At 41.3% G+C, this 117,963-nt stretch overlaps 5 protein-coding genes, 1 long non-coding RNA gene and 1 other non-coding gene across 9 annotated transcripts; 6 read left to right on the top strand and 1 right to left on the bottom strand.

The window, feature by feature from the left end:
• Nucleotides 1-20,205: 20,205 nt before the first annotated feature.
• LOC133225464 (DNA-binding protein RFX8-like) lies at nucleotides 20,206-33,280 on the top strand. Its single transcript, XM_061377866.1, has 7 exons — nucleotides 20,206-20,301; nucleotides 23,570-23,693; nucleotides 26,494-26,555; nucleotides 28,050-28,136; nucleotides 31,360-31,422; nucleotides 32,964-33,021; nucleotides 33,188-33,280. Exons 1-7 carry the CDS (start codon nucleotides 20,252-20,254, stop codon nucleotides 33,278-33,280), a joined length of 537 nt encoding a protein of 178 aa, XP_061233850.1. The 5' UTR covers nucleotides 20,206-20,251.
• Nucleotides 33,281-34,052: 772 nt separating this feature from the next.
• Nucleotides 34,053-50,947, top strand: RFX8 (regulatory factor X8). Of its 2 annotated transcripts, XM_061377630.1 has the most exons (10): nucleotides 34,053-34,167; nucleotides 34,246-34,323; nucleotides 34,826-34,939; nucleotides 35,577-35,727; nucleotides 37,166-37,224; nucleotides 40,307-40,463; nucleotides 41,976-42,070; nucleotides 43,289-43,403; nucleotides 46,833-47,123; nucleotides 50,716-50,947. In XM_061377630.1, exons 1-10 carry the CDS (start codon nucleotides 34,165-34,167, stop codon nucleotides 50,823-50,825), a joined length of 1,173 nt encoding a protein of 390 aa, XP_061233614.1. In that variant the 5' UTR covers nucleotides 34,053-34,164; the 3' UTR covers nucleotides 50,826-50,947. The 2 variants fall into 2 exon arrangements, with proteins under 2 accessions (XP_061233614.1, XP_061233615.1); XM_061377631.1 differs by lacking the exons at nucleotides 35,577-35,727; nucleotides 37,166-37,224.
• A 1,119-nt stretch (nucleotides 50,948-52,066) lies between these two features.
• Nucleotides 52,067-70,430, top strand: CREG2 (cellular repressor of E1A stimulated genes 2). The gene is made up of 4 exons (XM_061377589.1): nucleotides 52,067-52,520; nucleotides 54,627-54,796; nucleotides 65,154-65,267; nucleotides 66,810-70,430. The coding sequence occupies exons 1-4, from the start codon at nucleotides 52,113-52,115 to the stop codon at nucleotides 66,955-66,957; spliced, it is 840 nt and encodes a 279-aa protein (XP_061233573.1). The 5' UTR covers nucleotides 52,067-52,112; the 3' UTR covers nucleotides 66,958-70,430.
• A 2,559-nt stretch (nucleotides 70,431-72,989) lies between these two features.
• RNF149 (ring finger protein 149) lies at nucleotides 72,990-96,394 on the top strand. The gene is made up of 8 exons (XM_061377588.1): nucleotides 72,990-73,527; nucleotides 80,457-80,707; nucleotides 83,633-83,701; nucleotides 86,532-86,614; nucleotides 87,048-87,144; nucleotides 89,858-90,053; nucleotides 90,422-92,493; nucleotides 95,785-96,394. The coding sequence occupies exons 1-7, from the start codon at nucleotides 73,062-73,064 to the stop codon at nucleotides 90,478-90,480; spliced, it is 1,221 nt and encodes a 406-aa protein (XP_061233572.1). The 5' UTR covers nucleotides 72,990-73,061; the 3' UTR covers nucleotides 90,481-92,493; nucleotides 95,785-96,394.
• LOC133225496 (small nucleolar RNA SNORD89) lies at nucleotides 92,778-92,893 on the top strand. The gene has a single exon (XR_009729173.1). It is a non-coding gene; the product is annotated as a small nucleolar RNA SNORD89 (small nucleolar RNA).
• A 733-nt stretch (nucleotides 96,395-97,127) lies between the features above and the next one.
• CNOT11 (CCR4-NOT transcription complex subunit 11) lies at nucleotides 97,128-110,385 on the bottom strand. The gene is made up of 7 exons (XM_061377858.1): nucleotides 109,944-110,385; nucleotides 108,717-108,881; nucleotides 104,888-105,040; nucleotides 103,746-103,948; nucleotides 102,796-102,998; nucleotides 100,065-100,161; nucleotides 97,128-97,475 (listed from the first exon to the last, which is right to left on the bottom strand). The coding sequence occupies exons 1-7, from the start codon at nucleotides 110,368-110,370 to the stop codon at nucleotides 97,278-97,280; spliced, it is 1,446 nt and encodes a 481-aa protein (XP_061233842.1). The 5' UTR covers nucleotides 110,371-110,385; the 3' UTR covers nucleotides 97,128-97,277.
• On the top strand, nucleotides 109,597-115,285 carry LOC133225457 (uncharacterized). Of its 2 annotated transcripts, none has more exons than XR_009729164.1 (2): nucleotides 109,597-110,001; nucleotides 114,529-115,285. It is a non-coding gene; the product is annotated as an uncharacterized LOC133225457 (long non-coding RNA). The 2 variants fall into 2 exon arrangements; XR_009729165.1 differs by lacking the exon at nucleotides 109,597-110,001 and adding an exon at nucleotides 111,327-111,526.
• The last annotated feature ends 2,678 nt before the right edge of the window (nucleotides 115,286-117,963 follow it).

The following is a 117,963-nucleotide window of genomic DNA, read 5'->3' as shown; positions in this document are numbered from 1 at the left end:
CTGGAACGGATGAGTGGACTGTATGGGGGGTGGAAAGCTGGCTGGATCGCTGTGCTTAAAAGTTCATGGTCAGGGGTACAAAGTCCCACTGACAGCTGGTTGCTAGTGGCCTCCCTCAGAGGTAAGCACTGGGATCAGTACTGTTTAACATCTTTGTTAATGAACATTGCTCTCACAGAGCCAGCGCAGAAGGCAGGTAGGGTGTTCAGGCTTGATTTGCCCTTGCTATGCCCATGCTGGTTGTTCCCAGGTACCTGCCTGTTCTTCATGTGTCTGGTCACAGCTTGCAGAGATATGCTCATAATCTTTCCAGGTTAGGCCAACCAGCCTGCAGTTCCTTGGATCCTTGCTCACCCTTCAGATGTGACCCAGTTTTTCCAGTCATTTGAGACCTTCCCCAATGACCATAACCTTTCAAAGATGGCAGAAAGCCATAGCTGTCTCCCTCAGCACCCTTGGATGCACCCCAAGTACCACAGACTTCTGTCCTGCCTGTCTGCAGGCCATGTAAAATTCCCAATATCAAAACACCACATCCACCTACAATTCAATTTTACATAGCCAGTGCCAGGAAATGCAATCTTCTAACTGTTCTTCTTGAGAATTGTTCGTATCTTTACAGTTCTGAATGGGAGATTAAACAGAAAGCCTTTCTGATCTCCATACCACTGCTTTGCAACTAAAAGTCATAGTGTCTGCAGAGAGACAGAGGTTGATCTTTCCTGAAGAGGCTTGTAACCACTATCCACCATGCTCTTAAAACCTCTGTAGTCCTTAAAGGTAAAGTTAAATCCTCCTCCCTCATAAATGCCTCCAAAACCAACACAACACGCCCTGCAGAACCAGGAACTGGAAAGCAGCTCTGGGATGTCTGCTGGGTTTTCTTTCTTCACACTTTCTGTTACTGTGAATAAGCTACTTCTTGTATCAAATCCTGCTTCTTGCTCAGCTGCAAAGGTGGGATGTCCTGTGGCCCAACCGGCTGCAGACTGCCACATCTGAGTGCACTGCATGGATCCCTTCACAGCTGATGGAGGGAAGCAGGCTTTTCTACCTTTCTTTCCTCATAAGGTAAATATCTAAACCAGGTCAGATATTTCTCACAGTTATTGGAGCGGGACATACAGGACCAGCTCAGATGCAGATTTCTATGCTGAAGACGCTCAGTGTTAGCTGAGATGAATGCTGTCTGAAATGCATATTAAAAAGTGGCTCATCTCTAAAAGTATGTCCCTGGCTCCTATACTGGCCCTCCAGCTAAACCCTGAAGAGTCCTGATAGAACAATTAAATCTGTGGACTTATTAAGCAAATCTGGAGGGAAGCAAATTGTGATTCTTCTTCCCTGGAAGTGCTTAGCCATCAGTACCAAAACCAAGGCGTTAGCTTGACTACCTTAGATGATTTTGAAGACAAATATGATTTCTCAGAAACTGACAACTTGTAAAAACATTTAAAGTGTGATAATACATTTCTTGTGCTAGCTATGTCCTTATGCCAACTGTCAGAATGTGTCCACTGTATGCTAGAAATCATGTCTTTCACTGGCTTGTGCATGGCGATTTACAGTTGGAAAATAAGTGTAAAATTCTGTGTGTGGCTACAGCTCCACAGGCTTACCAACAATACAGAATAGGAGACAGTAAGGAATCCAACCCCTTGTTCTCAACAAACATGTTCAGAAGTTGAATGTAGGGATTAGCCTAGATACTCCCTAGAACATTGCATCAACATCATGTTTGCATAGTTACTCCCAGTCCCAGAACAAACAGTAAGGAAATAGTGAATCAGACCACAGAGGTTTCCAGAAACCTGAGCAGACAGACTGACTGAGGTGCTTGTGTAATGAATAAAAGTACTGTCACTTCTCGCCAGCCAAACTCACTCCAGAGTAATTTACTCGGTGTTGCATGAAGCACCTGTAAAAGTTTCAACATGAGGAGTTTTTCATTCTGCTAGAGGCTTAAAGCTGAAAAAAATATTCTATTCAAGAAGGATTTTTGCTTCAGGACAGATAATTCCATGATTAACTGAAACCTGTGCTTTCTCAGCCAAGCCATGTCTGCATCCCTAATGCATCGTAGGTTGAGTTCTGTTATCCTGATTTGGGTTGTCTGTTAGAAATAACAAGGGTTTCCTTTGAGAAGGTATTGATGAAAGACGCTGCTGTAGAACGAACTGTACTAGATAGTGAAGCATTTCCATTGCATTAGCAAGTATTTTGAGGTGACTCAAATCATAATATTAAAAAAGGTAAAAACGTATGTGAAAATCATGGTTATTTTTCATTCCATGAGATGGCTTAAGATATCCCTAGTTTTATTTCATGGATTTTAGTTGACTATTGTCAAAGGGCTATAATCTCTGCAGCCCCAACTTTTTATTTACTGGAAGGATATATATTTTATTCTTTAGTGGATCAGCATAACAGATACAGCAGTTCCCATCCTGCCACCAGAGTTTATCGTAGAGAAAGTAAAATCAGCTCTAATCTGCACCTTCCAGGTGTGAGACGCTTCCTCTAAAATTAAAAAGAAAACAGAAAACAAACAAAAAGAACCCCCTTTATCTCTATTCCAAGATAAATCTATCTGTGAAGGTAACACACCTAATGAGAGGGTAAAAGGTGCCAGTAGACAGACAGGTGTGACCTGGCTTTCGTTAGCTGTACCTTTATCTAACTGGGTGGAGACACAAAAGAAACAAAATCTTTCCATTTAGCTGTGTCATTATGGGGTGAGGCACCCTGGCTTTGGTGCACTGAAACTCTGACAGTGGGTACAGTCATGCTCTCCCACTAGCTTCAGTTGCTACATCTCTTTCCCAGCTTCTCAAATGTCCCCACTTTCCCCATCTTTCCTCATCACTGGGAAGTGGTTATGTGTCCAGAAAGGCATGTCCCTCTGTATCCTTCCAGCGTACCTGTGCATTAATGGTACCTCAATTTATGGCTCACATCTTTCTCCTCATCCCCTTTTGGTCATCTGATGGGCTGGGCAATTTGATTCAACAGATAAAACGCAGCTCTCAGATTCACACTTGCTGCTCTTACTGGCTCCAGAATAATTTGCACGTGTGGTTCTAAATGAAGATCTGCTCAAAGGAATTTAGCAAGACAGCTTGTCACATAATACATATGCAGCTCCAACTGTGACAGAAAATATGCCCATTAATAGTTTCAGGAGGAGGAATTTCTAGCTCTTTTCAAAGAGTAAATAAAACATTTAGGTGCACAGCAAATAAAACCTGCATAATTTCATTTACTGCAGCTTCTAAGATAACATAACGGTTTAACTACTGGTGATTAGAAGCCATTCTGCAAATGCTTCATGAATTCAGCATGAATTACCTGAAGAAAACCCAAAAAAGAAGCAGAGTGGTGTGCAAGCCACTCTTTGTTGGGAGGGAAGGGCTAGTCCCGCAGTCATAAAGCACGTTGCTTAGCACTCAACATGAGCTAAGAGTCAAATCCAATAGCTTGCAGATATCAAATATTTTGCAAACATCAAATAAAATATTTCACACACAAAAAAAGGAGTTTGAATATTGTTCCAAAGCATTTGGGCAATACTTTGAAAAGTATCTATTCAAAGACAACTGGGAGATTTCAACTTTTCACTAGCTCAAATGGGCCAGCTCCAGCATAAGTGTTACTTTTATCTGTTTGTATCAAGAGAGTACAAAAATCCTAACACTTGATATGTTTAGGAAAGCAATGCTGTAGCTGGAAGCGTCACAAAGGACATAAGGCTTTGTGGTGCTATCCAGGGATTCAAGTTGGCAAACGTGTTCCACTAGCCTGGTCCAACAGAGTCACAGAGCAGAAACAAGAGAGGCACTTACTGCATTGAGATCTCTCCCTGTCTGAATGCAGGCTTGCTCCTTACACAGTGCTTCATGGTGTTAGGGTGAGACCTCACGTAAGGTGATGTCCACCACCTCCTTGGGTGACTGCTGGAGTGCCAAGGAGGCTCTGCAGTCTGGTACAGACCTACCTCCTGAAATAAAACCTGACTTGTGGGTTAGTACAAACAGCTCAGGACAGCTTTCTGTGTTGCCTTTGGCCTGCAGCCGCGCTTAGCCCACACCTATGAAGATTTCTAGCCACCTCTTCCTACAACCCCATTAGTGCAGCTAACGTGTTTTAAATGTAGTTTTATGAATCACTCCTTGAAGTGTTTTGGGCATCACTGAAGGGTTATAGCAACAGAAAATAGGGACCATATGGCTTACAACAGTTTATCCACCTCAGCCCAGAAGAGCAGAGCTGAAACCCTTCACAAACCCTCCAGCATTTCACAGCCCTCACAGAGCCTGTGAGAAGCAATGGAAAAGGGCTCAGTGCGCATTCTGTCGCCTGTGTTTGTCTAACCTGCCTATTGCAGCAGGAGTTCCAAACTGACTTTAATGGCACTTGCATATGGCTCTTGTATATGTGAGCTGACTCCAAACTCCAGATTATAGCTCTGCACTGTAGCCTCTCATCTACGCTTCCTTGAAAAATTCCCCTCAAGCTGACAGGTAAGGATCCTTACCAGTAATGGGAGCTGGGCAGCTGCAGCCAAAACCCTCCATGGGTATGTGGTAGGGATTTTCAGTAGTCTGGAATACAGGTTGAATTTTCTATGTGTAAGTAGTGGATGCAGCAGTGTGATTAATGACAAAGTTATCTCCTGTCATGAAACAGGAAAGTTTGGTCCAGAGCCAGCACTGGGAAGTGAGGAGACCTGAAGCTCTGACAGAGCAAATACAGCTCTTTCTCCCCTGGGTTTGCAGGTCTGACCAAGCACCGTTCAGGTCTCAAGTCTTTTGGCAGGCTTTGCCAGTCAGGTTTAGGTCAAACCTGTGTTAGTCCAGCCCAGCATTAGTGGTGGTACAAGAGATGCTGTGGAGAGGCACTACAGAGAGAAACCCTCATGAAAAACCCAGCCCCAAGTGAAAGTATCTCAGAAACTGCTGATGATCTTTTTCAAACACAGATCAGTCTCCTCGGATCTGATCCCATAGCAGAGAAAAGATGACACAACAACAGTCTTGAACCAGACTGTCACACCACAGACAGCCCTTCCCAGGCTAGCAATGCGATATGCCCTCCTCTAGTGAGAAACTGCTGGAATAAACAAGGCCAATCCCCACATTTGCAGCCCTCCCAGATTCATCAGCCTACTGTTGGGACCAGTGATCTTCCCACTTGGTGGAAGACCTAAAGTGAGCCTCTGTTTAGAGGGAGACAAGTCCTTCAGCTGAGCTGAACCATTCCTCATGTTTCTTTTGCAACAGCCAAGCCTCCCTTCTCCACCTCTGCTACAAACAACTCCTTAGTGCCTCTATCATGCCAAGGCAACAGCCCTCAGCCCCCCTGTCATGGCCCAAAGCTTCTTCCTTGGCCATGCTGCTTGTCTGGTGGCATGGGGGAAGCTGAAACATGATAAAACTTGTTTGCCGGAGTTGCCAAAGCTAAGTCTGTTTTGCTTCCTTGTTTGCGGCACCTTGACAAGGTCAGGTCAAAGCACCTGGCAATGAGTGACTAACTCAAGGCTGCTGCATGAGTCAGCAGCACAGCCTGGCAGGGCTCAGGAATGCTGATTGCTGGGTCTTGCAGTCACCACTAGATCATGCTTTCCTTGTGGCTGTCCTAGCAAAGCTCCCATGGGTGACTACAGCATAGAGATATCTCCCATAATGAGGATTTCCCACTGCAGTTTTTGGCAAAGCTGAATTGCTGCACATCTTCTCTAATTCCTCTTTTGAAACCCCATTACCTCCATCTGTGTTGCCTTTTGCATCAATCAGCCATTCTTACTTGAGGGGCTGGTTTCCGTGTTTGTTTTGTTTCTTGCAAACTCTGATAGAATTTTGCCAACTGAATTTTGTAGACTCCTTCATTACTCATGTCTTGTGTGCAAACAAATGCAGCCTGCATAAGGAAAAAATACAAATCAGCACAATTCTGTTTTTCTAAGAAATCAGAGAAGTTGAGTTCTACTCAAAGCAAAGCAGTTTCATTGCTAAAAGCAGTATTAACTAAGATGGCTGTACCACATCAAAATTATTCAGAAATTCTGCCCATAAAATCCTTTTTCAGCCCCAAACCCGGTTATTTTGGGGTTTCCATTTCAATTGCATTGAATGGCTGAAGGTGAAATTCAACCTAATGCTCAAGAGTGACCGAATTTAGGCCTTACATTTTTCCCCCCTTAATTACGGGGGAAGAGGGTCTTTGCTCACAAGCTAACAGGGCTTATTGATAGAGCTTTAAACTAGACTTGAAGGGGGAATGGGGTAATACCAGCCTGGCCCATGGCAAGCTGTGGGATGACACACCAAGATTAGAGGGATGGGGTGCTAGAGGGGGCCCTCAGCCTGTTGCCTTGAGACATGCTGGCTACACTGCAGCACTCTTAACATCTTACAGAGAGGAGCCAAAAGCTTCTGAGGTAGTAGGAGCCAACAAGGGAACACCAGTGAAATGCGTCAAAGGAATTAAGGGGTGCTCCTCCTAGAAGGTGCCTCTACACCAATGTGCACAGCATGGGCAACAAACAGGAGTTGGAAGCCACCATACTGCTGCAATCTAGTTGTTGTTACTGAAACTTGGTGGAATGACTTCCATGACTGGAGTGTGGCTATGATGGCTCCAGGCTGTTCAGGAGGGACAGGGGAGGGAGGAGGGAGGGAGGTGTTGCCTCTACGTCAGGACCCTAAATTCTAGGAAAGAACAATTCCAGCTATTCCAAGGAGTTAGTCAGTAGGACCCCCTGGGGAACTGCCCACAGGGACAAGGGAGCAGAAAAGAGCTGGCAGATCTTTAAAGATGCTTTCCATAGAGCGCAAGAGCTCTTGAGCCCCAGCTGTAAAAAATCAGGAGAAGAAGGCAAAAGACAGGTATGGATGGGACCTGCTGGTCAAACTAAAGACAGTGGGATTTTAAAAACGCTCTTGGTCATTTCAGTTTACATGGAAGTTTTAATTTTTGACTGTGGCAACATAAATCCCCTTGACAAAGAGGTACATTTTTCTTTTCCAATTTACAGCAAAAAAAAAATAAAGCTCCATTCCAGTGTCTTTTAGCCAGATTTGATAATGAATTATAGAAATGCATTTCTTTCAGAGCAGAACAAAAAAATGTAATAGCGTTTCTGTCATGTATTTTAATGGTAAATGTAAATATATGATAACTGTTAGAAAAAATAATGTCATCTGATGGTCACAGGGGATCACTCGGCATCCTGCAGTGCTGCTACTAGTTGTCATCCCTTTTGCAAAGAAATAACATGTTGAGACTGAGGTTGAAACACCAGCCAAAAAAGCTCCCTTTGAAGATGGCTGTATTGTAGTAACATCATTGTACCCCTGTGATTACATCCTTGAGTGGTAACCACATGTTCATTCGATTCCTTCAGAAAGCACAGTTTAACTAATGCATTTTTCTGTATGCTGCATGAGTTTTGATTGTCATTGTATTTCTTATCTGCGGGGAAGGGGAGGGACATGTTAGACAAGTAGTGCCTCTTCATGGGTGTAGTGACAAACCAGCTTGAAAATGTCCAATATGATGTGTGAATGCATTTTTTTTCCCTCAAGAATGGCCTCCAGGCACAAGAAGCCTGCTGAAGTTTTCTTTCACTCCATAGCAGCAGGCATTGTGTGACTCCAACTGATTTGCTTTCTTTGTGTGACTGGTTTTTAGGGCCACCTTTTCCCCGGTTTCTTGGGGCACTGGAGCTATGGGTACTGATTCTGGATAGCCTTGCATGCCACCAGCCCCACTGGAAGCAATAGTGAAGCCTGACTGATCGATAATTTTGCAAAGCTTTGGTCCTTCTCCCTGTCTCTTTTTCCCCTGGCTGAAGGAGAACTGGTATTCCTAACAACTGGGACTGGCAATGCAGTAGTGGAGAAGAAATCTTGCCTTTGTCCTTCAAGCACATAGTAGCTTAATCTGTTCTGGGTACATCCTTTCCTATGGGAAGGCCTGTGACTACCCTTCCTAAAAGGGAAGTGGTCTTTTCTCTTTCTAGAACCCTGGACATTTGTCACAGACCTATGGAGTTTCCCAAAATACATCCTCATATTATCCCTAGTATTAAAGGTGAAGTTCTGAGAGTTGTCTGTAGTCATCAGGGCTTCATGTTTACTGAATTAATTTCCACTACTCAAAACTGCAGTATCATGTTCTATAGGTGCATGGGCTTTCAATATGTAGCAAAGGAATAGAGCTCAGCATAATATTTGATCAAAGAAAAAAATACTTCATGCTCCTTGATTTTGTGTTTGTATTCTGTATTTTCCCTCCGTGGTCTCAAAAGACAATCTGTACTTCACAACGTATTTCATGGCTAAGAGGGACTATATCTTATTCAAATCACTCCTGTACTTCCATTGAAAAGAGGTCTTGACAGACAGGAGTAAACATTGTCCCATCACCAAAGCTCTTTAGTAAAGCTTAGCTTCTGTTGATGAAGAAGGATTGTCAGGAAGTACAGCACTCAAGTTTTCCAGTCTTAAGCCGCCGTCACTGGATGGACCCAGTCTCCTCCAGCACAGCAAGGGTTACCAGGCTTCTTCATTGCTTAGCACAGATTAGGAAAACAACCTAAGACTAAAGAAACCAGTTGAGGAATAAATGCCCTGGTGGTAAGATACTGAAGGTCAAATTCTGAGCCTAGTCTATAGCTCCATTGTGCTTGGGTATCAAAGAAGATAGCTGAAGTATGCATGAGTGTGCATTCATTCATTAATAAAGGGTTACTGTAGTACATTTTCTCCCGATCCCTTTTTCTCCTCAGCTCAGTACTTTCACCCACGACTGTGTTCCCAGAAAGGTTACCTGATGCAAAATGATGAAGCCACACTTAGATAATGATGATGAGGCTTTCCAAAGAGCTCAGTTTTCATGTGGCTCATGCACCAAACAACCAAGTTTTGCTGAGACCTCACCCAGAACCCCTGGCTAAAGCCCGTCTCTAAGGGTTACTGAGTTCTGTATAAGAGCAAAAGGACAACTATAGGCGCCTGACTAAAAACACCAGGGCAAGTCCCAGTTGTTTCAGACTATCAGAAGTTAGTGTAAGCAGCTGTGACTAAGACCTGCATTGTCTTTGCAGGATGACCAGCAGCACCACTGATGAGGCAAGCACTGAGACTGGCCACAGCATAGGCATTTTATCCTCTGCTTCAGAGGCATATGAACCATTGCTTTTGGGGAAATGCACAAATAGGTTGTTTTTCTCAGAGTACAAAGCTTGTGGTTAAACCACACTGAGCTGAAAATGTAAAAATCTCACAAGCCTGAAAATACTTTTCACTGTCACATGTAGAATCAGCAACAGTATTTATGAGGGCTGAACAGTCAACATCTGATGTTCTGTGTGCTAGTTATTTCTGCCCCTGAACAAAACCTCCTAGGTTTTGTCTGGTTCAGGCATCTCTGCTAAAGTTTAGAGCGTGTCTTTTACATCTGTGTTAAGCTGCGGAAAAGCTTTTCTCCTTTAAGAGCTGAAGCAGACTTTCCTGGTTTAAACCAAACTTGGATATTGCACCTAATACACAATGCCACCTCTCTTATTTATCCAGATATTTTTAATTTATTAGAAGCAGTCATCCACGTTATTAGGTGTTTTGTAATTAAAACACAAAAGAACAGGATTAACTGGCAGAACATGAGTGGCTGGTGGCTACCTACCCAACAAAGACAGGCAGGGCAAAATACCACCTTTAATAATGCTACTAATAATGAAAAATTACTTTAAATTTAACCATGTACATCATATTTCTCAACCTTTTATCAAAGGGCTAAGGGTTTTTAGCATGCACTAATGGTTAACAAATTTGGCTTCAGAAGACTGAAGGCTTTGTCAAATGATCCTTCTTTCTTTCAAACTAGCAGAGAGTGAATACTAACCCCTCTGTCATTAACATGTTCATGCATCCCTTATTTGAAGTTCTTCCTAATTCCTTTGATTTCTCCCTGAAGGTGATAAGCCACTCTTTAATTTAAAAGTCATGTCTTATTGCATTCATTTTTGCATGAGCAGGAAGGAAGAAAACTGAATTGATCAATCAAACCTGTGCACAGCAACACTCAGCACAGTAAATCCTGATTAAATCTCATTTTCAAAGTAGAATTCAGCCCAAAGAAAGTTAGCATTACAATAATAATTAATCACAGCTTTAAAAAACCCAATTTGTCTTTTTACATAGTTCTGGAGCTGTGCTAAATTGCTCACCTGAAGTAAGAGCTGCAGATGTGGCTTTGTTTTTTTGCCTGTTAAAATATGACATAATTCCAGCCATTGCCTGTACACTTTTAACTCAGCTAAGGAGATGAGGTACAAGGAATAACACTACAAAACTTTGCCAATGGCTTCTGGTGTGTTTTAATGTGATGTTTCAGCGTCCCGACTGAGCAGGGTAGCCCATTCATTCTTAGGAGAACTCTTACTGGAGCTTCTTGGTTTTTGAGGCCCAGACAAGCTTCAGCAGTCTGTGGGAAAGTAGGCTTCATCTTGATATGGTTTTGTTGTATTATACTGCTTGTGTGCTAGGAACTGTTCATGATGAAGGGCTGCTGAAGGAAGCCTCTATAAGAGAAGGAGTGGGGAAGAAAACAAGGGGATGCTCATACATCCCACCTCATCTCATTCCAGCAGAGTCAGATTATGGCTGGAGTCCTTCCCATGCATTTTACATGGGTAAATATTAGTTGTATGGAAAACAGCATCTGCATTTTAGGTATGAAATGGGTGTTGCATAGTGTCCTGGGTTCAGCAGTAGCAGTCATTTTTTCTCCTTCTTAGTAGCTGGTGCAACGCTGTGTTTTTGACTTTTGGCGTGGGAACAGGGCTGATAACACCGATGTTCTTAGTTACTGCTCAAATGTTTAGACTGACCAAGGACTTTGTGAGCATCATGCTCAGGATGTAACTGAGAGTTACCCTGGAAGGGCGCTCTCTGCTCGGTCAGGCTCGTTTTCAGTGGGTGGTATTGTATCCTCTTCCCTTGTTATTTCTCTTATTATTATTATTATTGGTGGTAGCAGCAGTGATTTGTGTTATACCTTAGTTACTAAACTGTTCTTATCTCAACCCGTGGGAGTTGCATCCTTTTGATTCTCCTCCCCATCCCTCCAGGAGCAGAGGGAGGGCAAGAAGGGGGGGGGGGGTGGGGTGTGTGTGAGAGAGATACTGAGTGGCTGACTTGCCAACAGGGTTTAAACCACAACACATAGGTAAGTAATCCCACAGTAATGTTGGCTTTGTGTATTATTTATGTATTTTTACTTGGTCAAGCTACATTTCTACATAGACTGTGGCCATAATTGTGATGGCAAACTGCCATTAAGATGCAAACTCTAAAAAGATGTTCTGTAATTTCTAGAATTAGTTCTGAAATGAATCATATTTGTGATCTATTTGTGCATTTTTGTGCGTAGATCAGTACAACACTTACTGCAGTTTATGCAGAACTTTCTTAACTACTTGAATCCTTAAATACACCAATGCATATAAATGGTGTGACAAAATAATTCCAGGATAACTTCTACAAAATGTTTGAAATCTGTTTTGTAGCTAAGAAATAAGGAAATTAGAAAAAGATGACAGCTGCAGAAGCATTAAAAATTGTGCCATAAGTTGATCTGAAGATTATTTATGACCTGATGAGATTCAACTATGGGTCCTGAGGGAACTGGCAGATGAAATAGCTAAGCCACTATGCATCCTATTTCAGAAGTTGTGGCAGTCCAGTGAAATTCCCACGGACTGGAAAAAGGGAAACATAAGCTCCATTTTTAAAAAGGGGGGAAAAAAAAAGGCCTGGGAACTACAGGCCAGTCAGTCTCACTGGGTGCCTGGCAAGATTGTGGAGCAGATCCTCCTGGAAACTATGCTAAGACACATGGAAAATAGGAGGTGATTGGTGACAGCCAATATGGCTTCACTATGGGCAGATAGTGCCTGACAAATTTGGTGGCTTTCTATGATGGGGCTACAGCATAAGGGAAGACCAGCTGACACCATCTACCTGGACTTGTACAAAGCATTTGAAACTGTTCTGCATGACATCCTTGTCTCTAAACTGGAGAGGCACAGATTTGATCGATAGACCACTGGGAGGATAAGGAATTGGCTGGATAGTCACACTCAAAGAGTTGCATTCAACAGCTCAATGTCCAAGTGGAGATCAGTGATGAGAGGTGTTCCTCAGGTGTAGGCACAGTTTAATATCTTCGTCGCTGACATGGACAGTGGGATTGAGTGTGCCCTCAGCAAGTTTGCCGATGACACCAAGCTGTGTTGTTCAGTTGATACACTGGAGGGAAGGAATGCCATCCAGAGGGACCTTGACACACTTGTGAGGTGGGCTGATGCCGACCTTATGAAGTTTAACCATGACAAGTGCAAAGTTCTACACCTGGGCACCTCTATACCTTAAAAGTGAAAAAATCTTTAAATGTTCACTCAGTTTTCTTTTTTATAGAGCACATTTGGAAAAATAATATATTTTTTTTGTACAGCAGGTTAGGATACAGTTGCAATTTTAAGCTTGTTAAAATCGACAAAGATGAGGATGATGAAGAGGCATGACTTGTCTTGCACTGTACTCTAAAAAGATTTTTATAATCAGTTCTAAAAGTTTCAAAATCATAAAAGTTATAAATTCAGAAACTAAATTAAATCATAAAAGTTATAAATTCAGAAACTAAATTATGTTGTATGGATTGAAGTTTACAACATTTATTTCTTCTGGAAAAGGTAACTTACAGCAAGTAACGAGAGCAAATATTTGACCACGAATATAGTTATATAAAAACTTATTATGGCAAAACAGAAAATAAATCATCAGTGGTATGCTTTTGTTCTTGAATATTTATCTCCACATTTTCATTTCAGCAAACATGTTATTTTCTCAGATGAAAAAAGCTACCTTTTGGGGAAACAGTAAGCATTATTGCAGGTCTGAAACATGCTTCAAGGCTGACCCTCTGTCACCTGCATGAGGAATACAGTGGACTGAGACATTTGGAAGAGCCATCTCACATTTCCAGAAAGATTTTATCATCCTTATTGCATCCTCACATCCAAGCTTTTTTCCATTTTTCACATGTTCTGGAAGTTACTAAGCCTGGTCTGAACTCAAAAGCAGCAGTAGAAAGTATATTTTCTTTTATAAACGAATTCTGGCAAATTGCAGAAACTTTTTAAATACCATTTCTGTTAAGGCTGAGCTTCAAAGGAAAATTAAATTCAACTACTACAGGATAATAACTTTATAATTTTTCATTTTAAAAAGTTAACAAATTTATTAGAAAAATAATCCAAGGATACACTGAATATACTAAACAACAAAGCCCTGTGAATTGTCTGTCTGAGGGCAGTAGGAGTGCCTTTGCGAGAAAAAGATGAGGTACATTCTCCAAAACACCTTTTTAAATGAAGTTTTGTCTATTATTTTGCCCATGGTTCTATCTCCTGTGGTGGAAGAATTATCACACTTCCGCTGGCTGCAGCTGCACTGAGGCTGCAAGAGCACAGTGGCTGTTCATTAAAGCTGCCTGGTTCCACATTTCAGATTTTAACAATTCATCAGTAATGTCATTCAAAAGTAAAGAGCAAAACCCAGCTCCACACTCTGAAGTGCAGAGGCACTGTGCTCTCCAGGTGGACTCCTGCTTAGTAACCAAGCAACCACATCCTGCATCCCTAACTCACATGCATTGATCTTACCAGAGGATTTTCTTTGGCAAATTTTACCTCAAATCACCTGTAGATCTGCAGTTCATGTCTGAAATGTACTTGTTATAAAACTGTAAATTATTGTGAATTAGTGAATAATTGTAGGTCTGCAGATCATCTCATTTATTAATTTTGTAATCCAGATTGGATTTTTCAAGTGGGGATGTGTCTTCTGCAATAAAACAAGTAATACTAATTTATGCCTCATACATATTTTGATCTATATTGGTAAAGTTTTTCAAACTGACAAATAGAATGTGAAAGTTAATTGTCCCACTGACTACAATATTGCCCAGTTGTGTTTTGCTTTATCCCCAAGGATCATAACATTTAATTTGAATAAGTAATCAAAACAAAGTCAATAGAAAATCCTTAACTGCCTTTTGGTGACCTGACATTTGAATTAAACATTTGTTTCCCATGAGTAAGTCACATGGGAATTCTCACAGGCAAGTATTATGTTAGTAAAGCTCGCATGATCACATATTCATAGAAAATAAATATGAAAGGATTACAACCACAGTTAAATAGGAGTTACCTTTTGAATGCAAATGAATATTTAGAGTACCTATTCACCCAACTCTGGTTGTTACTCATGCAAAACTCCAACAGTACCAACCAGAGAGTCAGACCCATGTTACAAATAGCACACAGGTGAAATAAAATGTTCACAGTGGTGGGAATGTTTAATGTAAGCCATCTGAGGAACACTTAGTAGTAAAGAATGTGTTTATAAGTGTCAGGAATGATGGAGTGTGGTTCAAAATCAGGATCACAAACTAGGACCATAAGTCAAGGATGCTGACTGGTCCGGAAACCCATCACGGCTGCTCATATTCCAGCCTCCCCCGCTCAAGCACTTTCATACCAATACAAAGCTTTGGGGTCAGAGTATAAATGCACAAGCTGCTCAAAGAGAGATTTCGTTTCACAAAGGTTGATTTTGTAATTTATTCCAGTGGAAACAGGGAATATAAGTTAATATAGAAGACAACTTCTCATCCTAATGAACTATATCAGTATAACCTAATTTGCTACATTGAGAAAAACACTCTCATTCTATCAGAGCAATTGTTCCCAACCTTTATTCAGATTCATGTGTGCTCCTTGCTTCAGATCCAACACAGTACCTATATCTACTCTAGCTTCATCAACTGGCCTAAGAAAAACATACTATTTCTCCTTATAAGTTTGTCATGGCTGTATCTTTACACTGCTGCAGCTACAGCAATGCTACTGCTAGTAAATGAACATTCTGCTTATTTGAACAAAAGCCAGACATAGACAAGTCACAAATGCTTCAGAGGCAATTAAAGAGACTGTGCAGCAATCATGGAATAAACTACGTTTCCAGGGATATTTGGAGGTTGTCTAGTCCACCTCCTTCTTCAGAGTGGGGCCCTGGTGGATCTGGGCAACTTGGATTGTTCCTGGGACATTCAGGCTTCTTTGGTCCTACAGTGGTTATTTGGCAATGCTTAAGTCTGTTAGGGTGTTTTTTCCCTTGAATTTATTGGCAGTCTCAGACACAAGCATTAAATAAAAATATCAATTATGTAACTATAAGCAAGGCATAAACCATGCTATATCCTGCTATATTTTCTAGTCTGAAGGGTAAAATAAGAGTTGTAACAGAATAATAGGAATACAGGGCTTGCAAATATTAAATTTGATAGCAGTTATACAGCTGTATACAGTTTTAACCATATCACCTCTGACACCACATGCACACAATGTTTCTTTGATATGCCACTTTGGTCTAAGACATTCAAAAGGCAGGAATATAAAACTACATCAGTCACGTAATCCATGCTTTGCCTTCAAAGAACTATTGAGGCAGGATTTTTATTTGTTATAATAAAAGTCATTCTCAGAGATTCACTGTTAACTCCATCATCATTTATGTCGAACATATTATGCTGAGGCTTTCAACAAATACTTCCAAGAAAATTATTGCTTAATCTAACCAAGGGAAACACTTTTACCTGTAGTTTTCAACTAAAATACAAAAGTCTCTTTTCTCAGTAAAGTCTGGTTTTTTTTCTGGTGGAGGAGGGAGATGTTTTCTGTCTTTTCAAAACTCGTGTAGCTGCACTTGAACATATTTCAAAGCTACCCTTAATGCCATTCCTTCCTTCAAAACTAATTGATTCACTGAATAAACATTCCCGATGCACAAACACAGTCGAGGGCTGTCTGCATGTGTCTGCAAATCAGGCACAGGAGCTAATGGCAGAGCTCCTGTTTGATCCAGTAGCCTCTGAGATAGATAGAGCTTTTTCTGTATGACTCATCACTGCTTTTATTGTAAAGAAAAAAATGTTTTGTTTCTGTTCAAATTCTGTAACACACAAACCATCATCACCATTTCAGAGTTTATAACACAGCTGTTAATAATAGATTGCCCTATTAAATAGAAAGCTAACTCCAGTATACATCCATGATGCACAAAACAAAACAAAAAGCACAACAGGAATGAATGGGCGAAGCACAATAAAATGCTATTTAAACTTTCAGGAGCAAACACAGCATCTTCTGCCAAGAAGAAATTAAGCAGTTGCTTTCTCCTGCAAGCATTACCTCAGCCACTTCTGGACAGATAGGCTTTTATCTCTATCTCCAACTTCATGAGTCACCATATAAATTGTTTGGCTGCCCTGAGCAGGTCTAAAGAAGGAGAAATATAAAGAGCTGGTGTCATCAGCACATGGTGGAAACCGCAGTCCTCAGCTCCACAGTCATCCTTCTAGGGGCATTGCATATACAGAGAGCACAGAGGTCCACTGGCAGAGCCCTGTGGGAAGTATTTGCACTTGTAGACCCTCAGGATAAGAGGGACAGAGCTCCTCAGATAGAACCTGCTAGCACTCAAGGCAGGACCAAAAGCAGACAAAGAACACGGAGACACCTGGGAATGCTGTCATGGTACCTTATTCCTCATCCTGGTCAAAAGCAGATCAATAACCAACAGTGCCCTGGGCAAAATCTAGGATTAATGTTGTACTAACTGAGTCTTATGTGTTTCAGTTATTGTACGGAAGAGATGTCCACCAGGCTACCCATCAGATACTCCAAAACCAGGCGATTTGAGAAGGTGTAAGTACTGGAACCATTGTCAGTGATCGTCCCCCTATCTCAGTCACCAGACCCTAAGACTTTCTAATGGCTTCATATCTTTCAAGAGATCTTAATCATGCAATGATTGCATTGTTTGAATCAGTTCATTCTAGTCCCAACACATCCCAATTTACATACTATTTTGCGTTTCCCAGCTCTGTCATTAATGTTTAATGCCTTAATTCAGTCATCAATCCCCACTCAGCAAAACAATTCAGCTAAGTACATATTTAAAGTTAAGCACATTCTTAAATGCTTTGCTGAAATGAAGCAGTCACACACATGCTGACATGCTTTGCTGAACTGGGTTTTCATGAGCTATGGAGTTCACTTGCCATAGGCACATAGGAGAGGAGCCTTCCTCTTCCTTATGTGCATTTATGTTAAAGTGAGTGGCTTGTGAAGGACACAGAGTTTTCTATAATGTCAAAGCATTATATTCAAGGAGAAGGTGGTTGCAGCCCTGTTTTGGTTTAGCTGCTGCTCAAGATGTCAGGACACAACCAGATATAATCTTTTGTATTTTCTGAATTCTGCCAAAGGATTTATTCTAAGTTCAAGTTTGAAAGATAGCTATGACTCTGAGGATCTCTGTTCACAGTAAACTGATCAGCTCAAGGTAATGCCTATTCAGTGGCATTATTCAGATCTCAAAGGAAGGAAAAATAAGTAAATCTTTGCACAGATGTCATTTCATCCCTGGTAGGTCAGCTAGTAGACATAAACAAAAAGCAAGCAAATAAAACCACCCCAAACCCCTCCCAGGACCCAACAAAATGTACTAATTGATTTCTAAAAGCAGGATATTTACCTTTGTCCATTGGGACTCTTACTCCAGCACTGACCAAATTCTTTTTGCATATTGGAGATTTGATAGTACGTTGCTCCAGGGCCTTGGTTTGGTAGGTGGCAAGGAGGGATTTGGGTTTTCTTTTTACTTTTTGACCTCTTTTACCCATTTCTTTCTACATGAGAATAAATGAAAGAAGTATCATAAGAGGCCTTTTTAACAACTCTAAAGGAGCATACGATTTATTAAAGTCACATACTTTCATTGCTGCTGGCAGTGGTGGAAGCAGCAGTGGATTCCCTTGCTTTCATTAATGCTTTATACATTTATACATACTTTAGCTTAAGTGCTTAAAAATCTTATAAAGCATTTATTTTAAGTATTTTAAGTATTTGAGAGATGTTAGCACTTTACTGCTGCTTTACAAGACCTCAGTCACCAGCAAGAGCTCTTACGTGCTCTGTTTACCTCACAAGGTATCCAAATCCTCTCTTGAACATGGTGGAAGAGCAACGTGGGATAGCTGGACTCAGTAACCTGAAGAGTCAATTTTGTGCAAAACACCCTAATTGCAACACTTTTGAGATGTCTGTTACCTCAACTTTGATTTAAATCTGTCCTAGTTACGGGTGAAAGTCAGAGGAAAGGCGGTTCTTTAGCACACCTTTTAGTCAGTACAACTATACTCCTAACTTTAGGTCAAAATGTTGTTCAGCCAAGTTCATGTTCATTAAATACTCTTTCATTTTACGCCAGGAGGAGATCTATGACAGCAATAAAGAGCTTTTTAACTTTCAGTTTATGCAAGGATAAAGACTTTACTACAGCTTGTCCTAGTATACACCCACCCAGTCCTATCTGACTGGATTAATTTGAAGAAGCAGTTGTCAGGTTTTCAGTCAGATTCTACTAGCAGCCTGGTATTTAAAATCAGAGCCCCCCTTCCCTCCCATCCCTTAAAAGTGTTAGATGTATTTGAAAGGATAAAGAGACATTTTCTGAAAAACCCTAATCAAACAACAGTGGTGTCGAGAGTTGAACAGCACACAGGTCCACCTGTCTTGTTATTCTGATCTGGAAACTGGGCAAGAGAAATTCTGTGACCTGCTTCAACCCATGGACGATAATTGGACAGTTTCTTTGAGCAGCATTTGCTTCTTCACATAAAAACTTTTCTGAGTCCTAGGAGTTATCTAGGGACTTTTTGATCTGCACACCCCCCCTTGCTTCAGTCCATCAGTAGAGAAGTAGTCCATTTATCATGTTTAAGTTTTAGGTAAGTTGTAGATGTAAACTTCTCTGGGCAACCTGTGCCAGCCCCTCACCACCCTCACAGTGAAGAACTTCTTCCTTGTACCTGATCTAAACCTCCCCTTTGTCAGTTTAAAGCCATTCCCCCTTGTCCTGTCGCTACATGCCCTTGTAAAAAGCCTCTCTCCAGATGCAGTGGTGAGACACTAGGAAAATCGACAGGCTGCAACAACCCTGGCAAAAACACCCAAGTCTCATGATTGCTGCAGTATCACTGCTGCTGGTTCTTACAACAGCTAGTATCAAGTAACCTGAGAAAGCTTTCACTCTCTAATATTTGCAGGAGTAGTTGCAGCGTAAGCTGAGTGTCTCACACAGAAGGTCAGTATGCTGTGGACATAGAAAATCCAGTCCAAAAACTGAGGGAAGGTTCCACAGTAGGTTAAGCACAGTTACTGATGACAGACTGTACTGGTTAGTGTGCGTACTAACCTGTGTTTTGGGCAGACAATATTTTCAAGGCTTTGGTTCAGGGGCCTGTGAGTGAACAGAACCTTCCCATGGGCTTCTCAACTCAGCACGAGGCTTTACAGATTAAAAGCAACATGTATTATACATGACATCTGTGCTCACTGCTCCTCAGAAACAAGCTACATGGAGGGACTGCAAAACCAGCATCCTCCCACCACCAATATCCCTTTCTTAGTTCTTTTCAAGCCCCCTTTAATGTTGCAGTCTATTGACACCTTGGTCATGCTGTCATAAGAGGGCAAGGAAGCCAGCCTGTGTCATAGCTGGGCTTCCAGCAGCTAATTACCATGAGGAAGCCACGGGAGTTTCTGCGAAGCTGAGCTCTGATGTAACCCAATGCCATCCACTAGGAAGCTTTTAGACGCTCCAGCCATACATAATTTATTTCCACCAGTCACATGGCCATAAAGCTCATTTTGCACAATGGGTACTTGCAATGGAAAAGTGCTTACAGGGTTTCAGCGGAGCAGACAGCCCTTTCATCTGCCTATATCAAAGAGAAATTAAACAATTATGGGAGTTCACAGCATTCTGGTAGAAAACTCTGAAAACAATGTTTTGAAGGCGTGCAAGGCCTATTAAGACAGCACTCACACACGTTTAGGCCTCTTCCCAGTGCCTCTGCACCTCCTGGTTTACGTATTAATTCATTTCCCACCTGCAGTTCCTATACAACTCATGTCTAGATGCAGAGCACCCTGGGCCTGGGCCCCAGGCAGGCGGGGCAGTGGGTGGAAGCTGGGTGGGGAATGGGCCACCTGCTGCCCCAACGGCTGGCCAGTACCCAACGGCTCTGCCCTGCCTGGCCCTGCCCAGCCACCACCAGGATGTCCCAGGGCAGCCCCACTTCCCTCCTGCATCTCTCCATCACCCGCTGGTACGTGTGGCTGCCTTCCCCCACTGGGGATGGGGCTGGTGGAACTGCTGGGGAACCATGGATGGGACAGGAAGGAGAGCACTGGGAGCTGAGGGAGAGGCTGATGTCTATCCCCCCTGTGCCTGAGGGCTTGCAGGACCTGCCCAGTGGGCTTGCTACAGGAAAGGAAGGAGTCCCACTTCTAACCCCTATCACCATGGAGGTTTACATGGGGGAAATGAGATTTTTGTCTCGGCCTACCCACTGATGGGCATTTGGCCTCTGAGCTACCATCCACCTGATGTGATGCTGCAGTGCAGCTGGCAATGGCTGCCCCTGCTGGACCACTGGTGGGACCACCCATGGCTGGACCACTGGCTGGACCACTGCTGGTCAGTGTGCTTTGACAGTGCACCACAGGTCGCTGTGATGCTGCACAGCCAGAGGTATGACAGCTTGCAGTGATGCTGTGTTTGATGTCCTCCAAGGTTATGTTTCCTTGAGGTGAAGGTAATGGTTGAACTCCTCAGCAAGTTACTTGCTGGGGTGGAGTAAGATTATCACCATCATTTTCTTGAGCTTTGAGATGTGTGTCATCTGACACGTGACAGCCGAAGGGAAACCAGGGTTCCTTTCCTTCTTTCCCCAAGCAGGGGTGAGTCCAGCTAGTAAACAGTGTCGAAGCTTTGTGTGAAACAGTAACAAAACATACATGCGGACTTTTAACTTGACAGCAAGAGCTCTATCTTTTTATTCCCCCTCTCAGTAATATCTGGGTAAGTGGGAGTTAGTTTGTGCTTTTGCTGTGATATAGGTACCACTACTCCCATTTTGAAAGGGCTAAAGGAAGAGACTCAGCTAAGGCCATCCAATAAGTTTGAGACACTGCATAAAATTGAATCATATCAATCCTTGCAAAGACGAACTGACTTTTTCTTTTTTTTTCCTTCTTTTTTAATCACAACAAGTTTCTGAATCACCTTTTCATGGTTTGAAAAATCCTAAATACTCAGTTTCATTTTAGGGTTGGGGCACTAACAGTAGCAGACCAGATTTTGGTTCAGGGATGGTTTTAACAGCAGATTTGCAAGTCTGGCTGCCAAGGGTTCTAACTCCCAAAATCTGGAGTCCATGTGAGGTCCTAGAACTGACCAGATAACAAACCTCACAGAGAGTGTGGATAGAAGGTAGTAGATAAATGGAGAAGTCTAAAGGTAGCAGATAAATGGAGGTCTTTCCCCATGTGCTTTTCTTAACCTCCATCTTCCTCCCTTACTACTCTCTCATTTTGATTCTGTTGTCTTTACTAACAGGCTTGTTTTGATGCATGCCATAAACACTCGGGTTTTGAGATCCTCAGGGCTAACAGGCAAGAAGATGAGCACTGTGCTTTTTTTCTGTGTGGATTTTTCTCCTGATGTATCATTTGTCAGCACTAAGAATGTATTATTTGAAAAAAGATGTCAGTTCAATAGGCAATATATCAATAAAATGAAATTCCCAAATATTTTGTCACTAAATAGTTAAGTGCTGAGGTTAAATTATTGGCAGAAAGCAGCTACTGAAGCACGAATTAATTTCTTCTGCACTTCCAATGACTCTTGTGGTATTATATTAAGGATGAATTTGGACTTAGATTTAATCTCCTCTGGGGCTGCTCAATTACGGAGGGTTTTGAGATGGTTGCTGCAGAAGAAAGAAGCATTTCTGCCTGCTAAGAGGCAGAGCTTAGTCAGGACTGTTATCTAGAATAAATTTAATTCACACTCCAGCCCCATGATGGGAAATGTCCCATTAGGGCAGCAGATCCCCTCTCCTTAGTGCAGGTTCTTGCTCATGCCTACCTGTGAATCCTTTGCTGATGGCTGGTGGTGGTGAGGAGCTGACAGGAGCCCAGCCCAGCTCAGATCAGCCCCAGCACTGGGCAGCACCAGCTTCTTGGGCTGGTGGGTGAGAAGATGGGCTCCAAGGAGGTAAAAGTGAAACATCTGCGCCCTTTTGGTGGGGGGAGGCAGTCAGCCTTCCTCCCTGGAGAAGGGGAAGGAGGAGTGAATAAAAGGTGAGCTAGACATCATCAGGCTGCACAGTGACGGCCTTCTTTTTCAGTCTGTTCTAGCAAGCCAGTTTGCTGGAGACCTTATCCACTATCTGCTGCCAATACAGCTAATACAGAGAGATAAACACTGGGTCACCTGAAATCAGGCTACTAATAAAAGAGAGGATGCTGATTTAAAATCGAGCTGGCTTATCTCACCTGGTGATTATGAAAAGTCTGCTTTCCCAACTGATTTGATTATCAGTAAAGACACAGTGAGTAACTGGCACTGTGCTGCACTAGAATTCAGCTGATAATTTAATTAAATAGGCATAAATCATTTGGTATAACGGAAGCAGAGTCAGAATAAGAAAACACTGTCAGACAATCAGCATGTCAAGCTTTGGAAATTAATCTCTCTGCGTCTTTGCTCCAGCTTTGCTCAGGTATTTGTACTGCAGAAGGCTATTATCTTCTGACATCAAAACCATTGGCATTATCTCATAATTAAAGGTGTTGTTTTTTTTTTTCCTGGTAAAGGTATTAACTCAGGCTAATAAGTCATTAAGTTTACATCTTCCTCACCTTATTCACATAAGTAGTTGCATTTACTTGACTATGGCCATTCCAGTAAGTAGCGTGAGTAAGGGATTTGGCCATAGGAAGAGTATTTAAGCACCTAAACCAGTTTCAGTCCTGGCAGTTCTGTTACATAGTAACTAAAATTAAATTTCTGCTCTCTTATTAAACTTGTGCTAAAAGCAGTCAGGCTGTATGAGAACAGAATTTGGTCCTGCATGGTTTGTGCACTCTCAATCCCAAAACACCATATTGCACATTTTAGATGGAAAAATGCTAATATTATTAGCTATGGTATAGTAGAGACCTTTCTGATTAGAAAATCAGAGTTACATCCTTTGATATAACAACAGTTATCATATGACAGATGCCAATACTTTCTGTTTTGGTGTTAATGTTATAATGATATTTGCTAAATTGGGATTTTTTATTAAATAATATGAGAGATAGTTACTTCCTTAGCAGAGCATCACATGATCTCTCTTACACTTTGGAAACAAGAAAAGTAGAAATTTATAAGTAAAAAAAATGCCCCTTATAATTATATATGAATACATATTAATATGTGATTAATTTAATATATACTTTAATATGTGATTTTAATATGAGCTACTAAAATCACAAGCTAACAATTCTTTCTTCTGACATAAACCAATTGCTGTTTTTATTTTAAAGGATAGCTGATAACTTCTATTCGTGTGAAGGAAGCACCATACCCCGTTGGCTACTATATGAATTGTATATGGAAAGCTGCAGTCCGTATTTCAAGTGTCCAGTAAATTCAGCCACCTTTGGAAAGGTACAGAGTAGATAAGATAGATAAGATAAGAAGCAGAGATACCTAAACATGAAATCTGATGATTAAATATACACACTAGATATCGAAACATATTAAGTAACACAGAAGAATTAAGTATTACGTTTGTGTCTTTTCTAATGTATTTCTGGTAAGCCCTCATGTAGATGCAGTTATACTAAAGAGCATTACCTATGATGGAGCTTGTTTTCTTCAAGGGACTGGTGTATGTTACACTAGCAAAACTTTCTTTTGCCAATATATTTTAGCAAGCTTTACCAGGGTAAACAGTGCAAAGGTAATAAATTCATGCTTAGGAACTGAATCTCCTGTCCTTAAAAGACCCCTTTAGTTGTTACATAACTTCATACTTTCCATTTTAAGTGTACTTGGGAGAGGTTTTGCTCAAACACACCCTAAAAAAGTTGTTATAGAATCATCTAAGCAAAGCAAATGCAGATGTAAAACCCAATCTCCTTTAAACAGTTCCACCCTTCTAATACATGGAGGTTGATACAACCTACAGGGCAGTTACTACTTAGAAATCCCAATTGCAATGAGCACTCATAGCTATTCAACTTTATTTAACAAATTAAGGAAGACAGAATGCCTTGTGATTGTTTGTTGCTCAAGTCTTTTTGTTCAGAATTTCCTATTTTTACCACTATTAGTGCTCAATAGCATATAAATAATAGTTCTAAGGATTGTTTTAATACAAACCCAAAATAATTTAAGTAAAACTTGAACCTGAAATTGATTTCATTTTTGTGGATAACCTCATTTTAGGAATCATTTCTCTCAGTTCAGTTGAATCTAATTTTTAACTTAAGGTAAGTTTAATCACTCTTACTTAAAATTAAGATTTGAATGAATGATCTAGTGTGATTGAATACTGTAGCTTAATGGATCATCACCCACAAGCCAAGCCTATGAGTAGAATTTGCCTGGCTCATTGTAGATATCTGCCATGAAGCTAGTTACCTTAAAATCTCTTGGTAGCCAGTGGAGAGAAATAAGTAGTTACATAAGATCCCTCTCACCCTAAATCAGGCAGCTCAGGCAGCTCAGATGATGGACTCGATGATCTTAAAGGTCTTTTGCAATGTAAATGATTCTGTGAGTCTAAATGCGCCTCAAACTGCCTGTTTTTCTCCATTGACTATGAAGCCTGCAGTGACTAGCTTAGATATCTCTACCTCGTAGCCATGTAGGTAAGATTAATCCCATCCTGTCTGTACACTTTCAGGTGCTCCAGCATGATTGAGTTACCACCTATAAACTAAGCCCTCTTGCGGTTTAAGTTAATGCATTTTACTTCAAAGTTGTGACAGGCATGGATGAAGCATGAGTCTGGTCACGCAGGAGAGCTTAGTTGATGAGCCATAGCTGATATAGGTTGGTGCTTGCAACTGTTTGCTCACAGGTTTAACTGACCCAGTGCATTGCGGTAAGTTAACACATTCCAAGCAAGCAAGCTGGGGGGTAGCTCCCCAGTGGCTTGGAATGGTTTGTCCTTCCACAGCAGGAGGTGGGACTGTGCAGCAAGAGGCTGAGGAGGGCTGGAACTGCAGCAACCCTGGTTTAAATATACACATGTAATCAGTTACCACAGCCTGGCTAATGGTCTGAGCTATTAATAATTCATCCAGCTGTAGAAACATGACTGCATTACATGCGTGTGGACTGTAAGGACTTTTGCAGTCAAGTACCATGTGAATCAAAGCATGGGGATTTAAGATGCAAGTAATCTCATCCTAACTATCCCTCTGTCCAAATGCATCACTGTCTCTGTAGAAGAGGCAGTGGGAAGAAATGTGTGTCTCATATCACAGGAGCCCCGGTTTCATAGGCTGCCCTTTCAGGAAAACAGGATTATGCTAAAATAGCAGCTTGAGAAAGGGAGTAGCTGGGGCAGAGTGCACGCAGAAATGTGCAGAGGACAGGACCACTCCAACACTGTTAAAACTGGAGGTCCATGTTAGTGTGAGTTAGGGAAATGTGTCCTTTAGCAGGCCTTTGGACCAGCACAATGCATTTTGCACAGAGTACAAGCTTTGTGCTGCTGAGTGGAAGCTATCCTCACTCCTTGCTAGCATGGATTACTCAATCCACTGTCCCTGCTATATTGGGAATGTGAGCTCCAGCTGCACTGTGTTAGTCTTTGTCTTCACAGGACAGTTCATGCAGAATAATCATAGTGAAGTGGATTATTACCCTAACAGTATCTTATTACTTTGTAGGACCTAACCTTGACAGATGCTGCTTGACCTCAGTTCACATTTACCACCACGGTGGTCAAAAGGTTGCTTTGCAGCTTGATGATTCAGGTCCTTTAAAAATAGATAAGTCAGGCCCCATCCTGCAAATACTCCTTGCAAGAGTGAGTGAGTAAGTGTCTGAGTCCCTTGTGTGAGTAAGTCCTACTCAAATGAGTAAGGGTTGCAAAGTATTGGAGAATCACGGCACCTTCAAGTTCCCTTAACTGATACATCCTATCTCACTGCGGGTGGTCTCCTGGTGTGTGCACTGACTGTGTTTTAGTGCAAGGTAAATGGGACTAGTCTAAAAAAATTCCTACCTGAGGGAGGTAATCCCTTAAATTACTTAGCTTTCAATCCACAAAAACCTGATTGAGTTCAGTTCCACAGTTACCATTTGAGAGGTATGCAAGAACGGGTATCGGCCTGCAAATGATGGAAAGCAAAAGAAGTGATTAAGGAGAAAAAAACATGTAGCAGATATGTTTTTGCAGTTTAGAATGAATTTACCAAGTCACCTCTAATTTTCTCTTTGGTTCTTTCAGCTTATTCGGTTAGTTTTCCCAGGGCTGCGGACAAGAAGGTTGGGCACAAGAGGGAGTGTCAGGTATTGCTTTTGTATCCTTTGTTTAAGAATGTTATTCATAACTGTTCTAATAAAACCTAAAAATAGCTGAATTTTCACTAATACAGCAGCTGAATTGCTGATTGCAAGTCTGTAATATATTGCAGGACCCAGAGTGATTCCTGATGTCACCATGTACATTAAAATAGTTAAATTAGACGAAAACCACCACTTTGGGGCTGCCGTGGTGGGGTATGGATTCCAAATCAGACTGGTTTTTAAAATACTAGTGTTCCAATTTGTACTGGCTATTGCAGCATGGCTTGCGTGAGGCATCTGCGAGACATCACAACCTGACTCAGTGCTCTTGAGACACTGGGTCGAGAAAGCCTGGCTCTGGGATGCACGGGGGTGGCAGCCATGATTAATGTCTGTGTTGTGCTTTTCATCCTCGCACATATCTGTGGAATGACCCAGTGTGAGCTGGTGGTCAGAGGACATGTTGTAAACAGTTTCAAAATGTTTAAATCAGACCACCTCAGATCTTCCTCCTACATGCCCTTTCTCTTCCCTCTTCTTCGAGAGCGCAGAGAGTTCTATAGTCTTTTGTTGGTTCAATGTCCAAGTTCACAATCACACTCTGAACATCCAGAGACGAAAAAGGGATACTCACAGGGCATTGAGATACAGTAGTTTTACAAGTATTTTGAATAGCTGTCAAGCACTGGCTTTGAGAATGACATGCCCTTACTTGATCTGTGACTTTTCTCCACTAGTCTGAACTTGCTATCAGCTTGATCCAGCGAGATCCTTTATTTTGGGAGTGCCTCACCGCAGACACTCCCAGGCTTCTCCCTGTAGTTGGCAGGATTTGGGAGGGTGCGTGATAGCCCCCAGCCTCCATGCTGGCTCTTCCCATCAGCAGAAGGTTACCCTCTGCTGGCTGCTACTGTTCCAAAAAGCACTGCGCTGCTCTCCTGCCTTCCCAGTGACCCAGCCTGGGAAGAGCCAGCTGGCAGCAGCACTTCAGTAGCAGGGGTGGTGATAAGGCTGCTTACTGAGTTTGGGATAAAGCTTAGAGAAGGTCTGGTGAGTTCCTTGGGTTTTAGTGTGCCATGACCACTGATGGCCACCCAGTCCCTAAGGTACCATGAATGGCTGCGGAACAACTGCACTAAATCCTTCAACTTCCATGGGGATACAGGGACCTCTGTTAGCTGAGGCTCTGGTTCCTGACTTCACTACTTCTCTTGTACAAACCTGCTGCACCCTATTCATTGGCCTAAGTTTTTTGTTTAGAAAAAGTTATAATTCCAGGGAAAATCCTATTAAAAAGAGTTTGTACAGAGTTTGTGCAATTACCTTCTGCTGGACAAAATCATTTTTCAACACAATTTAAAAAACAAATGTGGGGTTTTTTACTTGGCCTTTTCCTGTTTAAATAGAAAACTCATTTGCTTTCAAAGGAGGAGTACAAATTATTTGCTGACTTGTTGAAAATCATATAGTTGCCAGTTCTTTTTTTTTTTCTCCCAGGTATCATTATGAAGGAATAGCTATCAGGAAGGACTCCTCCTTCTATGCGAGTTATTGTAGTCTTCTGTCTGAAAAAAATCATCACAGGTTTGCTTTTTAAAATGTTTGAACATAAAATGTCACACGACAGTCTATATATTGTCTGTATATAAAGGTCTCTAACTCACCTCTCGTAAAGGAGCAACAGTGAGAAAATCTGTGAGGTGGGGTATAAATTGATTGCAAAAATCAGAAGTCTAAAAGTAACTGATGAATGTAAGATGCTTTGGGGGACTAAAGTGTAGACGTGAGCATGGTCCAGTTGTGGGCAGGTAACGAGCAGTTCTCATAGTTAAGGTCATGGTTGAGATAAGGAAACCACAGGCTTGTGTTTCTCCACAGAAAAATGGACAGGAAATGCTGACATTCTGTAAAGCTTTACACTCCTCTGAAGTGCACAGGAGAATTAAAATAGGTGCAGCCTATGCCTTGAACTTTGGAGACTGGGCTCATATCCTTACTCTCTTACAGACTTGCACATTAATATGTATATGGATAAATTATGTGCTTTGCTTTCCATTCTATAATATGGAGATATAGCACTTTTCTATAACATGAATTTTAGAGGGATACAAGTCAGCCTACTAAGCACCCAAACATTCTAGTGATGATGAACTCATTTCAGTGCCTGTGATATATTATAGTCAGTTAATTGAATGGGTGCTCTACAAGAGGATGGAAAAATTATACCAATAGGTTTATTGCCTTTCTCCATGGGTTTTACAGCAGATTAATGTTGCAGAAGCCCATAGAGTGACAATGGTAAAGAACAGGACAGGCAGAGGATCAGGTTCTGCAGATGATCAAGTGGCAGTCAGTTCTTGTGAGACCAAACAAATTATTCATAGGCAACTCAAGGCTTGTTTCCCATAAGACCTTTACTGAAGTGATATCCCTTGCAGCCCATGCACCCAGTAGAACCAGGACAGGACTAAGATTTGACATCCGTAATGAAGAAAGTTCTTGGCCGCTCTTCTAAGAATATTGCAGATCCTTGCTGTGTCTCTGCTGATCTTTCCTCTTCAGAGAAAGAAAGGTGTTTTCCTGCAGCATCACTTGGAAACAGCAATCTCGCTTGTGCACAGCAGGAAAGCTGCTAGTTCTGGTCATAGAAGAGATGAGAACAATTTCAAATTTTATTTTTCCTCCCAGCATAGAAACATGAGGAAAAATTACAGAATTAGGAGGAACCAAACAAGTGATGTTGGCTAAATCCAGGCCATGTGGAGAAACAAGGACTTTACCCACTGCTGGGTGTCAGAAGCACAGCCATATGGAGTCAGCCAGCATAGCTCGTGTCCTTAGCATTCCTCGTGGAATGGAGCCATGCTCTCTCATGGACAGGGAAACATCTTATGGTCCATGGTTAACTGTAGGGGAGCCACTGCTCGGGCTGCAGACCTCTCTCCTTCTCCACCAGCTGCCAGAGGTGACTGCCCAGACACCTACTCCTAAATAGCTAGATTTCATTTGGTCAAAACACAGAAAAGGAGGTGTATTCCAGGGTAAGGGCTAACATTTATACAGCATCTAGTGAGCTTGATAAAGTTTCTTAGGATAACTTTTCTGGTTAAATGTAGATATATATATATGTATATATATATCATATTCAGACAAACATAATTTTTCTAGTTGCATTAGAAAAGTCTCTGAACTACAAAATTATCTTGTCTGATGCTTCCTTCATTTAAGACAGTTATAAAAAGTCACTAAGCTGTTGTGTGAAGCTAGACAGCTGAAATTAGAATAGCTTCCACTCCAACTGCAGATACACTTCCCTGTCCAAGGCAATCTGCAGGTTTGCAACACTTGGGCAGCTGGGAGTCACAATAACTTCTTAGTGTCTGATAAAGAACAGTGGAGAAAAAACAGAGGAGTAAGCAAGCACAAAACAAGCCAGAGAAGCATGAGTAGCACAACCATGAAAGAAACAATAAGGTCACATACAAAATAAGCAGCTTTAACCAAGTAAGGGAGTTTGTTTCCATCTGCATTGAGATTTGCATATTCTTTGCAAATGAATAGGAACGCATCACAGAAATCATCTTTACTGTCTCGGTAGGTTTCAGTACTTTCTGAAATCAGAATTAATTTTTCAGGAACCAATGAAGGAAATTGAACCAGCAATGGCAAAGGTTATTTTTTTTTTTTAATTAGAAAATGGAAATTTAGAAGAAGAGTAATGAAAACTTGAAGACTTTTCTACCTGCAAGAATAAATGATCTCACAGAGATAACTGTAATTGCAGCGGGGTATTTGATTCCCAGCATCTCAATTTTTGAGAGTGTGTTGGTGTGGAAATTTCCAAGTTATAGTGAAGAAAATTTTGAATAGATCATTTCAGTGAAGTGCAAATGCTGGTCTCTAATTACTGAGAGGAATATTTCTCGACCATATTGAGATAGCTGGCAATCAACATGGTGCTGGTAGGGAGGAACTAAGCCCATGTAGGATCTGGCAGGTTGGGAGCTGTGCTTGTTGGTGTCATAGAAATGGCAGTAAGATTATAATGGTTTGCCTTTGACTACAAAGAAGGCATTTGCTTTCTGATAGTCAGCAGGGCCTCGAATGTGTTGTGTTGGCTAAGGATGACAGTGCTCCTATACAGCCCTTGTGAGTTTATTCATTTAGAAATCTTGGATTCGTTGAAGATAGCTGTACCACAGCTCTGATGATGATGTTATGAAAGTAGTGTAAATAAACACAGCTGTGATCAGTGAGGTCTACAGATGTATTACAGAGATTTAAGGGAATATGGTGTTTACTGATTTGTGCTACAATAGGGTGCCCTCTAAAGAGAGAGGGAATGGGAGCTTTGAGGACAACCTCTCCCTAAAATCGTACGTGCTCTGGATCAGAGTACAGCCATGTTAAAAAAATGTCAGGTTTTGGTTTCTTAAGAGTTACTTAATGATTCTGGTCATAGGCAAGGCTTGGGCTTCTGACTTCCTCTTAAAGCAAACCCATGATTTTTTAATAAAGAAAATCTGATATGATTCTAGCAAATTAGTTTTTCTAATCTCAGTGTAATCTGACAGTCAACAGCATGTACATTTACCACCCTCCCTCCTTTCATTTTCCCTTTAATTCGCCTCCTCTGTTAGTCTTTTTGTCATCCCCACCATTGTATTTCCCATTTTAGCTCCAGTTCCCACCCCATAGCATCATCCAAACTCTGCAAGACATACAGTGAAACTCCTTGTGGTTTTGCTGTCACACATTTTCCGCTCTCCCACCCACCTCCTCTTTTGGGTGTCCTCTCTTTACCCAGGTACCAGTCTCCATGCAAAGCAAGCAGCTCTGCCTGGCAGCCAAGCACCTCTGCAGGCACCAGGTGAGTCTGAACCCCCTTTTCTAACAGTGGGTGTACATAGATGTTAGCTTTCTGTTGGTATTTGCACTTAATAATCAGCGAGCTCCCAGCTAGCTGCTGGGGCACAGGAGCACCCATGCAGCTCCCCTTCTCCCAGTTCACTATCCCCATGGTGGGGCTAGAGGCGAGCCAGCCTGCCATGGGAGCCAGCCCATCAGAGGAGAGTGATGCTGGTACGTGTTGCCATAGTAGCAGCAGCAGAAGATACAGCTGGCCGCCTTCTCAGGGAAAGCAGGAGCTGGAAAATAGTCATTAATTTTTTTTTCACAGGCTTTAGGAATCTGCAGGAAGGACCCTTTGGAAAGAAGCACTATGAAACATCTCTACTTACACATCCTTCCCTTTGTCCAGACACCAGCACAAAAACGTTTGGGAGAAAGAGTCAATAGCTTTACCAAACATACCCAACATCAATGTTATGCCCTGTCTTGGGCAGCCAGTTTGGTTGCTTCCTTGCAGCACCGCCTTCAAGGCAGAGAGCAGTTGCAGAGGGAAAGGTAATTTTTTAGGTGCCAAGGGTCAGTCCTGTGGGCAGCAGAGGAGCAAAAGGAGGCGTTTTCAGGTTCCAAGCAGATAAGCTGTTACATTTTCTCCTCTGTCCCTCAGGACATGTGGTAGTACCCTGGTTTATAGCACATCACAGCAGCGAAACCCAGCAGCCAGGATCTGATTAGATAGCCTGAGTGCTGGCAGCCACCAGTGGAAGCACATTTTCTACAAAGCCCCTGCCTGTCACCCTTCAAATAGCTGAATCCAGAAGGACCTTGGCATTTGAAATGCCTTCACAGACAGTGAGCAGGTGTCCGCAGCAGATGGGGGCTTGACTGGAGGAATCCAACTCTCACAGCTCATCCCTTTTACTAGCAACATTGCCTCTCCCTCCTGTAGGATTAGCTTCAGCAAAACAGGCAGGGGGGGAAAGTAGGAGATGGTAAAGCAAGACAGCAGCCTATTGTGCCTGCATCCCTGGCTTTTCAGCCAAAAGTCAATGGTCAAGCCTTTGCAGGTCCAAGTGATTTCTGACCATGCAAAGTAAATGGAAGAAAGTCAGAAACATAATGTCATCTAAACTGATATAGGGGGCAGAAAATGTAATTACTGTGAAATCAAAGCACACAGGTGATTATGTTTTCACTATTTGCATGTTTATGAATATTATTATAATTCCAAATTAACTGCAACTACAAACAAAGCCCCACAGTTTTGGTTCAAGAGATTGGAAGACATTGCACTGTTGAATGGCTAATACCTTGCTGTCTTTGTAATGAATGGTTCAGTTTCATATTAAAATGAAGAAGTCAGTTTTCAGACTTATTAGAAAACCACACAGCTGCTGATTGACAGGAAGGAGAACAGGGTTTGTTTCCCAAACAATGCTCCAACCTAGTGCACTCTATCCAGTTTGAGCTCATTTTCTTACTAAATATGGAATAAATTAGTGAGCTTTTTAAAAGTTTTCAGGGTTTTGTTTTGTTTTGTTTTTTTTATATATTTTATCACAGTGGAGACACCTGGAGTTATGGACATGAACCTGGTTACATGAGCCAAAGAGCAAGAACGGTGAGTGTCAGATACATCAGACTTAAAGCAAAATGTCTAGCTGTGTGCTTAATTACGACTTCTATATAACAAGTTCTGATGAAATGAACTGTTAACCCATCTTCTTCAAAATAATCTTTGATAATCTCACTAAATGCTTACTTCCCCTTCCTGTTTCACCTGGTAGCAAAATATTTTTGCTGCCTTAATGTCAACTCAAATGATTTCATCTGTGCTGAGAGTGGAAATCGTGGCTGACAGCCCAGGTTTTGAATATTAGGGGAGTTAGTGGAACACAGCCTTCCTTGTCTGAGGCCCATGGCGACAGACCCTCATGCTGCTGAGGAAGTGTCTTTTCAATATGCTCTAGACCTTATTGGCACCATAAGTATTTAAATACTGGGAAGTGATTAAGAGAGAGCAAACCCTGCTCACTGAAAGGGCAGATGCGAGGCTAGCTGGTGGCAGGTCTCCCATAAGCGTGCTGTCATGGGATGGCTTGACACCAAGGTTCTTGGGAGTCATCCAGCAGAGCACAAGCAACAGAGTTATGTGCACCAAAGTGAAGAAAAAAGGAGAGACTGGATGCCTGTCTTTTTTTTATGGAGCACCCGGATGCAGTAATGAATGCTCTAAAGTGGATGTAATGACAGCTGATGAAAATGTGCTGTCACCCTGACAGCAGAGCCAACTACCTACAGCCTTGTTTAGAAGGTTACAACTGTGACCTGAGTGCTATAGAACACATAAGTGGAAGATACGTATAGCATTAAATATTCACTGGTTTTGAAAAGAAATTCACGTACTGCTTAGGATTTAAATATTTGGTCAGCCATGCTTGTTTCTTTCAATCACCCTTACTTTCTGAAAAAAAAAAAAAAGACAAGTATTTCTCTGAAGAAATACATCTTAAAAAATTATGTTATACAATTTCAATAAAGTACTTCATACTTTTAACAGAACTGACAAGATGATTGTGATCTTTTTATTATTATTATTATTGTTCAAAATAAATTCTGATGCATTGAGAGCAAGAATTTTCACTGTTCTCCATCTGTCATTTATCTTAAGACTGAACAAGAGAGATTTCAGTACCTTTGGCCTGAATCCAGCAGATTTTGTCTTTGGGAGCAACAAGAGGTAGTGAAGAAATACCCCTATGAAATGGTATGTTCTTGTTTTCGGTGATCAAGAGAGCCAGCCCTTTGCCTGTGAAATCTTTTTGTACCCTTTTTTTGGTCATAGGTTGTACCGCTTGCCAATGAGTACTACAGCCATTGTCAAATCATTTTACATATGGTGAGAACGGGGGAACTTGACAAGGTATGCCTTTGCTTTAATAACACTCTGATGACAGCAAACCACTGTAAGGGTAAAATTATTTCTGTGTAGCTTATTTACTCTATGGTTTGATCCAAACTCAAATAGAGACCAAATCTCTATGGTTTGATCCAATTGTAGATTAAAATTTATAGACAAAAGGAGCATTCAGTTAAACTATTTGGGAACCCTGAGCACTCCTGGCACATCAACAGGTCTGAGCCCAGCACAAAACATAAGGCCATGAACACATATCTTTCATTATATCCACATATGCATGGCACAATTCTTTGCTTCTCTCCTCTTTCTTCCTCTTCCTTGTGAGGTTCAGCCCCAGGATGCTTCCACTTATGCTAGATCCCAGCCAGGATGGGGCCAGGCAAAGAGCCCAGTTCCCCAGCCATTCTTTTGCTCCTGTGCTTCTGTGTGTTTGCTTTATTGAATTACAGTTCTCGTTTCACAAGTGCAAAATGAGTGAAAATCCATAAAGGACTTTGTGTGACAGGTGGAAGGCTGTATCATGTCATTCTGGAAGTCTCTGCCACCTGAGAAGATAGCACTGATGTCCTTGCCAGATGTATGCCAACTCCTGGAAAGCTATGACAGGCATCTATTCAAGGTACTGTGGACACACTTGCATGTTGTGATTATGTTATTATGTGTTTCTGTCTTTTTGGCATTTTTACCCTATGAAAAGGTACAGCTGTTTCTTTTGTGCTGTACAATGGGATTTTCACTTGTACCTCAAGTCTTGTTCTGGCTTCTTCTGAGACAGCACAGTTTAGATTTTGAAAGGAAGCAGTGGAATTTGCAATTACTGCCATTTTGCTGCTATATGTTCCTTTGAAAGGCCATAATACCAATGGAGTATGCTGCTATAAATGTGGTCGGTGGTTCTGGCCTGAGGTTATATGACTGAAATTTCAACTGATAACTGTTTTCCAAATTATGAGAGGTGTTTTTCTTTTGAGAACACTGCTTATTTTGATGACATTCCACATAGAAATATGCAGTATTCTGATCAAAATAATTTGCTGCTTATTAAGTAGTGTCTAGTAATTAATTTAGGAAACAATATTTATTGTTAGGATCATTTTCTTTATGCTAATAAATGTAGCTTAGCTATTGCTTAATTGGAAAAAAAGAGGGGGGCTTCTTTACATTAACATTTAAACGATCAACACAATTTTGTTTCATGCTGCTGTAAACATCTGTAGCACACCAGTCATATGCAGATCCATCAATGTGTATTCTAGGAAATGGAGAACATCCTACTTCATGATTTTCTGGAGGAGGTGCCTCTGCAACACATTAAGTCAGTCATATTGTTCAGTAAAAATGTTGAACTTTGGATGGTTAATGCTTTGGAATACTTTCCATTACAGCTCCAAACATCGAAATCTAAAGGTATGTTTGAGGAATAGAGATTTTCATAAAATAATCTTTGCTTAAACTGCAGAGAAGACTGTGTTATGACACTCAGAGAAATTATTTGTAAGATCTTTTTAGCTGAGGTAACTTCCGTATTAGTGAGGACTACAATTAGTTGGAATACAGTTAAAAACAAATAGTCTCAGATAATGTGTGAGAACAAATTTAAGCCAAAATTATTCCCAATTAATGGTAAATTGGAATGTGCCTGAATCTTTCCAAAGATCTGTCTCTCAGATGTGTAGAAAACTGAATAATATGCAATCTGCCCTCTGAAATTTGGGACTTGTTCTGCCTCTTCACTTCATAAGTGTTTTATGCAAATGAATTAATGAATGGCTATAGCAAAGTTCAATATAGAGGGAAAAAGCCCCATAGTCCCATAAGGAAACCATGACTGTCATTAAAGAAGGATTTGAAAAAGTCTGTACTATATAAAGTTGTGTCTATATGTGTGTGTTTGTAAATATGTATTTACATATATACACATATTTATATATGATGCTGAAGATTCTGACTAAAATGAAATGTTGCTCAGTTGTTCAGTGGGTGAACACCAACTCCTCAGTGGCAAAGCAGGGCTCCTGTGTAGACAAAAGATTGCATTAGCATTCATACGCTCAAGGAGGACTTGCAGACATTCTTAATTCTGGCATTTCTTACATTTGAGTGCTTGACAGAGCAAACTTAGTAATGTGTTTTTAAAATGTGTGTACATGGAAGTATATGCAATTAATCAGCTGCAACCCTTTGTATATACATTCTGGCCTTTCTAGTTTTTACAAACTTCAGAAAACAGACATTTTCACCTGAAGCCCATTGCCTGTCTACAGAAGTTTGCAAATTGCTTTATACTCAGTTTTCCTGTAATTACCAGTGACTTTATATTTTATTCTTAAAAAGGGATATTCTTGGGTGATGCTTGTCATACTTACAACACAATATAAACAGAAGAAAAATAGAACCGAAGAAACCAACTAATATGAACAGTGATGCAGAATTATAGCTGCAAAGGTGCAAATGAAAACCCTCCAAACAAAATATAGGAGGTGTAGAATGAATGTTGCTTTGCTTTTATTCACCTTAAACCATGCATGTAAAAGAGTACCAGTCTTGATTAAGAAGTATTTAATGTAGAAACATATTGCAAGCATTTTTACTGTGTGTCAGGGGTTAACAGATTTGCAGTGAAGGAAGAGTGCTGACCTGGGCAGCTTCCACTGGCAAGCTTTAAACTGTGAGGGTCCCCAGCCCAGCCCATAATGCTGGCTGTGTGCCCCCGCTGTGCCCTCCCTTAGCCTCCGTAGCTCCCCCTGGGATCTATTTTCTAGCTTAAAAAACCCTGTCTTTGTTAATGTCGTTTAGACTGTAAAATATCAGTTACATGAAACATCTGCCTCTTCTTCTTTAACAGAAGTTACAGTGTTTATGAAAAGACTCAGGAGAAAGACAGACCTTGCTAACATGGTTAAGGTATGTTCCGGAATCTGTGGAATAAAAAACCTGGGCATCTCATTCACTCAAGCTGTTTGGACTATTTATGAGATGTTCCCTTGCTCCAGAGCAAGTGACACCTCAGTCATCATCCGTTGTATTCTCCTGGCTTCCAGCAATCTGAGATGAAGGCTATATCAACATTTTGGTACTCAATAGCTTGATTTTGGCATCCCCAACATCTTGGGGTAGTGAGTTCCGGGGTTTGATTATTTGTTGCATAACTTTCTTCTATTACTTTAAAATTTCTGCTTTTCTTCATGCAATTCTCTCTGCAAACCTCCATCACATCCTTCCTCAGTTATTTCTAGCCAAAGCTGAGGTTTATCTCATCTTCTTGCGTAGGAGTCATTTGATATTTCTAATCAACCTTTCAGTTTTCTCTGTCTAAAACACACCTGGAATTTCAACTGCAGACTGATGGTCAAAGCAGGTGAGAGTGCTCCTAAGGAGAAGTACTACAGAGGAGCTGTGCAGCTGTAGCCTCTGAATGGTGCAACCAAACCATCCCTTGTAGAGTGCTTTGCAATAATTTAGCCACCTGGTAAGAAAATGGGAACAATTTTGGCAGGCTCATCATTCAAAAGAAAAAAAAGTAACTTTCCCATCATGTGTAGATAAAGCAGGCTGACAGCTGCTACTACCTGGACACGCACAAGTAATTAGAGCATAAAAAGGTGCAAATCCCCTGCAAGAAAGGAATGCGAATATGATGCGTGTCATTTCCTGGGGCTGATTCCTGCTGCCTCTGGTAAGCTGTATTTAAGTGTTGTCAGAGCTGGCGCTCAGTCACCTAGAGAATTATAGTTAGTATACTGAATAGCAATGGCTGAAGGGACCAGACTAAAATAGTTTAGCATGGAGCTGGGTGTTAGCAGCACACTAATGATACTGCCCCTGGTAGTTCCCAGCCTTTGGGTTGTGTGTTCTTGTTACAAGCAGCAGCAATCCTGACACTGTAAACTCCAAGTAAAATAAGAAAACAGACTTTGTCTTTAACTTACCTGCAGGGGATTACGGAGTGAGAATCAGAGTGGTTTTGTTATTTTGGTAAAGCTAGCAGAATGATGAAGGGTTGCTAGACTGGGAATTTTGTTTGCAAACAAATGGTCAGCTACATTCACTGCTGACTTGGGGGTCACGGCAAGCACGTGGTGAATGGGATTTATTAAAATGTGTATGAATCCTGAAGTTTTTCTGAATTTTACAAAAAATATTTTTCATCTGGACATGGATTATTCATATAAAAGCACAAAATTCAGCAAAGGCTTTAGGATCTTATCGATTTCCATATGGAAGTAAGAGACTAAATGTATAGATTAACAAATTTTAGCAGATTCAGGTTTAATTTCCTTTCTGTTTTCATCATTTCATCAAGAATCTGAAGGAATACTGTGTGATATTATCAATTAATAAGAAAAAAAGAGTGACAGATTAGGATCAAATGTTAAGCTGTGAGTAATACATCTGGGGACAAATATGAAGCCGGATTCATTCACAAATGACTCATAGAATCATAGAATATTTAGGGTTGGAAAGGAACTTAAGATCATCTATTTCCAACACAGCTGCCATGGGCAGGGACACCTCACACTAAACCATCTCACCCAAGGCACTGTTCAACCTGGCCTTGAACACTGCCAGGGATGGAGCATTCACAACTTCCCCAGGCAAACTATTCCAGTGCCTCACCACCCTAACAGTACCGAACTTCTTCCTTATATCCAATCTAAACTTCCCCTGTTTAAGTTTTAACCCATTACCCTTTGTCCTATCACTACAGTCCCTAATGAAGAGTCCTTCCCCAGCATCCCTATAGGCCCCTTCAGATACTGGAAGGCTGCTATGAGGTCTCCACGCAGCCTTCTCTTCTCCAGGCTGAACAGCCCCAACTTTCTCAGCCTATCTTCATACGGGAGGTGCTCCAGGCCCCTGATCATCCTCGTGGCCCTCCTCTGGACTTGTTCCAACAGTTCCATGTCCTTTTTATGTTGAGGACACCAGAACTGCACACAATACTCCAAGTGAGGTCTCACGAGAGCAGAGTAATGGGGCAGGATCACCTCCTTCGACCTGCTGGTCACGCTCCTTTTGATGCAGCCCAGGATACGGTTGGCTTTCTGGGCTGTGAGCACACGCTGAAGCCGGCTCATGTTAATTTTCCCATCAGCCAACACCCCCAAGTCCTTCTCCTTAGGGCTGCTCTGAATCTCTTCTCTGCCCAACCTGTAGCTGTGCCTGGGATTGCTCTGACCCAGGTGTAGGACCTTGCACTTGTCATGGTTAAACTTCATGAGGTTGGCATCAGCCCACCTCACAAGTGTGTCGAGGTCCCTCTGGATGGCATTCCTTCCCACTAGCGTATCAACCGAACCACACAGCTTGGTGTCATCGGCAAACTTGCTGAGGGTGCACTCAATCCCACTGTCCATGTCAGCGACAAAGATGTTGAGCAAGACCGGTCCCAACACCAGTCCCTGAGGGACACCACTTGTTACTGGTCTCCAGGCGGACATTGAGTCATTGACCACAACTCTTTGTGTGTGGCCATCCAGCTCATAAGCAGATAAATGTGATAGAACCCCAACTGATATTATTTTAACTAATATCATATTTCTAACGTTATTTTTACTTTCTCAAAGGTTTGAGCAACTTGAGAAAACCTGCATTTGAATTAAATTGAAACATGTGCTAAGGACAGATAACATCGATGGGAAAGTCGGCCTTGAAACGCCATTCAATGTTTTAGACAAAATGCCATTATTTGGCATTACTATAATAACTGTAGGCAGAACCAATTGCCCAGGCAATTGCCCAGACACTTCAATTATGTTGGCCTGTCTGCTTCATCACAGACAACACCGCAGAGTGCCATTGAAAAGAGTATCTCCCAGAACAAAAAACTCTTGAAGACAACTTAAGATTCATCTCCTTTGATTATTTTCTCCCCCCAGTTTGGAGACTGGTTATGTAAAGTCTAGTATTGAATAAAGGAAGCTTTTTGACTGACCTAAGGGCTTGGGAAAATGAAAGCCATTAACTGTTTTCCTATTCTCTATAGACAATGAGAACAGTCTTGAACAGCCACAGCAAGGTCACTGTTTTGCGATCAGACTTGCATTCTGTCATCGAACAGGGATTTCTGGATATTCCTGGAAACCTCGTTCAAAAGGCGTTTAGGAGTCCAGACGAGCCGCAGAATGACATAGAACTCAAATGTAATATTTTTTTTTGCTACATTTTGTGTATTCACTTAAGCCCTTGTTTGCCACTGTTAAAGCTCCAGCATTTCCTCTTGTTTACCATTATGTCTGCCCTAATGGGAATTACAGACTTGCCATAACTCGAAGTGCTGGAAAAGAACAAATAGAACTGAGAATGGAGCACATAATATTATCCTTCTAACTTTAAAGGTTAAGAATGAAAGGCTTTCCATCCTGACTCTCACTTTTTCCTGTGGCAGCAGCAGTGGGGTTTGTGTTTCTTCTAGGAGAATGTTGACAAGCAGGGATATTTTTTATCCTTTTCTTTGACAAAAAAAGAAGTTTTTAAGCATTACATTTCACATTTTCCTCTGTTATTAATTCAAGTGCACTGAATAACTTCTTGTGGCCAGATTTTAAAATACTTTATGCTTAAGTGGACGAAGCCCTTCCGCTTTCGTGTCTTTTTGCTGTATTGCAGCCTGTAGACAATAAATGCAGTTTGTATGCAGCCATGCCATAATGCCTTTGCCAGCTTAATGAAAAGAGAAAGGAACATAATGGTAAGTTAATATTTAGATTACTGGGCTGCCATTTAAATTATTAGCATGAGACTGGCAAGTTGAACTAGGCTGTGCACAGAACTGATGAGGGGAAACCTCGGCTCTTCATTTCTGCTCTGCCACTGACTTTCTCACTGACAAGGGATGTGCCACAGCCTTACTAGCACTTCTTTCAGTAGGAATAATGATTTTCTTTCTTCACAGAACCATCAGAAGAACCCTTTAAAAATATTTATTTATATCTTGAAATCAAGTACAATGCTGTTATTAAATTTGCTCATTATATTAATGATGGTCTTACTCTCTCCAAGGCAGATATATTTCATTTTTTGTTTCCTTTGCTTTTCCAAACTGTTATTCATAATAAGCAAGGATTCACAGACCCTATCCATATGTCTTCCTGAAGTAAGATGTCCCATTAGATGGGCATAAATTTAGAGAGGAGCCACAGTAATGTACCTTTTGGCACAGGGTGGTAGTTTCCAATCTTTTTGGGGAACAGCTGCCTGATATGCAGCAGTATTATCTGTATTTCTGTTGGTCTACAGAATTCTGCATTTGCTGTTATTGTTTTGAAACCATTTTCTCCCCCTCAACAGATAAGCCAGTATTTTCTTTTCTCAACCATATAAAATCTCAGATAAGTAAGTTGGCATTGCATATAACCAAATTCCAGCTTTCACATTGGAAATGTTTATTCTTGCCACTTTTGCCATAATGCACTAGATCACTGCAGATATAGTAGAAATGGACATAAATGTGAATTCTGACTGATTTCAAAGTAGGGTACAATTCCTTAGTAAATGAACAGTATAATTGCATTGATCAAAATTATATAAACAGATGTCTTAATACATTTCAAGCTAAAGATAAAAGAAAGAAAAAATGAAGTCAAAAACTGTAGAAATAAACCAAAAAGCAAACCAATCACTTGAAGTAATGACCTCCCTTCTATATTTCATAGGTTTGAATGACTTAGTGTCTTTGCTGACACCTTCCACAGACATCCGGGTTCTCTTGAACTGTGTGTCTTCGAATCTTCATGCTTTTGTCATCCAGGTACAAAATTAATAATTTCAGAAGAGAAAGAGTGATCATACAAATTATCCAGCTACACGCTGACTGTCACTACTCTGCAGGAGCTACATTGTGCACTAGCAACCTGACCAGACTGCAGATTTGCATAAATACAATTTATGCATGCAGCAGAAAAAGAGAGAATTAATTGGCATACAAAAATTCCATCTGTGCAAACAACCACAAGCCTATCTCTGTGCATATATCCACTTGGGCAGTTTCAGTATCTGCTCTCATTTCATAGCCACATATCCTAACAGTTCCTATTAAACCAAAGTTAAGAAGAAAAATGTTCGTAAAAAGGAGGAGAACACTTTATGATTCTTGAAAACATTGATTCATAAAACTGTTGACCTTTAGCAGGTGGTAGGAGAGTGATAATTGCTAGCACAATGTCTACAGCTCCTGTGAAAGATTCAAGTATGACCATCCTCACATACGCACCTTTCCATATGTTACCAATTCTACCACGCCTGTTCCATCACTGATTCTGAGTTAGCGGTAGCTTAAGCGTACTGCTGAATTCTGCTGCTTGTCAGCCCGATTAACTTGAGTCTGAGTGGTGGTTAAAGGGTTGTTTGGGTTTGGGATTTTTTTCTCTTTCTGAAGAAGTAGGGTAAATTTACTTCTTTAGCTTGGTTATTTCCTAGTTTTTCATTCTTAATTAAGACTAGTACTTTGCAGTTCTGTGGTGCCTTCAAATCACAGAACCCTCAGCTACCTCAACGGATAGTCTAGAGAAGACAGAACGGAGCTTCTCCTGGGTGTTCAGAGTCATGGGGCATAAGGCAATGGATACAAGTTTCAGCAAAGAAAATTCCCAATAGACAGAAAGCAAAACAAACAAACAAACAAACAAACAACAAAAAAACCCCTCAAACAACCAAACAACAATTGCCAGGAGAGTAGTTAAGCATTTGAAGAGGTAACCTGGAAAGACTGTAGAACCTCCATCCCGCAGCTATGCAGAACCTGAACAATGCCTGAACTAAGCTGGCCATGCTTTAGACAAGAGATTGAACTAGATGTTCAAAAGTCCCTTTCAACTTATTTTAGGATTCTGACAAAAAAAGCAAACCAGAAAAAACACCTTTTTGTTCCACCTTTGTATGCACTCTGTACAGGGAAATGGTCTGCAACACAATAATGAATTCTTTTAACCAACTTTTTCATAAAGCAATTTTTTTGTTCTATCTGCAGCCAAGCAGGAATAAAGAGGAGTTTAGAGAACTGGCATCAGATTTCCATTTGAGATGGAACTTCCTACTGAGAACAATAAGCAAGGCTATGACCCTCAACAACACAGACAGTTTTGGTAAGTAGGATCTTTGTGACTTGATTGGTATGCCCCTTTCTGAACTGAGATGGCAGAGGCACCAGATCATATTAACTGACATAAATTTATGCTACAGTCAATAGGGCATCACTTCTTCCTTACTCCATTCAAGCACCTTTTGCCTGGTGATGTGCCTAGACGTGTCAGGGACATGAAATTATTCCTTTTCTTACCAAACTAGTTCTCTGAGCCAAACCCTAGGATAAGCAGCAGGGAGGAGAATATGAGCATGCCGCTGGAGATGGCAGGAAGGGCAAGACTCCCTCTCTTTTTCAGCAGAAGCCATTATTTTTCTGTGGGGAAATGAGGAACAGTAGCCAGAGGTGTGAGCCTTTGCTCTCCCTCCCTACAAGAGCTGCACACCCCAGCAGAAGGGTGTGATGGAGACCTAGAGCCACTAATATCCAAAACCACAAACATTACAGATATATCAAGTGGTAGGTCAAAGTCCTTTGGGTTCTTTCTGTACAATAAAGCCAGAGTAGAGCCACTGTGATAGCAACTTGCTGGAAAGGCAGCTAGTACCTCTGACAACAGCTATGTGCTCCTTTTCCATATGCCTTCCACTGACTTAGGTGCTTGCCTAGGCAGCAGCAAGCCTCTTTAAACTGTTAAACTGACTAAAAACTGGTCACTCCTTTAGCTGGGTTAGTTTTGCCTCTGATTTAGGGTTCTGAGCTGTCAAGCATCAAATCCATCATACCCCAGTGCACATCAGGAAAAGTGAAAGGACTGTGCAGTCATATTCACTCAGTGTCTTGAATTGGTGCAACCATGTCTTGAGTAAGTTCAGTCTCTTCCATTTCTGTATTGCATCAACTTCACCTACTCTCTCTTTTCAATTTTAAAAACTTCCAGAGTGTCTCTCTCCCTATTATTCATTCTGCAGAGAGGTATAATCTCCTATGAGCAGCATCTGATAAGCTGTATGAACCTCTTTTTTTTCGATTTTCAGTGGAGCATCTTCTTATTTTTTTGTCTGTTGTTGGATGGGGCTTCACACAAACAGCCAAAGAAAACCTCATTATCTTCTTTGAAATTCCCCTTCAAAACTGAACTTTCATGTATTTCTTACAAAGACATAACAAAGGGGTACATTAAGGTTGTGGACTTCTGTATTTTTCAGTATTCTTCCCCCATTAATACCTGTGTTTGTGCATGTATGTGCAGACTCCTTTTCTGCATATAGCTGCTACCTTTTGCCTTATATTTAGGCTGCAAACTGGCCGTACCAGGATCTATGAGCAGGGAACATAGCACAGTAGGGTCCCTTGTCCATCAGCTGTTGCATTACAGTAATTAAAATAATTAGTCTTTCCCTCCACAGGATTTCTGTACAACACTCTCCAATGCTGCATGCAATACTTTGGGCAATGAGGGAATTTGGAATGAATTCCAAAAGCAGCACTGGAAGCATAATGTTTATTGAAATTCCCCACAATGATGAAATCCTCTTCCTTCTTTCCATCACAAGAAGAGTTTAATGAACTGCTTCCCTGTTCTGCAGTTGTCAGTGGCTAGGGACATAAATGATGGAGATCATCCCCTCTTCTGCTGAGCCTTCCTTAAACTAGTTACAAATAATATTTTCATCTCACTTATGACATTCTTCCTACTATACTTCACTAATATTGAATTTATTCTCACATATGGGAGTTAAAAATATTTTTTAATCTTCTGCTGTGGTGCTCCAATTGATTTGGTCATTATTATCTCCTTGGTTGTTTAAGATTTGGGGTTATATCATCTAATAATGTCCCTTCTTTCCCATGTTTCTGTTCTGGTAGGATATTGAGTTTTAGTGGACAAGACTGACAATGTGCTGTTAACAAGCCATCTGGTGTAGAAGGTCCCTACTCAGGGCCACTGCTTTTCAGAAAACTCTTAAATCTCAGTATTTGTTGCAGGAATGGTCGTCATCCTGGAAGTCAAAATATGTAACATCCACACTGAGGATACACAATTACTAAGGGAAACGTGTGAGCATCATGTTAATGCAGTGTTAATGCAAAACTACACCTCATACCAGTAATCAAAATTTGTCTGGAGCTCCTGCCTTGGAGCTTGGCACATCTGGCACACATAATATACTGTCATACTCACATCTCTGAATTCAGAATGGACTTTTAGGTTTTACTTTTACCCTTTTCCAGCCCAGCCTTCACATGGGTGATGCCCAACTGTGATCACAGGAAGTGTTCAGCTACCCCCGCTGCAAGGCATCAAGGAGCAAGTGTGCTACAGCAGTCAGGGCTAAGGGGACCTCTACAGCTCTTTCAGCTCCACCTCCTCCCCAACAAACATGCCTTTACATATCTCTGTCACAAAGCTTCGTGTCAGCTGGTAAACCTCCCTTTCCATACCAGCCTGCCTTCCAGGGCATTCAGGAGTGTATTGCTGAGCCACACTGGCTGGACAGTGACCCATGCATTCCTTTTTTGTATGCAAGCTTTTTCAACCTACTCCCTCTTCAAAACTGCGTCCCTCTGTATCATCCCAAGGGACAACTGAAGTGGTAGCTGTTGTTTCATGCTTAGTCTTCTTGAACACACTGAAAACATCTGTAAGACTGTTAGAAGCACTTGTAGGCTACTAGTGCCAGATCTGCATAGTTTGAACTCCAAGTATAATAGCCTTTTTCCTTGTCCCATAGGTGAACAACCACTTCCACTTAGCTATAATATAAAGATGCACAAAAGGACAAACAGGAAAAACAGTAGCTTCTCAGACACATATAGCATAAAAAGAGGCAGCATTTTTCATTTTTCAAGCTTAGTTTTTCATATAAATTTTGGTATCTCCTCATTGATGTCCCTATAAACATGTTTGTGGGATGCAGAGGTTACAAATTGCTAGATGAATTGCTGTGCAGGTTTATGGCATGGAAGAAGACTTACTATTTACTGCAAGGGCTTTCAACCAAGGTAAGATTCAAAAGTCAATGGCCGCAGTGAGTCTGTCTTGGCTTTTAGCCATTATGCCCCAAGCTGCAAGGTAGGCCATTTAATGTCATAGGTACAAGATATATAGATGTATGTAGGAGGGTTTACTTGGCAAGATTTATCCAAGGGGAGAATTGGGGGTGATATGTGGTTGATGATAAGCCTTGAAGCAGCAGTGAATGTAGGGGAAGAACTTGAGCAGGAAAGCCTATAAACAGGAGTATGCTTTCCTCTCTAGCTAAAATAAAGGGGGGAAAGGCTTTTGCTTATGTTTCAAATCTGCTGTTGGTTCCTTTTTTGATGTGATATTTGGAAGTACATAATCTTGTAGGTACTACCTGATGAGTGCTAGTCTGCTCCTTTGTCTAGCCCATTACTATAATGAAGCCCTTCAAAGAAGAATGCATCACGGAGATAAGGAAATGAGGAGGTTGTTAAAATTATTTTTGCTTTTCTTTAAACCTAGGATCCTGGCATTTGCTTAACTTGCTGCTCATGGATTTTGTGGCTCACATTTTCCTGTCCTGTATAGAGGAGAAGGAAGATGAAAGTTTCTGGGTTGCAAAGCAAAATGAGTTCCCTGTTCTGTGGTACTACAAGCCCAGCTATCTCTGGGGCTGTTTTGCAGAGGAGCAACGTCAAGCCAGTACTCTACAGCCCGCTTTCAGAACTTCGATGCAGAGCCAGAATAACTTTGGAAAGAGCATGTTTTTCCAGAGTTCTGAGATATGCGGTGGACACAGCCACTGGCAGCAAGGTAAAATAAACACTAACTTTAAAGAAAATGACAAAAAAAAAAAAGGGGAAAAAAAAAAAAAAAGGTCAATTGGGAGGGATCTCAGGAAGTCTGTGATTGTTTGGGGGATTTTAGGTGTGTAAAGTAGTAAAAATGAAATCTTTACATCCCACCTCCATCCCATGATCCTATCAAGGATCCACCCACCACATCATCACAGTTCCCTGATTCTTGCCTTGGGTTTCCAGAAGACCTTTGGCATCCCTCCAGATTCCCTGAGCATTGTCTAAGCAAGAGCAGTGCTGTTCTGGTGCACTGGGAGCAGCGTTTGTGCTAGCTGATGAACAGGCTGCATGCACTCACTGTGCATGACATGGTCTTTTCTCACTACTAGAAGCACTGAGAGGCTCTTTTCCCTCCACCTACCTGTTAGTTTTATCAAAAGATATATGAAATCCTTGAGATCTTTCTGCTCCACTGGACTTTCTTGCAGTCAGTCTGCTGCTTCAAACTTACTAGCATAAGGGATGACATACAGGTAGGAAACAAGAAAGACTCTAAGTCTTCCTAGAACACAAGGCTAAATATAAAGACATATGGGAACATGGATCAAGCCTCTGTGCTTAACACAAATGATGAATTAGACATTCATCTGTTTTCAGAAGTCTCTTCTATGTAGTAACAGCCCTTGTCTTAAATCTCAGAGAACATTGTGTTTTCCAGAAAATGGTGCTGGACAAATGTTAATGGCACCAAGACTTATGAAGAAAATAACATTCTTAAGGTGATGCTGCTAAAGTTGTTTTACTCTCAAGATGTATTCAGCTTCCTTAAACTAGAACCAGGACTGGAAACGGACTGTTTTAAAAAAAATCTTTATTAGTTATACAGACCTGTCATGGACCCTTGTTTTTTTAAATATAAAATATGCCAAAAGTACCTCAGCAATGAAAATGGGAAGGGAGAAAGAAGGTACAAAGGGGACAAACCAAGAAAGATTTATATGCGTGATGGGCATGTTTGACAGCTCTTGCTGTTTTTCAAATGTAATACAATGAACCAACCTGCTATAACCCCTTAATGTCAAAAATCAAACTGAGCTGCGTGCAGGCTAAGAGCAAGGACTCCCTAAACCACTGGTGGTCAGAAACTGGGAGATAAACCAGTAGAAATCTTATTCAGTATCTGCCCTCCTTCCCGTGCTCTTTCACCGTGCTGCCCATACGGGCTTTTGTATGTCCCACTATGCCCACTGTAATGCAGGTGTCAGCAGACAAGAGTTTGTCTGCGTAAGCAATGTGCCTATAAATATGTCTATCAGTTTTGCATATTTAGGCTGATCAGAGTGAGGGATGAGGGGTGTCAGAGAGGAAGGGTATAAAACATGAAATGGGGAGTATGAGGACTTGAGGAGAAGGTACGGAGACAGTGAAGGATTGGGAAAGTGTAGAAAGAGCTTAGAGTTAAAAGATCCCAAAGGCTGATGGATCTTATCAGTCCACATACAAGATGCTGATAATGGCAGGCTGCAAAAGAGATCTACTGATGGTTCGAGTGTTTGCAGTTTGTGAGGGAGCTGAAAAATTGGAACCTGCAGCTCAAAAGGGTTTTAGGAGCTGTGATAGTGAGTGAGCACTTCTGCCTACTCGTGTCTTCAATTGGGTGGTAGCTCCCACCTCAACTGTTGCAGGCTCCTTCTTTTTGAGTGTCCATACTAACTCTACAGGTTGCTGAAAAACACAGGGTGCTGAAAAACTCATCTTCATCACCCACCACTTTGTATCACATCTCTACAGATCTTTTGAATAGATTTCCATTGCATGAGGGTTTGTGTTCTGCAACTTTTGGTCACCAAAAATCATCATCATCATGCTCCCAAGCAACCATCTGTCCCTGCTCCTGACTAATCCCCCTTTGGCCACAACTCATTCTGTGGGGTATCTAAAGCCTCAGCAGCCTTAGTGGCACCCACCAGTCACACTCCTGTTTCCTGGACCACATTTCTGCTGCCTGGCATCTCTCTCTCTGCATCATGGGTATATTTCATCATTTTTCCTTTTAACTCCTTTACCTCACGCAGCCCCTGCAGCTCTCTGAGCCCCAGTGCCTTTTGTCAGTTCCCATCCTCCACTCTGTCCACTGCCAACAACAGCAACCTCCATACCTTTTTAATCTTGTCCCACAAGGCATTTCTGTGCCTTCTCTACAGCCTGTTAGGCTTAGGAAAAAAATCTGTTCATCGCACCTCCACCCTCATCTCATTGAAATTAGTGCTAAATACTCTGTTTTGCAGTGTAACCCTGGAAAAATGAGAGGGAGGACTGGTAACAGAAATCAGAAAAGAATCTCCCAATCTTGCCCTGATATCAGCAGCACCAGTGTGTGTCTGTGGCTTAGCGGATCCCTTCATGATCTTTTAGTTGTCACCTTCACTCTTCCTCTGCCTTTCCCATCTGTTTTTGGTCTTCCATTCCTAGTTCATGATGAATATAAATTACACTCCTCGGCAGAGAGACCATTTTATTCCCATTTATACTGAACAGCACAGTGCATTTCTGAATCATTTTTTAAATATATATATAATTTGAAGCATGGAAATAATTGCTAATAATCTTGAAAACAGAATATATTCCTATTTAGTGCCATCTCCTGAGGAACATGTTAGTTTTACATGAAAAAATGTAGAGGGTGGGGAGTAAGACAATACAAGATTTGAACACACTGGCTTAACAGGGAGCATGGCAGATGAAATGTTATACAGCCAACAGCATGTAGTATGAACTAAGAATTGCCGAAACTGGTGGCAGTAACAAAGATGCTCTGAGTGAGCCATAATCTATAAAAGTGCAGCTCAGAGAGAATTGGCCTGATCTTTATTCCTTATCACAGAGCTTGCAGTTGCTATCGCTCAGCATGAATAGCATTTTTTAATCTAGAAAATCCCATTCTAGGCTTCCTCTCTTTGTTCACTTGTTACCAAATTAAAATCCTATTAAACTGCACACCTGCAGTGGGTTTATCTGCAGAGCACCACGCTGTAGCTTTTAATCCAATTCCACACCTTCATAACATACAATATACTGCAAATCAGGGCGCAGAGAGACAGAGGGTACACTGTTCATAGCTTTGTTGGCAGAGAACACTTTGATTTGTTAAAAAGGGAGAAAAAATAAGGACATAGTTAATTACTTAAAGGAATGGTAAGTGTTCATATGAGTGGTCTGTATAATCCGGGATACAGAGAACAAGTGAAATTATTAATTAAAATGATCAAAAACTGAGAGCAAAATCTTGACCCTACTTAAATTCAGTGGCAAAACTTCTGCTGATTTTAAGAAAGCACGGATTTCAGCATGAAAAGGCAGTCCCCATCAGGGGAGAGACAGGCTGAGTGGATGTGGTCTCTTATCAGACCTTGCTGCCCTACGATGAAATCCAATGTGTATCTCCTCTTGTTGGGTTAATTGATGTAAAATAAGGTTGGGTATCTGTAAAATAACTTGGGTTCAACAGCAGAGAACAGAGAAGAATTTTTTTTATTCAAGGAAGAGACAAACAAATGATTTACAGTTCCTATGGTCAAAATATTTCCATTTTTCTTTTTAACTTTCAGCTCATGCAGGTCCTTTTGAAAGAGAGAACTACCAAAACTTTTACTATGTTGGATCTTCAAGTCAGAAGGAAAGCACTTCTTACTCAGAACAAGACAGAGATGATTCTTGACTTCAATGAACACCAAACTTTCAGAGAAAACCAGCCTGACTTGAAAATTCTGTATGCTAGACCGTTATTACTTTCTGATATAACTTTAAGAAAATACTGTTTTCATTCTCTTAAATTTAAGATATTTTCCCCAGAAATACTAATTGCGAAACTCTACTAGCAACACTGGTTGTTTGTTTTTTTTCAGATGTCATGCTATTTTGTTGTTTATTAGAAGAAAAAGGTAAAATATTTGTGGTTTGCTTTTCATAGAACCATAGAATGGTTTGGGTTGGAAGGGATCTTAAGGCTCATCCAGTTCCAACCCCCTGCCATGGGCAGGGACACCTTCCAGTAGACCAGGTTGCTCAAAGCCCCATCCAGCCTGGCCTTGAACACTGCCAGGAATGGGGCAGCCACAGCTTCTCTGGGCAACCTGTGCAGCGTCTCACCACCCTCATAGTGAAGAATTTCTTCCTAATATCTAATCTAGACCTCCCCTTTGTCAGTTTAAAGCCATTCCCCCTTGTCCTGTCACTACATACCCTTGTAAAAGTCCCTCTCCAGATTTCTTGTAGGCCCCATTTAGGGCCCCCTTTAGCTTCATCTATTTCTTGTAGTTTTGTCATCAGTAAAGCTGAAGGCCTACCTGAAGTCATTCTGGTAAATTTATCTGGAAGCTACAGAACAGATGAGTGATGCAACAGCCGTTTACCAGCATGTATTTTACAGAAGTTGAAGTTTGCACTGTCATTCTGAAGGGGTCTGCTGCAAGAACTGAAAAGGAGCAGGATGCAAAAGCACCTTTAGTAAATAGGGCTGTTGACATAAACTCAACTACACACTCAAATCTTTGCCTAATTAAAGCCTTGCTGGGGAAACATTTAATAGCAGTGCTTAGATGTCAAAACAAATCCCATGAACACCAGAACTGATTGACAATGTCTGTCTTCTAGGACTTGGAGTCTTGCTGTTGCTTGACCCTGGTGTCCAAATGAATCTTTTCCTGCAACATGGTCATGCTCCCTCGTGGATTCTCCCTTTTACTGTAATTGAAGGCATCCCATCACCTCTATCCAGGCGGTTGGTTTCACCTGCCAGTTTCTGCAGCACACATACAGGAAACTCTAGTGCGAGGTGCCCCTGCCCATGGCAGGAGGGCTAGAACTAGACGGCCTTGAGGTCCTTTCCAACCCAAACCCCCCTATGACTCTGTGCCTACCGCGAGGGGAGCGGCTGCTGCGGGCCGGCGGCCGCAGGAGGGTGCTGCGGGAGCGGAGCGGCGCGGTGCGGCCGCTGCTGCAGAAGATGTCGGCGGGGTGGCGGTGGCGGTGGTGGTGCTGGTGGCTGCCGGCGCTGCTGTGGGGCGGCGCGGGGGGTTACGTGGTGGTCAGCTCGGTGTCCTGGCCGCTGCCCGAGGGCGGGGAGGCGGCGGCGGACGAGCTGCACAGCTCCTCCACCGAGGAAGCGCTCCCCGCTCTGCTGGAGGAGGCGGGCGGCCTCTGGAAGCAGAGCTACCCGGCTTCGGCTTACCGTGAGGATGCGGCGCTGGGCTCCGGGCCGGCGGGCCGGCGGGAGGGGCAGGGCGCCGTCCCCTCCAGGATGTTCTCCTACCGCCGGGAGGGCGGCGGGGCGGCGGGGCGCGCCGGAACCGCCCGCTTCCTCGCCCGCCACAACACCTGGGGCTTCGTGGCGACGCGGGCCGCGCAAGGAAAGGTACGGTGCCCCCCTGGTGTCAGGCCCGGGCAGCCGCGGACACGCGGTACCGGCCACCGAGTGCCTCGGTCTGTTGAGCCGCTGGCAGCGCCCGTGCGGCAAGAGCCGAGTGCTTGGAGGAGGTAGCACAAACTCTTTCTAGTAATGGGAATCGTGTTTGGAGGAGCACAGCGGGAGGGGGCACGGGAAAAGCCAGAGCTTTAGGCCAGACCCAGAGCTACAATGCTGGGTTTGGAGAGAGGGTATTTCATGCCTTGCAGCACCCTCCAGCGTGCCCCTGCCCCTACTTCTGCCCCTACTCCTGCTCCTGTCATCCCAGAGCAGGATGGAAAACGGAACAAGGAGGAGGAGGAGAAGACCCTGCTGAGTTACCACAAAATCTGTCTGTCCCACAGCTGTCCAAGCTATACCAGATTAAAGGATGGTAACTCTGTCAGGAGCGTGAAGCAAAATAGCTGGGCTGCACTGGAGAGTCAGGGTCATTGTTTTTTCAGGCTTTAAAATATTCCTGTTTTCAAAAGGAAAGCTTGGCTGATTTATTGGAAGTTTATGTTATTGTGAAACACAAAGTACCAGGTTAAAAAGCGATGCCATTAAATATATACATACACGCAAGAGGCCTGTAATTCTACATCACATTGTCGGAAATCCTGTTAAATCATACGATCTTACCTCTCCTGGTTTATGCTCTAGCCAGAAACCCTCAATGGAATCAGCCATCGTGTAGTCTGTAGTTAGCTGTCTCTAGTTACAACTCAGCAGTAATACAAAAAGATCTGATTCATAATAAAATTGGGAATTGATGGGGGTTGTTTCTGCTCTGAATGCTGAGTTATGCTGCCTGTGATCGCAAGTCTTTAGGAGAACCCACTGTGACATTAACCACGGGTGACAGACTGAAGATTTTGGGCAATGGGAACCTGTCCTGCAATATTACTGACAGCTACTATACTTAGTTTCATTGTAACTTGTAATAATAAACAGGTATTTTTAGTTTCTAAGTTATGTAGCTTCATTAAAGCTTGATCCTTGAGGTCCCTTCCAACCTGGTATTCTATGATTAAAGCATTCCTTCTTAGGTATGCTAACAAGGACCACTTACAAGCAATGTAATCATTAAAATTTTAAAGGCATATGAACATTAAAAATCAGAAAGCATGCACTCCAGGTAATAATATCATCCAGGGTGTTCTTATTAACTATGCCTACTTAATTTGATTTCGCTACAAAGGATTTACCAGTTACATTGAATTAATGTATTAACTGGTAATGTTACTATTTAGTGTCTAATTGACCATGAGGAAAGAAATATCTGAAGACATGAAAAAGTAGCAATTCATTAAGTATCTGCCATTGCAATTTATAAGGGGATGAAAAGCATAGTAGGTTAAATCATTATGGAGAATGCTAATGTGTGTCATTACTGGGCAGAGACATTTTTGCAAGGTTATATCCAGTGTGTGTATGCAGGCCAGTGTATGGGAGAAAACTTGGAAAACCTGGCTCCTTGGTGTCCCTCCTCTGACATGGGAGGAGGGTTTGCTCTGGCTTGGTGGTCAAGACCGCCTCACAGCTGAGGTTCTTGCCCAGGCAGCTGAGCTGATATCCAGCTTGGCTTCAGATACAACTCTGGCTAACATGCCTTCCTCTTGGCAAACTGACGGCAATCACATTGCAAATCAAGGCCAAAAGGGGAGGCAGAACTGGCGTAAAAAGCACGCTGAGTCAAGGCTAAATTAGGCTCTGTATGCTGCATGGGTTTCCGAAAAGGCATCAGCACTGTTTTAGAGTACACATTTCTTGACACTGATGGCATTGATTTTAATGCACTCTAGACATTTTTAATTTGATAGTTCTTTTAAGCTCAGCAAAAGAGAAAATGTTCTCTATAGTGTCATGGACAGGAATGGAAGTAATAAATAGAGGAGATATCTCTTTTCATAGAAGCGTGATAGATCTAATTTAGAACGAATGCTGTCTCATGATGACAGCAGAAAGTGAGAGCAATTGGGGGTTGCTCTCCTCTCTGCTAGAGCCTTTGAAGGACTCCCCAACTTTGTAGACTATGTGCAAAGGTATAACCAGCAGCTTATTTGGATTTTGCAGATCCAAGGTATGCCCTATGGGAACTGTTTGCTTCTCAGCGATGGTCCCGTCAACAACAGCACTGGAATCCCTTTCTTCTACGTGACGCCAAAGGATAACACCGTGGCGGATCTCCTAAAGAATCCTGTGGCTTCTCTGACCCTGCCAGAGGTTGATGGAAATTTCTGCAGGTAACAGAGTTGATCTATCTGCCTGGTACCACTTTCAGTGAGAACAAAGTCCTCACAACATAATGCTCAGTCCCCACCTTCAGTGTCCCACTTTTATTTTTGGCTCTCACCACCAGTCACAGGCTCCTCCTAAGGTTTGTTTTGCCCCAGTAAAGCATGGTAAAGAAAAGCAGATGTGTCATAGGATTATAGAATGGTTTGAATTGGGAGGGACCTTAAAGCTAATCTAATTCCAACCTCCCTGCAACAAGCAGAGATACCATCCACTAGATCAGGTTGCTCCAAGCCCTGTCCAACCTGGCCTTGAACACTGCCAGGGATGGGGCAGTCACAACCTCTCTGGGTAACATGTTCCACTGTCTCACCATCCTCACAGAGACACCAGTGAGTTGACTTCTACCTAATCATATGTACAGTGAGTAAATCCAGATCACTGAAGCTTTACGTCTGTAAGATGTATGGATGCAGACTCAAAGATGATTCAATTTTCCCCTCTATTCTTGTCTCCTTCAAAAAGACGTATCTCTGCCATATGTTTGTGTTGTGGTTTATACAGTTTCTTTACAGTCAAACGTGTGGCAAACTTGCCTGGGTCAGCCTTGCGTGAAGTGTTATTTCCAAAGGCCTCTCTATGTGAGGGGGTGCATGACACCGAAATTGTGTCAGACAGGACTCCGTTACCAAAGCAGATCTCAGCTGATATTCCAAGGGGAGAGAGAGAGAAGAACTAGAAATCACAGGCTGCTTCAGAAAGGAATGGTATTGAAGGTTTTTACCCCAAATTAAGGTTCTTTTTGAGGGAGGAGAAGTATATCTTAAGAACTGGATCACAGATTTCCCCAGCTGGGGTTTCCTTGGGCATCATTCCTCCTCTCAAGCCTGCTAGTTGAGAACAACACTGGAAAAAGCAGCGAATAGCAAATATAAAGCACATTGCTGTTACACTTGTCTGTATTTGTCTCCAGAATATACTGTTTTCCTGAAAGTTATATGGTGGCAAAATGAAAGGTTTCTTAGTCCTAAGCAGTACAGGTGATTTCAGGCTGACATCCTATTCCCAAGGAATAGAAACCATGTCTTCCCCTTGCAACCTCAAACACCAAATATGACCCTTCTATGGTAACATTCGTTAAGGTAATTCAGCTTTAAATGCTTAAGAAGGTCAACAGACTGGTGAAGTTAACACCGGAATGGTTCTGTTTGTTCCTTTAAATTATTTCATCAAATATTTTGAATTAATCTTTTATTAAATAAATTTATCAGCTCTTTCATAACAGGCTAATGGAGCTTATTCCTGCTTGCTAAGCTTTTTCATTCAATCAAACAGTGAGCTGAATATCTAGACCAAGTGCTTAAAAATTTATGTTAAATCCTATGTCCTAGCACCTACCCAATGCCCTGTTTTTGGAGGCTCAAGACTCAGAGCAGCTTCTATTGATGGTAACTGCTGGTGTTAAGCACTTCTGAAAACTACACACCCATTTCAGCACTTAAGTGTGGCCTTTCATCCCTGACTTTAAACAGCCACTCTTGAAAGTCGTTGCTTTTTATGTTTCAGCAATGTCACTGCCTGATTTACCTGTTTGAGAAGTGCCAGCTCAACAAAGAAAGAGAAATGCTGCATGATTTATAGAAATATGAAATTCATATGCATCACAACCCTTCAAGAATATTTATTCTCTGGCTTTCTATTAAGTAACTATTAACTTCCAAACCAAACCACTACTCTTTAGTTCCACGCACCAGATAATTTGGTGCTGTTTGTCTTGCAACCAGGGCAACCTGGATGCTGCCACCCAACTTGCTAGTCCCTGACACAGCCTGAGACCATGCTCTCTAGTGAGAAGAGCTCTCTGGGCATGGAGCTAAACCTGGATTTCCAAGACAGCTTAAGCCAAGCTAATTACCAGTTGTACATCCTTACTCTCCCTCCCTACCACCAGTCACATGATGGTGCCCCCCATCGGCTCTGGGCTCTGCCTGACCCTGAGCTGAAACATACGTCTGAAGAAAATTAACCTGACGATGAGAATAAGGTTTTCTGCCAGTCCTTCTTCCTTTCTTCCCGTAGCTGCTCCTGGACACATAATCCCACCCCCTCCCTTCGGCTGACCATATGGTGGGCCTATTTTAGCTCTGTAACCCAGCGGAAACCTCTTCCCATTTTATTTTTCCTGGATGAGATTTCTGCTGGGCTTGTAAATTGAATAAGCTCCCCAAGAGCCATAGGAGTGCAAAAGAGCGGGGAAAGGAGAAAGTAGAGGAAAATAGGGCATTGTTTTAGCATGTAACGGTACTCTAAATATTAAGCTTAGTAAGAAATTGAGTGCACAGATTCAGAGTCTGATCAGTGCTCCTTGCATTATTTATTTTGTTCTTACATTCGGTTTGTTTTTCATTATTTCTGGAATTCTCATCTGGAACAGATGTTGGCTGGCATTAGGGCAAAGAACAAGCAATACAGAGAATGAAAAGTTGGGACATTTGTTGAGCTGCAGTATGCGTTTTTGATGATAGCTAGGAAAATGTGAGCTGTCTTACAGCCACAATTTGGGGCTGTCTTACAGCCACAAAGCATGTGGCCACTGGGACTTTAACCTTCTTCTTTCCCTTCCCTCTGTAACCAGGGTCAGAAATGACTTTACCTTTTAAACTAGCAACATCTTAAACAGCTTGCTGCCTCTGCTGCCAGCACCCAAAGCCTCCCTTTGGGGGTGCACTCTACCTGCCAGAATAGCCAGGCTGTGCCATGCAAACAGCACAGAGCATTCCTAATGCAGAGCTCTGTGTGGTGGTGCAGGTTCTCCATGTTTCTTTATGTGAGAGGTAGACTTTTTGTGCTGAGAGACCTCAGGTCCTGCTAGTATTAAAATAGTATCAGATTTTATTGCAAAGGCAATTGTCATTTACAGATGGTTTTAATACCAGAAGTTCTCTCGGTCAAGAACATTGTTAATGGTTTTGGCTTCAAAATAATTATACAAAATAGCTAAATGAATAATGTTTTTTGTGAGAAAGTTCGTGTCCTTGTACGCCAACAATGTATTTGTAGCTTGTTTTCATATGGAATTTTATTAGAATTTCATTATTAACCTGAGTTAGAATTTCATTATTAACATGAGTTGCAAGTATTACAATAAATGTGGAAGCTGGTTGATGCCTGCAGTCACTGCTCCTGGGAGTATTTGGCACTCTCCTGAAAAATGCCAGAAATCTCTGGCCTTTAGAAAGAAAACATAACTGACATTTCAATAGTCTTCTTGTATTTAATGAGTTTCAACTGACTTGTGTGTGTGCACATCAATTTGATATTAAATTTATTTAGTAGCGAATTTCATTTGTTTTGTTTCAGAACAGATCATGCTCCAAACCTTGACAATAAATATGTTCGCTTTCAAGGATGTGAGGAATAGAGAGTGGCCTTTTTGGTGCTCCAGGCTTAATATTTAATCAGCTGGAGAGAAAAATTGATAAGCCTAAACCAGTAAGAGAAATAACATTAAATAATGAAAGAGAGCTGTTATGCATCTGAATAGGCACTAATTGCAAGACATTAGAATGTTGCAGCTACAGTCTGGATTCCTCATCTCTGACCTAGAGACTGCCATTTCCCAGAGGGAGAGGGCTGCACTTCTCTCAGAAGGCTCTCTGATGGCCTGGATAGAAAAAGCATTGGTTAGCAATGACACTGCACCCTATCTGAAGGCTGGTAAATGGATAATAGAGGCAAGAAAAATTAAATGGTTCAGGGCTATAAATAGACTAAGCTGGCATGTGTGTGCCATAGGCAAGCTGAAAAGATTAAGTCCCATTCTTAGAGCTTTCAGAGGGAGTGAGCTCGAGCCCGAATAGAGCAGCTATTGTTCTAAGTGCATTTCCCAACACACAGGCTGCTCAGAGAATCCCTCTTTCCAGGGAGGCTCCTGGGTCTGCCTCATTACAGCTGCAGTCTGGAAAACAGGCAATTAGTTTTAAATGTGTGTCACCTCCTTGACATCAGGTTCGGAACATTTGCAGGGACCAACTGCAGCCTTCTTGGAGACGGAGCAGTTACACGGCTGCCGTGACCCGGTTTTCACACCAGGGAAAAAGAAAGAAAAGCAACAAGCTTGGGGTCAGTTTGTTTTCCTTTGCTATTAGTTTGGAGAATGGTATTTCAAATCCACACTGCAGACTGCGAGTGATTCTGCAGGACTTGAGTTCCTCTCCTGGTTTATGACCTGCATCATAAACCAGGGTGGCTCCAGCAGAGCCATTTTACCCTCCATGCTCATGTACTGCTGGAAGTAGCAGATTACCACAACCAGGCAGATGTCTTCAGTGTATATAAGCTGGCTCCATAGGTTTCCTAAACTCTGCATTGAGAAGGCTGCCAGAAAGTGCTGATCATCTCCAGTGCTTCTGAATACCACCAGGCCATGGGCAGAGAGTAATTAGGTGGGTTAGGCTCCCTGCTGCGTGGTGGATCAGCAGCATGCATAAAACTGCCCATTTCATTCCTGGGCAATCCTGAGGTGATAAGCCTGCCATCTGGGAGGCAGGCACACCCTTGGAAATGTCAGTTGTCCCTCCAACATACAGCTACCCCTGGGTTTGTAGAGTCACTGTCTGTTAATACAAGGATGTAACAAAGCAATTCAGTACTGCACCTTCACACAAAGACAAGTGACGCACACAGAAGACGAAGGTTGAATTCAGACATCCCTCAGTTTTTTAGGTCCACCTCCTGGTTCTGTGGCACAGACACATTTCTAGTTCTGGTATTTATATTGGCCCTTTTTAGTCATGTACAAATAATTATGTCAGTACTGTTCCTCAAAAATCTATATTTAAAAAAAAATCAGGAAGATACCAAATTAGAAAGTCAAATATGAAACCTGCTATCATCACGACCCAATGCACACAATATAGCTCTAAATTACTATTTTTTTTCCTGTATTCTCAAATAACCAACTTCCCAAAGTCCCTTTCTAGTGAAGTGGTATTTGTTTCTCTGACTCTGTTTACAAAAATAGCTGTTGCTGTGATTCCTTTTTTCTCCCCCATGAATTGTTTATGGTTAACTATATAAAAGTTTCCTGTCTGAAACATGAGTTCAGCCAAAGGAATGAGTTGTTATTGTCAATGAAGACAGACAAACAGACTGACTTCACTTAACAAATTTTAATTAAAACACTTCAGGAAGGATTATCTTCTAGAAAGAGTGAAATTATTTAAAACATGAAAACAAGTATATTGGATACAGGCTCACTTCGATGCAGAATAGCCATTGTACCAATACTCTGCAGCTCCCAGGTCTGAGTTTAGATTCAGAACAGAAGATTCTTCTTCCGAAAGCAAAAGCAAAGATGCCTTGTAACTATTTTTGCTGGCTCTCAAAGATGGTTGATAAAGAAATTCTTGACAAAATCAGAGCAGGGTAGGGCAAAACTGCCCAGCCGTATCCAGCGGAAGGCCAGCAACAGCTTTTGAGATTATGAAATTGCTTTCAGCAGAGATTTTGTTTGACGTTCATGCCACGCAGATTAGCAGTACCAATACATTCGTTCTGCTTCAAAGACTGTGGTAGTTAGTGGTGAGCAAATGAAATGTATGAGGAGGATAACTTGCTTTTCAAAATTAATCACATTTATGAATCAAAATTATAAGCACTTTACAATAAATCTCTGAGGACACAGCATTTCATCCCTCCCTTTCGGTAGATTTTAGGGGACAAGAAACCGTATGATGTATTCTGTGTACTAGAAAATAACTCATTAAGTCTTCAGTTTGGGGCTAGGCGAAGAGGAGCCCTGTGCACGGTGACAGGGTTCTTACCTTGCATCTGTGGGAGGTGACAGGGACGAGTTGTTCCAGCAGCCAGTCCCCACCTCCCTAATTGCATGGTTTTGCATGGCAGCTGCTGCTGCTGCTGCTGCTATAGGAGAGGTGAGGATGTGTGGAGACAGTCATTGTCCTTACGCCACACATGAGCTGAATGTACTAAAGTAGGAAAAAATGTAGGAAGACTCTTGGACTTTTTTTCTTAGTGCTCTGGCTCTCCTTTTCTGAATTAGGAGAAAGCTCTTTTCCAACTTCTTTTCTCCTCTATTTTGCCCTCGAAGTAGAGGGGTAAAAGCAATGCTTTCTTACAAGGCAGGAAGAACTGTATTCAGAGGAGATGGGAAGGATTAATGGATCCTGACAGGGAGGACGGAAGGTCGTGCTGTTTCTTCAAATGGGTGGAAGAGGATGGTACCTCCTCTGTGGGAAAAGGAGGCTGGGGAATTGTAGAATCATGGAATGAGGGATAGGGCATCCGCAACTTCTGTGGGCAACCTGTTCCAGTGTCTCACTGCCCTCCACAGTAAAAAATTACTTGCTAATACCTAATCTAAATCTCCTCTCTGTCAGTTTAAAGCCATTCCCCCTTGTCCTATCACTACATGCTCCTGTAGAAATCCCCTTTCCAGATTTCTTGTAGGCTCCCTTTAGGTAGTGGAAGCTGCTCTAAGGTCTCCCGGAGCCTTCTTTTCTCCAGGCTAAACAACCGCAACTCTCTCAGCCTGCTTTCACAGCAGAGGTGCTCCAGGCCTCTGATCTTCGTGGCCCTCTGGATTCGCTCCAACAGGTCTTCATCCTTATTATGTTGGGGCCCCAGAGCTGAATGCAGTAGTGCAGGTGGGATCTTACAAGAGCAGAGGGGGAGAATCACCTCACTTGACCTGCTGGTCATGCTTCTTTTGATGCAGCCCAGTAAGAAGAAAAAGAGACTCCTCTCCATAGAACCATGCTTCCTTCCCCAATACCTCAAGCATTACTGAAACCCTCCTGCCTTCCTCCTACTGGTTCCTTCTTGGGGTCAGCCTGGCTTTCCTTCCTAAATGCCTCCCAAAATCCTGTTTTGTCTTTACTGCTCATCTGTGCCTGATCTGTTTCACCTCACTAATGGACTGAGAAGGCTGAAAATGAACCTAATACTCAGGAATACTTTTGGTCAGAAACCAGGATACAGAGCATTGTCAGTCAAAGCAGAGATCTCAGCTGTGAAATGGAATCCTAACAAAGTCCCAACATAATCACCTTCTGTGCCAATATAATCACATCAGCCTTCATGAACTATGGGTTCATTAGATCCGGACTTCGCTAATTGTTGTATAGGGACCTTCTAATTAAAATCCAAGAGATGGCTGGTGTAGTAAACAATTTAATGAGTAGGTGGCACTCTACTCTGAACCACTCTTGAACCATGACCCAGAAAGTGCGGAAGTGGTACACGGTAAAACAAGTGGGATGTGTTGATCAGCAGTAAGCAGCATTGCATCTCTGTTGGGAAACATATTTCACTTGGACAGAGATTTCTCCTCAAGTTCAGTAAAGCTGCCACCTTTGTAAGTGAATGTAGCTCATGATCTCATCTCACATGCTTGGAAGAGACAACTGCCTGTACTGCGTCAAACTCTGCCTATCTAGTTTGCGCAGTGTAATCAGGGGAACAGAGACAATATATTCTTCTGTCTTCACAAATCAGATGAATGATTTAGATGAGCCCTCTTAATGCACTGCATTCTTATAAAATCTATAAACTGAATCTTCTTCCGTTTTAGTTTGGCTTCCCTCAATTTCTGCAACAAAGTGTATGTATTTTAAACAAGCATAAAAAAATGTATTTCCTATGACTTGGTGTCCTCTCAGAGTTCCCTGCTTTCCCTTCTCCTCGGTTAATACCTTATCATAGCCCCATGTTTCCTAGAGAGACAGTGTCAGCGGCATGCTGTCTGTCCCCCAGCTTTTATCCCCAGTCAGCAGCACACAGATGTTATATAAAGTCACTCCTCCACACCTACTTGTTCTTGTGCCAGCAAAGAAGGAACCCAAGGACTGAGAGCTGAATATGTTTGTTTATACAGAAGGCACAAAGTGACTAGTGAATGCATGGTTAGGCCTCTACATGATACGAGGGAGGAATATTTTAGTAAATATACCTATTTATCCCTATCCCTTTATTATCGTTAGTAAAAATATGAAATGTATCCCTGGCCATATCCATTTACTCCTAGGAAGCAAAGCCTGCATTTACAGAACTGTTCACAATGGAGTCAGAAGTGATAGCTGTAAGTTTAGGGATTTTTGATGGTTTAAAACGTATAAAAGTAATCACACATTATTAGGGAAGTACAATGCCAAAGCCAGTGCAGAAACAGATTTACTTCAGAATATTAAGGGCTCCTTTGATTAAAAAAAATACTAATGCTAATGGAAGATTAAAAAACAAGTTTCCTATTCTGAAACAGAAAACCTGTGATAAGAGGCAGCACTAAAAGCAAAGCCAACAAAGTAATAACGCAGCATACTGAACTCAAATGTATTATTCTCCCATTCAACTCTTCCAAAACTTTATCTAACAAGATTTCAACAAATAATTTGTTTGCCTCATGTCCCAGAAGAACAAACTGACCCTCCAGAATATTATTCCAATATGCAAAATTCAGCATAGATTAACTTTTACTGGGAAGATAGTATTGTGTGTGTCGCTCAGTGTAACACCCTGACTCACAAGAACATACAGAAAACTGCAAACAGAGAAGGAGACAGAGTGAAAAACAGAAATAAAACCATTCCGGATATGGATGTACAGTGTGTGGGTTTTGCTGTAGGCCAAGTATGTGAAGAGCAGATTTTCCTGTAAATCAGATAAGTCACATCTGACACTAGTCCTATTAGGGGAAACAGTCTCAGCAAATGCAAGCAGGATTCACTGCTTAATGACAACAAGAGCTATACCCAAGACAGGCATTTGCAAATACTCCTGCTTTTCCCTGCTCTTCAGTTGTTTTACATTACTGTTAGGCTGCAGAGGAAATGGTGTATGAATAAACCAAACCCAGTGCCAGAGCAGGGAATGCAGATTTTCAGGTACTCATAACACCATTCACTCACTACTTCATTTAAAAAAGATAAAAAATGTGCTGCAGAAAATTGCACCCTTATTAACTGATGTGAACAGAAAGTTTGAGCTTGATGTTTGGCAGCTGCCTTTCCTCATGCAGAAAGTGTGGCAGAGGAAAAAAGAATATGAGTGGAGTTTGTCCAGAGAGCTGAACACCCTCTTCAGACAACTGCTGTTCCAGACTGAACAGGATGCTGAAAAATCATCTCAGAGATGATGTGACTGCAAATGGCTTTTTGGAGTTCAGGCTACAGATGGTGCCAAGTGCTTACTGGGCATAGCTGACTATCAGTCAGCCCGCTATACTTCCTTGCGTACCTCTGTTCATAGCCCTATCCATAAAAGCAGGTTCTTTATCCAGTGAGCTACACTCTTTCATAACCATCTGTGGGGAATCTGCAGGTGTTAAATTGCTGCAAGATGATGTCCATATGTTTCCTGCAATAGACATATATGGAGATTTACATCCCTTCCCCCACAAAACAAAAAAAGCCACTGCAGATTGCACACAGTTAAGGCTAAAGGGCTCAAGCCAAGATCTTTATGTAAACTTGCACACAGATAAGATGTAATTTACTGTGATTTCCTGCTTCCAATTAAAACACAGAGAAGAAGAAATGCAGTCTTCGTTTCCTAATGTAGTTTCTTTGGCTTATGTTCTTACATGAGGAGACTGTCCTGTGAGATGCTGAGCAGGCTCAAAATGCTAGCAATGGGACTTGGGGCTGTCACGAAGATCAGGCCTTTGCAGTCATTTCATAAAGCTTTTTTTTGTGACCTGTCAATTTACTTACAATTTATATCCTTGTATTGTATATGTTAGAGTCAGCAATTGCCTGGCAGCTACTAATGGGAATTATTAATTATTACTGTACAGAAAGCCAAAAATCAACAAGTACCTTCCTGGTCTTGGTCTGAAGGATGAAGGCAGTTGGAGATTTTTTTTTCATAGATCTTACTTGTTGCTTTGGTGTAAAGCAATTGAAAAATGGGTAAAAATGAACATGGATTGAGTTTATAGGATAGGCACAAGGAAAAGACCATTATCTTTTTATGCATAAATACAGGTATGAACACTTATTTTGTACACATAGGCACAGACTAACCATCTCACTAGTTCTTTTTCGAATCCTGAATTCAGGTTCGTATGTATGTCTGGGAAATCTGCCATTTTCACATTTTTTACTGTCTAGCATATATTAATCCAGTTTTTGAGAATACAAATTAAGCAAATATCTACAGCAGAGAGCTGTTCAGGTGAGTATTCCTTAAAGACCCTCCTCAAATGTTACAGCTGGGTATAGAAAAGACCTGCAAGGCTTGACAAAATATTCCATCTTTTTTGTATGTGAGCAGGTGTTTGTGTTTCTCAAAAAAACCTTAACAAAGAAACCAAGCTATTACACGAGCATTTTTCTCTGTGCACAGAAAAAATGTAATTGATCCAGAGGATCCAAGGTGCACCAGGCTGACTCTCACGGGACAGATGGTCACGGTTCCTCCTGAGGAAGTGGAATTTGCCAAGCAAGCAATGTTTTCCAGGTCTGTATATAACAGGCATATAGTAGAGTGCAACCCACAGGTTTGAGACAAATATATGGATGTGGCCGTTTGGTATAGAAAATCTGAGCAGTAACAAGCCAAATCTTTACTTTGCGCCACAAAGTGTGTTGGCTTCTGTGTGGTTTGGAATGACAGGCAGAGCTGTGCGACTTCCTTTTAACTCTAGAGGTAATGAAATACAAACATGCAATTAATCGGTGTTGGACTCCAGTAAGGCACGTGGTTTATGATCCGGGGATTATGAAAATACTTCACCTGGCTCCAAGGAGAGGTTCCATAAATCCAGGGTTTATTTGTTACCGTTAATGATTCTTAGGACAGGTAGTGCTCTTTAGCTGTTCAGCTACAGCCCCCTACTCAGAGACTGAGCAGAGCTCTGTTGCCTCTGGGTTTACACCTATTGTAGGGTGGAGCTCACAGGTTTTATTACCTCTCCTGAGGTACCATGATAACTGCTACCAAAGTCATAGCACTTGCCAAACACCTTTCTTTGAACAGATGCAAGCCCAGCCCAGACACATACACACACACAGAGGGTGTGCCCCTATGCCCTCCAGTCAGGCCAGAACCTTAGCTTACACACACCTCCCACACTGATTGCCAGGGATGGTCCTCCAGGCACACCCTGCCTGGTCAATCAAATACTGACAGGAAACTGGGATGAGCAAAAGCCAGAATGACACAGAGAAGGCTACCAGGGTTTACGCCATCCAACACCGGCAGCAGCTGGAGCCACTTCCCAATGTCACCGTTGTGTATGCTCAAAGGGACAACTCAGAATATGGTGTGAAAGCCCAGCTAACCCAAGAGGTTGCCAAACCAACCATGTTCTCTGCAGAGGAGAGGAGCACTGGGCTAGCCCTGCCTGGACTGGCACCACTTTCACCTGTGCTTCCGTGAACACTGCAACTTGAGCTGATTTATCTGCTCTCTGCACTGCTGCTCTCCATCCCACAGCATCCTCTGCAGATGCACTTGCTGGGACTTGGGGACCAGATGTCTGCACCCAGTATTGATGGTGGGGAGGGTCTCCTTGAGCTAGCTGTAAGGGCAAGCCCAAGAAATAAGACAGAATTACAGGGTGAGAAGGTTCTAGCAGGCAACAGATCGAGGAGGCTGTGGTCTGTACTAGCCAGTTTTATTGGCTCTCCTGCCATACCACAACTGTATTTTCAGAACACTGTTTCCTTTGAACAGATACAAACACAACCTTGACACACATTCACAGAATCTCCTCTAACTGTTTTTCACTTAGGAGACCAAACAACATCTCCCTTTAGAGATGTGGCTCTGCAACAGGGGAAGGTGGTGTCTGCTCGCTGCCTTCATTACAGTTGTCGCCAGACCAGGGTGGGGAAGATTGTTAAACTTATTGCAAGGGAAGGCAAAAAAAGATGAATGGTGGTGGTTCTCATATCTCAGGTTTCACTGGCTGAGCACAGTAGGCTGAAGAAAAAAGCAGACTACACATGTGCCTTGGCACATCTTTTAAGGCTTTTGGTTTTTCCTTTGTCCCTCCAGGCACCCTGTGGTAAGAAAGTGGCCTCGTAGCTATGAGTGGTTCTTCATGAAAATGAACATTGAGCACATCTGGCTTCAAAGCTGGTATGGAGAGGTTTCTGCCATTGGAGTAGAAGAGTATTTAAAAGCAGCTCCAAATAAAGGATGATTGAATGGGCTTTGAGCTACAGCCCTCCTGAGTTTCCTTTCCAAACACATTTAAAGTCTTTTGCTGGATGGTTACTTCACAGTGATTTTTTTTTCTTTCCCCCAGAAGTCTTCAAAATAGCCCTGTCTTACACAGCACAGAGTGAAAAATAAACCAACACAGACTTTCAAATTATAAAGGAGAAACGGATACTAGCCCTACCCTGCAATGTGCAAACTTGTCATTTCAAACAGGCAGTGCATCATCTTAAATGCTGCTTAAAAATGCTTTGTATCTGTTTGTTTTGATTCCTATTGCTATGCACCCACAGGGAAACTACAGTATGGACTAAATATAATGTTATGATTTACAGAAAAAGCAAACTGCCTACTCAGAACTCTCTATGCATTGTGGAGGTATTAACTGCTGCTTGATCTCCCGTTATTTGTAAGTACTCTTCAGAGAAACTTAATCTCTGAAAATTTAGATATTTAAGCTAAAACTTTGCTGAAGCTGTCCTCATTTCCTAACTTGTATTTTCTACATGTGCTTTTCCCAATTATCCCTAGATAATTTGATACTTCACTTGGAAATTGAGTAGAAATTCTTTTAGTAGAAAAAATGCAAGCAGCTCAAACAACGTGGCTCCAATATAACTTGTCTCTCACTGACACAAAGCTGGTTGAACACATTAAGGGCTGAAACCAAATCAGCCCCACAAGGATTATCCTATTACAAGTATAAACAGTCTCATAAGAAGAATTTAAATAAATGTTCTCAGCTAGCCTGTTCCTGCTAGCAGACAGGAAAAGTATTTTTAATGGCCTGTAGTCCTGATTTTTTTTTCATCCTTCTTCCAGCCACCACTTTATTTTTAACCTATTTGTGCAACTGATTTTTGTAAACCATCACTAACTCATCTAGGGGTGGAGCCAGTCCTGTAACAGTTTCCTCACCAACTTTTAAAGGGCTTGTTCCTGAATTTATTTTTTAAAGAAGCCTAAAGATAGGTATATATCTCAGGCCATGAAAAGCTAATTTTCCTTGTGTGGAAAGTGCAAACTTTGTTGCAAATACATTATGAATAGGTGCCTCATGTGATAGTACCAGAAGAGTTTAAAGGTGTTTTATTCGTCTTCAGCCCTTTCTCTAGATGCGTTGGTAAACTGTAGTTCCTAAGCGTATCACAGTAAGAAAGTTCCCATGGCTAACGAGCCAAGCCATTACACTGTTTGAAAATTATATGACTGTTCTATTAAGAAAGAGACAGAGTGAGATGGGGTTTCTGTGCCTGTGGGGAAGGAAGGTTCTCCAGCATCCCTAGAGGAGCATCTGAGCTTTGGACACCAGCCCACACCATGGCAGGTCTGAGGAAGAGCCTGAGTCTCTGAGCAAGTGACCTGAGCTTGTACAGGTTAATCCCTGGGTAAAGCTCAGAGGCAGCTGCATGAGCTATGACCAGCTGGAAACCAATTAAGTGTAGCTGATCTTACTTTTTTCAGGCATGGAAAAAGGGAGTCATTCCCAGAGCACAGCTAGGCACTATGCTGGTTTAACTTACCAGGGGCTACTTAGCCCTTGGACAGGCTCAAGGCTCTGGGCATCATGACCATTCCTGATATTCTCTAAGAAATGAAGACATATGCTGGGGGGAAAATTTTGTTTAGACACTCGTTAAGCCCTTTTTTTTTCTTGTCTCATTACCAGAGACTGGTAGCAGTGCAGATATTTGCAGAGGTATATGCAAAAGGAGGAAATGTCCTGCCTGCTTCTCTTTCCCTTTTTTTTTCTTTTTGACAGATGAACAGCATTTTCCCATTTGAGTTTGCCCCAGATCTTTCACTGTGTAGTACTGAAGCAAAACAGCCCATCCTGTAAGATTTATAGAACACCACCAAGTGAAATCCTCCTTGATTCACATCATTTTCCCATGGAGATCTTTGTCAACTACGGATCTGATACTTTGCCCATTAGGATTAATGGGACTTTAAAGTTCGACATCAACAGGCAGAATACTAGACCTTGTAAAGGAATCTCCAGAGTCCAACGTTTCAGTGCAACTCTAATTACATGTTTCATTATCCCAGTTCACTACTATTCCTAGAGAAACCTGACCTGCCTATTCTGTCCCTGCCCCTAAACACACACAGACACACAGAGATTAAACAAATCCAGTGTACAAGCTTAATGTTTAAACAAACTGAAGAAGAGAGGAAGAATTTTACAAATGCTGTTGTTACTGTACTCTCAATTTCACTTACATACTTAGACAGCCTGGTAACAGTGACATGGCCCTATGTTCTGTCCATTAACTTATTAATGCTCTTGCCTTAAAGCAGTAAGGGATTGTATCAGTGATGTTCAGTAGAGCTCTAACTGTTTAAGAAGTTTTGAATTTACAATACCCTATATGCTGTGGGCTGTCTCCGTGCACACCTTGATTACTTAGAGTAGCTTCTGTATTGTAAATTGACACATTTATCAAGAAGCTTTTCTATATGGACCTGCCATGAGGCTCTTGACAGAACCTCAAAACATAAAATGGTGATAGCATATAAAGTGACAAACGGGGCTTCAAGCATAAATACTTGTATCACCTATTCTCATTTCATGCTTCCTTCTCCCAAAGGATAGCTACCATAAAAGACCTTGAAAGTCTGCAGAAATTCATCAAAAATATGATCTGTAGGTTTTGAATGGCATTTTCTAGACTAAAAAAGGGAGGAGATGGCAGTTTGTCTTAACTGGGCTTTGCATTAGTAATTATATACTAGTTCAATTTTTTCTTTAAAGTGACAGATGTCTCAAGGGATATTGGTTGTCATATGGTAAGTGATCTTTGTTAAAGCTTTTAACGCAAAGAATGTTATTGAGATATCATAACAAAATTGTAGTCCCTTGAGACTGTAAAGGGTCTGACCTTGCTTCAGTTCAACTCAATAGCAAAAATCCTATTTATTTTCTGTGCTTTAATTATTAGATAAAATAAGCATTTTAATAAAAGGTCTTGATAAGCCCTTATGAATTTATTAAACATTTCAACTACCTGATGTGTAATTCATTTCCATGTGTTCTGCATTTTAGTTATTTCTGTACCTTCCCCAAAAAAGTTTGTTGTGCAATATGTATTATTTAAAACATTAACTGTGGTTTTGCAATATTTAAGAGATGCATTTAGTCATGTCTGTATACTTGCTGAAAAAAAGGAAGACAAAGTTCTAAACTTGGGTTCTCACTTTTTGCTAATTTGTGCAAAGGCATTGCATGAACAGGATTTAAGCACAGACAGTTTGAACTGCTGTTCTTATTTAACCAAAGAATGCTCCATTTCTGATAAAATTTTCAGCATACCAGTGAATGAAACACAACATGTCTTATTTCTGGATGTTTACTGCAATTTGCAATGTGTTTTGACCTCTAAAGATACTGAATGTTGTTAACAAAATGTCTATTGAAAAGAAATGCAAATAAAATACATTTCAAAGTAGAAACTACAGCTGGAATATTCTTCAGTCTGCAGTACAGCATTAGCCAGAGTAAATGACCTTTTGCTGACAGTGATTATAATTTCTACCTGATCTGAACATCTGTCTTGGTACAGCCTCACTTTTATCTGAGGGGAACAGTCTAGCCAAGCACCTTTATCTTTCCTTTGTCTTCTCATTACTGTCAGCTTTGCTTTCTGCTTTCACTGTGGCAATTAAATGTCACTCTTAACAACATTTGCTCTTCTTTTCTGCAGGTAGGGACTGAGCATTCATCTCTCAGGTGTGCATTAATGGTGTTTTGGAAGTTTCCTCGGTGCTATTTTTTGCCTTACTCTTACAAATTCATGTTACAGCTTGTTCTCTGCGGTCTGCTCTCCCCTGGCACGTTTTCTTAGGCTGAAGCTGATAATTTACCTTTTCATCTTGCTTTCCCACACCACCTCCTTTCAACAGAATTAAGGCTCTCCCACTAAAATTCCCACTTCATATCTGACAGAGGTTATAGGAAACAGCCTGTGTTTCCTATTTATGCCTTACAGTCTTTGTCTTGCCAGTGGTTGGACTGCATTCACTGTGAGGACCATGACAGTATTTCCTAACCTGTATCAACCACAGCCACCATCAGTTTCCTATTTCCAGTAACCCTGTATTCTTAAAAGAACATTTCCTGCAGCTGTGTTTTTCCTTTGTACTGACCCTTTTTACTTTCACCCTGTTTCCAGAGTAATATTTATTCTGATTACACTGTCACCCACGTTTTTACCAAAAAATTCTCATTTGAACAACATTTCTGGACTCACTAAAGTACTGTCACTTTTTTCTTATCTGCTTTTTGCTAAACGTTGAATTCATGCTCCTTCTGAATTGTCACTTGTGTCCTTCAACACAGATCACCTTTAGCTGCCTCCACTTCACTACTCTACACACATTTTTCCATCTAACACTCTTCTGCTCCTCTGTTGCCTTATTCTCTTTTTCCTCATTTTTCTTCATTAACTCTAATTTTATTGTGTTCTTCCCTCAACTTCCAATTCCTTCTCTGCAGCCCTTCCACATTACTTTGCTCAGTCCTGGTGGTCTTTTTGATTTTGCTACTTTAATCTTGTTCTCACAATGCTCAGCATCTTTGGAGAGAGTCCTAGCATTGCTAAGTGTTTTGGAAGAATACTGAGGAGTTACTTTAAAGAGTACTTCAGGTCTAAATTATTTTCCTGTTTACTTGTTTGAACACCAGCTCTAGAACAGAAATCATAGAATCACAGAATGTTTGGGTTGTAAGGGACCTTAAAGACCATCTAGTTCCAGCCCCCCTGCTATCAGCAGGGACACCATCCACTAGACCAGGTTGCTCAAAGCCCTGTCCAACCTGGCCTTGAACACTGCTAGGGATGGGGCAGTTACAACTTCTTATAGCAACATATTCGTGCCAAATGAGAACATTTGCCTTGGTGCTGATCAGAATAGGGCAGTTCACTGAGCTCACAGCTTTTGTCTGATGACACCTTCTTGTACAAAAACTATTCCTGGCTCTACTAAATTCCACTTGCATCAGCAGGCACAATATATAATCATGATTAGAAAGGTCATTACCTACATTTGACAACATTGTTTGGCCACATAGGCAGCAATGTATTATCACATCACTGTTGACTTCTGAAGGAAGCTGTGTAAGGCGTATAAGACCATTAAAATAAGACTGGTAGTTGGTAAAAACATGAGATCCATTTTGGAAGTTGGAAGGTGGTAGAGATGAAAACATAGGTAAGACTTTAAATGCGTTTAAGAAGAGACATAGATCTTTAATGGAAAACAAATCCATAAACCAATCATGATTACTAAGTTTCTTCACCTCTTATTTCAATACACTTTTTCTCCTGTTTTTTACATGGTACTGAGCCCCTTACCATTTTTCGTTCTTCTGAAGTGCGCTCCCCTCAGCCCAACAGCAGCACAGGTACCTTCTCTATGCTAGCTTGAGCTGCTGATCCCTTTCCCAGGTGCCACTGTACCTCCTCTCCATCCCTAGCCACGCTTACTCCCCCACAACCACCACACACACTGCGCCCTTGAAGGCGGGTGAGGCGTGCCCCGGCGGATGGAGCACTAAATTCATTAAGTCAAATCCACGCATGTGTCACTGCCCGAGTGGACGGACTGGATTTATAGCAGCAGCCCACGGCCGAGGTTAAAGGCCATGTAACCTCCGAGGTTTGCTCTGTACAGGGAGGCCGGGGCGCGGAGGCGGTTTCGGTTAATCCTCGACGCCGGCACCAGTTGTCCGCTGAGGGCCAGCTCCCTCCGCTCAGAGCGTGACCCCGAGCAGCAGCCGAAGCGTACCGCAACCCCACACACCACGAAGAGAACAACCCAAACATCCCACCACCTACCGCCGGAAGCCGAAGAGGAGCTGCTACGCTGCGGGGCGGAACTGCGCATGCGCGGCCGGTAGCGCAGGGCAGGGAGGCCCGGCCTCCTCCTCTCTATTAGCCGCGCTGGCGGGCGAGCTCCGCCCGGGGCGGGGCGTGGTGGTTACCTGCGCGGCGCTGGGTGATCGTGAGATAGAGCAGAGCAGAGGCTGCGGCGGAGAGGTTCGGCCTCTTTCTCTCCCGCTCCTTGGTGCCTGGCGGCGGCCGCGCCATGGTTTGCCGCCCCCGGCTGGCGCTGGTGGTTGCGGCGTCAGCGCTGGCGGCGCTGCTGGCGCCGGTGGTCCAGGGCGCGCGGGCCCTGGAGTGGTACACGGCGTGGGTGAGCACGGCCTATGTGGAGCCGCTCAGCAATCGCACGGTGCGGGGCAACACGGAGAGCGGCCGCTATGGCGACAGCTCGCCCAAGGAGAGCGCCCAGGGCCTGGTGGGCATCCCCCGAGGCGCCTCGCCCCGCCACATGGAGGGCTGCGCCACCGACACCGACTACGACGTGCCGCTGCCTCCCGGCGGCCGAGGGCCCCCCGAGGGCGACCCGCCGCCCTGGATCGCTTTGGTGGCCCGCGGCGGATGCACCTTCAAGGACAAGGTCACTAACGCAGCGAGGAAGCGGGCAGCCGCCGTGGTCATCTATAACGAGGCCCGTTTCGGCAACAGCACCGTTTCCATGTCCCACCTGGGTGAGCGAGGAACGGGGCTGGGCGCTCCCCGCCCTTTGGAGGGAGGTTGGGGAGGGGGGTGGCTTTGTCTAACGCCGGTGGGTCTGCGCGGGGAGGGGTGGAGGTGCAGGGAGGCATAGATCCCCTTAAAAATGGTACAGAGAGCTGGGGTTTTCTTTCCTCTTCCTTTAAACCGCCCTGGGGAAACGCCGGGACTGTCTTCTGTCTTTCAAGTTGCATCTCGGGTATCCTGGAGGTGGTGAGTTGAAGCCATCGAAGCCGGTTACCGTGTGACAGACCACGGGGGGTGAGGGCGGGGGTTCATTCATAGCTACCTTTTTGGCTTTTTACCCTCTGACAGAACGGCTGCAGCAATTGCAGGTAGGCCCCGTTCCGCAGGCTGCGCAGAAACACATCAGGTATCCTGAAGATGCCTCCTGGTGCCGTTGAAGGCATCAGCCTTCAAAAGCTGTTTGAGGGTAGCTTTTGGTACAGGCTTCATTGCAATAGCTTCATCGTTCTCTCCTGCCAAGGTCTGTAAAGGATGGGAGAGAGAGCTGTAAGCATAAGGTAATTCTGAAACGCTTGTGGATGCCGTAGGAAACCTGAAGCATAGGGAAGGATGCTGGCTTGTCTTGTCTGAGTGTGCTGATCATTCTGTGGTCTACAGAAGGGATGTTTGATTTTTGCTAAGAACTCGGGTGTGCTGTCACGGCAGTCTTTGCTTGGGCTATGACACTAAAGTCTTTCTGGATTTTTTTGAGCATGACAACACCAAATGCTTAAAGGGGAAAAAAGCCCCTCAAAACTCTCATATAAAATCTGTTTGCATTTTTAGATTTCTGAGGAACTGGAAGGCCCTCAGAGGAGGATGCAGAGCAAATAAAAAATGCTGCAGATGCCTCTTTCAAATGGTCCTGGTGCAAAGAGTTTGTTAATGCTCAGACTGTTGTTCCCGCCTCCTGAGCAAGGGGAAAGGGACTTGGTTGAAGTAGAACCACAGTGCGTTTCTAAAGACAAAAAAACTTATTTAATTTAATGAGCTGAAAAATCTCAAGGGGCTGTTGCTCATAGCATGTATATATTGGATAGAAAACAAATCAGTCTTCTTGGAATACCAAGTGGCACCGTTGTGAGAGTTGGAGGCGTGATTACCGTTCCTCTTAGCCTGCTGCTAGCTTGGCCAATCTATTGTGTTCTTTATCTGCTGTGAAAGTGGAGGTAGGATGCTGGGTAAGGTGTGTACCTTTGATTTTGAACCGGCGTGGCATTTAAGGTACTTTGTTGGGTAGTAATTCTTTTTTTCTTTACCAGCTGTTAGTTTCTTTTCTTGCTGTCAGTCTGTATTGGCCAGCAACTATGAAATTTTGTTTCATCCCTGTAGGAATTTTCCCACATTTCTCTCCATGCCCCATCATAGTCTCTCATTAATTCTATTTGCTCTTTTTATGGAACCTCTTTCTTTTCCCAACAAGCTTAGTTTATCACATTTTTATAATTTTGGGTGGGGGTTTTTTGGTTGTTTTTTTGTGTGGGTTGTGGTTTCTTTTTTTTAATTCTTTCATCTGTGCAGCATGGAGCTGACAGCAGCACATAAAAACCTTCTTGGGCTTATGCTTAGGTTTGGATTTGCTAGTGTAGTTACATCTATCAGTGGTATGAAGAGAACTGATCCCTTACTGCTGATTGGTTGCTTTTTTCTTAAACTGGCAGAATGTTGCTCATAAAAGCTCTACCTGTGTAAGGTCTGAGACTTTAGTGTAGTATGTATACAAGAAGACATTGTTACTTATTTATACTGACTGCAAGTGCAGGTTGCACCCCAGGATGGTTTGGATGGGGCAGGAATACAATCATATAATATAATCACTAGCTGTGGAGTCACAAATATTTGTTTCATGGTTGAAAATTTCAAACATTAAATGTGTTTTTTTTTTCATTGCACTTTGAATTTGAAATACAGGGAAGAATTACTGTTGGTTTAAATCTTGGATTTTTTGAAGGGGGAAGGGAAGTCTGTAGAAGAAAGGCAAGGAAGAATGTGGAAGGTAAATTGCATTTTACAGGAGCCAAGTTTGCCATTCCTGTGAAGGGATTTGTGAACTGACACATGAGGAACAGAACCGACTTCAGGGAGGAGTGCTGAGAATAAATACTCTGGGAAATCTGCAGTGCTGTAACTAAGGAGTGGAGTTACATGCATGAAGAACATTCTCTTAATGGATTTGCAATTAGTGGCGCTGAAAATGGTGTGAGATGGAACAATGGTTATGGCTGATAAAGGCACAGCCTGAATTATGTAAGGATGATAAATGGGTAACTTTTCTGATCTTAATGTTTCATTTTTATATTCTTATGAAAAAAAAGCTGACCTTTGAGCTTCCCCCCAAGGGAAGTTATAGTGAAACAACTTCACATGTGGCTGAGGAGGCTTTTTCCAGTGGAACATACTCATTTGACCTAATGACTCAAAGAGGTTAGTAATGTTACTGAATATGAATAGTATAAACTCAGACTTCACTTTTACAGTGATACAGGCTTTGCAGGCAGTTTTAACTTTTCATTTTTGGTGGCAGTGAACTTAATGTAGTACAGAGGCTTCAGATTCTTTTCCGAAACCAAGTATTGAGTGTAAGTATTAGCTGAGTGTGAGTTGGAGAGGAGCCTGGAGAGGCAAGGTGTGGAGTGTTGTAGAGAGCAAGCAGGCTAAGGAGAGTGAGGTTCAGTGCTGCTTAAGAGATTAGGGGGAGGCAGAGGTATATTTGTAGTGGTAAGAAAAAAGGGGTTTACTGGTTCTGTATTTTTCCTGTTACACTTTATGCTGGGCATCCAGCCATTTCTGAATACTCTCTCAAGCTCTGACTTCAGATCCTGCTCAGAATGTAAGTGTCAAGATACCTTGAGGACTACAAAATAAATTATGATTGTGCTTGACACAGGAATCGAAGAAGGCAGACTGGCTACACCAGTTTCAGATAGGTCTGAAGTGGAGCTCTGTTGCATGGTTTGTGTATTTAAGGGAAGCTTGGGACTTGAGTGCATTACTTTAGCTGTGTTAAGAAAATGGTCTTTGATTTGCTGCAGCTTTGCCAAAATACACCCAACTAGTTCTTTCCTCCATTGTAATTTCTTTTATGCAGGTAATTGAACAAAACAAATGCAAACAACTTTGTACTTGAGGCTCTATAAGCTCTTTGCCAGCTCCAAAGTGGCCGAGTTAGGGTAATCTTGGCACGTTCGACTCCTTGCTACATTGCTTTCATCACCACCTGGGATTCTGAAGTGGTGCATAACTTCTATATTACTGAAGTTTTCTACAGAAAGCCTCTGGTACTGTACTAAAAAGGTAGAACTGAAATTAGTTTTACCTGCTTACCTTGGACAGTGACTGCATGATGCTGATCTGCTATGTTCTGAAGCAGATGCTTACACCTATCTTACAGGTAAGAGTGCATATCTGTTGGAAACCTATACAGAAAGAGGAATGCGTACCAGTGGTGACTGCTTGATTACTTGACTCTTCTGCTTACCTGTTCTTCAGGTGAAAACACAATGTGCACCAGGGATTTGGTGAGATGAGGTGGGAATAGATGGTTGAGACAAATCTTGTCAATGGATTGTTAGAGTACTGTTAACTGGTAAAGGTCAGAGACATTTGTTTGGACCAGGAGCTAAATAGAACATTCAGCGTTAATTGTGGCAGTATTAGCAGGATGCCTATGCTTAAATAGATCTAAGGACTAATCTCAAACATTTTTACCAACGTGCTCAAACTCTGGGAGCTTTCTGGTGTTTCTCACAAGGGTAAAAACTAGAGTATGTCTTGCTATGATACTGTTATGATAATGTTAACAAAAAAAAAAAGGCACATACCAGATTTCAAGTCTACATCATTGCACTGAAGTGTTAATTAAATCTAGGAAAGAAAACAAGTTTACTCTAGCAGAGTTAGTTACTGCAAAATTAGAAGGTTATAAAAGGGTAAAGCCGACCAAACACGCTCTCAGTGGATGCGTATATGTGACACTTGAAGTTCTTTTATAAATGAGATTTGAGGTCTCTGAGTCGTGTTGCAGTTGAAGCTGACTGAATGACTCAACAGCATTTCAGTCTTTGAATAATGTGTTTCAGAACAGAAGACTAAAATTAGTGAGGAATGAGTTAAAGCCCTTAGTCTTACAGTCTGCTCAGGGCAACTGCTTCTCTGAGTCTGCTCTTGCTCTCTTTGTAATAGTGGATTGCAAATGTTTTATACCTTGTCTTGTGACCTTCAAGGCCACCATGTTTAGTTGCATGTATTTTTAATGGCAGGTTCATCATCAAGTCTTTAAAACTGTTAAAATGCTTTTAATGGACATTTATTTAAAAATGCATGGCATACGTGTGTTCTAGAACTAGGTGTCACAGTGTGCAGCAGCCATTGCACAAAAGTAGCCTGACTTCCATTTCAAGGAAGTAACTAGACGATAGCAGGACTTGCTAGTGACATAACAGAGAAAGGCATTACTGATTGTTGTGGGTTTTTTTGAATACTTTTTTTTTTTTTTTTAGAAATCATGCAGAGAACTAGATGGCAGAATTAAACTGACTCAGGATTGAGGAAGAAATCTTTATTGATTGAAAAATCCAGGCTATTTCAAACCTTGACATTTTCTTCCTCAAGCCTGAGTGAAACCACATAAATCTTTCCAGAGCTCCTGTACTGTTCACTAGCCATCCTTCATCACCACTCCTGTTATTTGTAACTCTTGCAGTCGATGAAGGACATAGCACCTAATCTCCTGATTTAGGTATGTGGATAACAGTTCTCAGCAATGTGAGATAACTTTCTCCCTTCATAAGTTCTTTCCTTGCTAAGTCCCTGTGGCATTGTGCAGGGTCAGACAGCAAGGGGTGTTTCGCACTCTTCTAAGATTCATGAGTCTCTCTGGTAATGCTTTTCGTGCTGGTTCAGGGAGGATAATACTACTAATTAACAGTCTCTTAGTATGCTTGGACTTGTGGTATCTTGTGGATCAGCACATTGTTGATGAGTAGAACTAATTAGTGGAGACTAGTTGTTTGTGTCCTGTTCATCTTCACCTTTGCTGCTTTGTGACTCCTAATGTACCAACAAGGCAAAGCAATGCAGGCTGGCTGGTGAGCTGAGTTAGGTACCTGAGAGGAGGCACGAGATGAGCCTTGTCCCAGTAGCATCTTCTTACTTGTCTCTCCACACCATCCTCAAAATTTATATAAATGTAGTCTTATTTGGAAAATCTGCTATTCTGTTGGGTCTGTATCTGGCAGCCGGGTATGTTTTGTACAATAGGTTAGCAAAAGTGGGATGGTTGTGTAAGATGAAGCTGAAAAAGAGCAACTGGCATTGAGACGGGTTATTCAGCTAATAATTGGAACCTTTGATGTTTCATCCACAACAAATGGTCTGCACTTCACTGTGCTATATATAGAAGTGAAACTCCCATAAATTCCTCTTGGCATGAAGTGGTCAGGTTGGTAAGGTGTCACAGCCAGAACCATCTGAACTAAAGGAGTTTGTTTTAAATATTTCAGGTAAATAACTTTTTTTCTTAGTAGGAAGGGAGGTGGGTGAGGCTGGAATGCCGCACTGAGTTTTGAAAATACTCACTTTATGTAATGCTGTTAATTAGACAACCATTTCTTTTGACATAGCTTCTTGGTAGTGAATCTAATGCAGCCAGGAGGGAAAAAGCTTCATGTTTTCAGTGGGAGGTCTTAATACAGGTAGGTAATCTTGGGGATCTTAAAAAGGTATCTGTGACATTACAGGTTTAGCATTCTGGCTAGGAAAACCCCTTTCTTCTCCCTCTACTTTCTCTCTGAATCAAACTTAGTCTCACTTTTTCTTACAGGTAGGAGTGCAAGTAAGCTACATAGGCCTGACTTGTTAAGGGCATATAGCAGTGTTGGTATGCACAAAGTGAGAACTATTCAAATAAAAACAGCATAGATCAGTGAAAAGGTGAAGAGTTTGTGTGGAGGGTTTTTTTTTGTGTGTGTGTGTCTGGTCTGTTTGGTTTTTATTTAATTTTATTTTGCCTTTTTTTTTCCTCTCCTGGTATTGGGTTCTTTATCATTTAGATTGAGTGCTTTTGAGTTTTAATGTAATAGAAAAATCCTGTGGTTCTATGCATTCAAGAGAGTCCCAAAGTATTTCTTGATAACTCTTTGTCGTGAAGTCTCATTACATTTTGAATATTTATTATTGAAGAATCTTTGTGTATTTCACTCATAAAATCATAGAATGGTTTGGGTTGGAAGGGACCTTAAAGATCAAATGGTTCCAAACCCTCCCTGCCATGGGCAGGGACACCTTCTGCTAGACCAGGTTGCTCCAAGCCCCGTCCAACCTGGCATTGAATACTGCCAGAGATGGGGCATCTACAGCCTCTATTCCATTGTCTCACCAGTTGTTAATGTAATTTCATACTACATACCTGAATCTTTATTTTGTTCACATATCCAGAATAATTGTGTTATGGATTAAGTTTCAAACATAATTAAATGTGTGTCTTCATGGTATTCACATATTGTCTCCATCTGCAGCTAAGATTTCCCCACTGACAAATAGGGACCAGCTGTTCCTGAGTTGCATGTTAGAACTTCAGCAACTTCAAGATGAGATGTGTATAACCTCTCTGGGTTTTTTTTTCATGGCATCACTATCCCCCCTTACTGTGTGCAATGAGTACAGGGCCTTCAGCAGATGCATCTTTGCTATTTATCTTGTGTTTGAGAGTTTCATAAAGTAAATAAAGTTTACTAGTAGAAAACTTTTGTATCAAGTGTGCTATGCCTGTGAAAAAATTCAGAGGTTTCCCTATAAATTTGCTAGCTGATCATAACTGAAGAGGCCCAAATTATTATCAAGCCAGAATGCCTACATTTTTACTGTATTGACATTCCTTTTTTTTTTTCTCCTCCAACAGGAACAGGAAATACAGTGGTGATAATGGTTGGCTATCCAAAAGGAATAGAGATATTGGAGCCAGTACGAAGAGGGATTCCAGTAAAAATGACTATTGTCGTTGGCACACGACATGTGCAGGAATATATTAGTGGTCAGTCGGTTGTGTTTGTAGCTATTGCCTTCATCACCATGATGATTATATCGCTCGCTTGGCTCATATTTTACTATATACAGCGTTTCCTGTATACAGGATCACAGTTTGGAAACCAGGTAATTAGAAATAATAATGCTTCAGGGTATTTACAGTCTTCTCATGTCAAATCAGTTGCCTAACTTTGTTTATTTATTGAAGCATCCTTGAAGATCTGGTTTTTTGCTCCTTTAGTATCTGTGAATGCCATTCAATAATGGTTAGTGAGGCTAATAAGCAGTGTGCTAATTGACATCGGGAGTTTGGCTCGTTATAATTATTAAATCTTCGTAAATACTCAGAAATATACTTAGCCACTTGCCAACACCTGAGTAAAGGCAGCTTCTTGTGTGATTTGTTGCCTAGCTTAACTTCCTTCCGTTTGACATTAAAAATTATTTTCATTCTTCGGTAACTTTCATGATGAAAGTACTAACTTCCCTAATGAGACTCTTTTTCATGGTACGGAACCACGGTAAATTTTTTAAGACCCACAAGTAAAGGCTACATTTTTTTTATTCTGAAGCTTTATACAAACTGCTTTTGATACTTGTAATCCTACCGCTCCACTGTAGAGTACAGAATTGCAGCAGCATGTGCGGTGAGATTCAGCTCTCTCAGACTACATGGAGCACTGAGCATTGGGGGAGTACTGGGAAGATCATGAAGGAGTAACTTTGCTCTGTATTTGCCCTTTCCACATTCCTGTTGTTTGATAGGTTAAAAGAAGTCAGCTTTACTTTCTCCCCCCCATGGGTAATACTTCATCATAGAATAACTTTGGTTGGATAGGAGCTCTGGAGGCTATCTGGTTCAAACCCCTATGCTCAAGAAAGAAACTTAAATGGAGTTTTTGAGGACCTAGTCTAGCCGAGTTTTGAAAATACCTTATGATGGCACTTCCCTGTGCCTTTCAACTCTTGCAAACAGGTTAGGTTCCTTCCATGGTCATCAGCAGTTCTACCATCTTTTTCTCCTAAAGCTGTACTTGTTTCTCGAAAGCAGCTATCTCCTTTCTTTTTTTTTTTTTTTTTTAAATCCTCAGTTCAGAACAAAAACAGAAAGTAGTTTCAAATGCCTGGTTGTCATGAGTACTTTCCCTGCTTGAACATTCAGATTCTAGCTTTGGGGAGGAAGGAATGGAATCTTTGTCTTCAGGACGCTAAGCTTTCATTTAGACTTAAAGGACTCTTCTAGGACAATGCTTGATTTCTGTTTTGTGTAACTGAAGATAACACACGGGACTTCTGTATTGGTTCAAGTAGCAATCTACTTGAAATCTTTGTTCCCTAGAGTCCTTTTTATTAGGCTTTAAGTCTTAAAACTCGCATTCTGAGAATAGTTTCAAGAAAAACAAATTTTTTTGAGAAGTGTTTATAGAGAAAGGGGGTGTGGTTTTGTGTTGTAATAGTTGTTTGAAGAAAGTTGCTTCTTCCTGTTGGCTTCAGGATAATCCATGCTAAGGGAAGTTCAGGTGCTTTATGAGCAGTAACGCTTCTAAGAGCATTTTTTTTGTCTGTTTATGAATGTGATGCTTCCCAGAAATATGTGCCACAGATTCTTAATAAATTTTGCCATTAGGCTTGTCAGGTAAGTGCTTCTTAATTAAGTGAAATTGCCTAGCATTAGGAGGTTATGACACTTTCTCACTTCTCCCTCCTCAAATGGCCATTGAAAACAAAAGCTTACAAAACCATGCATAAAGTTTGAACATGTAGTGAAAATTTTGGACAAGATAGGAGTCAAGGACTTTGGTGAAGACTCTTTTAGAAGTCCTAAAAGACTTCTGGAAACAAAATAACTGACTTCTCTAACCCCATCTTATTTTGCTTGTCTTACTGACTCCAGTATAATGTAAACTTGAGAGTTTTAAAGCTATGCTTTATAGAAAGCTACTGTGAAACTGCTAAGTGAAGGTGAAAATGGGTATCTTTAAGATTTATTCTAACATTGGTTTAGCAGTAAAACTTTGGAAGACCTCCTTGCTACTGAAGATAAAACAGGACTGTACAAAAAACCCTGAGCTGACAGAGAAGGTGGAATAGATGCTGCTGCTAGTCTATTTCTGAGAGAACTTTAAGGCTGTTATTAACACCATAAAAAAAATAATCCCAATTTTCAATACTGTAAGTTCATTAAATGGTGTAAGACATTGTGATTATAATTACAGAGTAAAGCTGCCATAATGTGGTGGGGTTTTTTTTTATTCCTTTATGGTATTTCATCATTGAGGATTGCTGCTATACAGATCAACATCTGTTAATTGGGAGTGTTTAGTTTCTCAATTTCTAGGAGCAGCTAGCGCTTTGTCTTGGAATACAGTACTGCTTTCTTTTCTTGCTTCCCCTCAAAGGATAATTAGGATTGTTACTGTATAGAAGTCCAGTATGGTATCTTATGTCTGTTAAGCCTTTCCTGTCATCTCCTTTGCATAATGTGTCCTTTCAGTGCAGAGCTTTGTATAATGTGTGAGACAGTGTTTAACTGAAGGGAAGTATTAATAGCTATGAGCAGCCTTTTGACCTGGTGGCCAGCTGTAGGCTGTCCAGCAGGATTCCACCTTCTCTTCAGCTGGTGCAAAAAGTACCATGTGCTCATGGGCTTGACTAACTAGAAGGTCTGGTAATATGGCTGTTTTGGCTCCGATTGCCTCCAAAGCCTACACTTATTTCAGTTTTCCTGTGCTGGAAAGCCCTTAATGCAGGCAGTCACAATATTAGGCCACATAGCTTGGTCTGTGTAGTTCTACACCAGTTGAGGCCATTGTAAAAAACAGCATGCTTACAGATGGTGCTTGCTGCAATAGCCAAGAATGCAAGACTTGCAGTTCTTCAACATCTGTGGGGTGGAAATATTTTGAAAACAAAGTAGTTAGGCAGAAATTGTTTTTGATTTTTTTAGATGCATTCAGAAGACTTAGTGACCCGCATGGGAAGTATTTAAAAGCTTTGAAATCTAACTCTTAAAACTAACTTGTATACTAATACTTAAAATCTTTACTCAAGGGACATAGGAAAGAAACCAAGAAAGCAATCAGCCAGCTTCAGCTGCATACTGTGAAACGTGGAGAAAAGGTAATTCAGTGGCTCTGATTATTGCTGTATGATTTAAAAAATGGTTTAATGTCTTTATAGAATTCTCGTGACATAATTCAAGTATGACTTACATTTTCAGGCACATTTTATGGCCTTTGCTTAGAAGGCAGAATTTAAAATTGGCAAGTCAAATTTGAATTACTTGTGAAATGTAAGGCTGTTTTATTGCAAATAGCATCTGGTTATACAAAATGTTGCAGGAGACTGTAGGGCTGATACAGTAAAGATGAGGAAATGAATCCTTTCAGCACTTGTAAACATCAACAGGTGGATTGCAAAATACTTCCCAGGACCTAGTGATTGCACAGTTGTTACAGCTGATGTAATCTTAATTTTTTTTTCCCTTAAAAGAAAAAAAATCCATATTTTTACTGATCAGAAGGCCTCAGAAATCTAAAAAGCTTCGGAAAATGAAAAACTTGTTTCACCTTTTGACATATAAATACATTAAGGAGCTGTATAGGCTTAAAGCATAAATTTTTTAGAAAATTTCTTAGAAGTACATTTCTGTGTGTTGAAATAAAGCTGTTCTAACAAAATTAAAGCAGCTTTCAGAAAGTTAGCTTTGATACCATATGGCCTAAACTTACAGCTGTGTTAGAATAACTGAAGTTGAAAAAGCCAAGGTTTTGAAAGAAAATGTACCTTTAGTTTTCAGGCAGCTCTGATCCTAGATGCTAAATTAGCTTCTGCCATTATAGACATTTTTTTCCCCAAACCTTTGTCTTGTTTGGCTAGTTTTTACTTAAAGATGGTTTTTACTTGAGGACTGATTTGCTGAGGTGGAAAACAAGCATTACTTGTTTTGGTTTTTTTTAATCCATGAATAAAATTGAAATGAGAAAGGACACTTTAGTGTAAGAACCCGAGAAGCTGTGGTTGAACAGAAGCTGCTCAGGTCACATGCTACAGAGAGTATGTCCTTCATTTAGCAAACTGCCTTTGAACTTGCCTTTTTGCCTCTTACGTGTTCAGCATGTTTAGCACTTTACAAGTACTGGTTACTTTTAATTATATTCTGAATTCCATCAAAAAGTAATCTATTTCAGGCTGTGCACAGAGGCATATTCATACTTCTGTTCATACAGTGGTGCGATCAAGAAAGATGGAGTTGAATAAAAACTTCTGTAAAGCAGTATCAAAGCATAACATCAGTGTTGGAAGAAATGGATGTAATGTAGGAGGAAATGGATGTAATGTAGAAAGAAATGAATGTAAAAGGTCCATGCTGAAACCTATGGTGACAACTGCAAGGAGGATGTTAAAATGCTTTTAAGCAGCTGTTCAGTAAACCTCTGAAAAGGATTTATATTATGAGATTATTTTGTTTTGCAGTGTACCAGGTAGTTCCTATACCCTTCATTAAAATAAAGAAAATGGGGGAATTTAAGTTGTTATACAGTATGCTGGTTGTAGCTGTGAATGCATGTTAAATATTAATATCATTCTGCTTGGTAAATCACGTTTTCTAATTTGATTTGACTGCCTACTGTCAGCAAATTTATGTAACTTACTGATGCAGAGGTACTTTCATTAACTAATGTAAATTTATAAGGAAATGAGTACTTTGTAAATGTGGGTTTCTTCAAATACTTCCTTTTAGCCATTTAATAGCGTATATTTATTGTGACCCAGTGCAGTCTTTCATTATCACTTCACTTGGGGTTGAGGTATTTAACTAAAAATAGGTCAATATTTTAAAAGTGTATTTGCTGTCATGTAGATCTTTCCTGAGAAGCTTATGGGATTATTGGAAAATGGACACTCATTTGAGCATGCGGTACATATGGTGTGCTTGGATTTTGCCTCTTGTACCAACTTAAAAAAAAAGTATTTGGTATAGAACAAGTACTTGTCTTAACTTTGCTTGTGTAAAAAAAAAAAGAATAAAGAAAAAAAGTCTTAATTTGATTTACTGGGGAATTTAAGATGTTAATTATGTAAGTTGATAACATTCAAAGGAGGGAGAAACTTGCCTTGAACTTGAAAGGTTCCTTGCAGTACTAATTCATTTGAGCATTTGTGGTAATCAAAGCGAAGTGCTTCAGTAAGCAGTAAACAAAAATACTTACTTTGTGGGGGATGAAAGGGAAGAAGCTTGCCCTCTGTCTGTTTTTCTAATATTTAAGTTTTATGCAGCCCAAAGGCTTGCATCTGAAGTTAATCATCATATTTGCACTGCAACTATAAGCATGTCTTCAAGATGACAGCAAGACCTGTTAGGAAAGATACTAAACACCTAGCACTAACAAATTGAGGTGGGGAAATGTGGCATTTTGATTGTCTCTCTGGTGTGAACTTGGAGAGTTCCCCAAAATGTATACTTCAGTTGTCTTCTATCTAGCATGTGTTAGAAAAAAGGGGGGGGGGGGAAGTGGTGAAGGGGTTTGCAGTATTTACCCCAGGAGCATCTTCCTACTTGAGCACTTGGAAGTCTTTGGGACCATCAGTTAAAAGTTAGGTTGTGTGCTTTCATCTGTGCTGGCCTCTTAATGTTTCCATTTTATAGGTATTTTAAACTGAAATTTTACTGGGCTCCCATGAGCAAAGCCAGTGTTTGAGGCTTACCAAATTACCTGAGGTACTCTGTACAGCTATTTGAATTAGAAAATCTGTATTTGGTTGCTTTCAGTATTTGATATCACTTGATCAAATCACCTCTTGATTGAATCTTGAATTAAATGAGGGGGGTACTTTAATTTGCTAAACCACTTTATGCATTTTACATTATGTGAAGCTAGCTATTGCACAAAGCTTGTTTTGTAATGAAATATGGATGTAATGCATTTAAATGTGTTGTCATATTCAGGGCTTAGATGTTGATGTGGAAAACTGTGCTGTGTGCATTGAGAACTACAAACTGAAAGACACTGTCCGAATTCTGCCTTGCAAGTAAGTTGCTGTAACTGTTCTTTCCCCTTTAGCATGTTTTCCTTAAGAAATATGTAATGAGCTTTCTGGAAACACTTCTGAAACTCTGATGTCAGAGCTGAAGCTGTGCCATCTGTATGGCCTGTGCATGTTGAAAGGCACTTGTGTTTATGCAGGGAGAAAGAGCAGTTAGAAGTTCAGGGGTGAATTAGAGCTTGCTTAGGGTAGAACTGGTAACTCTGTGGTGTCCTTGTGGTTAGTATCTCTGATTTCAGAAAGCTAGCATGGAAAATGATATTTCAGACCCGGATCTGTCCTAGTAAATTAAGCAGTAACTAATTGTCAAGGCTCTAAAGGAATAAGTTTCTTTTTTTAATGTAGTGACTTGCACCTTGTTTGAAGGAATAGTATGTAGCTTTCATGGCAAGTTCTAAAAGGCATTTCTTTTCTTTAGGCACATCTTCCATAGAACATGCATTGACCCTTGGCTTTTGGACCACCGAACTTGTCCAATGTGCAAATTAGATGTTATCAAAGCTCTGGGATACTGGGTATGTTGCACACTTGCTTTAATGTTCAAGGTAGAAGTACAGTGCAGGAGGAAAGAAAGATTTCATGTAACTATTAAGGGTGAGAACAGTTGTTACTTGATGAGACTGAAGAAGTTGGGCAAAGCTGCAAGAATAATTGAGAGAGAACCAGAAAAATAAGGGAAATGGGTAAGAGCTTAAACAGTGTACCAGGCAGCTTTTGAATCCTCTGTCTAATCTTCTGTGATAATGAATTTTTTTCTATCTCCAGCAGATGATAGTAAGGAAGTTGAAGCAAAGGTGAGGCAATTAGCCCAAACTGTGAAAATGCAGTCTAATTCAATAGATGTAGAGCATGTATTTGATCTTGAGAACTGTGTTTCAAAGGAAGAAAATAAGTTTTTCTATCTTGAATGTTTTTGTACTTCCACATACACCCAGTGTGTTATCCCTATAAATGAACCATTACTTACAACCTTCCTAAAGACATTCATCAGACATTGGTTAAGTAGAGAAAATGATGTGCTCTCTTTTCTTTCTGACAACACCAGAAAAGAGAGATGAAGGCACATGCAGTAGGGTACTCAGTCACTGTTGATAAATAGTCTTGAGTTCCACTAAAATGCCATAAGCATGAATCTCTCTTCTGCTTTTCTACAGAGATCTTTAGAAAATAGGGGTATTCCTTGGTTTTCAGGGACCTTCTGTTCATAGACTAGGTCTGTGTTTTGACTAGCTTTTCTCTTCATTGCAGAGACTTTGCAGATCTGTGGAAGACATACATGAATTACTTTTTTGTCAAAGGTGACAATACTTGTGCTATGTAATATATATATATATACACACACCAGATTGTGGCACACTCTGTGTGTTGAGTCAGACTATACCTAAGAGTTGCTAGCTTTTTGACATGTGAAATAGCTATTATTACTCTAATACTATGTTAGCAGCTTATTTTTTGATCACTTTGAATTCTTGGATTGATGTAACTTGTATTACATGCAAAAGGATATATCTGTCCATTTGTATACATGCTGGAAACTGAAATACTAGAACCTTCAGAACAATTTTATTCCCTAAATTCATACTGTGGCAGAGGGTACTGATGCCAGACCTAACTGGGAAGAGTAATACTTCCTCTGTAAGACAGAATGAACATTGGGAAGCAGGTTAAGTGGGATTACATTAAATACAAAGCCTAGCCCTTTTTTTCTAATGGAATAGGGGAAATGTGTCCTGCTTATGCATCAGTTGTTCATGTTCCACTGAAGCTAATGTAGGAAATCATTCAGGGTTTTTTTTTTCCCTAGCTTAGTTTACAGCCTGATCTAGGTTGCCCAATGTAGTTTGCAGAGTGATTGTGTGAATTTTTTACTGATGTGAAAGGGGAAAATGTGAGAAGAGCAAGGCAGCTTGTCAGCAGTGTGCTTGCTGAGTGATGTAACTGCAGACAAGAATGTGCAGCCTTAGAGAAATCTGCTAAACCTTCTAAACCTTCTGCAAAGAGGCTGAAGGCTCAGTTCAGTTTTATGGGGAAAAATACTTCAGCTGCTTCAAAAAATTTAAAGGCTTAAAGTAGAAAGAAGGCACTAAGTCCTGTTACCTGGCTTTTGTTTTGTAAAGACTGGACATCAGTGGTCTAGTTCTGCATTATGCTGTTTCTTACAAGAAAGAACTGCAGTCAGCATGTCTGTGTGATTTGGTAGAGCGCTATTGAATCCTGTAGTTGAAGTGCTTATTTAAATGCCTACATTTTGGAAACTAAAGTTATTAATGCCCCTTGCCCACATACAGAGATTAGAGATTCACATGTGTCTTAACTTATGTTCAATTGTAGCAGTTCTATAGCTTATTAAAATTCAGTACATCTTAAAATATGCTGCTTTGGTGCTAAAGAAAGAATCAGCCTAGAATGTCTTAAATCTTAAGATGGGCCTTTCTAATTGTTTGAGGAGGGGAAAAATCCTCATTATGAAGCCCACAGAATAACTACTTGTACTGCTGTATACTTATGTATAAATAATGTTTGTATATCAATATCAATGGCAATGGCTTAGTGAAGGTGGTCTGTTTAATTTTAAGAAAAGAATTGTGTGTGTAGGACATTGAATTAACTTTCAGAATGGATCAGAAATAGCTCATGCTATACGATAGGTGAAATAAATTAATGTGGCTGTGCTGCAGATGTTGTGTTCCTGCGGAGTGAGAAGCCAGCATATTCGCGTTTTTGGAACAGAGTCAAAGTTAGGCTGGAGGTAGAGGAGGAGGGAAGTTTGTTCTGATGTCAAATGTTTGCTCACCCCGGTAAAAAAAACCAAAAGAACAAGTCCAAGTTTACCCAACTACAGTAATGAAAACCAGAGGCTTCCACAAACTCATAAGGGATCAATAGGTTTACTCAGTGAATACTTCATATGTGCTGAGCCTGTTTCTGTTCAGACTGCAGCAGTACTGTTGCTAGTGTTGAAAATATTCCATCCAAAGTGCTGGCTGGATTGATGACTCCTGTTGCTGCTCTTGGCTTTGGGGTGGTTTTGGAAAAGTGGCTTTTCTTTTGCTCAGCTTTGTTTCTTTGCAGTCAGACAATAATAGTGAAAGCAAAAACTGCTCAACACTATACCCAGAGCACACAGATCTTTTTTTCAATAAGTTGAGGTTATAAAGTGGTAGTGTGGAGGAATGTTGATGCCTAATGGTAGACAAAAGTGTCAGTTAAATATATTTAATTTTGAAGGGGGACCCTGAAGATGTACTTGAAGTTCCAATACCTGAATCAATAAGTGGCAGTGTTTCAGTCGGAAGTCTGAGTATTGCTTTACAAGATGATGACAGAAATGAAGTAAGCGAGTTGTCAGCTTCCTCCACTAATGAATCTGTATTGCAGTGTACCAGTTTAAAAGAGGATGCAGGTGAAACTACAGCATTACTTGGTAAGTAAAGATTTAGTTTATTACTTGACAATCCTTAATGCCATTCATTGCATTAGAAGAAACCATTCTCTGTCTGATGTTAATAGTGTTAGTATTGCAGTGTGGACCAGAATGGGTGATGTTACTACTGATCAAAAAGTACAAGGAGGTAAATTTTGAGAGAATTCTATGGAGCTGGAGAAAACTGGTCTTGAGAGGGTGAGGAGGGGGAAAGATGTAAACAGAGGATTACTTACCCAGAGAATCGTGAGAACTTTAGATACATATGAATATGAAATTTGTTGCCAGAGTTTGGATTAGTGTAACAGATAAAACATATTAAAATGGTAAATCAACAAAAAAATTTTCCTCTAATTCCTGACTTTTAGATGTGGATGTCAGTAATAACCGGCATGGAGAACATCTATCTAATGGAAATTCCCACTGAACTGCTTCGTGGAAGATATCTTGAATAGACTGTTGAAGAACTATTATTTTTTATTTAATTAGTATGGACTTTTGTCTAGTTAATGGAAAAAATAACAATGTAAATTATTTTACCTTTCAAACTTTTCTAGCTGGTGTTCCAAAAGGGCTAATAACTAAGAATTTTGTACGTAGGAGGATTTTATAAGATCTCCTCTGGATGTCTCATCCTAAAAAAAGATGCAATAACCCTTTTCTGTAAGCATTGTTACAATGTCATTGTGTTCCAGAGGGTTTAACAAAGATGAAGACTAGGCAGTGAAAACAATGTAGAATGTCTAACTGGTAAATATTTTGGATGCACTATTTACATTCAGTATGTACATGTGGAGAACACTTAAAAGACTACAACCATTAAAATGTTCTGAAAGTTCTGATCTGTTGTAATCAGAGATGAATGTTCTTAGAAAAGACATAACATGACCTTGAAGGAATGAAATAACTTCATGGATATGTTGCATATCTTTTTTTGTCATGAAAAGTTGCTAGTTGCAACTTCCTGTACATGTAACAAATACTAATGTAATCTTGTAATGTGTTCTACTCTGAGTGGATGCTGAGAACAAAGGAGACTTTCTCCACCTTGCCAGCTTTTTATACTGAATATGGCAGTAATAGGTTGTTCTAGGTGGTCTTCACGTGCTGAGCATGTAGACTTATTTAGGTATATGCACACTGGTTACCTCTTTCAATCTTAAACTCAGTAGAACAGAGGTAAAGGGCTAATTATGGCTGAAATATATTTATTAGTCTATTTATAAGAATTTACTTTCCTTCTTGTTCCCATTCTGTTCCACTTTGTTATGTACCAACTGAAACTGTTTCTTAGGATCTACAAAGTTTTGTTTTGTTTTTTCTTTGTTTTCTTTTCCTTTGCATAAGGATGCTGGAATTCTTCTCTTGGATATTCTGCATTAGGAGTTCTGGCTGGGTTTGCCATTAGCTTTTATTCCTTTCTTTTAGATTAGCAGTATTGTGCCTTATAGTAAAACACTTAAGAAACCTGAAGCATCTGAGAGTAAATACAAACCCTGGCATCTCCCACTATGACCTCTTATTCAAATATTTATATACTGTAAGTGGTATAAGGAATTGCTAAGCTGTTTTGTAAAGAAACATGTATATTTAAAACACTGCTTAGTAAGAGTGTTAAGTGAATTGTTTAGGATTTTAGCATTGTCATGTTAAATAATATGCTACATTCCTCAATTTTCTTTTGTAAAGCTGTTACTGCAGGTTGCTTAAAATGGTGTCTTTTACTAGACATTTGGTTTAGAGTGCATTTTGTTTTTAAAATGTGTATTTGGAATGTTTTTAAGAAAATATGCAATTCTTTTTCTAACGTATATTGCGCTTCAATAGAAGCAATAACTTTTTTAATTTTAGAATGAATGTTCCAGAAATGTCAGAGGTTTCAGCTGGGGAAATACAATCTGAACTTCTACTTTGCAGAGCAGATGTTTCATCCTAAATTTTCTTCCAAAAGATTCCTGTTAATGCCTGTTTTAAAGAAAGACAAATCTGCCTCTTCCCTGTAGGAGTGTAACTTTTAGGTTTACTGGAAAATTGTCAGGTTGTAGTTCTGATGTCACCAGCAGGTGCAAGTTTTTGTGATGCCTTTATCTTACAAGAAGCACATGAGAATGGAATATGACTGAACAACCATCTCCAAAACTGAACAAATAAACAACCCATAACTAAACCAAACAATATGTAGGGACACTTATGTCTCCAAAAGAAGCTTATCAACATTTCCAGAACTGCCTTTTTTAACTGTCTCTTCAATATTAAGAAACTAAGTCTTCTCCCTCTTCCTTAACACAAAACTGAACATTGGTGTAGTAAACGTTGAGGGGGTTTAAACTCTAGCTCAAGGAGGAACCAAAAGGCGTTACCAAGAGAAGTCTTGTCAGTCTGTGGATTGTGTCTTGCTGATACCTGCAGCACAGTATTCATGCTGGAGAAGAGAAATGTGGTAAGTACTTCAGCTTTACTGTAATACCTGTGAAACCAACAACTTTTCTTAAGAATCAAAGCTGGGATCTGTCAGAAAGCTGGGACCTGAAAACCAAAAAGCGTGGTTACAAATGTGAAGTGTACTGACAGAAAAATACCTGAATATGAAGATTGACAGAGTATGTTTCTAATGATGGTGCTGTACCTGTTTCATTTCAAATTTCGCAAGAGTACTTACAGTTTTTTCAGTCACATTGGTTTGTGTGTAGTTTGGCTTTGCTATAGGTGAATCTCATAAGGTCAGCTGAGGAATGATGACAATAAAAGGCCGAATTGCAGTGCCTCCAGCAAGCAGTTTGCTCTCTTTGGAAGCACGATGACAAAAGTCTTCCGAAGCGAATCATTAGTCTGACCTCAGTCAAAAAGCTGACACGTATTAGCAAGAAGAGAGGTAGGACAAAAAGTACAGGACAAGAAAAAGACAACCTAGGAGGTTGAAACGACAGCAAGAGAGGATTAAACCCATGAAGCTCATGACCTACTGGTACAGCTCATCTAATATGTAACTTTAAACAGGTGTAGGCAGATGTAGGTAAATAGAGGTTCCCAGACTTTGTTGATCTGGGCCTACTATGTCAGATCAAACTGGTATTTCTGGTTTCTTGCACTTCACCTATCAAAAGCTTATATGAAGGTCAGAACTTACAAGTCTTTATTTTCCCCTGCTATGAATGTTTTTGCAGGGTAGGTACCTGGTAGGTACCTTGTGGCTCCCTTCCCTGTCCTTTGGAGAATCAGTAATCTGGCTCTTTGCTCAGGCTGTGGCCTGCTTCCTGCGGGATCTGATGCTCTATGCGTTCTGAGTTCCTTCTGTGTTGTCTACCTTCCCTGCACACACACACCCGCCCTCCCTCCCCTCTATGCCCTGATCTGTTTTCTCTTCATAAAACATGCAGGGACTTGTCTCTGAGACCTCTGTCCTTTTGTCAGATTTTGCTGTGTTCAGGCAGAGGGTTTCTCACTTACAGACATTAATATAGCATGATTGTACAAAGGTTAAAGCACAGTGCCCATGTAAAGTGGACAGCCCCTTGTGATGGTGAATACATGGGGAATATCCCTAACAGGACTAGGGGATGTTACTGTTGTAAAGTAAGTTGTGTTCACTGGCATGGCTTTGGTAGTTCTGATGTGTACTTTTAGGGGAGAAAACTTGTGAAGTTTGAGTTATTTATAAACAGGAGGAAAGAGTGTATTTAAATGGGCTTATTAAAGACTGGGAGTGCCTCTTTGCTCAGAAATTTTAGTTTATCAGTAGTCTACACATGCCAAACTGGAAAAGGAATTTGATAGTAAATAACTGCTTAAACTAGCAAGAAAAAATGAGCTGTAGACATTTCAGATGTAAATGCACATTAACAATGAGCCTAATGAGCTGCAGTATCAGTTTAACTAGAAAATTAGGATTTTCTTTAATGACCACTAGAGTGGATACTTCTTTGGCTCTAAGCAATGCTTGGAGGAGATTCTGTGCATGTACTAGGGAAATAATATTAGATAGCAGTAACTCCTTCCCCCGCCTTTAACACCCTTCCTGCCCCCCCCCAAGTATGTGAATGTAGCCCAGTAACCTGTTGCCAGTAATTAGTGTTAGATTTTGGAGGTATGCCAGAGGAGTTGTAGGATGATTTCACTACATGGAGAATGCTTTTAATCTATTCTGACTTAATAAAATAGCACCAGTATATTCCTGCCACAGCTGGGTTGTTACACCTGGGGAATTCCGGTTCTGTGCCAGGGTGTAACTGGCACTGGGAAACACTGCTGCAACAACTTTGTCAAACACATAAAAGCTTTATTTTCATCACTTCCTGAATCAGGATTGGTCTTCAAGGCTTCCTGCCCAGCCTGCTAAGCTTTCCCTAAGACTAGGCAGTAGTAGTTGTGCAGAGAGGAGCCCAGCAAACTACAGTGATGGTTACTTCACTTCCTACGCCCTGTGGTGTTCCATGGGATCATAGAATCACAGAATGGTTTAGGTTGGAAGGGACCTTAAAGATTGTCCAGTTCCAACCTGCCTGCCGTGAACAGGGACACCTTCCACTAGAGCAGGTTGTTCCAAGCCCCATGCAACCTGGCCTTGAATACTGCCAGGGATGGGGCAGCCACAGCTTGTCTAGGCTGAGGGTATCTGAGACATAGGCAGTGTCTACACTTGCAGGTTGCGATGAGCTTGATCGGGGCAACAGATAGGACGCAGCAGGTTGGGCTGATTGTTTAGCTGCCCCATAAAAGCAGACTTGTCCTGCCTAGACACGCAACTACTGTCAGCAATACCAACTGTACCTTAGAATGGCTTAGCTTAAAACAGCTTTCTGAATTTGTGGAGCATTTTTCAGTTGTTGCCACAACTTGCAATAAAAACCTGTTTCTCTTACACTTTGACATCCCAAGTGTTAGGAAAACGGGGAACTGTTCCTCAACAGAGCCTTTAGCACCCTGAATCAGGACAGTAATGATGATATTGGGGCAATGTTTTAGGTGGGTTGTGGGGGGTTTTGTTTGCTTTCTGGGTGGGTTTTTTTTTGATTGGAGAGGCTGTGTATGTGTAGTTTTCATTGGTTTGGTTCTAAGCCCTTGGCCGTGCACACTGGTTTTGTGCAGGACAGAGATACTGAGGTCAATAAAAATGTACTGATGCAGCAGCTCCAGAAAGAGGCAGAACTGAAATCTAATAGAGGAGTCAACTGGCAGTATCTCATCAGCTTAACCTGGAGGGAATGGAGTTGTTGATGTGGGCTGCTGGGTGAATCAAATGTGTTGGCAGCTTGACAAGGGACTCTTGTGTTTTATGTCTGCAGTCACCAGGCTGGGTGAGACTGCACAATGGCTTGGACTGATTTAATAGCTTGCTGTTACAAGAAGAGATAAACTGGTTCTTTCTGGTTTTTCTGCTCTATTTACTTTGCTCTTTCTTGCATTCAGTTTGAGTGTTAGATGAGCTAATTCAGCTTAAGTGACAGAACGTTCTATCTGTTTAAGCTGTATTTTGACAAGCTAGGAAACAGTATCCTCACTGGGCAGTTAACTTAAAAGAGCTGGGCTAAAGGGCCAGGGAGTTGGGGTGAAGGAGGGAAGAGCAAGACTCTCCCCTTGAGCAAGCTGAAGAAACGCAGTTTTATAATAGGACCATGGTGAGTTAGCATTTCTGACATAGAAGATGGCAGCGTTTTTTTCAAACTAGAATGGCTGTAAAAATGACTTCTGTCCTGGAGACTGATCTTTACTAATGTGTCATTTTCTCTCCTAGGTGATGCGTGAAGATTTGGGAATTGGAATTGTAGATTAAACATGCACAAGTCAACCTGAAGACTTTCAGGTTTTATTCATTGTGGGTCCTGATCTCTCTCCTCAGCTATCCTGCTGTATTGCAAAACTTGATTTGAGAAAGTTTTAAAAGTAGAATGTCTCTATAATTGCATGTGTTTGTGTGAAGAATACATTGCCTGGAAACTCTCCATTGTACTTCCATTGGATCTGGAGCTGCTTTTCACCATCTGAAACATGGTAATGGTACTGCATTTTTAAATGGCATATCCTTAATTCAGAAGAGCAAAGTAATTTTGAGTTTACATCATTTTGTTAGTCTGAAGCTTAAGTCCAAAACTTTGAAGCCAGTTATTTCTACTATAAACATAACTGCAGAGAACCATTTGAATTTTCTGGTCCATTCACAATCGACTGTCTTTTATGGTAACCTTGTACTTTACTTGGTTGCATTGTTTGGATTAAGCACTGGGCTATGTCTTTTCCATTGTGTATGTACAACTGTAAGAATGTCAAGTTATGCACTGTTGTTGTAACTTAATGGCTAAAAGCTCAAATTCCATAATAAATTATACAGACCTTTTAAAAAGCAATGTCTGAGAATCCTGAGGGGTTTGTTTTCTTTGCTGTACTTACGTAAATGTATCTAAGAGACTCAGCACTAGCCCAAAATAAGCTTAACTTCATACTGGGCAGTCTGGGGCAGATCCCTTGTATGCTCTGGAGTTTTACCCATGTAACCAGTGCCTGGAGGTGGTAGGTTAACCATGGCTGGCTGCTAGATGCCCACTCAACTGTTCTTCCCCTGCCCTCTTGAGGAAGGAAAAACTCATGGGTCAAGGTAAGAAACAGACTTGACTTGAAGCTTAATTTTAAATGGCAATAAATAGGTTTAGAATAGGACAGTAAGAAACAAAAGACAAAACTAAAACTACCCTTCTTCCTAGGCTCAGCTTAAGTCTTCTACCTATTCCTTCTCTGTGAGTGGTAGCAGAGGAAGGAAGGGTGGTTGCTGCTGTTCCTTCATCACCCCTTAAAGCATTAAGGTGTAAGTTTATCCTGCTTCTAGAAGGTCTTGTACAATAAAGGGCAGAAGGGAAGTGAAGTTAGTTTGATAGAAGTTGACTTCAGAGAATCACAATTTTGGGACACAAAGACAGCAACTGCCACATAAAATTCTTCAACTTGCTGTGAAATGGCAAGTATCATTTACATTCTCTCTGGAAGTGGAGCCTGTAGTTCAGGATATGCATATGGCATACAAGTTTAACCCATAGTGAAAAATAAGCATAAGGCCCAACATGTTTCATAAACTTCAAGCACGTATTATCAGAAAAAGCATTATTTATTGCTTAAATGGATAAAACACTATTTATAATGTACCACATCATTAATCCAGTGATTTAATGTTTAAATATACAATTGATTGGTTCTGAACACGGGGAGGGTGTTTTTTTTGCCAGTGACCCAGTGGTTTTATTTTGATGTCTTTGTCTCTGATGGATTTTCCCCTGTATCTAGTGTCTTCAGCAATCTGAAGAGGCCAGCTGCTTCTCGTATCCGACTGAACTCGATGCAGAATGCTTGCACTTCTATAAACAAGTCCTGTACATTAATAATTTTGTTTCTGATTAAAGACTGAAGAAAGACACAAACCAGACGGACCAGGCGGTTCTGAAACAGAAGAGATACAGTCTCATAAGACAAAAAATGTTAGCAACCAAGTAAGTTAAAGGACTCTTGGCCCTCAGTAGTGCAACTGAGGCATTTCAGCAGCAATTTAGCTTCAGCAGTAATCTTGTTCCCAAGCTTTATAGGTGCTGCCCCTACTCTTCCATCTCCCATACTACTACTGCGTGTAAAAAAGGGACTCCTCTACTTTATAGTAGGGTGCTTCTGGATATTGGAGCTTTCTCAAGATTAATCCCATGCACAAATGAAGCACCAGACATACCTATGCATTTAATTTCCTTACTATGTAACCTCTGAATAAAGTCAGAGGGAAGGGATCATATCTTAAGATGATGTCATCTCTAGGGTCTTGCTTAGTCTTATTTTCTACAATACTACCATGAAGAAAAATAACCAAGCTTTCCATCTCAAAATTCCCTAGTCCCTGCATGATTATGGCACTCCAAAGGGGAAGTGACAGCAACAGAACTGATCCCACACTTGTTTTATAGGAAGTGCTCTACTGTGGAATTAGCACATGCCTCTCTTGCTCCATCTTTGAAGGAAAGGTAGTACCAGGGATACCTAAACCAAGAACAGGCCTCACAGCTCATGGTTCATTTCCTGCCTGATGCAGTGAAAAGATGTGATCTCTGTTCTTCCTTCCTAAGCACTCTTTAGGTCACCACTTGAAAGAGCACACTGGGAATGGGGAAGTGGAGATCTAGGAACTGGCGCATACGATTTGTCATACGCAGATCCAGTCACTTTATACAGGGTACATTTTACCTCAAGGCCAAAACCAAATCTTTCTTTACCACTGAGACGGTCACATACTTCACACTGGGAGAAAGAGCTGAAGCTAAACCTCTCTCCAAAAGCAACATGAACAAAGTTCATCAGGCAGAACTGAAGGGACTTGATAGATTAAATGTCCAAAGCATTTTAGATTATTTGACACCAAAAATAAGCCATCAACTTTTACAGGACCTGTGCTTACTACTTAAGAACTTGCTACCCATTCCACGACAGTTCAGAAACCGAACAAGTTATTTCCTCACTGCAATCAAAAGGCATCACGTTTTCTCTGCAACACAAATTACAAGAGTAACTTTAATAATTGAGGAATGTGAAACTCAGAACAAAAGTACAAATGCAACAACTTCTGAAACTGTGCCTCTTTCACTTGCAATAGGGTTGGTTTTGTATCATGCTTTTCCAACATCTTGTGTCTTGGTTGCTGTGGGGCCTCAAACACAGTAGTAACAAATGTTTTGCATTCTACTTCGTGATCAGTATGTGCTCTTTGATCCTCTGTTCTTTTTTGTCCCGTGTGCCTGAAGCACAGCTGCTATATGCAGCTCTTTTGAGCACAGTGTCCCACTCTGGGCGTACTCTCGGCTGCATCTCAGGCCTGCTGCCATTTTCCTATTCTGCTACCAAATTCAATTGGCACAGCTATTCAGCAAGTCACAGATCAAGCCATCCATGTGTATCTGTCTGAGTCCCAAAGCAGAGAAGCATCAGCAGGCACCAAAACATAATAAATGGTTATTCATCATCTGGAAGGGTACAGAGAACAAGATACAGAGTTTTTTTCCTGCTATCTAAAACCATATTTTCACCCTGTACCGCATCCCGCATACAATTTGTATCTTTGCAACTTAAGGATATAATAGAGCTAGAGAAAGCACTAGAAAATGACACCAAAAAAACTAAAGGGAAAGGAACAGCTGCCTTGATGCAAGAGACTTAAGAGGCTGCAGCGCTTCAGTATTGAGAGGAAAAAGCTGAGGCACGACTTAGTCAAGATTCACAAAGCCTCGGGTAAACTGAACATGCAGCTGGTTTTCACTAATGGGGTACCCAAGAAAAAGTTCTACTAGGCACCCAGTGAAACCAACCGATCAGTTTAGGACAGAAAGAAGTACCTTGCACAGCATGCAGTAAGCCTTTTATGCTAAAGGTGTGGAAACCTCCACAGGGTAGAGATCCTTGAAATGGCTACAACTTGCATGCTGGTGCTGAGGAGGTATGACAGGCTTCACAAGCAAAGAGTATGGTGTTAGGAAGACAAAACAAAAGGGTTTAGGTCTTTGAGGAGATCTGCAAGCTGTTGTAGGTTATGACTGAAGGGCAAGACTTCCATGAGATTCTGTAACATCACCTCAAAGGTCTGGAAGTGGTAGACACACTTGTAAAGAAAGAATCCTGAAGCTTAAAACTGAGTAGAAGGCAAACAACTCATATAGGGGATGAAAAGACCCACTGAGTGACAGATAAACCTTTTGCATGCAAGGACCCAAGTGACACAAAACTGTCAAAAACAGTTTTGCCAGAGGGAACTGCATTATGTCTACAGAAAAACAGGGAACCATAATTCCTTATGAAGTCATGTGAAGAGGTGAAGAAACATCTCTTAAGACACTGTAAAGAACTGCATAATGTGTTAGGAAAAAAGAAAGTGCCTTTGAAATAGAGAAGCAGCAAGACAGAATAACTTAAAGCTATCAGCCTTGTAAAATCTCAGCACATACTACACAGAACATCATATGGGACCCTTTTTCCTAACCAAATTATTGAAGTACTCACCTGCATGTATTTGTCTTTAATCTGTTCACAGGTGGAGATGCAATTGGAGATATAAAGATGAATAAATTCAGGTGGGAGATCAACTGCAGTAGTAAGTCTGTTCAAATTAAAAATATCCAGTACTTTATGAAACCATCAATCTAGTGATTCCATTGCCAAACAGATTAGATAGACCTGTGCTATGAGTTTATTCCCAGGCATGTCATACAAAGCTGATTTCTGACAACATCCACAAACACATTTCTACTCTTTTAAATGTCTTCACTAAGAGTCCAAACCTTTTCTGTTTTTAAAACTGACACAATACAGAAGCAAAGTTAGATTGATTGTTTCTAGTATATCTGACACACCTACAAACATTTGCTATGTATTACACAAATGAGTCAATGTTGCCAGTTTCCAATTTACAATGAAGCCCGAAGTTATCTAAATACCAAAACTCTTTTGCAGTAAGCACTGCAATACAATTTGCTTATTCATATTTGAATTCCAAGAACTGAATTTAAATGCTGAACTCCTTCCTTAAAGGAATTATTCCAGTTGTATCCTTACTATGGACAGAAATTAGCTTCCTTAGCTCCTTCAGATACCAATTTTAGCCCTAGGAACTGAAACAACATGAATACCTACAGCTCCAGTAAGAGATCCTGACTAAATGGAAATCTTAACTAGAGATTAATGAGGCACAATAATCTCAAAAGCATCTTACTACAGAAGAACTGGAGACCTACTGCATCAAAGAACAGTATTACTGTGTTTTTAAGGGTTAGCAGCAAAGCACACCTATTTCTGGTTTAACAATACCAGCTACTGAATATTTGAGCTGACACTGTTTCTTAATTGAAAAAGCAATACAGCTCTCAAGGTAACATAACACTAAATGTAGAACCACTATAACATTACAACAGAACTTAATCAAAACAACCCTAAACCAGTCCTATCTCTAGTAGTGAAATGAAAAACTGCATGGTTTAGACATTTTAATTTCACGTTTTTGCCTTATTTCCCTTAGAAATCAGTGTCTACCTGTCTGCACTGATAGACATACTGTAGTTTGAGAAAAGTTGTTCCTATGGTACCTATACTGTTGGAATACCAATATACCCGACTGGTGGTGTAGTTATCCTGGAAAGGGATAAAAGCTCTTTTCTTGCCACTATTGCCACATGTCATTATTACTCCAACTTCAGGGCAGTAATTATTGCCAGTCTGCCCCAGTAGGGAGGGATTTATTTCAGCAATGTTTCTTTCCTCAAATGAGACTGCTGAACAAGGTTGATTCAGTAGTTCACATTCAGCAATTGCCAAGAAATGGAAGAAAGTAAGTGGGAGAGATACACTTTTGTAGCTTGTGGAGAACAGCTACCTGAAGTTTTGACTTTGAAGGGACTAGCATTCTGTTAAGAAAATAGAATGTCTGCATATGCAGAAGTTAGTGAGGACAGGGCAGAAACATAAGGCAGGATGGCTGTTCAACAAACAGGTGTTCAACACCTTTTGCCACTTAAGCTGCATCAAGGCTGCAAGTTGTGTTTAAGCAGATTAGCTGTGTGGCATTAAATTGTTTTGTGGAGGATTCCTCACAATACACTGAATGTGTAGAGTGAGCAACAAAATTTGCACCTTCCTAGGACACAGGATATGAACTTGCTAGTGAAATTCATCTATTAACCAGGAACCTGATGTCTGAATAAAAGTTTAGACATTACAGATTCCAGTGACAGACTCTAAGTGACCATTTGAAATACTGTTTTGAGCTGAACATACCAGTTTGATAAAGTTATTTTCTAGTAATTATGAACTCCAGTTGAAGCTATCCACAACACAGTATGTATTTCCACATTCTTTTCAGAGTGGAGACACTTTGATAATATTAATAATATACTCTTAATATAAGAGTAACAGAGTGGTTTTTTTGAATAAACCTCTCCATACTCGGAACAGTGACAGAAATATTAACTAGCATAGCACCTGTGCAAGAAATGTGTATTTTACCATACTTAACATGGTAAAATATGGTATAAATAAAAATGTATTTTAATGTTAATCAACCAAAACATAATAATTAAAATGTAATATTTATGCTGGGAAATTGTGGGTGTTTTTTCCTGTCAAGTTGCAGTTTTGCTACTCCTAAATAGGAAGCTGTTAACATTACAGTAATATTTTAAAATAGCAGTGCTGTAAAAAGGAACTAAAAATATGGCAGGGTTCTCAAAACTTAGCACTTTAGACTTCACAGAGAGGGTCAATTCTTTACTACCAACCCACAGCTACTTCTGCAAACTTACTCTGGAGCAAAATAAGAGGAGTTTTCTTTCTTTAACTACAAGCACCACCAATAAGGAACTACATGAAAAGCAAGTAAAGCATTTATGGAAGAAAGAGACTGTCCAGTAGTCATAGAAAGCAATAAACTTATTACGACCAAAAATTATCTTCCTTAGTTCTAAAAAGGAAGTACTACACTAAAAAGTCTTACTATTAAAATAGTATTAAAAAAACCTTAAATAACACAAACAGGATAGAGAAACTGAAAAGGGAATGACAGTTTGATACTATTCTTCCTTCACTGTAATGTGACTAGTCATTTCTTCAATTCCTGTTATTTTTGGTAGTCTTTGGAACATATCCAAATATAGCCCCGTGGCTAGCCTCACAATCACTTAACAAATGTTCAGTTATTTCTTTTACATACTTAAGGAAACCTTTTAGTTGAGATAATACTCACCGATTTACAACTTCCATTGAATGTAAGGACATGTCCATATTGACCAAGACAGAAAAATACTCTGTAATCTGACTAGACTGCATCAGTTTCAGCAACATTTCTATAGCTACTAAAGGATTGTTTTCAACCAGATCTGGCAATTTGGCAGGAGTGAGACCAATGTGGTAAACAAGCTTGGGGTCCTTTTCCAGTTCTCCAAGGAGCTATAAAGGAGAAAAAAGAAAGAAAAGAAAAAAACCTCATTTTTTATTAGCTATTCACATTACTGCTTGAAGAAACTGCTATAATATACCTCGGCTACAGGAGAATGATAACCCTTCAGATTTAGGCATCTCTACTTAAAAGACACTGGATGTATACTTGAACATTTCTATGTAAAGGCAACTGTGCCCATAAAACCTTTAATAAAGCATTTAGCAGTCTTTCATCAGTGAGTGGCAAGGAAGGGAGGAAGAAACTCATGAAAAGTTTCAGTTTTCTTCAGTTTCCTGTCCAGCAGACAGTGTTTCAAGTTCACTGCTGTCAGAAAAAGTTCTGCAAGTAAACGATATTTTATAGTGCATAATGACTAGCAAAAAAGCCCACTGAAATCAGGGGTAATCCTATGAAATTTAAGAAAAAAGAAATCCTGTGTTGTCATTTCTGAAATAATTACTTATCAAAAGCTTCCACAGAAGCATGAACGACTTTGTTATGAGAATATTTTTCCATGGAGAAAAATACCGGTGTCACTTACTGATCAACTGTAACTATGTTAAGTCAGTACTATGAAGTTTAAAGACTTCTTCCTTATTCATACAAACCCAAGTCAAAACTCTTGGGTTTTTACAACTTGAAAGCCTTTGGAGTTTCCTGAATCCAAACACAGACCAATTAAAGTGATTCAAGTTTTCTAAAATACAAGAGCTTGTTAGAACATCATTTTTGGCAGGAAAGTGCATGATACTTACCTGTGTCTGCTGTGGGGAAGTCAAGGGGCTTTTAAAAGCTTTTGCCATAATTCTTTTTATCTCAACTCCAGTGCTGTTCTTAACACACATTGACTTATCCCACTGAATTGTGTGATCTGGCTCTATTGGATTTAACCATGCCAGCTCATCCTCACATATATGGAGGGGAGGTGGTGGTCGAATAAACTCTGGTCGAAAGTGACCTAAAATGGCAAAAATGTGAAATGGTTTTTAAGCTTCAGGTATTCAGCTTTACATCAGTACAGAAAGCAGGCCCCCAAAGCTGACATTTCTTTAAGCTATTATAACAGCATTACAATATTATTTGCCTCCCAGATAAACATTTGATTTTTAGTGATCACCCTGATTCAGATCACTAAGTTACTGATTTCATGGTCTTTTTTTCCTTCCACAGTAACTGGTTCTTGGAAGGTGTTAACAGCCAATGCAGATCTCAGTGTAGGGGACTAAGATCTGAAGGGCATTAGACCCAGTGTTTTAGCCAACAGATGACAAGGGTAACAGCTTGAGGACAGGCTCCAGATTTTTAAAAGTCTGGAAATGTAAGCACTATGGAGTCTGATCTGGAGATAACCCTGACAGTTTTGCACTGTTTTATTCATATTCATTCCCAGCTCATACCCTGAACATAGTTCTGAATTACATTACATTTCATCTGGAGAAATACAGTGACATAGTATGTCATGACAGGCTGAGAAAGTTGGGGCTGTTCAGCCTGGAGAACAGAAGGCTGCGTGGAGACCTCATAGCAGCCTTCCAGTACCTGAAGGGGGCCAACAAGAATGCTAGAGAGGGATTGTTCATCAGGGACTGTAGCAACAGGACAAAGGGTAACGGGTTTCAACTGAAACAGGGGAAGTTCAGGTTGGATATAAGGAAGAAAGTTCTTTCCTGTGAAGGTGGTGAGGCACTGGAATAGGTTGCCCAAGGATGTCACGAATGCTCCATCCCTGGCAGTGTTCAAGGCCAGGGTGGACAGAGTCTTGGGCAACATGGTCTAGTACAAGGCCTCCCTGCCCATGGAAAGGGGGTTGTAACTAGATTATCTTAAGGTCCTTTCCAACCTTAACTATTCTATGATTCTATGGCTTACAGAACCAAAGGCGTGAAAATTCACATACTTTCTATAGGAGGTTTTGGTCCACTCACTAAGGCTTCTGTGATCTGGGAGGCAATGGAGCTGTCAAAACCGGAGTTGGAAGAATCTGGGTCAGGATCGCTGAGGATGCTGGGAAAGCTGGCTTTGCTCTGTGTTGGCAGCTCAGACTGACGTTCTGAAAGAAGGGCCATCCTTAATATTAAAGCATAAAATTGAAACAGAAATGCCTGGAATACTAAGAGTAGTGAGAAACAAACAGCTAGCTTAAACAAAAAAAACCACAGACAAGATCAACAAGAAATTTAGTACTGTGTCAGGCAGCTAGTACTCAGAGTGCCAGCTGACAGACAAAGGACAGTGATATGCAGCAAGGGTAAAGAAGAAATCAATCTGAAACATAGTCTTGGCTTTAGAAAAGGTAACTAACTGATGTAACCTGCATCTAAAAGCACATTAGTAGGTTCACATGCTATGTCCAGTTTTGCAATCACTTCTCAAGGCAGGGAATAGAAGTATCTACACAGATACATTTACAGACTCTTCAATGATACTGGTCATACCAGACCTGAAGTCAGCTAGTCATATTTATCCAATGTGTTTCAGTGGCATTGTGTAAGATACTTTTGCATTCACTGTCAAGCTACAGTAAGTGCCTGTGTGGGAAAAACTGAATTGTTATGCGATTCTACATATATTATCTTTAAAGCAAAGCTGGGAGGAGCTGAAAGTGTCCTTTTAAAGGCCAAATTACAGAACATAAAAAAGTTAAAATAATATTAGCTTAGCATATACAGCTAAGGACTTGAAGAAACTGGCCAAAAAGAAACTAAGGGGCTCAATACTTGCATTGTCGGATATTTAGGTGGTGTTCTGTTGCAATCTATCACTCTTCTGTATCTGAAGAATTAATGGCTGACCTTCTCTGTACTATTTTGAGAGCTCACGTTTTCCATTGTTTCCGCAAAAAAGCTTCTCTGTCCCTATCTCTTCTAAGCAAAGTGTGCTTGCTTCTTTTCATGCAAGCATACTGACCCTTCCCAGCTTCTCATGCACATGAGCTATTTCATATGACTCCCACCAAAGCCACGAGACGCTGAAACTGTGATCGTCAAAACAAAACACCAACACTGCCAATTTCTTTTTTGCCTTTCTGTCCAACTTTATACAACAATTTCAGATCATGCAAACATGCTCACTGAAGCAGCACAACAGGATATGGCTTTCTTTTAAACTCAACAACTAACATCCTTTGCTGCTGAAAAAAAAAAAAGATTTTAAAGTCAAAGTCCAAATGAGCCGTTTTATAAAACGTTTTCTACTTTATAAAGTGTTTCAAGCTCCATCTTGTAAGTACCCTCATTTAGCTACTGAACAGAAGAGTTGATTTAACACATGAAGTTCCACGGGGAAGGTGCAGGGGGAAATATTAGATGTCTTTTTTCTGTCTTTTCATTTATAGTCTAGAACTTAAATCCATCCGCTGGTCACTGATTTGTTTGTATTCTCATAAGCTTAAGTGATTAATGATTCTTAATAAGAAATATAGAAGTTTAAGATACAGTCCTTCACCAATTTTAGAAGCCTGCAAGAGCCCTTAGTTATATGCACTGAAGTTGAAAAACTCCTTCACCACTTCAAGAATTAGGGCTGGATCAAAAATTCAAGTAAGCAGAAGCAAGATTTAGAATGTGGTATTTTAACAGGAAAGAATACAGCATCTTGAACTAAGTCATTTAAGTGTAAAAAAAATGGAAACTATCACTTAAGTTCCCATAAGGAACTATTAAGTTCCATAAGGAGCTATTTTTCTTGGGGTTTTTTTTGTTTGTTTTTTTTTTTTTGTTTTTTTGGGGGGTTTTTTTTTTTGTTGTTTTTTGTTTACATATAGAAAAAAACCCCCAGCAAACAACTTTCTTGGATTCTTAATGTATTATAAACTTAACTTTACTACAGGTCAATTACTCTTAGATCAAATTAGGGTTAGCAGACAAACAGGAGCACTTCACCAGAAGACCCATCCCTGAAATTAGGACAAAATGGTATCTTTGATATGGTAACACACTGGATCAATAAAAACAAGTTACGGGGATAGACTAAGGTTTGAATGAACTTTCTGTAGACCGAAGGGAGAAGAGAAGAAAGCAAGTTTCAATACTCATTCCTAAGATGCTCTATTCCAACATGCTACTTTTTTTTTTTGAGGGGGGGCCAACACCACACGATCCTACAAATGAAAAAGAAAACCAAAACTAGAGAAAAAAAACAACATACAGCTGCAAATGAATTGTCTCAATGAGTTCAAGTTCAGAAGAAAGCCAAGTACTTTCTTCCTCCCTTTACAAAAAAAGGATACTGATTGAAAAATAAATAAATAATGCTTTATAAATTATTGTGGTTGATTTTGCATGTATATTCTAGAATCACCCTGTTCTACACAGACCTGAATTTGTCACAGGGACCACAGTTTTGAAGGGCCACCAAGTGTTTTGTTACATAACTCCTGCAACTGCTCGTAAGCAATTAATGGTGCGTGTTTAACGGATTATATAAGTAATAATACAAGCATATCTTACAGGGCTTAATTTTGCAAAGCACCATTAATGGTTTTGTACTGTATTTTATGGCATTAGTATCTTTCATTTTAAAAAAGGACAAATCAAAATGTGTGGCCTGGAGTACCCATCCATACAACTACAGTTTTGAGGTTCTTTACATGTTTCATTTTTGATGAGAACAAACTGTTCAGAAGGCAAACACAGCACCAAAGGGAACATGAGTAACAGAAAAACCTCCAGGCTTCTGTAAGGCATCACATATTCCTTATGATAAAAATGACAAGTTATGCAAGTTTCACAAAATCTAAATTCACTAAAGCATTCCATAAACCATAAACAGGATGAACAGGAGAGAAACCAGAAGGGTTTGTCTCGCCTGTGAAGATAAGTTATTCAATCTAACTCTTCAAAAGATCCCCCAGTCTGGAAACAGTAAGGGGGACACCAGGAGACATATGTACACATTTTTACACCATGGCACTACAAGTCAATGTCAGGTTCTACAGAAAAAATGACAATACTAAGATATACCTGCAGGACAGAGAAAGCCTAGTTAGTGCTTGACCTCAGAGTACTAAACCACATCATACAAGTACAGAAGTAGGATGGTCAGTTTTCAAGCAAGAAAGTCCATTTGCACGTACTTAGGAAAACCCCCCACTATTTCTGGTGTTCAAACTGGCTCCTTGTTCCAAACAGTATTTTTAGTTCAGTTTTAACTCCAGGTGTGGCCCACCAGTTAACGTGATCACAGCAATCACATTTCTGCTGCTTTTCTCCTGTCAGTGGATAAGCATCACATTGGTTTCCAGTGGAGTGGACCACCTTTCCACTCTAAAGCTAATGCTGTAAGATCTGACTCTGTTGTATAAAACTGAGATGTAATAGCCAATTTGCAGGTACAGTTGAAGTACTGGTACATGACAGCATGACAGTTATGCTTGTTCTCTCATACTAGAAATACTGCAGAATGAAAAGGGATAAAAATGAAAAGCCACACAAAACCCCCACCCACAAAACGTTAGATGAAAGGCTTCCTATACTTGCAAAACGTTCTCATGTTTAAGGCAGTGACATACATGTTAAAAAGATGCTTGATAACTAGGATAAAACAGTTAAGACATGATCTCTACTTGAAGTTTCTCTATGTTTTTGAACACAGGCTTGAAGACCCTAAAGCACAGTTGAGCCTTTTTCATATTAAGGATAGAAAGGAGTGTTTCTCAGGTAACTCACAGCCACATGACAAGTGGCATTTCCATTCACAAGTGAAGCACAGCTGCAAATCTTCCTTACCTGCTAATGCCAGCTGAAGCCCACTTATATCCACTGACTGGGCCATGTTCCCCACATCCATTGAAGCAATCTGCCGAGGGGTCTTCTTAAACAGTTCTCTAGGGGGGGCCAACATCAGCTGAGAAAGAAAGAATTTTTCTGGAGGAGTTATAGGAGGTAAGAAGCCTGTGGAGACACAATGAAAAACAAACCCTGATTTTTGAGGCAGTAGCATTAATAGCTTCAATATGCTTCAGGCAGAACAAGCATAACTAAAACACAAACTACTGTGTTATTTATGACATGATCAGTACACCTGATGAGTCTTTGTGAGCACATACAAAACTTATGATCTACTCGGCTCCTACAGTGATGTAAAATAGAGCGATATACTGATGGATACCTGAACAAGGTCTACGAGAAAGCTGGAGAGATGCTTTTGACAACAGCAGGCAGTGAAAGGAAACTAGCTTTAAACTCAAAGAGGGGAAATTTAGATTAGATATTAGGATGAAATTCTTTACTCTGAGGGTGGTGGGGCACTGGTACAGGGTGCTGAAAAGCTGTGGGTGCCCCATCCCTGGCAGTGTTCAAGGCCAGGCTGGACAGGGCTTTGAGCAACCTGGTCTAGTGTGAGGTGTCCCTGCCCATGGCAGGGGGTTGGAACTGGGTGATCTTAAGGTTCTTTCCAACCCAAACCATTCTATGATTGTAAACTAAATGATCTTTAAGGTCTCTTCCAAATGATTCTATGACTGCTGCTGTGCATCTCAACACACACCATGTGATGCTAAGGCAGCCACAATGGTTTCGTTACACAACTGCCCAATCCAGACAACTGGTGCGCTATTATCACCAAATATCACAAGGCAATTTATAAAAGCAATTTGTCTTAGAAACTGATTTACCCATCGCTATCGCTCTGGTGTTTACTAAAGTAAGAAAAATACCCTCATGCATTTCTTTAAGAGATTTCTTTCACAGTTTTAAAGCCGCCAAAAGCCTCTTATTAGGTCCAGGGTTTTGTAACAGCTTTTTCCCCAGCGGAGAAACGGCGTTCTGGCTCAACCAAGCGGCCTATCCGACACCGAACGCAGAGACGCTTGCCATGTAGAATTCCCACCGCGTCTTCCAAACCCGGAGAGCGACCGACGGGCGAGAAGCCGGGATGGGGCTGCCATAAGCAAGCCACGACACCGAGCGGTGCCGCTCTCCCCCCTCCCTCTTTCCTTCGGCCCCGGGACGCACCTGAGAGCGGGGTGCGCTCCGCCTCGTCACCGCCGCGCTCGGGTGCGGGGTTAAGGAGGTGAGCGAAGACGGCGGCGAACGGGTTGGCGGCGAGGGGCTCGGTGCGGTACATCTCCCAGAGGAGGTAGAGGGCGGTGAGGCGCTGCGCGGGGCTGGGCAGCAGGTCGGGCTGCTGCAGCAGGAGGACGAGGACGGACCCCAGGCGGAAGTGCTCGGCCTTGCCGAAGTAGTGGTGGAAGGCGCTGGAGAGGCCCTCGAAGGTGCTGCCGCCCGCCTCCTCCGACACGATGCTCAGCAGGCTCGACAGCTCCTTCGGCGACAGGCTCATCCTGCCGCCAGCCGGGCCGCCGCCCGCCGCGCCGCCTGCTTCGCCGGCCTCCGCTCCGCCGTGAGTGCCGGGCGCCGGGCTGCCCCCGCCACCGGGCATCCGCCCGCTCCGGCAGGGCCCCACCGCTCCCCGCCTCCCTAACGCCACCAGCGCGCTGTCGTGCCGGGCTCGCTTTACGGCGCGGCCGTAAGACGACGGGACCGACCAAGGGTTCCGGCCCGGCAGCCGGGGCGACGACGAGGCGCGCACGCGATTGGCCGCGCTCGCGGGCCCGCCTCTCCTGAACGCGATTGGTCCTAGCCTCCCGCCGGGGGCGGAGCCGGTATGCGGGATTGGCTGCCGCGCCCGCGGGTCCTGCGGAGCCGGGTAGGGGTGCAGCGGCTGTTGGGGCCGGTAGGGGGAGTGCGGCGGCGAGCCCGGCTAGGGTCCTGTGGCCCGGTTCGGCGGAGTGGGGCTCTGGCAGCGGCGTGGGGGCTGCAGCCCTGCTCCTCGCCGAGGGGGCCCGGTGGTCTCCAGCAGGACAACTGGGGGTGGCAGTCTTGTGTAGAGCTGGGAACAAGAGGTTTCCTCCCGGGGGACTGTGAGGGGCTGGAGCAGAGCCCGCCTCCGGGCCCGGCACCCTTGCCCCTCGCGACTCCTGGCTTGGGTGCAGCCTTTGCCTCCTCGTTGCTGTTTCGTTTAGCGGCGTGAATGGGGACGTGGTTGAGTGCATCTCGCTGCGAGATCATCCCACTGCTTTCTGGAAAAAGAGAAGTTCTTTACTGTGAGGGTGGTGGGACACTGGTACAGGGTGCTGAGAGAAGCTGTGGCTGCCCCGTCCATGGCAGTGTTCAAGGGCAGGCTGGACGGAGCTTGGAGCAGCCTGCTGTAGTGGAAGGTGTCCCTGCCCATGGTAGGGGAGTTGGAACGAGATGGTAACTAAGGTTCTTTCCAATCCAAACCATTCTACGATTCTAAGGGAAGCCTCCACACCCCCCACTTCCCCTGCCATCACCCCAAATAGGAGTGGAGAAATGTTCTAGACACTGTGAGAAGTTGTGTCCTGGGAGAGTTCATGTTAAGAGGGAAGGGTGCTCTGGCTGTTTCTGCCTGGACGAACAACTGGCTGTCCCAGAGGACGATGTCCATCTGTTTCTTCAGTGATCCAGTCCAGTTGAGAGCTGCCCACTTCACTCGTGGTGCTTTCGACAGAGTGGAAGGACAGCGAGCTGCAGGAGCAGTGTGTGGCTGAGAGAGCATCCCCCTGAGTGCAGTGGTCTGTTTCACCAGCTTGGCTGCCATGTGGGGGGGTACATCTGGGGATGGCAACTTGGAGGTGTATCAGGTGTAGCCTGAAGGAGTGTCGAGGGCACAGAGCAGAGGGAGAGCTTTCCGTGGTGTGTGCTGGAGAAGGCCCTGGCAAGTCCTGACAGCAGGCGCTTTTGCTGCTGAATGCTTGTTTTAGTCCCAGCACCCCTCCAGAGTCACCCAGGCCAGGAGACCTTTGCCTTTCTACTTAGCCCTACTGCTTTTCCATGTGTGCACTTGGCTTCTGGCCATCTGCTGTTCAGGTACTTCCCAAGTCGAAGGTTGAATGCTCATCGCCATGGTTCCAGGCCCCACGGAAATTTTCTTCCTTGAACTCATCTCAAGTGCTCAGTGAGCCCATTTTTAATATTGTTGTGCATAAACCCTGTGGCAATGATTTCTGCAGTTTAAGAACTATGCTGTGTAAACCGGTGCTTGTTCTAATGCTGTTCATTGCTCATAATTCTGTGCATCTCTTATCATGTCTTACCTTGGTTGTCCCTCTCTAAGGACACGTCCTTTTCTCTGGCTATCCTTGTTGCCCTTTTCTACTTCTGCTGTACACTTTTTGAGAACGGGGACCAAATTAGCATCTGATGTTCAAGCTGCAAGTGTCCCACAGATTCATACACCTCTTTTTGGCACAAGTCCTGGTTATTTCTCTTCTCCTTTTTTCATGTTTGCTCTTTTGAGCCACGAAGCTGACACTATAGAACTGTCCTCCACAACTTCCTCATCAGGAATAGATAAATAGCACCCACCACTACAAAAAGGGAGGATTTCTTCCTTTTCTACCCACCCTCATTGCAGTGTTGTACTTTGCGTTTGTCAAATATTTGGTATCAATTGAGTGTTACAATACTCTGAAAATCCTGTGCAGCACCTACCTGCCAGTTTGAGTTCTTACAGTCCTGAATGTTTTTTTTCTCACCAGGAAACAGGATGTACCTGAGAAGAGTGCATCATCCATCCCTTTACGCACACACAGAGGTTTTAGTCCACAGTCTCGCCTTTGTGCTTGCAAGCTCTGGTCATTGCAATAGTTTCATGCAATTTTCTCAGTACAGAAATTGGACTTGGTGGTTTATAGTTTGTTGGATTATCTCCACAGCATTTTTAAAGGTTGGTATCAGACTTGCCACCCTTATTTCTTTGGTATTGAGACTGTTTTTGTGAGCATCACAGTTCATAGTTTAGCATCTTCATCCTTCAGCTGGTACAAATCTCTTGGATGAATCTCATCTGATCCTAGTGATGAGTAGTGACTCATTTTACACATTTCCTTTCACATCACTTACTAACACTTCACTCTGAGGCAGTTTTTCTCACTTGTACCCTGTCAGTAGAAGTTCTTGTCTGGGAATGTCTCCAAGATCCCGTGTAGAGATGCAAAGAATTAATTTAACTTTCTTCCTAATCCTTCCCTGAGGATTTTGTGTGTTGTGCTTATCTGTTGACCTCGGACTGACCAGCAGATTTTCTGTTTGTGATGTGCTTGCAAAAGTCATATTTGTTGATTTTGGGGATGAAGTTCATGGTTGGCAAAGATCACGCCTAAAATTGTGCCTTAAATTGAGGTTGTTTTGCTGGGTACTAACCCACAGTCAAATAGGCCTGTGATGCTTCTGTCCAGGTGGTCTTTTTTGTACAGCCTGCTCCTGATAACAAACTCTGCTGAAGATAGCAGAACAAAAAGAATGACCATGTTCAGAAAAAGAAGGCTGCCTCTTATTTTCCTATAAATTTTGGAAATGCAAGCCACCTTTGGATATTGCACTTACTGGAATAATGAATGCAGAATTGCAGAAATGGACTTCAGAGCAATAAAAAGTTTCCCCCATGACTGAGATGGCAAAAAAATAAATATGTGACTCATACATGGCTAATGCAGCCATCTGGAATTATTCTACCCAAAGTAAAAGGTTTCTGGTGAGAACAGGAAAGCTAGCAGTTTAGATGATGGAATACTTCATACCAGTGGCATGGGCACAAGGGTCAGTTGACAAAGGGAATTTTGAAATCACAAAGATTTTAAAACATTGATATTTCAGGGTAGCAAAAATCTTAATCTAAGAAAAAGGGTAAAATACTCTTGGGGCAGCAAGTGTAGTAAATGTGCTGTAAAACAATGGTTTTGTAACTGCACAAGGTGCTGTATTTTGTGGGCACGTGTGTGCCTCGGATACTCCTGGGCTCAAAACTTACGTTTTGTGTGATAAAGAAGTGAGAGTATGTGATACTAGTGCACACTCAAATAAAATGAGTTCTCAGCCAGATTTGATTTCTGAAATGGATCTCATTGTGCTTGAGGGGGAAGGCTGGGCCCCCAGCTACCTCAGTGGGTTGGGGGGGATTGAATTCCACAGGAGATACATCACTGCTGCACAGTCTCATGGTGTAAAAGGAAGAGTTTGGTCTTCTGCCTTTGCAGAACTGCTCCTCTGGGAGCAGGCTGAGCGTATTCCATTTCTTTTAGATGGCTCATAGAATAGCTATTAAATGGTCAATAAAACCATGAAATATACCCATCATTCTTTATGTTTGTATTTGAGTAAGAACCTCAGTAAAAATCATGCTTTGTGTTCCTAAACAGAAATAAAGGGATTTGGGCTATGCTTATCAGTCTTCTTATCTAACTCTGTCCTGTTGGCTCATGAATGCTAATAGAGATGCAGATATTCCAGACTAAAAGTGACACAGACAATCTGGTAACACTTTGCAAATACAAATAAACCTTTACAAATGATTTGACTATTAGATGCAATTGTTTTAGTATTTAAATGAATACCAGCCTCTGATAAATGGTTATTATTAGTGGAAAACTAGGTCCATAACGAAAGGAGCATGTTCAGTTTTATTTGATTTGATTTCCTGAGCTAAAGGAAAGGCGAAGTAATTTAACTGTAAAAGTTGTTTTTCCTTCTTGCTATATTAAAATGGATTATATTATTGTTTGCTGTTGCATTTTAGATGACAGCCAAGAAGCACAAACTGCATTGTGGGCAGTAAGAAAAAAAGCCTACCAGTGAAGGATCAATAGGAAAAGACAGCATTTGGAAGGAGAAAGAAAAAGTGGAAAAGAAGATGTATTAAATTGACTTGCTCTGCAGCAAGAAGGGTTTCATCTACCAAAAGGCTGAATACTTGGGAACAACTCTCGCCAGCCTATCTTTCATCCCACAATTCATTTGTGAAGAACACAGTGGGAAAGAATTAAATCACACCTTAAAGTCAAAAGGTAGATTAAAGCAATTCCAGATTGTTCTGTTTATTCTCATGAGAATTCCTTCTCATACACAAATTCTTTCTATAATAATTTAACTGACAGTCTACAGTGTATTTTAAACAGCAGCATATCAGAAAGAAGAAGGAGTAGGTACAATGTGTATGCATCTCTTCATGTGTATCTTTCTAGTGAGCATTGCATGTTTTCCTTCCCAGTTCATCTTTTCAGTTCAAAACACAAGATAGGACCACCAGTGCATAAAAGATTTTGTTATTCCTGGAGCAGTCAACAATACTGGCATGCTAACAGTGCCTGAAAGCCTTCCTGAGTAACTGAGAATACATCTTCACTTGTTAGTCAGACCTCAAAGATGCCAGGGGCTCTTGGATACAGCTGGAAGAGCACTTAGCAAACACCAAAAACATCATCACATGGGTAGGTTAACAAGTGATGGATAGTGGGTGGCTTGGAAATAAACATGTTTGTTGCTGAATTATTTAACTACTGTGAATTTTAGTGATACCTCTGCATTTTAAGCCAGTTTTCAACGGGCGGATGCTCACATGTGTGAATTAATGTTAGTCAACTCATTTGCTTTCTTTAGGGTTACACACTTGAGAAGAGATTGCATTTTGGTCCCAGTTAAAATCAGCGATGAAAATCCACAGCAGGGGTCATTTTGGTACATAAAAGCAGCATATAATATGGGTATTTGTGTATGTATCTTCCCATAGACCCTGCTGATAATTCAGAAGCATTTGTTTACTCAAAAAATTATTTGAAGCAAAATGATGTTTTTATTTGTTCTTTTTTTTTTCTTGCTGTTTAATCAGACAGGGTTTGGGGGTTTTTTTAACCCACCTAATTCTAAAATGTTTTGTGTGAGATCATTCAGTATGTACATCACTTGGGAACTCTTCATTGTGAACTTTAATTTGAGCACTCAGCATATTTAATTTTAGCCATGCAATTACACATCTAACTCAAATAGGACTATTTCTGTTCCCTGGCTCAATAACTCTATTTATGCTTTATGCTTCTGTTTACATCCAAAATCAATTTCAGTTGAATCTTTACCTCTGCAGATAAAGGAAGGATTTATGCTTAAACTACAAATTTGAAATCCATCTTCTGAAAGAGTATTCAATAATTCAGAGCTGATTAGAGGGCTCTTGTCCAGGAAGTAGGAGATTCAGGTTCTTTTTTTTAATCTGCCCACATGGTTTTAAACTTCAGCCCAGGCTGTGGCTATTAGGAGCCACACAGAGTGTTACTTCCTCTGGCTGAAGTTACTTTGCTTTGCTTATAGGAATCAAAGATTCACCACAAGGGAAAGAGAGAAAAAGCAGTTTGTAGTTTTAGTGAGAGTGTGCTTGCTGAGATGCAGGATGGTGCTCTAGTGCTGCTCAAGGGGAAAGGCAAATATACTCAGTGGCAATCAGGTACAAAAGCATAAAAATAAATGTGTGTAGGGGCTGGAAATCTGTTCTCTCTCTTGCCCATTTAAACTCCTAGTCATTAGAGGGTCACATCTTCCCATTATTTCCCTTTAGAAAGAAAATTTCAGAAACTGAGTAAGGAAGTTCTCTTTCTCGCATATGTATATAATTGTATATGTTCGCACTTATTCATGTGTAAACAGACACACTCATATTTAAATATTAAACCAAAAATTTCTCATTAGAAATCTATTTCAGATAGGGAAGAAGTAGGTTTAGAGTATCTGATGATGTGACAATTTTCCATATGACATTTGACTGGAAAGATGCTTAGAAAAGCTAATTTGTAAATGTGCTTTTAGGACCTAATACAATCCTTTTGTGAAAGAAGACAAAATGTCAGTAGTACTTTTACTGGCATCATTGAGCATTGTGGTAGAGTGCTATATAGAGACCAGGCAAAGAGAGAACCTCAGATTGCAAAGACCCATTTGTAAAAGTATTAAAAATATTTGATGATTTTGTTTTCCTCCAGCAGTGGTGCAGCTCCGTGTATTTGTCTGCATCCTGAGCTCTGCGTCATTCATTTTCTCGTGTTCCTATGTTAGCAGTGCTTTCTTTCCAAGTGCTTACAAAGTTTCTCTTGTGCCTGACTCTTTATTGCCTTCTAAGTGTGCTGCATATTCTCAGTGTCTTGTTATTCATCCTGTCTCCTATTTTATGCTGAGAGCTTTTAAATGCATTTTAATGATGCATAACAGCAATATAATGAGCCTAATAGCATGATATTGATTTTCGTTTAAAACTGACATTTGAACATTACAATAGCCTTTTAACAGTGTGTATATTTAATGTGATTTAAATGCAACACAATATCTCTCTATTAAAAAAAAAGTTCTACAATCTCTATCTACTGAACATCTTGGGGGGGGGCCCCCCCCCCACCTGCAATCTGTTTGTTGCAATCGGCTGCATTAGAAGTACATCACTCTCAGTGTCTTAAGCAAGACATAATCCTTGGTACAAGGAAATAAAAGGGAAAAACACAAAATCACTCTATCCAGACACAGCTTTGCTTATCTGCTCTGGTCACAACAAAGGTATTAATGATCAACATCCAAGACAGAGAATGCAACTCATTAGCTCCATAGCAAAGTAAACTGCACAAGGATGCCCTCTAAATAGGAGATAGCTGAGTTAAGAGACACCCTATCTCAGGCTAAGTGGGTGGACTAAGAAACACAAAAACGACACCAGGAAAGCGTAAGACAGCAGGTTCCCTTTAGATGAGTAATTCTGTAACTACATCCTATGGGGAATTTTGTTTTCAGGAGAGGTTTCTGAGAAGCCAATGATCAAGCTGTGCAGCAGCCAATAGCCTCTGTGTGTGGCAACTTGGACATAAAACTGACAGCAGGGTTGCCAGGCTGCACCAGCCATAGATTTTCCTTGTGTTATAAGTAAAGACATTCTTTCTACAGTTCTGTGGCATGTGTTTTTCAGGCAGTGTTTGTAACAAATGAATACAAGTCACACATCAGGTATTAGCCTTACCCCTCTGGCTTTTCACAGCATCACTTATACTCTTTACACTGCAGTTATCTGTGCAGCAACATAAATGTGCATGACACTGTCAAGATATTAAGGAATACAGTTTCTGCCCTATGGGCTGGCTGAACATAAGGTAACACAGAGAAGAAGAAACAAATGCCAAGGACCAGGGAAACAAGGAAGACTTAC

Source organism: Neopsephotus bourkii, unplaced genomic scaffold (genome assembly GCF_033783945.1).
Source record: "Neopsephotus bourkii isolate Nb327-2 ecotype Australia unplaced genomic scaffold, CSIRO-AGI_Nbou_v1 NB_1760, whole genome shotgun sequence".
NCBI lineage: Eukaryota > Metazoa > Chordata > Aves > Psittaciformes > Psittacidae > Neopsephotus > Neopsephotus bourkii.
This window is presented reverse-complemented; position numbering and strand designations above follow the sequence as displayed.

Coding starts and splice junctions, on each gene's coding strand:
- LOC133225464 (XM_061377866.1), top strand. CDS start 20,252: ATGTCCCAGGGCAGCCCCACTTCCCTCCTGCATCTCTCCATCACCCGC. Junction 28,137..31,359: donor TCTGAAAAAAATCATCACAG/GTTTGCTTTTTA, acceptor CTCTTTACCCAG/GTACCAGTCTCCATGCAAAG. Junction 31,423..32,963: donor AGCACCTCTGCAGGCACCAG/GTGAGTCTGAAC, acceptor ATTTTATCACAG/TGGAGACACCTGGAGTTATG.
- RFX8 (XM_061377630.1), top strand. Junction 40,464..41,975: donor GAATGACATAGAACTCAAAT/GTAATATTTTTT, acceptor TATATTTCATAG/GTTTGAATGACTTAGTGTCT. Junction 43,404..46,832: donor CAACAACACAGACAGTTTTG/GTAAGTAGGATC, acceptor CTTTAAACCTAG/GATCCTGGCATTTGCTTAAC.
- CREG2 (XM_061377589.1), top strand. CDS start 52,113: ATGTCGGCGGGGTGGCGGTGGCGGTGGTGGTGCTGGTGGCTGCCGGCG. Junction 52,521..54,626: donor CGCGGGCCGCGCAAGGAAAG/GTACGGTGCCCC, acceptor TGGATTTTGCAG/ATCCAAGGTATGCCCTATGG. Junction 54,797..65,153: donor GTTGATGGAAATTTCTGCAG/GTAACAGAGTTG, acceptor CTCTGTGCACAG/AAAAAATGTAATTGATCCAG.
- RNF149 (XM_061377588.1), top strand. CDS start 73,062: ATGGTTTGCCGCCCCCGGCTGGCGCTGGTGGTTGCGGCGTCAGCGCTG. Junction 80,708..83,632: donor GATCACAGTTTGGAAACCAG/GTAATTAGAAAT, acceptor TCTTTACTCAAG/GGACATAGGAAAGAAACCAA. Junction 87,145..89,857: donor TCAAAGCTCTGGGATACTGG/GTATGTTGCACA, acceptor TTAATTTTGAAG/GGGGACCCTGAAGATGTACT.
- CNOT11 (XM_061377858.1), bottom strand. CDS start 110,370: ATGCCCGGTGGCGGGGGCAGCCCGGCGCCCGGCACTCACGGCGGAGCG. Junction 105,041..108,716: donor GCTTCAGCTGGCATTAGCAG/GTAAGGAAGATT, acceptor CCCTTCTTTCAG/AACGTCAGTCTGAGCTGCCA. Junction 97,476..100,064: donor TTAAAGACAAATACATGCAG/GTGAGTACTTCA, acceptor CTTCTGTTTCAG/AACCGCCTGGTCCGTCTGGT.